Source organism: Callorhinus ursinus, unplaced genomic scaffold (assembly GCF_003265705.2).
Source record: "Callorhinus ursinus isolate GAN/ISIS: 27379988/994484 unplaced genomic scaffold, GSC_fseal_2.0 scaffold2, whole genome shotgun sequence".
NCBI classification, from domain to species: Eukaryota; Metazoa; Chordata; class Mammalia; order Carnivora; family Otariidae; genus Callorhinus; species Callorhinus ursinus.
Window position 1 is genome coordinate 60392594 of NW_027397064.1, and position 144179 is coordinate 60536772.

General features: G+C 37.9%; 3 protein-coding genes, 1 non-coding gene and 3 pseudogenes across 12 annotated transcripts; 3 read left to right on the forward strand and 4 right to left on the reverse strand.

Moving 5' to 3' along the window:
* Window positions 1–823: 823 nt before the first annotated feature.
* FASTKD1 (FAST kinase domains 1) lies at window positions 824–44179 on the forward strand. 6 transcript variants are annotated; one of them, XM_025852038.2, is made up of 15 exons: window positions 824–923; window positions 3431–3948; window positions 6113–6178; window positions 21143–21268; window positions 23606–24004; window positions 26397–26507; window positions 27380–27511; window positions 30671–31157; window positions 32420–32534; window positions 34483–34611; window positions 35666–35797; window positions 36159–36272; window positions 41865–42003; window positions 42869–42983; window positions 43931–44179. In XM_025852038.2, exons 2-15 carry the CDS (start codon window positions 3578–3580, stop codon window positions 44024–44026), a joined length of 2532 nt encoding a protein of 843 aa, XP_025707823.1. In that variant the 5' UTR covers window positions 824–923; window positions 3431–3577; the 3' UTR covers window positions 44027–44179. The 6 variants fall into 6 exon arrangements, with proteins under 6 accessions (XP_025707823.1, XP_073738910.1, XP_025707838.1 ...); XM_073882801.1 differs by lacking the exon at window positions 824–923 and adding an exon at window positions 932–2086; XM_025852046.2 differs by lacking the exon at window positions 824–923 and adding an exon at window positions 932–1199.
* On the forward strand, window positions 7967–11485 carry LOC112808519 (large ribosomal subunit protein mL52 pseudogene; annotated as a pseudogene).
* Window positions 44180–48721: 4542 nt separating the features above from the next.
* On the reverse strand, window positions 48722–64452 carry KLHL41 (kelch like family member 41). The gene is made up of 6 exons (XM_025853532.2): window positions 63258–64452; window positions 59717–59874; window positions 59486–59593; window positions 55297–55482; window positions 53483–53629; window positions 48722–49068 (listed from the first exon to the last, which is right to left on the reverse strand). The coding sequence occupies exons 1-6, from the start codon at window positions 64365–64367 to the stop codon at window positions 48957–48959; spliced, it is 1821 nt and encodes a 606-aa protein (XP_025709317.1). The 5' UTR covers window positions 64368–64452; the 3' UTR covers window positions 48722–48956.
* Window positions 64453–67489: 3037 nt separating this feature from the next.
* Window positions 67490–92182, reverse strand: BBS5 (Bardet-Biedl syndrome 5). Of its 4 annotated transcripts, none has more exons than XM_025853546.2 (12): window positions 91988–92180; window positions 89832–89914; window positions 84463–84528; window positions 83727–83776; window positions 83469–83596; window positions 79412–79547; window positions 76519–76614; window positions 75269–75331; window positions 73528–73662; window positions 69308–69391; window positions 68377–68400; window positions 67490–68222 (listed from the first exon to the last, which is right to left on the reverse strand). In XM_025853546.2, exons 1-12 carry the CDS (start codon window positions 92044–92046, stop codon window positions 68121–68123), a joined length of 1026 nt encoding a protein of 341 aa, XP_025709331.1. In that variant the 5' UTR covers window positions 92047–92180; the 3' UTR covers window positions 67490–68120. The 4 variants fall into 4 exon arrangements, with proteins under 4 accessions (XP_025709331.1, XP_073738960.1, XP_073738969.1 ...); XM_073882859.1 differs by lacking the exon at window positions 91988–92180 and adding an exon at window positions 91725–91977; XM_073882868.1 differs by lacking the exon at window positions 84463–84528 and having other exon boundaries at window positions 91988–92182.
* On the forward strand, window positions 82278–82384 carry LOC112810360 (U6 spliceosomal RNA). Its single transcript, XR_003204811.1, has one exon. It is a non-coding gene; the product is annotated as a U6 spliceosomal RNA (small nuclear RNA).
* An 11757-nt stretch (window positions 92183–103939) lies between the features above and the next one.
* LOC112809398 (large ribosomal subunit protein uL22m pseudogene) lies at window positions 103940–104633 on the reverse strand (annotated as a pseudogene).
* Window positions 104634–138392: 33759 nt separating this feature from the next.
* LOC112809411 (26S proteasome complex subunit SEM1 pseudogene) lies at window positions 138393–138605 on the reverse strand (annotated as a pseudogene).
* Between the last annotated feature and the right edge of the window lie 5574 nt (window positions 138606–144179).

The window sequence follows — 144179 nt, forward strand, 5'->3', positions numbered from 1 at the left end:
AACAATCTAAATCAGTGCAACTCAAAATGTGCTCTGCCATTAGTGGTTGTCTATGGTGTTGGAGGTGGGTGATGGGAAGTGACTGCTACTGGTTAGCTGGTTTCTTTTTGGACTTATGAAAATATTTTAAAATGAATTGTGGTGATGCTCCACAACACTAAATGAGGAAAAGCATTGAATTGTACACTGTAAATGGGTAATTTGCTTGGTGTGTAAATTATTTTTAATAAAGCTGTTAAAAAAAAAAAGTACGATTCCAAAGACTGGCCTCACCATGACACAAGGGCTGATACTGAGAGTAAGAGTTTACTCTTATAGCCATTTGACACTTATTTCATATATGTTGAATATTGTAAGAAACAAAAATCCACCTGTGTTTTTTCCGTTTACCTTTTCAAATTTCTATTTTCTAAATATTCATTTTTTATTATACGTATATTTTAAAGATTTTATTTATTTATTTGTCAGAGAGAGAGAGAGAGTGCACAAGCAGGAAGAACAGCAGGCAGAGGCAGAGGCAAGCTCCCTGCTGAGCAAGCAGCCTGAAGTGGGACTGATCCCAGGACCCTGGGATTATAACCTGAGCCGAAGGCAGACGCTTAACTAACTGAGCCACCCAGGCATCCCACTTTTTATTATATATTATTAAAAAAATCAGTCTTCCATGGACTGGGAGAAAACCTCAGATGACTGGGAAACAATGACCTAAAGCACCTATAACTTCAACAGTTTAAAATGTGTTGTCCCAGAGTCTCTCAACGTGGAACTACAATGCCCAGAATTCCCCGCGAATGCGTAGGCGACGTCCATTCCGTTGACCTCGCCGCTGCGTCCTCTGGGGCCTGTAGTACGTACCTTCCGCTGAGCACGCTCTGCTGTCCCGGCATTTTTTCCGGTTTGGGGACTGGATCGTCAGAAGATAGGTGATGTCTCTCGAGGAAAGGCTGCAAACTATGTGATATGGGGTACGGGAGGGAATGCCACAACCGAGCCTGTTACGTCACTTGTTGGGGACCAGAAATAGTCCTGACTTATGAGCCATCGTGACCAGCCTTACCTGGAATCCTCCAGAAAAGTTGAAGCTTGTTGAGAGAAGAGCTTAACCTGCAAGTCAGGGCCGGGTAGCGGCGGCAGCTTTTCTATCACCCAGCGTTTTTTCGGTCTTGAGATGCAAGGTTTAGCTGAGAACCTCCTTACGGGTATTGGATTTTTCCAGTGCTTGGAGGAGATCAGGGCTGAGCCCACTGCTAGAGGGGACGCGGGAGATCACTTTCATTGGTTCAGGGCTTACTGTGCGCCCAGCGTGGAGAATGCTTGTAATTTACACAGGGTTTCACTGTTTACCCTGCACTCATAGTCCCAAGGCCCCTCCTTTGGTTAAATGACTTCCCCAAGGTCATTTATCTGGGGGCAGAACTGGGGACTTGACGTGTTGGTATTCTAGCCATTGAGCTGCTTCCATTTTCTGTTGTGGGTAGATAGGAGAATCTTGAAGATATCCTTGCTGTGTGCAGGGTTTTTGTGTATGTGTGTGACCCAGGTTGGCTTTGGTCAGCATGCTGTACTGATAGCCACAAAGTACCAATACTGTTTTTTTTTCGTTCTTGTGAGCAGACAGCTTAGCATAGCTATAGAGAGGAGTCTGAGGCAATCTTTCAGTGTTGGTTTTTTGATGTAAGGTGTTTCAAGTTGAAAGAATTGAAATAACTGGGTGATTGTCTCAGCTTCACAAGTACTAGAATAGTTTTTTAACCTTTTTGAAAGTAGCTTTTCTTATCTGTAAAATGCAAATGATAATATCTGCCTGGTAGGTTAGTTGAGAGAATTTAATGGAATGATATATTTTAGAAGTCCTTTGTGAAATGTTTCAGAAGTGTTAGATGCTATGATTTTAGTCCCAGCTTTTCTGTTGTTTCTCAGTTAGAAATATAAATATTTATAATATGTTTTTAAAACAAATTATCCTTTTTCATAATTATCTTTGGTTCTTAAATTGCTTCATCATGTCTTGATACATTTCTTGATTTCTTTATATGTCCTTATTGGAGCTTTAATCATCTTGCTTATTGGTTTAAACTGATCTAAGGTCAGTAGTGACCAAACCATTTGAGTTCTTTTAGAGTACTGGAAGAAAGGAGCAAGAAATTATCCTGAAAGTAAATATACCACAAACTATTCTGAAAAAAATTTTTAAAAAACATTTTACTTATTTATTTTAGAGAGAGAGGGAGAGTGCACGTGTGCAAGCGGAGGGGGAAGCAGAGGGGCAGGGAGAGGGTAAGAATCTCAGGCTGACTGGGTGCTAAGGGCAGAGCCCGGTCCTGGGCTGGATCCCACCACCCTGAGATCATGACCTGAACAGAAACCAAGAAGCGGTTGCTTAACCAACTGAGTCACCCAGGTGCCCCTGAAAAAATTTAGTTGTTCATTTATTTTATAAAAGGTTTTATTTATTTATTTGACATAGAACGAGAGAGAGCATGAGTTGAATGGGGGGGGCAGAGGAAGAGGGAGAAGCAGGCTCTCCACTGAGCAGGGAGCCAGACATGGGGCTTCATCCCAGGACTCTGGGATCATGACCCAAGTCGAAGGCAGATGCTTAACTGACTGAACCACCTGAAAAAAAAATTAAAAAAAAAAATGTATGGCTCTCGGGGTGCCTGGGTGGCTCAGTTATTAAGCGTCTGCCTTCAGCTCAGGTCATGATCCCGGGGTCCTGGGATCGAGCCCCGCATCAGGCTCCCTGCTCCGCGGAGAGCCTGCTTCTCCCTCTCCCACTCCCCCTGCTGTGTTCCCTCTCTCGCTGTGTCTCTCTCTGCCAAATAAATAAATAAATAAAACCTTTAAAAAAAATGTATGGCCCTGAATTAATGGCTGTTCCTTGTAAAAATGTTAAAGGTGATATATTTATTTATTGCAAATAGTTTGACTCATTTGTTTAAAAAGATGGTTCTGAGTTTAGGATTTTTTTCCCTTCTGCTTTTGTGATCAAATTTGAAAACTACATATATGTCAGATTTAACAAACATTTTTTAAATGGAGTGCAGAAAGAAGTCCCTTTTCCTGGACACTTAGTTTCGGACCAAATCCTGCTGTTTGCTTCAGACTAAGAACAAAGTCTCTAGTGGGGTGCCAGGGTGGCTCAGTTGGTTGAGCATCTGCCTTCAGCTCAGGTCATTACCTCAGGGTCCTGAGATTGAGCCCCACATCGGGCTCCCTGCTCAGTGGAGAGTCTGCTTCTCCCTCTTCCTTGGCCTGTCTACTCCCCACCCACCCCTGCTTGTGTACTCTCTCTCTGAAATAAATAAAATCTTAAAAAAAAAAAAGTCTCTAGTTAATGCAGAAAAAGCTTGTTACTTTATTTTGAATTTTGGAACTAATTTGTTATTAATAATATTAGCATAACCATGTTAAACCAATCCTTTTACAGAAGCTGCATGTTGGAATGAATGGGATTTGGAGTTATCATAATGGAAGCAAAATACGTGAAGGAAAAATAGTTACCTTTTTATCAGCGTATTGCACCTGACTACTAGTTGCAAGTGGTTTTCATTACCTAAGAAAATTTGTGATGTAAATGAAAAATTACCTTTTAGACTCATTGTTTATAAATATGCTTCGCCTAAGAGCTATTTGTCCGTTCTCCTGGAGAGTGTTTCAATTTCGAACCTGCAGCTGTAAACCACTAATTAGCCAGATGATTACGTGTACAGATGAAGAGCAAGTATTTGATCTTATTGAAAAAAACAAAGCCATACTTTCAGAAAAGCAAGTGGAATGTGCATTTAATATACTTTGGCAGTTTCAAAAGCAGAAGACCAGCTTTTTAAAAAATGTTGACTGTATCAGAGACAATCCCCAATTTCTTACTCTTCATAATTTAGCTACAAGTCAAATGGAATTCATGAATGATGATACTCTGGTGAATGTCTTGTACATCACACAACAGTAAGTAATGTACTTTTAGATTTTATAGAAATGATTGTAGTTTATTTTTATATCTTAATTTTCTAAAAATCTCTTTAAAATGAAAAACTGCGGTTTTTTCTGTAGTTTTCCTGATCATCTAATATTTTTAAGATGTTTAGAGGATATTCATTGTGTATGTATATCAAATATCCTGTTGTGCAACCTAAATACATACAATTTTTGTTAATCATAATTCAGTAAAGCTGGGAAAACATAAAAAAAAAAAAGAAATTTTACATTGTTTGCAAGGGAATCCAGCCTGCAGAAGAAATGGATTTTCAAATAAAGTATTTAGCAGATATATAAGAGAAAAATAACACACAAAAGTTGCAATAAGTCTCTTTGTCTCTTTCATGGAAAAACAGCAGTTTTCTCACATGATTATCCAACCTGTATATCAGTATACATTTGCTTTCTCAGTGGTTGTATTAGCTTGGAAAATGATGAATAAGACAAAATTAAACAAGTCTTTTTTGCAGGACTCTTTAGAGCCTTTAATATGTTAATATATGTTATAAATATCTAAGCGAGGTCAGGTTCCAACTTACCAAAACATTGTGTTAAATACCTCATCAGACTCATGTCTGTTCGGCAGATGGAGAAATGCTGCTTGGTGATGATTTGTCTAAAAACTATATTCCTATGTTTCCCTTCTAAGTCATATTTTAATAATGGAAGGATTTCAAGAATAAAATATAATTTTATTTTCAAGTTTTAAAAACAGCATGTAGTTCAATTTTGCTTCATGGCTCAACCTGAAAGTCTTTGATTTTTAGGAGACAAACTAATATAGCCTTAACATTATAAAGATGTTGAAATTGGTTAAAAAGAGATTTTTATACATACAAAATACAGTATATGTGTTTTAGTTATATAGAAAGTATTCATTGTTAATGAAGATATACTGGAAGAGGGACTCTTATGTGCTCTGGTGGTACAATATATATCAAAAACTATAAAAATACCCTGGATCCAATAATTTTGCTTCTAGGATTTATCCTAAGAAAGTAATCCAAGATGCATATAAAGGTCACTGTACATTGATATTCATCTCAACATTTTTTATAATATTGAAACACTAAAATTCTAAAAGTAGGTGTGTGTTTAAATAATATTATGTTCACGTAAGGGAATACTATACAATGTTTAAAAATTGTTGTGGGGTGCCTGAGTGGCTTAGTTGGTTAAGCAACTGCCTTCGGCTCAGGTCATGATCCTGGAGTCCCGGGATCGAGTCCCGCATCAGGCTCCCTGCTCAGCAGGGAGTCTGCTTCTCCCTCTGACCCTCCCCCCTCTCATGTGCTCTCTCTCTCTCTCTCATTCTCTCTCTCAAATAAATAAATAAAATCTTTAAAAAAAATAAATAAAAATTGTTGTGAATAATATGTCATGGACAAATGTCCATAATATAATGTTAACTTATTGAAAAAGGCAGAATATAAAAGTGTAAAAGAAATATGTGTATTTCATATGTGTGTAGAAAAGATAACTGGAATAAAATGTTCCAAACTAATGATGGTGGTTATTTATTAGTACAGACCTATAAATGATTTTTAGTACCCTATTCAAGTTTTTCTTTATTTTACAAACTCTCTCCTATAAAAATATTTTTGTAATCAGAGTAAATTAATATATATTATGTGTACTTTTAACATAATATGTATCATTGAACATTTTCATTGTTTAGTGGAAGGCATTGAACAGATAAAAGAATGAGAGAGGCATGGGATAAAATGTAGGTGTTTATTATATTGCATCAAGGAAAGAGAATACTGAAAAGGGAATGGACCAGAAATAAGGACTGTGTAAGAGTACGAGAACTTGAGATTCACTTTTGCATTATAATTCTTACTTGCATAATTGTTTTTATTTTTTTAAATTTATTTATTTTTAATATTTATTTTTTTGACAGAGAGAGACAGCGAGAGAGGGAACACAAGCAGGGGGAGTGGGAGAGGGAGAAGCAAGCTTCCTGCTGAGCTGGGAGCCCGATGCGGGGCTCGATCCCAGGACCCTGGGATCATGACCTGAGCCGAAGGCAGACGCTTAACAACTGAGCCACCCAGGCGCCCCTTGCATAATTGTTTTTAATAATTTAAAAGTGTTTATGTATGGAAAATGATTTTCTCTTGATTTTATTGAGGTGTGCTACTGAAGCCCATGACCTGGTTGCAGCGCTAGTTACAGAAGCATGGAGAAGACTGGAAAGGCAAGTACTCTGGGTTCATCATCTTAGATTCCAGTTACCCTATACAAGGTTAACTCGGTAAAATCTTGTAGAGAAAGAATAGGGAGCTGCTGCCTACCTATCAATCTTCACTGAAAAAAAAATGTGAACTCATTTAGGTTGAGGATTTTTTGATCGTGTAAAGGAAAATAATAAGGAATGTGTATTTTCCTTAAGAGAGAAAGAAAATTTTCTCTTTAAGAGTGGGAACAGTGTGCTTTTGCAAATATATAATTAATCAAAATATAAGTAAGGTGCAGTAACAGCTATTTGGCTTTTTGGATCTTCTTTTCTGAAAGATTCTACTTCAGAAAGAAAAGATTCAAGGTGCTTGGCTGACTTAATTGGTAGAACATGAGATTCTTGATCTTGGCATTGTGAGTTCGAGCCTATATTGGGGGTAGAGTTCACTTAAAAAACTTAAAAAAAAAGAAAAGATTCTCTGAGCGATAGGTGAGAAAAGAAGACACCAGTTTACTGGAAAGGGAAACTACTTAACATTGTTTAGCAGCATTTGTAGGTACTTATTTATCACTTCTTTATGGAGAGGCAATGAACATAACTCATAGGTGACTTAGAAGTTTTCAAGTCTACTGCTGTGAATATGATCAGATCTCTTTCCTGTACATAGCTATATTTGTAGCATGTTGCCATAATCAGTAATCATCTAGAAAAGTGTAAAATTTGTTCCAGGTGTTTTTATGAGTATAGAGAAGTCTATTTTTTTTAAAGATTTTATTTATTTATTTGACATAGAGAGAGAGAGATCACAAGTAGGTAGATAGGCAGGCAGAGGGAGAGGGAGAAGCAGGCTTCCCGCTGAGCACAGAGCCTGATGTGGGGCTTGATCCCAGGACGCTGGGATCATGAGTAGACTCTCAACCAACTGAGCCACCCAGGGGCCCCTAGAGAAGTCTATTCTATAAATAAAAAACTATATTATTTATACTTTATAAGAATATGTGAGAAACTCCATTTATAAAAAAAAAGGGAGATAATAACAGACCTTATTTTGGGAAATGTTTAGCTATTTCTGAAAATTTTGAACTTTTTGACATAGGGATTCAGCATAGCCTATATCCATTATTAGTGGAGTATAACAAATGTTAGTGAAGAAAGGGAAAATCAAAGTGGGAAAGAGAAAGGAGGATTTAAAAACCACAGAACAGAGAGGTGGTTCAAGATGGTGGCACAGAAAGACCCTACTCACTCTACCAAGGACACACCAAATTTACAGATACCTATGGAACAACTGTCTCTGAAAAAGACCTGAGGACTAGCTGAACAACTCCTCCACAACAAATGATGCAAGGCCACCTCGTGATAGGTGGGAGAGGCAGAGGCATGGTCTCACCAAGAACCCCACTCCCAACTCAGGGACTCACAAGAGGGAGGGATCTAACAAATATGGAGTGGATCCCTGAGGAGTGAGGAGTTTGAGCCCCACATCAGGAACCCCAACTCTTGGGACCTGTACCAGAGAGATGAGCTCTCAAAATTGGCTTTGAAAACCAATGGGGCTTACATCAAGGAAACCCAAGGGTTGTAGGAAACTGGGACTCTGCTCTTAAAGTGTTCACACACAGACTTACTTGTCCTGGGACCCAGCACGAAAGTAGCAGTTTGGAAGTGCCTAGGCCATATGTGATGGATTCACTGGGTAAGTTTAAAGTGCCTGTCAGAGGGACAGGGGTCTATTGGAACCCTCTCTGTGGCTAGAGGCACTGGTGGGCACTATTTCTGCACTCTTCTACCTTGCTAGCACCAGCAATGGCAGGTGGCATTTTTGCACTCTCCCTCTACCTTGTAAAAGCTGTTTGCCCTGCCTTTGTGCTCCCCTATGGCTCTGCCCCACCAAACCTGTTGGGCCAGCTTCCCCTGGCCCAGTGCCCCTTGCAGCCCCACACTGCGAAAGCTGGTAGGCAGCTTTGCCTTGGCCTGGTGCTCCTCTTGGCCCTGCCAAAGCTGGCAAATATGGCAGTCCATAGAAGGAATGCCCTTTGAACACCTGCCTCTGGTGTCCAGGGAGGCTTGTGTTTCTGGGACGCATGGGACTGAACCAGTCAGAGTTTTTGGCAGGCTAATACCCATAAAGGACTATACAGATAGCAGACTGAAATATCCCAGTCTTCCTGTGACCACTCCTTCACGACCGAAGAGATAGATGTTTTGCCTAATACATAGGAACAGACACTGAAAGTCAAGGAAGAAAGAAAACAAAGGAATATGTTCTAAATGAAAGAAGAAGATAAAACCCCTGAAAAAAACCTTAATGAAACAGGGATAAGTAACTTACCTGATAAACAGTTCAAAATAATGGTCATAAAGATGCTCACTGATCTCAGGAGAAGAATGGATAAACACAAAACTTCAAGAAAGAGATGGAAAACGTAAGAAAGGACAAACAGAAGTCATGGAACTGAAGAATGTAATAACTAAACTGAAAGACACACTACAGAAGTTCAACAGCAGACTAGATGAACCAGAAGAAAGGATTAGTGACTGGGACCAGGGGACTCAAACAGAGCAGCAAGAAAAAAAAAAGTGGAGTTACCTTATGGGGGCTATGGGACAACATCAAGTGAATAGTGTTCTCATAATAGGTGTCCCAGAAGGAGAAGAGAGAGAAAGGGATAGAAAACTTATTTGAAGAAATATTAGCTGAAAACTTCACTAATCTGGGGAAGGAAACAGACATTTAGATCTAGGAATCCGAGAGAGTTCCAAATAAGATGAACCCAAAGAGATTCACACCAAGACACATTATAATTAAAACGTCAAAAGTTAAAGAATCTTAATAGCAGCAAGAGAAAAACAGCTTGTTATGTATTGTTATGTACAAAGGACCCATGCTCCCTGCCGCCCCCCCCCCCAAGACTCTTACCAGGTTTTTCAGCAGAAACTTTGCAGGCCAGAAGGGAGTCACATGATATATTTAAAGTGCTAAAAGCAAAAAAACTTCCAACCAAGAATATTCTACTTGAGAAGATTATCATTTAGAATTGAAGGAGAGAGGGCGCCTGAGTGGCTCAGATGGTTAAGCGTCTGCCTTTGGCTCAGGTCATGATCCCGGGGTCCTGGGATCGAGTCCCACATCGGGCTCCCTGCTAGGCAGGGAGCCTGCTTCTCCCTCTGCCTCTGCCTCTCTCTCTCTCTCTCTCTCTCTGACTCTCATGAATAAATAAATAAAAAAAAAGTTTAAAAAAAATAAAAAGAATTGAAGGAGAGAAAGTTTTCTGAACAAGCAAAAACTGAACAAGTTCACCAGTACTAAACTAGACTTATAAGACACGTTAAAGGTACTTTAAGCTGAAAAGGAAGGCCAATTGGTAACAAGAGAATATATGAAAGTAAAAATCTCTCTGGTAAAGGTAAATATATATATTAAGGGTAGTGGACTAATCACTTACAGAGTTAATGTGAAGGTTAGAAGATAAAAGTAGTAAAAATAAGTATAACTACAACAGTTAGTTAAGGGATATACAAAATAAAAAGATATAAAATGTGACATCCAAAACATAAAATGTGGGAAGGGAAGTAAAAATGTAGAGTTTTAGAGTACATTCAGACTTAACTTGCTATCAACTTAAAATACACTGGTATATGTATAGGCTGATATATGTAAGCCTCATGGAAACCACAGAACAAACATGTATGGTAGATATACAAAAGATCATGAAAATGGAATGGAAACATAACACCAAAGAAAGACATTAAGCCATAAAGGAAGAGAGCAAGAATTAAAAGGAGCAGAGAAGAACTACAAAACAGCCAGGAAACATAACAAATGACAGTAGATAACCACCTATAATTATTTTATTTTATTTTATTTATTTATTTTTTAAAAGATTTTATTTATTTATTTGACAGAGAGAGACACAGTGAGAGAGGGAACTCAAGCAGGGAGAGTGGGAGAGGGAGAAGCAGGCTTCCCGCGCAGCAGAGAGCCCGATGCGGGGCTCGATCCCAGGACCCTGGGATCATGACCTGAGCCGAAGGCAGACGCTTAACGACTGAGCCACCCAGGCGCCCCTCTATAATTATTTTAAACATAAATGGACTGATGCCCACTTCTGGCTCTGTGGCCTCAGCATGGTTGCTTTAGGTGTCCTGAAGCTGCACAGCAGTGTGGTGGCTCAGGTGGGCAGCCAGTGGCAATTGCAGTGAGTGCCAGTCTGGGGAGAAATGGGGGACCAGAAGCTGGGCTGAATCCTCACCGGACTGTATTTCTCCACCCAGGCAGGGCCTGGCTTCCAACCCCTCTGCTAAGGGTCCCTTACAGAGTTCCCAAACTAGTCTTACACAGATGGCTGTCCTGCACTCCAGTGAAAGGCTAGCTTCAAAGAAAAGCCCAAAGGGAGAAGTTTGCTAGATGAGTTATACTGCTGTCAGAGGAAATGGATACTAGATTACAGGCATGGCAGCTTAGGCAGCAGGAGAAGTTGCAGAAAGGAGAAAGGAAGCAGAAAAAAATGCCCTTAAACCTGAAGGGGCTCTACTGCAGAACGCACTACCAAGTCAATAAAAAGCAATTCCTGTCTCCCTTCCCCAGCCTCTCTCTGGCTTTCTTTTCCATCACCTACATGCCTCACCCTAGCCAAAAAAGAGCCTTCATGTTCCTCATCTGTCTTCAGAGCACAAGATCACTGCCTAGAGGGGTTGGCTCAGTGCCCTCATCCCTGACTCCATTCCAGTTCAGCAGAATCTTGCTCTGGGATACTTACTCCTTTTGCAAGCCATAAGGCTGGCCCAACTATGAACAGTAACTGCTCTGTGAACGTGAAGAAGGGGCAGCAGTTTTCCTGGTTTTAGCTAAGGATTTAAGCCTTTAATAGCCCATACCCAGCTCAGGCTGAGTGTGGTTATTCATCTAATAAATGTTTTGGTGAAAAGGGCAACCCCGCCCCCCATAAATGGACTAAATTCTTCAATCAAAAGATACAGAGTGGCTGAATGGATAAAAAAAGCAGGACCCATCTATATGCTGCCTATAAGAGGCTCCCCCCAGATGTAGCGACACAGGTTAAAAGTGAAGAGATGGAAAAAGTTGTTTCATGCAAATGGAAACCAAAAGTAAGCTGGGGTAGCTACACTTATATCAGACAAAATAGACTTAAAACAGACTGTAATAAAAGGAAAAGATGGGCATCACATGATGATAAAGGGCTCAATCTAGCAAGAAGATACATTTGCAAATATTTGTGCACCCAACATAGGAGCACTTAAAAGTATAAAGCAATATTAACAGACTTAAAGAGAGAAATCAACACCAATCCAGTGCTAATAAGGGCTTTTAATATCCCACTTACATCAATGAATAGATCATCCATACAGAAATAATAAGGAAACATCAGCCTGAAAATACATCAGACCAGATGGATTTAGATATATGCAGAATATTCTACCGAAAAGCAGAATACACATTCTTCTCAAGTGCATGTGGAATATTCTCTAGGATAGATAATATGTTTGGCTATAAAACAGATCTAAAGAAATTTTAGAAGATTGAAACCCTGTCAAGCATGTTGTCAGACCACAATGATATGACAGTGGAAATCAATCACAAAAAACTGGAAAAATTACAAATATGTGGAGATGTAACAACATGCCACCAGACAACCAATGGATCAATTAAGAAATTGAAGGAGAAATAAAATGAAATAAATAAATGAAAATGAAAATATAGCTTTCCAAAATCTGCAGCAAAAGCAGTTCTTTTTTTATTTATTTAAAGATCTTATTTATTGGGTGCCTGGGTGGCTCAGTTGGTTAACTGACTGCCTTCAGCTCAGGTCATGATCCTGGAGTCCGGGGATCAAGTCCCACATCGGACTCCCTGCTCAGCGGGGAGTCCGCTTCTCCCTCTGACCCTCTTCCCTCTCATGCTTTCTATCTCTCATTCTCTCTCTCTCTCAAATTAAATAAAATCTTAAAAAAAATAAAGATTTTATTTATTTATTTGACAGAGCAAGAGACAGTGAGAGAGGGAACACAAGCAGGGGGAGTGGGAGAGGGAGAAGCAGGCTTCCACTGAGCAGGGTGCCCAGTGCGGGGCTTGATCGCAGGACCCTGGGATCATGACCTGAGCTGAAGGCAGACACTTAATGACTGAGCCACCCAGGCGCCCAGCAAAAGCAATTCTAATAGAGAAGTTCATAGTGATAGAGACCTACTTTAAGAAACAAGTAAAATCTGAAATAATCTAACTTTATACCTAAAGGAACTAGTAAACAGAGCAAATGAACCACAAAGGTAGTAGAAGGAAGAAAATTACAAAGGTCAGAGAAGAAATAAATGACATAGAGACTAAAGAGGGGTGCCTGGGTGGCTCAGTCAGTTAAGTGACTTGGTTTCAGCTCAGGTCATGATCTCAAGGTTGTGAGATCGAGCCCCGAGTCAGACTCTGCTCTCAGCATGGAGTCTGCTTGAGAGATTCTTTCCCTCTGCCTCCTTCTCTGCCCCTCCCCCCATTTGTGCCTGTGTGTGCTCTCTCTCAAATAAAACAAAATAGTGAGAAAATAGAAAAGATTGATGAGGGGCGTGTGGGTGGCTTGGGTGGTTAAACATCTGCCTTTGGCTCAGGTCATGATCTTGGTGTCCTGGGATAGAGCCCCACATTGGGCTCCCTGCTCAGTGGGGAGTCTCCCTCTCCCCTGCTCCCCCCACCACGCGGCCCACTGTGCTCTCTCTTTCTCAAATAAAAAAGGAAAAGATCAATGAAACTAAGCTGGTTCTTTGAAAAAGTAAACAATTGATAAACTTTTAGCTATTTACTAAGAAAGAAAGCTTAAATAAATGCAATCAGAAATGAAAGAGGGAACATTATAACTGATACCAAAATAATACAAAGGCTAATAAGCAGCTGTGATGAACAATTATATGCCAACAAATTGGACAACTTAGAAGAAATGGATAAATTCCTAGAAACAAACAGTTTTCCAAGACTAAATCATGAAGAAATAGTCTGAATAGACCAATTACTAGCAAGGAGATTGAATCGGTAATCAAAACACTCCCGACAAACAAAAGTCCAGGAGCAGACAGCTTCAGTGGTGAATTCTACCAAACATTTAAAGAAGATTTAATTCCTCCTCTTCTCAAACTCTCCCAAAAATTTGAAGAGGAGGGAACACTTCCAATCTCATTTTACAAGGCCAGCATTACTCAGATACCAAAAGCAGACAAGGACACCATAAAAATGAAAATTACGTCAGTGTCCCTGATGAACATAGATGTAAAAATCCTGAACAAAATATTAGCAAGCCAAATTCAATAATACATTAAAAAGATTTGTGGTTCAACATCCACAAATCAATCAATGTGATATAGCACATTAACAAAATGGAGGATAAAAATTACATGAACCTCTCAATAAATGCAGAAAAAGCATTTGACACAATTCAACATCCATTTATGATAAAAAAACTCTCAACAAAGTAGGTAGAGAGGAATGCCCCTCATCATAATAAAGGCCATAAATGACATACCCACAGCTAAGATCATGCCCAGTGATGGAAAGCCCAACATTTTTCCTCATGGTCATGAGCAAGACAAAGATGCTCACTCTTATCACTTTTATTCAATACAGTATTGCAAATCCTAGCCAGAGCAATTAGACAAGAAAAAGAAATAAAAGGCACCCTAATTGGAAAGGAATAAGTAAAGCTGTCACATTTGCACATGACATGAAAAAATATTTTTCTATATATAAAACCCTAAAGACTCCACCAAAAGCCTGTGAGAACTAATAAAGTAATTCAGTGAAGTTACAGGATACAAAATCATTATAAAAAAAATCTATTGTGCTTTTGTACACTAACAACAAACAGTGAGAAGTAGAAGGACAGTCCCATTGTAAGAGGACAGTCCCACTTACAATTGCCTCAAAAACAATTACATACCTAGGGATAAATTTAAACAATGAGGTGAAAGACCTGTACACTGGAAATTAAGACATTGGTGAAAGAAATCATAAGAGGACACAAAAAATTGGAAGATACTCCATGGTCATGGATTGGAAGAATTTATATTGTTAAAATGTCCCTATTACCCAAAGCAACATATTGATTCAATGCAACTCTATCAAAATTCTAATGGGGTTTTTCACAGAATTGAACAAATAATCCTCAAATTTGTATGGAACCACAAAAGATCCCTAATAGCCAAACAATCTTTTTTTTTTTTTAAGATTGATCTATTTATTTATTTGAGAGAGAGAATGAGCGAGTGAGCACAAGCGGGGGGGGGGGCAGCAGAGGGTGAGGGAGAAGCAGGCTCCCCGCTGATCAGAGAACCTGGTACAGGGCTTGATCCCAGGACCCTGGGATCCTGACCTGAGCTGAAGGTAGCTGCCCAACCGACTGAGCCACCCAGGTGCTCCACCCAAAACAATCTTGAGAGTAAACAGGGGAGGCACCATTCTCCCTGATTTCAAACCATATTAGAAAGCTATAGTAATCAAAACAGTATATTATTGGCATAAAAACAGACACATAGATCAATGAAACAGAATAGAAAACCAGGAAATAAACCTGTCCACATATGGTCAATTAACTTATGACAAAGGTGACAAGAATATACAATGGGGAAAGAATAGTGTCTTCAATAAATGGTGCTGGGAAAACTGAATAGCCACATGCAAAAGAATGAAACTGGACTACTATCTTACACCATACACAAAAATAAACTCGGGCGCCTGGGTGGCTCAGTTGGTTGGGTGACTGCCTTCAGCTCAGGTCATGATCCTGGAGTCCTGGGATCGAGTCCCACATTGGGCTCCCTGCTCGGTGGGGAGTCTGCTTCTCTCTCTGACCCGCTTCCCTCTTGTGCTCTCTATTCTCATTCTCTCTCTCTCAAATAAATAAATAAAATCTAAAACAAACAAACAAAAAAACACAAAAATAAACTCAAAATGGAGTAAACCACTTGAATATAAGACCGGAAGGCATAAAACTCCTACAAGAAAACAGGCAGTAAGCTCCTTGAAATTGCTCTTGGTGATATATATATATATATATTTTTTTTTTTTGATCTGACTCCAAGAGCAATGGCAACAAAAGCAAAATAAACCAAGTAGACTACATTAAACTAAAAAGCTTTTGCATAGTGAAGAAAATTATCGACAAAAAGGCAACCTACTGAATAGGAGAAGATCTTTGCAAATCATGTATCTGAATAGGGGTTAATATCCAAAATATATAGAAAACTCCTACAACTCAATAACAACGACAACCTGATTAATTAATTAATATGGGTAGAGGACCTGAATAGATCTTTCTCCAGAGAAGACATGCAGATGGTCAATGGGCACACGAAAATATTCTCGACATCACTAATCATTGGAATTGCAAATCAAAACCACTATGAGGTATAATCTCACTACTGTCAGAATGGCCATTATAAAAAAGACAAGAAGTAACAAGTGTTGGTGAGGATTGGGGAAAAGGGAACCCTCTTGCACTATTGGTGGGAATATAAATTGGTACAGTCACTATGGAAACCATTATGGAGTTACCACAAAAACAAAAAGTAGAATCACCATTGATCCAGTAAGTCCACTTCTGGGTATTTATCCAAAGAAAATAAAAATACTAATCAAAAGATACATGTTCATGGAAGCATTATTTATAATATTCAAGATATGGAAACAGCCAAAGTGTCCACTGATGGATGAACGGATAAAGATGTGGTGTGTGTACACACGTGAACACACACACATAATGGGATGTTACTCAGCCATAAAAAATAGAATGAAATCTTGCCATTTGTAAACACATGGGTGGACCTTGTGGATATTAGGCCAAATGAAATAAATCAGACAAAGACAAATATGATTTCATTTATACGTGGAAATCTAAAAAGCAAATGAGTGAACAAAACAAAACATAAATGCAGAGAATAGATTGGTGGTTGCCAGAGGGGAGGGGAATTGGAGGTTGGGCAAAATAGGAGATGGTGGTGGGCAGGAGGTACAAACGTCCAGTCACAAATAAGTCATAGGGTTGCAATGAACAGCTTGGTGGACCATAGTCAGTGATATTATGTTACATATTATGTGACTTTATATGATGACAAGAGGAAACTAGACTTATTGGGGTAGTCATTTCACAGTGTATATAAATATCAATTCATCATGTTGTATACCTGAAACTAATGTAATGTTAAATGTCAATTATACCTCGATAAAAAATAAAAATCATGGAGGCTAAGTAACATGTTACTAAACAATGAATTGATGAACCAAAAAGTCAAACAAGAAATCAAAAATTACATTGAAACAAATGAAAATAAAAAAACCAAGTTTCCAAAATCTTTGGGATGCAGCAAAAGTTCTAAGAGGCAAGTTTATAGTAATATAGGCTGACATCAAGAAGCAAGAAAAAAATCTCAAGCAATGTAACCTTACACCTAAAGGAGTTAGAAGAACAAACAAAACCACAGCTGAGCAAAAGGAAGGAAATAATGAAGATTAGAGCAAAAATAAATGATATAGAAACTAAAAACACACAATAGAAAGATCAATGAAACCAGGAGCTGGTTCTTTGAAAGATCAACAAAAGTGATAAACCTCTAGCCAGTGTTATCAGAGAGAACCCAAATAAACAAAATCACTAATGAGAAGAAGTAACAACCAACACCACAGGGGGCGCCTGGGTGACTCAGTCAGTTATGCATCCAACTCTTGATTTTTGGCTCAGGTCATGATATGGTTCTGGGATTGAGCCCTATGTCGGACTCCACGCTTAGCAGGGAGTCTGCTTAGGATTCTCTCTCCCTTTTCCTCTGCCCCTCCCACTGCTCATGCTCTCTATCTCTCTGTAAAATAAATAAAATCTTTAAAAAAACAACCAACACCAGTGTTACAAACAACTGTAATAGAATATTATGAAAACCTATATGCCAACGAATTGGGCAACTTAGAAGAAATGGATGAATTCTTAGAAACATATAACCTACTAAAACTAAAGCAGGAGGAAATAGAAAATTTGAAGACTGATTACCAGCAATGAAACTGAATCAGTAATCAAAAAACCAAAAACCAGAAGTCTAGGACCAAATGGCTTCACAGGCGAATTCTACTAAACATTTGTTTTTTAAAGATTTTATTTGTTTGACAGAGAGACACAGCGAGAGAGGGAACACAAGCAGGGGGAGTGGGAGAGGGAGAAGCAGGCTTCCCGCTGAGCGGGGAGCCCAATGCAGGGCTCGATCCCAGGACCCTAGGATCATGACCTGAGCCAAAGGCAGACCCTTAACCACTGAGCCACCCAGGTGCCCCTCTACTAAACATTAACTAAACAGAGTTAATACCTATTCTTCTCAAACTATTCCAAAAATAGAAGAGGAAGGAAAAGTTCTAAATTCATTCTGAGGCCAGTATCAACGCTGATACCAAAATCAGATGACACCACAAAAAGAACTACAGGCCAATATCTCTCATGCATATAAATGCAAAAATCCTCAATGAAATATTATTGAAGAAAAAGACTTTACTCTGAAAATTATAAAATACTGATGAAAGAAATTCAAGATGGTGTAAAGAAACGGAAAGACATTCATGCTCATGGATTGGAAGAAAAAATATTGGTAAAAGTCTATACTACCCAAAGCAATCTACAGATTTAATGCAATCCCTATCAAATACCAACAGCCTTTTTCACAGAACTAGAACAAACAATCATAAAATTTGTATGGAACTACAAAAGACCTCTAATAGCCAAAGCAATTTTGAAAAAGAAAAAACTGGAGGTATCACAATACCAGATTTCAAGTTATATTACAAAGCAGTAGTAATTAAAACAGTATGGTGCTGGCATAAAACTAGATGGATCAATGGAATAGAACAGAAAACCCAGAAATAAACCCACAATCATATGGTCAATTAATCTTTGACAAAGGAGGAATGAATATCAAATGGGCAAAAGACACTCTCTTCAACAAATGGTGTTTTGAAAGCTGGACATCCATATGTAAAAGAATGAAATTGTACCACTTTCTTTTTTTTTTTTTCACCATACACCAAAATAAACTAAAAATGGATTAAAGATCTAAATGTGAAACCTGAAACCATACAAATCCTTGAAGAGGGCATAGGCAGTACTTTCTCTGACATTGGTTATAGCAATATTTCTCTAGATACATCTCCTGAGCCAAGGGAAATAAAAGCAAAAATAAACTATTGGGACTACATCAAAATAAAAAGCTTCTGCACAGCAAAGGAAATAATCAAAACCAAAAGGCAGCTTACTGAATGGGAGAAGATATTTGCAAATGACATATCCAATAAAGGGTTAGTATCCAAAATATATAAAGAACTGTTATAACTGAACATCCCCAAAACAAATTATCTAATTAAAAATCAGCAAAAGACACAAACAGGTACTTCTCCAAAGAAGACATCCAGATGGCCAACAGACACATGAAAAGATGCTCAACATCACTCATCATCAGGGAAATGCAAATCAAAACTACAATGAGATAATTCCTCACACCTGTCAGAATGGCTAAAATCAACAACACAAAAAACAGGTGTTGGCGAGGATTTAGAGAAAATGGAACCCTCTTGCACTGTTGGTGGGAATGTAAACTGGTGCAGTTACTGTGGAAAACAGTATGGAGGTTCCTCAAAAAGTTAAAACTAGAGCTACCCTATGATCCAGTAATGGCACTACTGGGTATTTACCCCAAAAATACAAAACACTAATTCAAAGGGATACATACACTCCAATGTTTATAGCCCCATTATTTACAATAAATAGCCAAACTATGGAAGCAACCCAAGTGTCCATCAATAGGTGAGTGACTAAAGAAGATATACTACATTTATACAATGGAATATTCAGTTATAAAAAAGAATGAAATCTTACCATTTATTTGCAACAACATGGATGGAGCTAGAGAGTATAATGCTAAGTGAAATAAGTCAGAGAAAGACAAATACCATATAATCTCACTTGTATGTGGAATTTAAGAAACAAAACAAATGAGCAAAGAAAATAGAGGAGAGACAAACCAAGAAACAGATTAAGTATGGAGAACAAACTGATAGTTACCGGAGGGGAAGTGAGTAGGGGAGGGATGGCTGAAATAGGTAATGGGGATTAACAAGTAAAAAACAAAACCAACAAACCACAACAGCTCTCCTAAACCAAGTAGAAACCTAGGGCAGAAAGGAAAGGATTGACTAAGATGCAGAAGAGAGAACAGGATATTTATCAGTAGACAGAGAGGAGCAGGCATATCACTGGTTATTATTACCCCATCTTATGCCCTTTCAGCATATTGCTTCTTAAAGCATAAACCATGATAAATCTTAAAATTGTAGTTATATATATGTATAAAACTGTATATATATGTAGTTATATCTGTTGGTCATTGTTAATATGTGCTGGATTAAATGAAATAGGATCAAACAGTTCTCTGGGCTGAGAGATTCTACATTCATTTACTGAATTGTGATTTTAATAAATCTCATGACCTAAACTCATCTGTCTTCTCTTCTCCATTTTTGCATTCCCTTTATCTGCAGTTATCTTTTATTGAGAGTAAGGAGAAATACCTAATTTCTTTTGTAAGCAGTCCAAACTACTGGATTTTTGGGTTAAATTGGTCATTGTTGAAAATAGCTCAGATTTTAAAATTTTTTCTTTAAAGCAGCATTATTATGTGTATTATGCACCTTGAACAAATCAGTTGTAAAATAGATGCTTTTTTTTGTTTTTCCGTTAAACCATTAAATTACAAATGTACACTTGTACTTCCCAATCAGACATTTCCTTTTAATTTTTCATTTCAAAATAGCTTAGAAGATTTTATTCTATATGATGTTTTTTATTTTTAGTGATACTTTTATTTTTTCATAATGATAATGTTTAAAAAATTTTAAAACTCTAATTTGTATTTCCTATGTAGAATTTTTAATAGTGTCATAAAATAACTTCTGTTTTTTTGGTCTCTATGGCCTATGATGTTAATTTTTTTGTTACTACATTTGCTATTAATGATTTTGTTAAAATGTTTAGAAATGTTATATAAACATAATTTGTAATGATTCGAATATGGTACATTATGGGTTAACAGTGTATGATGGATCTTAGCAAGGGTAATTAGCATGTATTTGAATTAGCATGTATTTGTTTTAAAGATTCCTCCATGATTTGCATGATTCAGTTGTTCTTTTTTGCTGTGTGGTATTTTATGAATATGTACAATTTATGCAATGTACTTTTGATAGATTGCAGTTTTTTGCTATTAACATGTTGTGCTGCTGTGGACTTCATTATGCTTGTCTTAGTGAATTCAGTCTTTTTTTTTTTTTAAGATTTTATTTATTTATTTGACAGAGAGAGATAGCGAGAGAGGGAACACAAGCAGGGGGAGTGGGAGAGGGAGAAGCAGGCTTCCCGCCAAGCAGGGAGGCCGATGCGGGGCTCGATCCCAGGACCCTGGGATCATGACCTGAGCCGAAGGCAGTAGCTTAACCAACTGAGCCACCCAGGTGCCCCTTTCCAAGAGTCTTTTAAAATCTGTAACAATTCTTCTTCCCTCTTTTCTGTTGCCATTTACTTGTTGAAGAAATGGGATCATTTTTCCTACAGAAAAATTCTGGAGTTTTTCACAGCCTTGTTATAGTAGTGGTGGTTTTGTTAATGTACAACCTTATGTTGAAATTGATCTGTCACCTCAAAAAATTAATAGATAAATGATTCAAATAATTTCAGGTGATTTTTCCCTTTAAAAAATCTTCCAATAGTATCTGACTTTTTAATTGTTAGCATGGGTTACTTTTATAATAATAAAAAATCAACATTTAAAAAAAATTCTTTTATGTTAGTAATGTATTAGTAGTATATTAATACTTCTGATTGCTTTTTATTTTATAATTGTGTATTGTGTTTTAAGTGAAAGTAAATTGTAATGATGTCCTTTGTATATTTCCCTTAATAGGTTTGATATTAATGTGCTGTCAAAATTTTCCTCTTGCCTAGCAAATCAAAATTTATATTTCAGTCCATTAATGGGAAAAATAGCTGATATTGTACATAGGAACCTGGAAACCATAGAGGACTTAAGGTAAATGTATTTAAGGTAAATATATGGTAGAGAGATTCTGGGCTTTGGATGCACACACACTTAGATTTGCCACTTACTACCTATGTGACTTTAATCTTTTGAAACTTTAGTATCCTTATCTATAAAACAGTACTACTTTGGAATCTCCTTTGCAATGTTGCTGTGGAAATTAGAGATAAAGTATATAAAGTATAACGTGATATTGTTGAGCTCTGTGAAATACTTAGATTTTACTTTACTTGCAATCTAACAAGTTTGCCTGTCCCCGGTGGCCTCATTTAACTTTAATTACCTTCCTAAAGACCCTGTCTTCAAATATAGTCACATTGAGGGCTAGGCCTTTAATATATGGAGTTTGCGGGGGACACAGTTCAGTCTCTAGCACATATCAGTGTTGATAGCAGCATTATCATAATAGTCAAAAGGTGGAAATAACCTAAATGTCCATTGATAGATGAAGGGACAATCAAAATGTGGTATATAGCTACAATGGGATATTTCAGCCTTATAATTATAGGAAGGAAATTCTGACACATGCTACAACATGGGTGACATTATGCTAAGTGGAGTAAGCCAAACACAAAAGGACAAATACTGTATGATTCCACTTAAATGAGCTCCCAGAGTAGTCAAATTCATAAAAACAGAAAGTAGAATGGTTATTGCTAGGGGCTGGCAGGGGTGAAGAATTGAGAGTTACTGTTTAAATGGGTAAGGCATTTTAGTTTGAGAAGATGAGAAAGTTCTGCAGATGGATAGTGGTAATGGTTGCACAACACTGTGAGTATACTTAATACCACTGAACTGTACACTTAAAAATGTTTAAAATGGTAAATTTTATGTTATATATATTTTCACACACATATGGCAAAGTAGCTTATAAAAGAGAAAATAAAAATCAGTGTAAATTTTTTTAACTTTAAAAAATTCTTATAGATCCCCTTGAGAATCTACTAAAATCTTTGGACATTTCCCTACTCTAATCTGCAATTACAAATATACATGCAATTAAAAAAAATCATTTCAGAGGGTTTATGGTTAAATGAAATAGCAATGTTAAGTTACTAATTATTGTTGCTAAATATTAACATGAAACATTTGAGTAGAGAAGTCAAAGTGTTGTACAACTGGGTTTTTAAAATATATTTATTTTGGGTGCCTGGGTGGCTCAGTTGGATAAGCGACTGCCTTCGGCTCAGGTCATGATCCTGGAGTCCCGGGATCGAGTCCCGCATCCTCCCCCCTCTCATGCTCTCTCTCTCAGTAAATAAATAAAAATCTTTAAAAAAATAAAAAATAAAAAAATATATTTTATTGGAAAGGTTGAAGAAATTTGAAAACAAAAATAAATGCAAACAGTCCCCCTATCCTAATGGTTGAGATAGTTTTATATTTACATTTTTGTGTCTTTTCTGTAAATGTTTTATTATTATCATCCTTGAACATTTGTTATATACCTTTTCCATTTTGCATTCCTTATTCTTATGGGTGCATTCTTGTATTTGTAGTTTTCTGATTTTTGTATTATGTTAAGATCTGTGTTTTGAAAGCAGGGACCTCACCTTTGTATTTTTGACGTCTCCCTCAAGGCCTGGAAGAGTGACTTATGTTCCTTCAAAGTAGTTTTTAGTGAAGAAATATTAAATGCTACCTTATGTTCAGTACTTACTGTCATATGTTACTATCTACCTAGCGTGAGACATTAAAAAATATGAAGTCATTTATTAGTGAGAAATATTTTACCAAGAGTTTTATTCGTAAGTTATTGATACACAGAGAAAGGAGTAACAAAGTGAAGTCTACTGCCAAAAATATAAATTGAGACTTTTAATGTTGTATTCATGGGCTGTTGGTCCAAAGTGATTTCTGAGTGAATTTCACTAAAATTTTTTCCTTCAAGGCAGTTATCTATAGAGTAAGATATTATACACAGTTAACAAAAGATATTGTAATTTATTTATTTATTTTTTATCTAAAGGCATTTGATTATTAGGAGGTGTGCATTCAAGTCCTGTAAGAATATTTAAAGGAAAAACTTTTGTGGTATAAAATCCATAATTTTTTTTTTAAAGATTTATTTATTTGACAGAGAGAGAAACAGCGAGAGAGGGAACACAAGCAGGGGGAGTGGGAGAGGGAGAAGCAGGCTTCCCGCCGAACAGGGAACCCGATGTGGGGCTCGATCCTAGGACCCTGGGACCATGACCTGAGCCAAAGGCAGACGCTTAATAAAATCCAAAATATTTTAACTAGTTCTTTTCTGTATCTAATCATTTAGTCTTAGAGTTGTTCTTTATTCTTAAATAAGGTGAAAATCTGCATCTTTTTCCTTTTTAGGTCCTTGTCTGTATTGATGGTCAGCATATCTTCTTTAATATCACAACGTTTTCAAGAACAATTAGTGAACAAAACAGAACATCTTTTTGATACCATAGATTCTTCTCAGGTCAACGTTGCAAGAAGAATAGTACAATTTCTTCGAAATATTAAATATAGTTATTACCCACTATTAGAAAGGTGCAATAAAGTGTTTTTAAGCAATATGAACCACCTTGATTTGGACTCCATCAGTAAAATACTTAGTCTGTATCACTCTCTACAGTTTCATAGTTTTGAATTTGTTGAAACGGCTAAAAAGAGGCTAGCTGAAATGATTCCTCTGTTTGATCACCCTGATGGCTTTGTAAAACTGTTTGTAGCATTGGGACCTATTGCAGGACCTGAAGAAAAGAAACAGTAAGTTCAGCTAAAAATGCTTTACTTTTCTTGTAACTGCTTGGAGCTTTGCAAGCTTAGACCTCCTTGCGGTTCTGGAAGGCACGCATCACCCCATGCAGCCCTGGAAGGGAGAATAATCTCTTATATCTGCTCCTTGATTCCTTCTCTGATTGTTTTAGTTTACATCTCAAACTCTTAGTCTACTGTTAAATTCTGAGAAAGAGCCAGTAACTCCATGGTGGTGGCCAACACAAGAAAGGATGAGGGAGATGGATAGTCTCTGTGGAGAATACCATTTTAAGTGTTTTTATTCTCCCTTCCTGGCCCATATGATTGACTTTCCACACAGATATAAGACTCTCCCACCTCCAGTATAGGGTGTAGAATATTCAGAATTATAATAGCCTTAACAATGGACCATTCTATCCTTTGTCGTCTTTATATTCGTCATCAAAGGCATTTCTTTAGCACCTTGGTAAGTGTTCCCTTGTCAGGTTGGAGTGAATTTCATCTTTTTCCTATCTTTTAAAAATTCCCAGTTTTGCCAGATATTGATGTAGATAGAACTGCTTGGGATATAAAGATGGGCAAACATTAAATTAATACATGATTACTAGGTATGAGCAAAGAGAGAAGTATGATTAGTAGATTCAATTAAGCAGGGGTTCCAAGAGTTGCATAATAGAGGTATCTACATCATTACGCTCTTACCAAAAGATTCATGGAGAGTTATTTTTAAGGGTCCTTTGAATTATATGAAGACATTTAAGGATATATTTTAAGAGACTGTTCAAGATGGGAACAAGATGACTACTTAAAAAGCTTTTATTGGAATTTTTTTTTTTTTTGGTCACCAAGTACTGTTGGAATCTCATATGCTAAAGTAATACAAAAATTGAATTTAATTGGGTCCCTGCCTTTAAGGAATTTATATTCCAACTGGGAGGATAGAAATGTATATATAATAATAATGTGTAAATACCATGATATTGCAATACCGTTATGAATAGGTACTCAAATTAGTGATAGAAATAGTAGATAGGAAAATGAGAGAAAAATGTGGACATAAATAGCTGGGAAAATCTTTGAGGTGAAGCTGGGTTTGAAATGTTTAATAAGGTTTATGAAAAGGATGGTGTAGAGCTATCCGGTAAGAATAGAGAATTAGTTTTTCCTGTTATCTTCAGATTTTATATTTTGGGCTTGCTTTCTAAATTATTCTGTAGGGGCACCTGGGTGGCAGTCGGTTAAGCCTCTGCTTTCAACGCATCATAATCTTGGGGTCCTGGGATGGAGCCCCGCCTGCATTGGGCTCCCTGCTCAGTGGGAGCCTGCTTCTCCCTCTCCCTCTGCGGCTCCTCGTGGTTGTGTACTCTCTCTCTCACAAATAAATAAATAAAATCTTTAAAAAAAATAAATTATTCTAAAAGATACAGTTATATATAGATACTCGTATTAGTGCATGCACTACTTTGGGTGGTTTCAAAATGGATAGTCTTTGTAAATTTTCAGTTTATAGTGTCACAGTGAGTATTTAGTGTATGAGATTTCTGTTAATATGCAGGTATATTGACTTCCTGATCAGATCTTACTCAATTTAAGATAATTGGGATATTGTTAGAATGTCAGTTTTTAGTTCTTTATAGCTCTGTAGTACTGAATAATTTCACTGAATCGTTGTACTTTATAATCATTATAACCTTATTTGAATATCACTTTAAAAACCTTTTGTCTGTATTTTTTAAGAGCCAGTTTAAGATTAGAGTGTACTGAAGCCTTAGTTCCTTTGATAAAAACAATATATTTTTCTTTATTCAATCATTTATATTATCCCCTATTATGTGGGGAGAAAATTGATACTGCATATTGAATTCAGTTTTTGTTTGTATTTCTTTTCTATTCATTACCTAAGAACTTATTTTATTTATTTTTTTAGAGATTTTATTTATTTACTAGAGAGAGAACGAGCAGAGGGAGGGAGAGAGGGAGAAGCAGCCTCCCCACTGAGCAGGGAGCCCCACGTGGGGCTCCATCCCAGGATCCTGGGATCTGACCTGAGCCAAAGGCAGCCGCTTAATCAACTGAACCCCCCAGGCACCCTACCTAAGAACTTATTTTAAAAAAGAATTTTTTATAAGCTAGGGTGCCTGGGTGGCTCAGTTGGTTAAGCGACTGCCTTCGGCTCAGGTCATGATCCTGGAGTCCCGGGATCGAGTCCCGCATCGGGCTCCCTGCTCAGCAGGGAGTCTGCTTCTCCCTCTGACCCTCTTCCCCCTCATGCTGTCTGTCTCTCATTCTCTCTCTCTCTCAAATAAATAAATAAAATCTTAAAATAAATAAAGATTTAAAAATTTTTTTTATAAGCTAATCATCAGTTCTTCAACATAAAAATATTTTTCTTTACCTCTAGACTTAAATCAACTCTATTATTGATGTCAGAGGAGCTAACCAGACAACAGGCCCTGGCAGTGATGGGAGCAATGGAGGAGATGGAAAGCAGAAATTCACATCTGATTAAAAAGTAGTCTTTCCTGAAATTCATGGTGTTAATGTTTAGTTGTCATCCATAAGTAACTATTTTTTTTGAGGATGCATTATGTTTTTTTCTATAATCTAGCTGTTGGTTTTGAAGAAAGAAGGAATTAACACTTAAGGCATTGTTCATAATCTAAATAGTTTGTTTTTTAAAATAGAGATGTTTAAATTGTTTATAGCATTTTTTCATTTCATTTGCTGCTGTTGTTATTTTCAAGCAGAGGATCATAATCTGGGAAAGTGGAGAGCATCTATGTGAACTTGAATTGCACACCAGTTACCTTGAAATCATACTGCCATATATTGTCTTTTTTTTTTAAAGAAATTTAAGAAGAAAAAAATACAGTTCAGATTATATATACTTAATGTTTTATTATCCATTGTATGATCCTTTTTAAAGTATTCCTTCTGCCCCGTTTCTTCCAACATACTCCCTCTTAGCATTTCTCATTGCTTTTAATCCATTCCATTGGAGGGCCAGTGAATTAAGGAAGAAAATTAAATCAGTTTTGCTAATTGTTAGTAACTCTTGGTAAAGATTTCTTTGTGGGGAAGATGTGGAATTTGATGGCTGTTCTGTGAGTTTTTTTTAATTAGAAAATGAAACTTTATGCTTTTCTCTCCTGTTGCTATTAATAATTAAATATTTACACTTCATTGATAGCTCTTATATCATTCTATCTTAATTGTTTACATTTCTGTCACCATTTTGAGGCTGCTCTTTAAGAGCAGAAAACCTTATTTCATTGATTGCTGTTTCTCCAACACAGCATGTCTGGCATGAAAGAGCTCCTCAGTAAATACTTAATACATAAATGAATGGATTGATTGTAATATATGTTTTATCATTCTTTATAGAATTGCTTCAATTCTGCATAAACATTTGGATAACTATAAACCAATAGAGTTATTGAGGATAACTCAAGCATTGATTTTTCTACATTTTCAAAGTAAAGAGCTTTTTGTGAGACTCAGAGAATTACTGCTTAGGTAAGGTTACAGTATTTATTTTATAATCTGGACTCAATGTTTCTTTTGTTTGATTATGTAGAGAGTTGTTGGAACTTTTGGAGGCAGAATTAAGTGGCTTGTTATTTAAATGTTAACACACTTATCTCTGCCAGTGCTCATGCTTGGTATATTCTGAAATGAAGCCAGTAGGGCGATGAGTTCCCCAGGCATGAATAACAGTAAAAGCCAAGGCATTTTCCTTTCCTGCAGGAATACAATAACTATGAAAAGATTGGAGCTGCCCAACAAGGCAAAACTTCCATTCCAGACCTTCAGTCTGCTTACGTGCCTATTTTAAGGCATGTTGGATTGTTTTAAAGCATATTAAATTTTTTAATTTGTAATTTTTAAAATAAAATATTTAAGGGCGCCTGGGTGGCTCAGTTGGTTGGGCGACTGCCTTCAGCTCAGGTCATGATCCTGGAGTCCCGGGATCGAGTCCTGTGTCGGGCTCCCTGCTCGGTGGGGAGTCTGTTTCTCCCTCTGACCCTCCCCCCTCTCATACTCTCTCTCTCTCTCTCATTCTCTCTCTCCAATAAATAAGTAAAATCTTTAAAAAAAATGAAAAAAATAAAATATTTAAGAGTAATGTTACTGAAAAAGTATTTTACCTTTATAATTTAATGTTTTCTGTTTTTCTATGGCTATAACATTCATATTTTAACAGGGAAGTTACTCAGTTTTCCAAGGATGCTTATGGAAATGGAGTCAAAATGGACTTTTGCATGAAAAGGTTTTTTATTTTAACAATCAGAATAATGACTTGAATGAAACTAAAATTAGATTAATCTTTTTCTCCGTTTTTCTATACTAGTTTGATTTCTGATTTTGATTCCTGGAAGACCAGGCATGGGACTCTATGCCATAATCAAAAGGATTGGCATAGAGTTGAAAATGATTTTAATTATAGTAAAATTATTTGCCGTTAAAGTTAAGAAGGATTTGAATTGAAGAATAAGAGGTGGCACTTTATCAGGTGCTTGTTAGGTATGTTAGTAGAAAGTTCACCCTTTTCTTAAAGAAATAACTTTTTTCTTACCAAGGTGATTATATGCAGGATTATTGTTTCTCCACCTTTTTCATATTTAGCATAGACTTTTTTTTTTTTTAAAGATTTTATTTATTTGACAGAGAGAGACACAGTGAGAGAGGGAACATAGGCAGGGGGAGTGGGAGAGAGAAGCAGACTTCCTGCGGAGCAGGGAGCCCGATGTGGGGCTCGATCCCAGGTCCCTGGGATCATGACCCAAGCCGAAGGCAGACGCCTAACGACTGAGCCACCCAGGCGCCCCAGCAAAGACTTTTACATAGCCTCTGAATGTAGAATTTTATGTTCTAAATTAAGTATCATAAACTGGCCCAGGGACATGGTTTTTTTGGTCTGCACAATGATTTTTATTTTTATTTTATTTTATTTTTTTTAAAGATTTTATTTATTTATTTGAGAGAGAGAGAATGAGAAATAGAGAGCACAAGAGGGAAGAGGGTCAGAGGGAGAAGCAGACTCCCTGCCGAGCAGGGAGCCTGATGTGGGACTCGATCCCGGGACTCCAGGATCATGACCTGGGCCGAAAGCAGTCGCTTAACCAACTGAGCCACCCAGGCTCCCTGCACAATGATTTTTAAAAAGTGAAATTACACAGTCCTGTTTGCCTATAGGTATGTTAACAGAGAAATAAGAGCGGAAGTGGGAGTGTCAAAGGGAATTCCACTTTACCTGCCATGTTTTATTTCCTTTGTAAAATGACTTGAAGCAAATATGATAATGTTAAAATCTAGTAATTCTGAGTAGTGAGGACCCTTATACATCTCTGGAGTTTAAAATCTTATCAAAAAGTTAGTTGGAGGATGTTGTATGGAAATCATAGGTGCTTACTTTCCCCTATTTCAGTGCAGGCAGTATCAAATAGACTTTAGAAGGAACACAGTCTAATTAAACTATTCACATAACTATTCCTATAAATAGCTCCTGAAGCCATTCAGGGAACACAGGGAATTCATATACTAGAATAATGTGGCCTTTTTTTTTTTTTTAACCATATTGAAATGTAATCTACATAAAATATACCTTTCTCCTCCTCATTACTCTGCTTCCCTGTCACCCAGGTTAATTACTACCTCTAGTTCCAACTGCATGGATTAGTTTTGCCTATTTTGTGTGTCTGTTGTGTCTGGCTTCTTTTGCTTGATAATTATGTTTATGAGATTTACCCATATTTTTGCTGTATTGTGTTCTCTTTGTAAGGATATAACAAAAATATTTTTATCCATTCTACTGTTGATGGATATTTTATTTATTTCCAGTTTTTGCTATTATGAATAGTGCTGTTATGAATATCCTCATACATATCTTTTAGTAAACATATGTATGCATTGCTGTAGTATTTACCAAAGAGTGTAATTGTGGGTTCATAGGTTATACATACGTTGTTCATCCTCAGTAGATCTGGTAAATGGTTTTCTAGAGTGGCTGTTCCAGTTTATATTCCCAGTAGCAGAATGTGAGCTGAGCATGCCTGTTGCCCCACATCCCTGCCAACACTTGACATATTTTTATTTTCTAATTTTAGCCATGCTGATGGATGTGTGGTGTATTGTAAATAAACACACATGCACATGTAAGTTTTGGAATTTGAGGAAGTGTTTCCAGGAAAAATATCAAGTAGAGGTTGGAAAGATTGTATCTGTTGGGGGTTTATTTTTAGACAGTTATTACAAGGTTGGTACATATTGAGGGAACTAGTGTCACTGAGTGATCACTGTATGGCAGGGCCTATACTAGGTCATTCCAGCCCCTAACAGGTCATATCAAACATTCAGCCCAAAATTTGTCTCTAGCAACAGCACTGGAAACATTGTTTTGACCCCGATCTTTGGTATGTTAGGGACTGTGGTTTCATTTTTGTATAAAATATTTGAGCGTGCCTTAGAAAAATCTTAAGACTTCTCATGGTAGTCCTTTGTGGACCTGTCATCTTTGAATTTATCTAACCCTTCTTAAATTAACTTGTATTTTACACCTACCACACCTGTTAATTATAATAATAATTATGTATTCAGACTTTAAGTATTTTTCATTTTGTTACTGATTTATTAATTTTATTCTTTTCATTTTCATTTTCTCCCCCTTCCTTATAGATATTTGAAAATTAGTGTTATACCTAGTGAGATTTCCATCTTGGTCTATGCTCTTTCCATTCTTCCATCTTCTCACCTAGATGAAGTGGGGATATCTCGAATTGAAGCCATTTTACCACAGTGTGACCTAAATGACCTGAATGGTTTTGCTACATCTGTTTTAAGATGGATTCATTATGATCGCAAATGTCTGGATAATACCACTGGGAAACAACTGAAACTGCTTCAAAAACTAGATCACTTTGGTCTTCAGAGACTACGAAAATGCAACAATTTGAATCTGTTGTGGGAAGAACTTAAATCTTTAAAAGGAGACTGGTTTGCTGAGTCACTTCTTGAAGAAACAGCTGGTACTTTACACCGTTTGATGGATGAAATTAATTACAAAAATGTTGCAGAGATTGCATCTTTTATTTCTAGAACTAACTACTTCAGTACTTTGCTACTTGATAGGATAGCCTCAGTGGTTGTTCAGCAGAGTGAAAAGGTGAAATTGAGTTTTAAATAGTTGTCAACTTCTAAAAGCATAAGTGTTTATAAGTACTTTAAGAACTTAATTGGAATTGGAATTTTATTATTTTTTATTTTTTAAAAGATTTTGTTTATTTGGGAGAGAGAGTGCGCATGCGAACTCGAGCAGGGGTGGGTGGGGGAAGGGCCGAGGGAGAGGGTCCAGCAGACTCTCAGCTGAGCAGGGAGCCCAACACTGGGCTGGATCCCAGGACCCTGAGATCATGACCTTAGCTGAGCGCAGATGCTTAACTGACTGAGCCACCCATGCACCCCTGGAATTTGAATTTTAAAAATTAAATTCTCATGTCTGGTTCAGCAATTTGTTTCTCTAAAGTTGTTTCCTCCAGCAGTGTAGATCTGGGGAGTATAGCAGTCATCTTTTGGTTCACTACGATATTTTTAAGATCTGTAGTCAAAATTTATTGTCTAGAAAGAAATACTTAAAAACAATACTGTTTTAAGAAAATGAAGTATGAATGATTTTTGTTTTTTTTCTTATTTTCTATAATCCTATGATATTACTTTTATATTTAAGAACAACTATGTTCAAAAGTGTGAAAAATGAGGAAAACATAAGGTGTACACTGACTTCTATATTCTTAAATTGTCAGTGTGTCTTCTTACAAATTTATTTCTGGAACTGACTTGTAAAATGTTGCTTTTTGGATTATGTGAGAAGAAATTCACTTATTAAATCTGTATCGGGATAAGGCTTTTACTTAAGGAGACCGTATTTCTTCCAAAATAAAATAAAAATCAGTCTTACTTGTTTAGCATAGTACTTGGCAGTCATTAAGTTTTAGATGAATGAGTGAATAATGAAATTTTAAAAATGAATGAATGAAAGAAATGAATGAAAGAAAAATGATTATAAACTAACTTCCTTAATTACATTATATGATGAGTATATAAAGTGCACTGAGATCATGGAAATTAGTAATACTGTTTCCTATTCATTTTAATGATTAATGAATTCTGGAACAGGATTTTACACCTAACAAAAATAATTTGCAGATTATCTGATTAATTTTTTTCTGCATTGATACTTAGAGTTACTAGAAACTAGTGGTGGGACTAAATAGATTATAGCCGGGTGGAAAAAGTAATAAGTAGTGATGCATTTCTCATTTTACTCTAGGCATGTTAGAAAAAGATTTCTACTGAAAATAATAATTAGGTTAAATTTTTGTTTTATTTTACTGAAGTTTAAACTATAACATTTTGTTGTGTTTACAGATCCACCCTTATGTGATCCTTGATATTATTCTTCCATTTAGCATCTTCAACTATGATCCACCTCAAAATGATGAATTTTTCAGGATTTGCATTCAATACCTGAATTCTTACTTAAGTAGGTATATTGTTTGGTAATACATTGAGTAAGTAGGTTGGAGGATACCATTGCCACTGTGGTAAGAGAGAGCTCTCATTTAAGGGGTAACTGTAAGAGCCATGAGTTCTAGACCTAAAAAAAGTTTGTACCCATTTTTGAAACATTTTTATTATGAAAAATATCAAGCTTAAGGAAAAAATGGAAAGAATCAAAGAGTGCCTATATACTCACTGGGCAGACTTCGTAATTGTTAACATTTTATCCTATTTGCCTTACTGTTTCTCTTTCTCTTATTTTTTTCGGAACCATTTCACAGTAAGTTGTAGGCCTCATGACCCTTCACCCCTAATTGCTTAGGCGTATGCCTCCTAAGAATAATGACCTCTTATATCGCCACAATACTGTTATGACACCTGAGAAAATTAATAGTCCCTAATATCTAATACACAGTCCATGTTTAAATCTCCCTCATTCCAAATAACCAAAAATGGTTATTTTGGACCCAGCATCCACTCACTGCATTAGGTTGATACCCCTTTAGTCTTTTATAGTCTAGATACTGTTTTTTTTTTTTCCTTACCCCTGCCATTGACTGACACCATGATACGATAACCATCTGATACTGCTTTGTGAATAGAAAAGTAAAATGGGCTGCTGTGATGTTTATATTTAGTCATAAATGGGCATATGGATGTGTGGCATTCATATATACCTCTTTTTAGTAACATAATTATGTAGAAAGAGGAGACTTGAAACTGAGACTTAGTATGCTCTCCTGGTTGGTTAGTCTTGTGCCAACAACCAGAAGGAAATGAAAGCACATCCTTTTAAAAAAATAATAACAATAAAGAGTTTAAGAGAAGAAAGGTTGAGAAATACAGCTTTGATTTTTTTTTTTTTTAAGCCTTACCAAGAGAATGTTTGGAAAATTCTTGGAGACCTTTATAATTAAAATTTTAAGTAATGGCATAATAATTTTATTTTGAATAAATATTAGATTTGACAGGTCACTATTAACCTCATTTATGATTTGATCTTGATTTATTAAATAAACTCAGCAAACAATCCAAAAGGAAAGATTTAACATCTTTTTTGTCCTTTCTAAGAATATTGCTGCCAGTAGGGACCCCTTCCTTCTCATCAGAAATGTCTCTTGGACGAGGCAAATCAGCTAAATAACCTCAATCTTGTACTCTGGGACATGTGCCATGCTGTTGGGTGACAGGTAAGGGAGGAGGTGCTATTTGAAACTTGAGCTTCATATGTGTCTACACTCAGCCTGGATATTTGAGATCCCTAACAGCAGCACAGAATAGTAGTCCAGGCTCCGGAGCTGGGCTCTCAGGGTTAAACCTCATTGCCACTTGCTAACTGTGTGACTGTAGGCAAGTCATTTAACTTCTCTGTGCCTCTGTACACTTATTTATTTACAAAGCGGAGATAATCATTATTCCTGCTGTATACTGAAGTGAGATTTCAATGAGTTAATATATGTAAAGAGCTTAGAATGATACTGAACACATTCTGAGCACTATTACATTGTTATCATCAATACATAGAGACTCGGACCACTTATTACATACACTACTGACCTTTTGTTTTGAATTCTTTCTCTTTACAAAGCAATTTTTAAAACTTCTTATGAAGTAAAATAATATAGGAATATTTACATATCCTTAGCACATAGTATGAATTTATATAAATGGAATCACCCAAGGAATCAATACCCAGGTGAAGAAGCAGTATTACTACAGTGTCCCTTTTCTCCTGCCCCCCTTTCCTACTCTACTCCCACCCAAAGGTAAGCACTTCACCACTCTCCTGACTTGTAACAGTATAGATTAGCTTTGTCAAGGCTGCGTTTGTATCATTATTTTAAAACCCAGCTTGACCTGAATAAAGTGTGTGCTTATGTATATGTGAGGTGGCTGTACATTATAATTTTTTTATCTTAATTTTGTTTTAGGTGGATTGGATCCTCTCATGTTAGTGTTTCTTGGTTATTCTTTGGCCACACTTGGATATTTTCCGGAAGATCTGCTGAAGGCAATTTTTAACATCAAATTCTTAGCCAAAATGGATTCTCAACTTGAATGTGTGTATCTACCTTTTTTAATTTTAATTTCAATTTTTTTAATGATTTTATTTATTCATTTGAGAGAGAGAGAGAGAGGAAGCACAAGCAGAGGGAGGGGCAGAGGGAGAGAGAGAGAGAGAGGGAGAAGCAGGTTCTCCGCTGAGAAGGGAGCCAGATGTGGGGTTCAGTCCCAGGACCCTGGGATCATGACCTGAGCTGAAGGCTGATGCTTAACCTACTGAGCCACCCAGGTGACCCTGTATCTACATTTTAATTTATTAAACTATTACCTATACTTTACATCCAAGTTTCAACTCTACCTATACTAAAGCATTTAAATGTTAACATAATTTTTTTCTGTTTATGAAAGTATTTCCTTCTTATGGAAAATTTGGAAAACAGAAAAGTATAAAATAGAAGATAAAAGATTACTCATAATCTTACTACCAAGTGAAACTACCACTTTTAATAATATTTTCGAGTATATCTTTCTTTTCTGTCTCTCTCCTGCTCTTATGTATATGTTTATATATCTGTATGTATTTTAAAACAAAATTTGGATTATTACTATATTCACTTTTGTATGTTGCTTTTTGTCATTGAACTGTATTTTGAACAGTTTTGCATGCCATTAAATATTTTTTGGTGTCATGATTGTTTTAGTGTCTATATAATTGGCTATGATAGGAATGTAATAACATTTGTTATCATGTAGGTTGTTTCCAATTCTTCATTATAAATAATGATTATTATACATGAATCATTGACCTCATCTTTGTTTCTTTAGGATAGATACCTAAATGTTGAATATTAGGTCAATGAAAGTTCTTTGGTGGTATTTTTAAAAATGTAGTTGTAGTATTCATGATTAGTGAAAACAACATAGGAGTTAGTCCTAATCTTGCCACTGAATAATTTAAAAATATAAAGCATGTGTGTGCAAATGAAACAGTTTTATAAGGTGAGAATAAAAGTACTAACAAATAATGGGGATAAATGAATGTGAAAAAATGGATTGTCTTTGTTAGGTCCAACCTGTCAAAATCAATTAATATTTTGTTTTTGATTTCAGTTTTATGTTCATCTCTAAATATGAAGGTCCAGTTTCGTCTTATGGAATTAAATAGAGCAGTCTGCTTGGAGTGCCCTGAGTATCAGATTCCATGGTTTCATGACCGCTTCTGTCAACAACAGTATAATAAAGGTTTGCCTTGTCTTTGGGTCAGACAGCAAAATTTAATTCCCAAGTGAATTACTAGTTAGCACATTGTTAAGCCCAACCGTGACACCAGAGTTACCGAGAGTGCCATGACCTATTTGATAGAACCATTTTATAGGTGAGATTTGTGTTATAAGAATTTCTTAATATTTAGGACACTAAACCTCTCTGGTAGAGAGCACAGAACTTGTATCATTCTGAATTTACTACCATTGCATGTGCTATAATATCGAAGCTCTTGTTGAAAATATTAATCTTGATTTTTCGGTTTGCAGAATTGGGTTGATTTTCATTTGAAACTGATTAACTTATTTTAAGTGAACTAATTATCTTTATTTTCATAAAGATATTGGCAGCATGAATGGAGCACAACAGCAGATTTATAAAATGTTAGCAGAGGTGCTGGGAGGAACCAATTGTGTAAAAGCCTCGGTTCTTACACCTTATTACCACAGAATAGGTGAGTCTGTCGTAGGTTATTAGGTACTCTCAGAAGACTAATTAAAGTAGAATCATCTTATCAAGTGGAAATTTCCAAACAGACCGAAATAGAAGAGTACAATGATTCCTCAAGTTCCCACGGGCCAGCTTTGATAACCATCAGCATTTTTTTTGTTTGGTTTTAATTTTTTACCAATCTTTCACCAATTCTAAGTAAAACCCAGATTCAGATTCACTGAACATTTCTCGATCTTCAAAAGTTTTTTTCCTCTCCACTAAGTACCCTAAAGTCAGGGAAATGACTTAGCATCATTTCATTGTTTTATGTCAAAAACAAAGTTGGATTATCCACCTGGATGAAGATTTCCATAGGTTTGTGCTCAACTCTAAATAAACTCATTAACCTTCTCAGTGGTCTAGTTGTAGAAGGCATTCTGATTTTGTAGTGGGTGACATAAAATTAGTAGGCTAGCTGATAAATTGGATGGCAACATAAGATTTAAAAAAAAATAGCTAAATTCAAGTGGTGGACTTAAAGGAAAAGATGAAATTTTAAGAGAATTAACATAAACTTTCTAAATTTAGGCTTAGAAAACATCTGCATACATACAGGATGTTATATAGGATTATAAGCCTGATATTAGCTAATACTGTAAGTGGTTGCCAAAAATCAAATACTATTTTAACCTATGTTATTAATAATAATAAGAAAGTTGGTAGTACCACTGTATTCTGCAGACATTTCTTAGTATTCTTTTTTTTGAGTGTTACATTTTGTGAGAGACAGTGACAAATGGGGCCTGGAAACAAAGGAGTCTAGAAATCCTGTCTTAGAACTACAGAGGACGGGGGGCACCTGGGTGGCTCAGTTGGTTAAGCGACTGCCTTCGGCTCAGGTCATGATCCTGGAGTCCCGGGATCAAGTCCCGCATCGGGCTCCCTGCTCGGCAGGGAGTCTGCTTCACCCTCTGACCCTCCCCCCTCTCATGTGCTCTCTCTCTCTCATTCTCTCTCTGTCGAATAAATAAATAAATAAAATCTTTCAAAAAAAAAAAAGAACTACAGAGGACGGGAACTGCACAGATTTCAATTCCTCAGCAAGTTCCTCAACCTCTGAATATTATTAGTTTCTTCATCTGTAAATGGGGATAATATTACCCAGTTAATGAAAAACATTTTATGAATGTTTTATGAAAAACATTTAGCACTGCCCTTGGAACATAGGGCTTAATAAATTTTATTTTAAAAAAAGCTAGGAATGTTTAATTTGAAAACTGGAAAAGTGGTAAGTATAACTTATAATGTTTGAAGGATTATTATGTGAAAGAAGAATTAGATATCTATTTCAGGATAAAAGTATGGTAAAAATTAAAGGAATCGTATTTTAAGTCAATAAAAGGAGAATTTTATGAGAGATTTGTCAAAAAATGAAATAATGGGCTGCCTTGTGAAGAAGAAATGTTTAGGCAGAAGCTGGATGATCAGATCGTGTGTTCAGAAGACTGAACCAAATTAGCCATTTATACCCCCATCTTGCACTACAAAACACATTTTCTCAGTTGTTTGGTTTTACGTTAGGATTTCATTTGTCTATGAGTGACAGAAATCCACAAATAACAGGAACTTAACAAAGTTTATTTCCTTCTCCCATACGCATAGGGTATCCAGGGCTGGGATGCCAGTTCCACAAGCCTTAAAGATCAAGATCCTTCTATTTTATTTTTTAAATATTTTATTTATTTATTTGTCAGAGAAAGAGAGTGTGTACAAGCAGGGGGAGGGGCAGGCAGAGGGAGAAGCAGGCTCCCTGCTGAGCAAGGAGCCCGATTCAGGACTCAATCCCAGGACTCCGGAATCATGACCTGAGCCGGAGGCAGATGCTTAACTGGCTGAGCCACCCAGGTGTCCCAAGATCCTTCTATTTTATTATAAACTACAACCTCAACATGTAGGTAGCTTCCACTTTATGGTCCAAAATGGCTCCTTCTGCTTTAGCCAACACATCCTACAATCTAAGCAGAAGGTGGAGGGAAGGAAATGGAAGGGTGTCCCTTTAAGCACAGTTCCTTGAAGTTGCACATACCATTTTTAATTATACCATATGGCCATACTTGGCTATGAGTGAGTTTAGGAAATGTTTTCATTCTGGGTGGCCATGTACCCAGCTAAGAATTAGGAATTCTATTATTAAAAATGAAGGGAAGTATTAGATATTGGGGGACAACTTGCACTCTCTGCAAGAGGGTTGTTTTAGGAGATTGGTATAGATCTTCCTTGATTTACCATGGGATTATATCTCAATAAACCCATTGTAAGTTGAAAATATTGAAGTCAAAATGCATTTAGGGGTGCCTAGGTGGCTCAGTCAGTTAAGGGTCCAACTCTTGATTTTGGCTCAGGTCATGATCTCAGTGTTGTGAGATCAAGCCCCTCCTGTGGGTCTGTGCTGGGTGTGGAGCCAGCTTGAGATTCTCTCTCACTCCCTCCCTCTGCCCCCCTTCATCCCCCACTTGCACCTGCTCTTGCACACACTCTCTCTCTAAAAAAAGAAAAAAATGCATTTAATACACCCCTAACATGCTGAACTTCATAGCTTGGCCTAGCCTACCTTAAATGTGCCCAGAACACTTACATTAGCCAATAGTTGAGCAAAATCATCTACCACAAAGCTTGTTTTACAATAAGGTGTTGAATCGTCTCATGTAATTTATTGAAAACTGTACTGAAAGTGAAAAATAATCATTCTAAGCTTTTTATCCTCACTACTGGTGCCCAGCATCGAAAGAGATCCAAATTCAAAAATCTGAAGTATGGTTTCTATTGAATGCATATCACTTTGGTACCAATTGTAAAGTTGAAAAATCATAGGTTGGGGACCATCTGTATACTGTTAATCTGTACTATTTAAAATATATCTGTATTTTAAAATATACTCCTGTAAAAATAATGCTCACAGAAGGAAATGCACTAAAATATGAATATGAAAATGGTCTGTAATTCCATCTCGTAATTTAAAATTATTGAGCACCAACTTTGTGACAGGCACTATGACCGGCTCTTTATTCCTCTTATTTCATTTTATTCTTTTTGTTTTGTTCTTGTTAATATTTCTTTCGAACTACAAATAGTCCTATCTGTGTAAAACATTTGGAAAATACAGAAAAAAAAATCACGCATAACAAATCATGCATAACGTGTAATTAGTACTGAAACTAGGATTACTATGTCCCAAGACCATTGTATTTCCAATTCATATTTGCACCTCCTGTTGTCAAGAGGCTTATTTTTATGTGAAATGTATATAAATCATTTAAAAAATTTAATTGGTAATATTTATGTACATGGATATAGTGTAATTAAGACAATATAATAGTATAATTAATAACTATGGACTAGAAGCATTGCTTAAGGTTTAAAAAAAAATTCACTTAAAAAAAATCACAGGATACCTACTTATAGAAAAACCAGAAAGGACAGATAACAAAAGAGAGAAATTACCATGATATGACCATTGTTTACTTTTGCTATTTTTGTAACTGACTTGTTTGAAACCAAAAATAACTTATACTATAATGTTTGTAGCTATCTTTATATATTGCAAATATTTTTCTGTGTCCAGAAATATACATTATTTTTAGTGGCTGCATACATATTTCATTGATTTGAGTAAATGATGGTTTATTTAATCCTTAGGGCTTTTTGTAGGTACATGCGTCTGTCAAACAGTGCTGCAATTTCATATAACAACAGCAATAGAAAATGATATACCTACATATTGTTTATTATGTGTTAGACATTGTTTTAAGTGTTTTATATATAATAAACTTATTATGCCCCTACCAGGTACATAAATTTTCTATTTCATAGATAAGGAAATTGAGGCTGAGACATTATTGTTTGCCCAAGGTTATATAGTTGACAAATGGTGGAGCCAGTATTTGACCTAGGCATTCTAGCTCCATAATTCATTCTCTCAATGAGAGAACTATATTTCACGTTTGATAATTAGCTCAAAGCTGCTTCAGTGCCCCAGTTTCCCTTATGTATAAAAAGCAGATAATTAAACCTACTCTTTCCTTTTCATTTGTTGTTTCTTTTTTCATTTGTCCTTTTTGTCTTGGTTTAAATACTTTTACAGTTGTTTTTATTACAGAAAAATTTCAAACATATACAAAAAATAGAATAGTATGATGAACTCCCATCGAGCATCAACAGTTGTCAAAACTCACCAGAGTCCCACCTGATCCTTTTCAAGCAAATCACACGTATCATCTTAAAATGTTTATCTAAAAAGATACATAACTACAGTACCATTATTATCACCCCACCGCCATTCATAAAAATTTCTTAATATCACATAGCTTGTCAATGTTCGAATGTCTCAATTGTCTTTTATATGTTTTATTTTACTGTTTATTTGTTAAAATTGGGATCCAGACATTACATTTGGTTGATAGGCCTTTTTAAGTTCTACCTCTTTCTTTCCCCTTTTTTCTTTTTTTTTTCTTCTTTCTTTTCCCCTTACAATTTATTTATTGAAAATAAATATTTTTTTCACATTCTGGACTTTTCAGTTATACCTCTGTTGTATCTCTTAACCTGCTTCTGCATCCCTTGTTTTTCTGTAAGTCACTCCTTAGATCTAGAGGCTTGATTAGATTCAGGTTAAATTCAGGTTGGGTTTTTTTGTTTGTTTTGCCCAGACTATTTCATAGGTGATATGTACTTCTTACTGTATCATATCAGAAGACATACAGTGTTGGTTGTCTTGTTTTTGTTATATTAAAGATTTATCAGCTCATCCATGAGAAAGTTCTCCTATCAGTTTTTCACCTACAGATTTTATCAGTCATTAAGATTATTGTCTAAATCCATTATTCATTAGGGGTGGTAAAGTAGTGATCTTTTTTTTTAAAGATTTTATTTATTTATTTGACAGAGAGAGACAAAGCAAGAGAGGGAACACAAGCAGAGGGAGTGGGGGAGAGAGAAGTAGGCTTCCCATGGAGCAGGGAGCCCGATGCGGGGCTCGATCCCAGGACCCTGGGACCATGACCTGAGCCGAAGGCAGACGCTTAATGACTGAGCCACACAGGTGCCCCTAAAGTAGTGATATTCAACATCTATCATTTCTTCTGCATTAGCTGGAATTTGTCTAAAAAGAACTTTCCCATATCAACTATTTAGTTACTCTTATGTACAGTTCATACAGGAAAGACAGGATACACGTTTGAATCTTTGCCTAGTCTTACTAGTTTTCAGATGAGTAGGTTCAGCTTCTTCCAAATGCTACCAAGAGATTTAAGAGGATTAAAATAAAACTCTTAATGTTATTTGACCTGTACCAGCACTAAATATAACTCCGTACTAAATATAGTTTAGTAATACTTGCTGGTTGATTTTTATTGATTGATTTCCAAAGAGAGGTGCCATTGGACCAGATCTTAGAAAACAAGTTGGATCATTAGGGAGCTGTACATCATTCTTTCATGTGTGTGTGTGTGTGTGTGTATACATGTATATCGCTATATGTATACAAATTTAAAATATATCTTAAACTTTTACCTGTAAGAATTTACTTAATTCATACTGTTGACTCCTGTACTTACAGATTTTGAGTGTATCTTGGATAAAAGAAAAAAAGCTCTTCCATATGGAAGCCACAATATAACTTTGGGAACACTGCCAGAAACGCACTGGGAATCACATACCCAAATAACTGGATCAAGACTGCCACCAGGAGCTGAAAGGTAACTTATTTCTTAGTTTCAGATTTTGTTAAACGTTAAGTTTGGCATAATTTAATGAACTCCGTTATCAAGGATCGATTGTAGGAGAATCTGCTTCTCATTTATCTCCTGCATTCTGCCTCTGTGCCTTTGCTTTTCCTCTGCCTTCAGCCTTTATGTCTGTCCTTTTTTGCTGTCCAACGCCTGGCAGTCTTAACTAAAGTGCTAACCTCATTGTCCTCAGTGGAAGCAAATAGTATCTTCTTTGAAACTCCCCTACCTCTCTGCTTATCCAGTAGCACTTAACTTCTTCCTACACTGTATTGCAGTTACTTAATATGTATCACATGTTGTTAGACTATAAGGTATTCTCTGTTTGTATCCCTCACAGTACCTTCCATATGGTAGTTACATGGTAAATATATATTGAACAAGGAAACGAATGAAAGCATGGAGATTTTTACTCTAATTTGGTGTAAATTATAATGAATAGGCTTACTTGTCATCAATTACTAATTTAAGTAGAAAAATAGCATACTCATTTATATTCATTTGTTTTTTGTATAAATTAATTTATAAAGATGCAACTTTGGTTTTTTTTCACTTTTTTTTAAGATTTTATTTATTTATTTGACAGAGAGAGACACAGTGAGAGAGGGAACACGAGCAGGGGGAGTGGGAGAGGGAGAAGCAGGCTCCCCGCGGAGCAGGGAGCCCGATGCGGGGCTCGATCCCAGGACCCTGGGATCATGACCTGAGCCGAAGGCAGACGCTTAACGACTGAGCCACCCAGGCGCCCCTAAAGATGCAACTTTGTTCCTGAAAGGCTTATAATTATTGTTTCTCGTTTTGATTTCAGAAGTAAATATTTTTTTATCTTCTGTAGGATTGCTCTGGAATTTTTGGATTCAAGAGCTTTTTGTAGAAACATCCCTCACTTAAAAGGAAAATCTGCTATGAAAAAACGACAGTTGGAAATTTTGGGCTATCGTGTAATTCAGGTATGAAATACCCTCTAAAAAACCTAGAGAACTGGCTGTACGTATGTTTCCTTTTTTAAAAATTGGAGTATAATTAACATACAGTGTTTCAGGTATACAACACAATGGTTCAACGATTCTCTACACTACTCAGTGTTCACCACAATTAAGTGTAGTGATCATCTGTCACCATTTTTTCAGTCTTATGGAGTATATTCCCTATGCTCTACTTTTCATCTCCGTGACTTATTTATTTTGCAAGTGGAACTTTGTACCTCTTAATCCCCTTTATCTATTTCACCCATTCCCCCTCTAGCCCCTCACAACCACAGGCCTGTTCTCTTTATTTAAGAGTCTGTTTTTTTGGTCTTTTTCTTTGTTCATTTGCTTTGTTTCTTAACCACATATGAATGAAGTCATACGGTATTTGTCTTTCTCTGTCTGACTTATTTAACTTAGCATTATACCTTCTAGGTCCAACCAGTATGTGTTCCCTTTTAATGTGAAAGTTCTAGAATTACCTTTTTTTAATATTAAAAAAAGTTATATTAAAATATCTCTGAAACAGAACCTCCTTCATTTTTCTTGAACAGTAAATAAAAATCATTTTATTTTATTCTCTCTAGAAGATCTATTGGTTTTTTTATTTATCTTACGAGAGGCACTGTGGAGATGGGTAGAGATACAAGAGAAAAAGGCTAATATATGTATGTTGGAAAGGTAATAGGAAGAATGTCTACTGTTGGTATTGTAGGAACAGGAGGATTAAAGGAACTGTGAAGGAAGTAGTAGGTCTCTGGGCTTTACCAGGAAGAAGGACCGACTTGGCTTCTAAAAATGGTTTATGTTTATGTAAGCTAATTTCACAGGTTTCTACAGCTTGGCTCAGTGGTGCTTACAAGTTTTCCCTGATGTCTTTTTGTTGTTGCTTTAAAACTTCCATTCAAACTACATGGCTTATTTTACAGATCCCGCATTTTCAATGGAACTCTATGGCATTGTCAACAAAGGAAGCTCGGATGGACTACCTGAGAGAACGTATATTTGGAAAAAGCAAATCATGATTGTAGTTTTTATTTAAAATTAGTGACGATGGTGTGTGACAACTGCACTTATTTTAATTAAGTGGCCTGACTCAATGAAAAAATAATGGTACAGAATTGACTGATTTGAAGGTCAGTTGAATACCTATTGAAATAAACAGACATTTTACTTTCTCCCGTATTTCTTTACTATCTGGTTGGGAAATTGTATAAAATTCTTAATATAAAGGACTTGTAGCTTTTAAGAAACTTAAATAGTTTATAATTCATTCTTTGTCGGGTGCCTGGGTGGCTCAGTCGGTTAAGTGTCTGCCTTCAGCTCAGGTCGTGATCCCAGGGTCCTGGGATCGAATCCCACATCGGGCTCCCTGCTCTGTGGGGAGCCTGTTTCTCCCTCTGCCTCTCTCTCATTCTGTCTCTCATGAATAAATAAAACCTTTAAAAAATAATAATAATTTTATAATTCATTCTTTGTCTACTAAGTGCCAGGAAGTGTTTTAGATGCTGGGGATATAGCAGTGAATGTAGCGTATTTGCCATGGGTAGAGTCAAACAAAATAAATGAATAAATTACATTATACCATAGATGATATTAAGTGATATGGAGAAAGATTTGGGGGAGAGGGGATAGGAATATTTTGGGTAGGTATAATTTTAAATAGGTTGATATGAGGACTCACTAAGGTGGTATTTGAGTAAAGACTTAAGGAGATGAGGCTAACTGGCAGTAGAGTATTCCAGGCAGAGGGACCAATAGGTACAAAGATCCTGAGGTAGGAATATGCCTGGCGTATTTGAGAATAACAAGGAATCCTCTGTGGCTAGAGCAGGACAAGTAGGAGGTTGAGGGTAGAAGTGTAATAGGAGAAAAGGTAAAACAGAGTCAAATACATATGACCTGACCTCATGGCTATAGTGAGTGAGATAAGCAGTCATTGGAGAGTTTCTATAAAGGAATGGTAAGAACTCATGTTTTAATTGAATCACTTGGGCTACTCTGTTGAGATGGGAAAAGACTGCAGTGAGGCAAGTGTATAAGCAGGGAAACCCATTAGAAGATCATTGCAATAATCTAGACAAAAAAATAGATGGTTGGTGGGGCGCCTGGCTGGCTCAGTCAGTAGAACATACAACTCTATATCTCAGGGTCTTGAGTTCAAGCCCCACAATGGACGTGGAGCCTACTTAAAATAAATAAATAAAAAATAGATGGTTGGCTTAGAGTAGTAGCCGTGGAAGTAGAGAAGTGCTCAGATTTTTTTGATGTATTTTGAAGGCAGAGGCAACAAAATTTGCTCACTGATTGGATATGAAGTACGAGGGAAAGGAGTCAAGGATACTTCTAAGTTTTTGTCCTTACCAACTAAAAGGATGTTATTGCTATTGACTGAGATGGGAAAGTCTACAGGAGGAAGAAGTAGGGGGTGCTGTGGGTGGATCATGAGTTTGGTTTTAGAGATGTTGAGTTTTTGATGCCTTCTTACTTTTTTTTTAAGATTTTATTTATTTGTCAGAGAGAGAGAGAGAGTGTGTGTGTGTGTGTGTGTGTGTGCACAAGCAGGGGGAGTGGCAGGACTCGATCCCAGGACCCTGGGATCATGACATGAGCTGAGGCAAACGCTTAACCGACTGAGCCACCCAGGCGTCCCTGTGATGCCTTTGAAACATCGTAAGTGGAGATCTCAAATAGGCATTTTAATGAGTTTGGAGGTGAAGGCAGAGGTCCAGGGCCAGATATAAATTTGGAAGTTGTCAGCAGTATTTAATGTGATGAAAGTAGATGAAATCACTAAAATGTGATTAGAAGAGAGTGTGAATGGAGGAGAAGTCTGAGGACTTAGCTCCAGGTGCCCCAACATGAGGTCAAGGAGAAGAGGAATGAGCAAAGGAGGCTGGGCAGGGGTGGCCAGTGAGGTAGGAGGGAAAGTCATAGGTAGTGATACTTCCTAGAAGCCAAGTCGAGAAAGCATTTCAAGGAGGAGGAGGTGAGCTGTTGTATCAGATACTGCTGATGGCTTAGGTAAAGTGAGGACTGGGAAATGTCCATTAAATTTAGCAACATGAAAATCATTGGTAACCTTGAGAAGAGGAGTTTTGGGGAAGGGGTATGTGTGAAAGCCTGACGGGTTTAATAGAAAGTGGGAGGAGACAGGTTTTTGTTTTTTTTAAATAAATGGAGGAGAAGATATGGAGTGGGAAATGGACTGATCTTGACCTGGTCTGATCCTACCCATGATGGGGGAATAATGATTTTCTCTTGTCTTACAACACATTTATTCAATAAAATAGTTACTAAGGGTCTACTATGTGATATAATCCCTAGCCCTTCTTCCAATAGTGATGTATTTGTGCTGGGCTGAAAGCCATGTTGTAACTATCCTCAGGCCACCTGGTGGGAGTGTAGGTAATTAGCATCTGAAACTTGCTGTCTTCTGACTTCGTGACCCTCTAAGTTCATTTCAGCTGGTAGCCAGAGTGCCTTGAGTCTTAAGGATAGCTATAAAACATGTGTCCTGCATAGATTTTGGTCTGTTGATACTTGATTTAGGTTTAGTTGAAGTACTTGTTCAAAATATTGTTACTTCGAGGGGCGCCTTCGGCTCAGGTCATGATCCCAGGGTCCTGGGATTGAGTCCCGCATCAGGCTCCCTGCTCACTCGGGAGCCTGCTTCTCCCTCTGCCTGCCACTCCCCCTTCTTGTGAGCACTCTCTCTCTCTAAAATAAATAAAATCTTTTAAAAAAATAATAAAATATTATTACTTTGCATGATGTGAAATCCAATACATAATCGTTTTGCAACATGTAAACTTCACAGAACCTTTTGTGAAAAACAGGATCAAAACAGTAAGCAAATGAAAGATGTCTCCTTGTAACCATTCTCCTTCATTTTGGATTTCCTTATGATATTCATTCGTATTAGCTGAAATGCTAAATTCTAAGTGTTTGTCTTCTATATTCATGAATGTGTTCTCTTTCCCAAGCCAATTATGGGAGAAATAAACCCTGAATAGGTTAAAATATTTTACTCAGCAACTTTTAGAATAAAGTGATTAGACCGATGAGGATTATAAATTGTTTTCCTTTGGATATAAATGAAAACCCAGTTATAGTAGACTTTGAATACATGGAAATCTTGATTAAATGACCCTGTTGTACCTTTCACTTACTGTTACACATACTCTGATGTCTCATGTACCACATCTCTTTCTGGTCTTCCTCTAGGCTGCCTGATTCAAATGGTTTTCTTTATATATATACTCTTATATTTTTTGTTTGATGGTTTTTCTGTTTACATAACTGGAGTTGTTAAAAGCATTTTTTAAAGCATTCTTTTTTTCATTGAAATATAATTAACATACCATTAAAATCCACCCTTTTAAAAATATACAATGCAGTGGTTTCTAAAATAATTCACTTTTGTGCAACCATTACCACTATTTGATTCTAGAACATTTTCATCATTGCAAAGTATTATTTTTACAGTTTAATCTCATGTCTGTATAGATCAGCACTCTGCCCAATAGTAACCACTCTCTTGCTTTTATAGTAAGCACTTCCTTTAACAGTTTTTATCACTCAGGTTTGCATCTCTATAGACACCATAATTTGCACCTCCCCCACTTTTAAGTGTGTCTTAATCTATAAGCATCTCCCACCATCCCTTTCTCTTCCAGTTTTTCTGCTGAACAACCTGTGGAGTTTCCCACCCTCAGGATTTGTTGATTGTATAATCGTGGTATAGTCTAGTGCAGTATTTGTCAATACAGAAAAGTACCCAGGATTCTACTTCAGAGATCCAAAGTAAAACTGGTTTTTATTGGATGTTTCCATAGAGACAATAAAGCTGTATGAACACTCACCTGTTCTTTATGAAATTGCTTGAACACTCCAAATTAGTTCCAAGTCAGGTTTCTCAGAAAATAAGATGTGTAACGATAGAAGTCAAACATGTCTATGAAAGCGTGTGAAACCCATTAGTGATGATTAGTTGATGATTGCAGAGTTGAATGTGATGGTTGTGGACAGACTGAGGTGTCAACTTAGTGTGTACACTAAGAACGACATCTTGAATATGGTGTTTTACATCCCAGAAAATGCAACGATACAGTCACCTTTCTTTCTATCAAAAATTTGCAAATACGTAGCTCTTTCATGGAAAATATAGATAAAACTTAAACCAACAAATACACACCCTCCTCCAGTACGCTTACTGGCCCCAACTAATGCCCAGCAATTTAAAGAATCAGTTCATTTCCTAAGGACAATCCTTAACCCTTCTACCACAGATATTGTAGTTAGGAGCTTGAAGACTGTGGTTTACTGGTTTTAAATTAAAAAAAAAAATTAAATTTGATTTAAATCACGAACAATATACTAGTATCACAAAAGGAATGGAGAAAAAAAGACCCCTTGAATTTGACTAGAGATTTTCCCCCTTCAAATGAGACCCACTTATACTTCTTAAAAAGCATTTCCAAAGTTTTCTCATGGCATGTAATCTTTAACATAATGCATAGGATTCTTGTCATGTCTTGAAGCACAAGGGAAAGTGATATTTGATACTTTAAAATGTAGATGTACATATTTCATTCCAATTTAATTTATAATAAAAAATGAGTGTGAAGTTACTGTAACAATGCAAATGAAAGAATTAGTAAACAACTCAAATTTAGAAACCTTTACAATTGATTGAGACAGATTAACAAAAGAAATAATCCATTCAACTTAATATTTAATTTCTTACTAGAAAATGGTTTTAAACAATGATCATTACACCGAAGATTTCAGTGACTTTGAGGTTTTGATGCCCACTGCTAACCTCATGGACAGTTATTTAGTGAATAATTTCTACATGAATCTCTGCATAGGCTTTTGAAAAACAGAAAAAATTAAAGCCCTATTTCCAAACAAAACACATCCCCATTCTATTGTGTTTTTTCACCTCCCTGTTTATAGTTTAGACAGTTTGAAGAGGTTTAAACGTGTTGCTAGGCAACTAGCTCCTGAAGCGTAACGTATTTCCTTCAACATCCCAGCCCATTCTTTTTTATCATCTTCATACCTGATGGAGAAAAAAAAATAATCAATAAGCATTTTTTAAATAGTTCTGTAGGTCTCCTTGTATTAAATAAGGGTTTTCGAGAAAACCCTACTGGCTCTTGTCCAGAGGAGCATGTACCCGACTGGTAGAGTGACATTTGAATTCCTCCCCAAATATGCTTTCTCTGAATGAGCGTATGTCTGAACTTACTGCCATGGTATTTAATATGGATGCTTAGGCAGTTAAGCCTTTTCTGGGGATCAAAGACTGTTCAGAGATGAAGAGTAATCAACAGTTAAGCAATCAGTTATTCACCTTTGGACCGATTATGATGGCTGGTCTCCGAGTGAAGGTCAGCAGACTACCTTAAAAGGAAGAACTGGGAAGAACAGGGATGGCTAGTCACCTTGATTATAATTTCAATTGTTCCAGTATACTTGTGTGGAGCATGGCACCTAACAGTAGGGATCCCTCCAGAAGAATCCATTCCCCTCCCGCTTTAATGTCCTGTGTGAGGACTACTCTTAGATTTTGCACTTGGTGTTAGGTAAGAAATAGCATTAGGTTGTTTCCTCCAGGGACTAGTCACGGTTATAAAGATGCAGGCAACTTGAATTGCTTTGAAATATGTGTGCCTCTCTTCTACCTGGTGCCTGGAATGCCTTCTCTGCCTGAGGAATTCCGAAACGCTGCCTTTTCTCTGAAGCCTTTCTAGAAAGCCTTCCTCAAGCAGAGTTTGTAGTTTCCCCTCATTTCTCACATTGTCCTTTATATAGTACCTATTATAGCAGTTATCATTCCTTTAATTTTTTCCCCTATATTTATGTTCTCAACAAGCTTAAGGGTACTTGAAGGCAAATAACATCTTATGCATTTTAGTATCCTCCCCTCCTCCAGAAGCTATCAATAGTTGACCCATAGGAAATACCCCCAAATCATTCTATAATGATGAATAAGATTTAAACTAAAAAATTTAAAAAATTGCCTAATACCTATGTAAGATATGTGCTGACTTAATTTCATCCGTGGTCCAAATTTAATCTTAATATTTGCACTAAGCACTAAGTGATTTTTATGTTGAGAAAAGTAGACAAAAATATTTTACCACTAATAAAGGGAAGAACCCTTAATTATCTCTACAAAATTTGAAGCAACACGCTAAGAGAGAAAGAATAGTTTTAAATGACCTAATGAAAAAGTGACCACATTTAAGCAATAGAAGGTTAAGTGAGTCTTAAAAGCATTTGCTTCCTAGCAGTTATATTTTTACTTTCAGCTTGGCCAATCCTAAATAATGGAAAGATTTCAATAAAAAATACAAGAATGGAAAAAAAATGTTTTTACACATTACACCAAGAGGGTCTATAGGTTTAGAATGTGGTATACCAATATACCGATAGTTTTCGTCTTTGAATTTCGTCTCTGCATGTGTGGGTAGATTCACTAGGAAGTTGAGGACAAGTGGGCAGCCACCTTTCTGCAGGTCAGTTGCTGTCAATGATAGCACACATCTGAGTCACCTGGAGGGCTTGCTCAAACACAGATTGCTGGGCCCCATCCCCAGAGTTTCTGTAGATCTGAGGTAAGGTCTGAGAATTTGCATATTTAACAAGTACCCAAGTGGTGCTGATGCTGCCTTGAGAACCACAGCAGATCACTGGTTCTCAAACTTGCACATTTGGAACAACTTAGAGACATTAAAAATAGACATTGGGGAGGGTATGTGCTATGGTAAGCACTGTGAATTGTATAAGACTGATGAATCACGGATCTGTACTTCTGAAACAAATAATGCAATATATGTTAAGAAAAAAAAAGTAGGAGGGGAAGAATGAAGGGGAGTAAGTTGGAGGGGGAGACGAACCATGAGAGACGATGGACTCTGAAAAACAAACTGCGGGTTCTAGAGGGGAGGAGGGTGGGGGGATGGGTTAGCCTGGTGATGGGTATTAAAGAGGGCATGTACTGAATGGAGCACTGGGTGTTATGCACAAACAATGAATCATGGAACACTACATCAAAAACTAATGATGTAATGTATGGTGATTAACATAACAATAAAAATTATTAAAACAAATAGTGATGCCTGGCTCTCACCCCCAGAGATCGACTTAACTGATATGGAGTATGGCCTGGGCATGATCATTTTTTTAAAGTTTCCGAAGTGATTCTAATATGCAGCAAGATTTGAGAATTATTGCCCTAGATTTTATCACCCGCGTGGAAAACACCCCTACCTAAATTAAAAATTTTACAGCCAGGCAGACAGTGATGAATGCATTCTTGCCTTTCCCCAATCTGGTGGTTCCCAAACTTGTCTGCACATGAGAATCATCCAGGGGTCTTTTGAAAGTTTCAAAGTCCAGACTATACTGTAGACTAATTAAATCATAGTAAGGTAGGACAGAGGGGACAGTACTTTTTGAGGCTCCCTAGGTGAACCTTGGGAACCACTGCCCTACTCACAAAATACACCATCATCAGAGATGATCCCTTTTTCAGGCTCCCCGCAGCAAGGTAAGGGCTACTTTTAGCGGAGATGCTCTCCTTTGCTGCCTACAACATGCTCCTGCTGAAGCAACTTGGCTTTTGGTCACCATTAGGAAGCGTACAGGCTCATGTGGGATTCAGCTGATTGATGGCACCATTCCCTAACATCAGTGTTTCTCAACCCTGGCTGCCTATTAGAATCACCTGAGAAGGCTTTAGGACCTAACTGCAGAAATCCTGATTCAATTGGCCTGCACTGAGGTCCAGGTGCTGGTATATTTTAAAAGCATCCCAGGTGATTTAAATGTGCAGCCAGCGTTAAGAATCACTGCCTATTCACTGTTGGTATTTATCCCTGTTTTCCAAAAACCTGATCTTCTCAGCCCTCCATTATTTCATTCTTTTTTTCCTACTGCTTCCAGTCTTTTTCCATCTCAACTTCTCCCTAAGTCTTGCCTCTTTCTTCCCTGGAAATTTCTATTTTCTTTTTCTTCCTCCTCCTTTCTTGGGGGGAGATGAGTTAATAGTCAACTTCCCTTTATAGCCACTTTTTTTTTCTTGCCCTCTACACAGCTAGTTACTATTATAACACTAGGAAATGATGTTTGATGCATAAAATAATTGCTTGGTTAAGCCATGGGCCTTTCAGCCTTCCCGTTCACCAGGGAATAAGGCATGTGCTGGGTCAGGTATAGAACCAATACCACTTCCACTCTCAGCCTTGGTGGTATGCCTTCATTGATCACTCTTCTAAAGCTGTACCTACAAATTTAAATGTGCATGCAAATCACCTGGGAATCTTGTTAAAATGAAGTTTTTCTGATTGAGTAAGTTTGGGGTGGGGCCTGGGATTCTGCATTTCTAAGCTCTCAGGAGATGCTACCACTGCTGGTCCATAGACCGTCCTTTGAGTATGTCCGAGGTTCTGGACAATCTGGTGACAGACCAGGTAAGGGCATCCATCCTTGAGTGGGGGCTGGCCTTTAAGCATGAGTTTGGCAATTTCTGGATGAGTGTACATGAATTCACTAATGCTCACCTCAGGCAACTGAGATCTCCCTACTATAAATTTTTCTCAGCAAGCACAGTTCCTGGGCTGAAGGCAACAGGCACCATTTGGCAGACCATGCGGTATCCTAATGGTAACCAGACATCTGAATACTGTATGCCCTGCCCAACTATGTGACTCTCTGTGCAGGACACAACCTACACTTCTGCTCCCAAGACTTCTTGTATATACCCTGGTCTCCAGGCGATAGTCACAGCATTAGAAACGGTGGCAAAATTTTCCACCCCCAACACACTGTAGAAATACTACATTCGTTTTAAGCCTAACTTTAAAATATTCAACTGAATAACAACTGCAAGTGTCATATTTGGGACATCTGCCCAGCACCTATCTGAGAGGTAAAATGGATTGCTACTTTTCACTTTTTTCTTTCTTTCTTTTTTTTTTTTTTGAAAAAGCTTTTGTAACAATCCTCAAAAACTGGAAAACCACTTAAATTAGATTCAAAATAGAATTAATGAATTCATGGAAAACTGAAGAAGCTAAATGTTTCTTCAGAACTCTGTTTTCTTAGGAAATAAAGAACTCTCTAGTAGAAAGGTTTGGAAGTAGCCTTTGCTCTACCAGATGCCTAGAGCATTACACTTTTAGAGCTAGAATGGAGCTTAAGGGATCACCAGTCCATGTCTCATTTTACTCATTTTCCTGATTTACAGGCCCAGAAAAGTCCTTCCCCAGGCACAATTAGAAGCAGTACTTGATCCTCAAGTAAGTGGCACATGCAGAAGTCCAGTTAGGTTCGAAAAGTGTTTACTACCAAGAAGAAGCATACATGTTGGGAAAGTCTGGCCTACTCTTCACTGCAGAATTGTTTGTTTTATCTGTTATCAGTTATTTGACTGAATATTTGGTCCAGAAATTGGAAAAAAAACTTACTTCCATATGTCATTGACTTCAGTGGGTGCAAACTCTTTAGACTCAAGTTGAATCATGGCAAAACCACCGATGGCATACAGGGACCCAGCTAGGCCGACCAAACTGATGGAACTTCTCTCTTGGGGAAATTCAGTCATTACCTCCCATCTAGGAATTATTGAAAATGGAGTCAATGTAAAACCTAAGGAAATGTCAAATGTATTTACTGAACAGTTATATAAAATTTTAATTTAAAAATTCAAGTAGCAAAGGCATTTAAAATTAGAAGGTTGAGTTTGTTATTGAAAAAATCCCTAAATATTCCTTTATTTGAAAGATGTAGCCAGATTAAATAGAAAGCTCTCAATATGTCAGTCCCAGAAAATTTCACCTTCATCAGTTAGCATATTCAGCAATCATGCTATAAACAGGGGGCGTTTTGTGGCAGTTCTAGGCCTCCTAGCTCCTAGGAGGTGTTGGATTTCATTTGAATGCGTATATATAAATTTTTAGAAACTCTGATTTCTGTCATTTCTCAAGAAATCTTTAAATCCTTTGCAATAAAGTCATTGTGACTAACCTTATATTATCCTAGTTTAGGAAACTAGGGTTGGTAATTTTCTTTTTAATGACTTATACATCATCTTTTTAAATAAAGGATTTAAGGGAACTTTTTAATGTTAACAGCCATATGACAACTAATGATAAAAATCAATCAAAATTAGTTGGAAGGATCAAGAGTCCAGAATGAGTTAATCATTTTGGCAACTCTCTATTTTATTACGGTGGCATTAAAAGTGGAACTTTACTCTAAACATATTATCTGTTTTTCTAACTATAAAAGTAGTATATGTACATTGTAGAAAATCTGGAAATACAGAAAGGTATAGAAGAAAACAAATACCACCCATGATCATAGCCTCCAGAATAATCATAAGGAACATTTTAGTGTAATTTTCTTATTTCTCAAAAAGCATACAAATTTAAATATAAACATCTATGCATACATATGAAAAAAACTAAGAACATAGAGTATTTACAATTCTGTGTGCTGCTTTTTAACGTCTTATGAGTGTTTACCCATACTATATAGTTTTCAAAAAAGATGATTTTTAATGATCATTAAATCCTCTCCCATAAAAATTCCTTGGTGATTTTCAGATACTAAAGTCTATTTTGTAATCAGGCATTACATGGTTCCTTAAAAAAGTAATGACAGTGCTCTAATTTTTTCTTCATTGCTAAACTATGAGTATAAAAACTATATACTTACCCAGATGAGTGAGCTCAAAAATTTGAAAAAGACTGATTTTACATAAAGAATATCTGTCAAGTATCTTTTCACATTAACTTTAAGTAAGTAAAGGCTTATATATGAATATTTTAAGAATATTATAAAGAGCATAAAAAAATTTCTGAAGCATTCCTGTTTTACAAACATCACAAGCTAAATGGAGGTCTTTCCATCCTTAAACAAACTACATATTTCAAATCAAATAACCCGTATGGGGACATGTATACCCATCCACATGCTTATGATTATTTAGAAGTATTGCCTTTGTGTGGCTAAATTCACAAAGTTAATAACAAGGATAAATTGGACATTCTGGCATTAACTTGAGGGTTATGTGTTCCAAGTTGCAAACACATGTAATGCATCAGAATGTTAGGCATTTCACACCCAGTAACAGCAGAAGAAACCCAGATCCAGATGCTTTCTCTTAATCCTTGCCTCCCTGCTCTCCTCTCCCTATGTCCCAATTAGAAAGCTTAATTTTCATCCAAAGTTAGAAAGTAGAGTGATTCATACGCTGTAGTAAGATACAGCAACTTACTTATTGGTTGTGAGGTCAAAAGCTTCCACTGAAGCTGAAAGACCATCTTCAGTGACACCTCCCGCAATCACAATTTTGCCTTTATGCACTGCCACTCCAAACATGGAACGAGGGGTTTTCATTGGAGCCAGATCCTTCCAGTCTCCTTTTTTTGGGTTGTAGATAAACACCCTGTTTGTACACTTTCTGTAAACATAAAAGACAACAAAATGGTTTGAACCTTCCTTTTCTGAAGGAAGCAATTTCACTAATCATTTAGCTTTGCTTCCCATCTGAAACACATCAGAGTTAGAAAAACTTGGAAGTATTCTTAATCTGAACATATGACACAAGTGAAGGACAATTCCAAATGTGGGGTACTTAATTATACTACTGGAAGGTAGGATAACTTTCCTTTTGGCAACTGCCCAGAGTAGATTTTAATCCTATCTCCTGCTAAATTCAATGAAAGACAGGAACAGAGTTAAAAAAAATTCATAAACCCTTTATTGTGCCAAGTAACAAAAATGTTAAGTTTATCTTATTATTTGAATCTCCTAGGAATGAATCAGTTAATTTAAAAAAATAATTAGGTATGAAAATATCTATTTTAAATTTAACTATAATATGATGGCTCATTTCATTTTAGTATATACTGATATACCAATGCATTTTAAGAAATCTGGGACTAGGGGCGCCTGGGTGGCTCAGTTGTTAAGCGTCTGTCTTCGGCTCAGGTCATGATCCCAGGGTCCTGAGATCGAGCCCTGCAACGAGCCCCGCGTTGGGCTCCCGGCTCGGTGGGAAGCCTGCTTCTCCCTCTCTCACTCCCCCTGCTCATGTTCCTTCTCTTGCTGTGTCCTCTCTGTCAAATAAATAAATAAATAAATCAAAAAAAAAAAAAAAAAAAGAAATCTGGGACTATAGATTAGGCAACTAGTCATCTGAGTAGATGAGTAATGAGAACAGTTTTTACATGCTAAATGCTACCAGGAAAACCTGTACTCATCTGAATTATTCTTAGCATGTTCCTTATGGTTCATTAAAGTTATCCATAATTTACTGATGGGAGTTCAAAATGCTAAATAATAATTGATTAACTGGATATATTTCTGGGGTTTTTTGTTTTGCTTTTGCTTTTTTTGTTTAAGATTTTATTCGAGAGAGGGCATGCGCCCGTGGTGGCGGGGGGGGGGCAGAGGCAGAGGGAGAGGTAGACTCCTCGCTGAACAGGGAGCCCAACACGGGGCTCGATCCCAGGACCTGGAGATCATGACCTGAGCCAAAGGAAAACGCTTAACCATCTGAGCCACTCAGGTGCCCCAGTTTTTACTTTTTTAAAGTAAGTTTTATGCCCAATGTGAGGCTTGAACTCACAACCCCAAGATCAAGAATCACATGCTCTACCAACTGAGCCAGCCAGGCACCCCTGGATATATTTGGTAAAGCCAAAAAGCAAACAAACAAAAACCCTAACTTTCTGTGAGGACTTTTTTCTTTAATCTTATGAAAGACCAGGTATTTGGAGTAGAAGCATTTCCTCTAATATTTGACTATAAGTATGACTTTAAAACTTCTTTTTTTTTTTTAAAGATTTTATTTATTTGACAGAGAGAGAGCATGAGCAGGTGGAGTGGCAGAGGGAGAGGGAGAAGCAGACTCCCCGCTGAGCAGGGAGCCCGATGTGGGACTCTATCCCAGGACCCTGGGATCATGACCTGAGCTGAAGGCAGTTGCTTAACCAACTGAGCCACCCAGGCGCCCTACTTTAAAACTTCTTGACAAGGGCATGATTACAAAATCATGTTCTTCAAATTCAGTGGTGTTAACTAGTGCGATTCAGTGCTTACTTTTAGATAATGACTCATTTCAAAGTTCTTGACTTTGGCATTCATCAAGCAATGTTGTCTTGGTTAATCATATTCTGAAGATTAATATATTCTTACTGACAAGACCTGTATGCTTTTACTGACATATCAATTTCCCAGTTACTAATACCACTTGAAGGAAACAATTTAAATCATTTGGCAGGGTCACTACATTTCCAAAGTCAGAACACTGCTTAATACACATTTTCTATTCCATTTACTCAGGAAAAATACCCAAAATAGGATTTTGCACTGAGTAAGTTTATAATATGGCCTTCTTTTAAATATTTATTTGATGGGAATAGCTGGGATTAAGAAAATATCAAAATTTCAAAATATATTATCTTTGAATATGGACAGACTATAAAAGCCCGTTATTTTTTTAAACAATTAATCATTTATTTTTATTTTTTAATTGAAGTATAACTGACATACCACATCTTATTACTTTCAGGTGTATATCACAGTGATTTGATCTTGTTATACATTATGAAATGATCACCCATGGTAAGTCTAGTTACCATACAAAGTTATTACAATATTATCTGTCCCTCCTCAACCTTTCCTGTCTCTGGTAACCACCAGTTTGTTTCCTGTATCCATGAGTATGTTTCTGTTTTGTTTTCTTTCTTTTTTTTTTAAGGTTCCCCTTGCTTTTTAAAATCACATTTCCTGTGCTATTTGTCACTTTAATTTAATAATGACCATTAATTATTCACTCAGAATATAGATCTTTATTTCTAGCACATTTCCATATTTTACTCTCCTTTCCTGCTTTGTCCATGTAATTCTTAATTCTGGTTCCCTTTCCAGGATTAACATCTTTATTTATTAAGTAACCTGGGCAAATGAGGACAAGCCAAATTAGGCAGAGTTTTCAGGGGCAGGAAATTAATTCTATTTAAACTGAAAATCTTCATTTTACCAGATGGGCTACTGGTTTGATTAACTGACTTCTGGAGCACTCTGAACTCCTCCCTTTGAGCTACAAAATCTTTTTCCTAATGACCTGTCCCTTGAGAAGTGCGTGGAAATCAAGTTGTATGATTTTTATCCTGTTTTCCTCACAAGAGACTGGGAACGAGTCAGTGAACCAGGTGTAGTAATTCTGTTTGATCAGTGCCTCTTTGTGACCAGTTGTTAAATGTTTTGAATATCACCTCAGTCCAGCAGTAAGTCAGTGAAACATTGTTTCGGAAATAACTGCCCTCTTTTCAGTCCCCATGCTTTTCAGTTTCAAACCATCTATCTAAATTCTCTTTTATGAATGTAAAGTTCAAATCTGTAATATTTTTATGCACTATTGCTTTAGCAGTTATATTTTAAGTATTACATTACAGAGGTACACTTAATTTTTATTTAGTTATGGCCAAAAGAATAAGAAAACCCACTATTTTTTTTTAAGATTTATTAATTCATTTTAGAGAGGGAGAGAGAGTGTAAGAGCACAAGTGGGAGGGGCAGAGGGAGAGGGAGAGAGAATCTCAAGCAGACTGTGCACTGAGCAGGGAACCCGACTTGGGGAGCCCAACTAGGGGCGCCCTACTAGGGGCTTGATCTCAGGACCCCGAGATCACGACCTGAGCTGAAACCAAGAGTCCGAGGGTTAACCTACTGTGCCACCCAGGTGTCCCGAAAACCCACTGGTTTTAATGTAGTGAAATATAATTAAAAATTAGCTCAATTAAAAACTTGATTATGCTCCTAAGTGCTGCTTTTTCACTGTAAGAATGCTTATGGTGGAGATATGCTAGTTCCTAGCAATATGCTGGAATCTACAAGTTTAGCAACTTTTTTTTTAAGATTTTATTTATTTTAGAGCAAGAGAGCAGGGGGAGGGGCAGAGGGAGAAGGAGAGAATCTCAAGCAGGGTCTGTGTTGAGCGTGTAGCCTGATGCAGGGCTGCATTTCACAACCCTGGGATCATGACCTGAGCCGAAATCAAGAGTCGGACGCTTAACCAACTAAGCCACCCAGGGATCCCACATCAGCAACTTTTAAATTTTATTTAAATTTCCCTTCAGTTTCCCTTAGAAATAATTTATAATATTCTCCAATAGCTTTTCAAAATTTTATTTTGAAACTTTAACTTCCACAATATTACGGGTGAGAACCAAGTCCCATTTCAGTATGTAGATTCAAATGAAAGGAGGAAAGAACTCTTGCAATAAAAAAATCACTTGGAGGGGTGCCTGGCTGGCTCAGTCAGTAGAGCATGCAAATCTTGATCTCAGGGTTGTGAGTTCAAGCCCCACACTGGGGGTGGAGTTTACTTAAAAAAACACAAAGGTTTAAAAAAAATCATTTGGTTGTAAACCATAAGGGGATTTTAGGGTACTTACTTGTCATCTGTCTTTCCTCCTAGACAATATATCATCCCCTTATGTGATATCACACTGTGGCCATAGACTTTGATAGGCAGTTTTTTAACTTCATTCCACTTTGCAGCCCTGCAATGAAAAGATGATAGAATTTCTGTGCTTTCAGTTAGTACCAGGGTCTAAAATTATGAATATGTATTAGGCATTCATATACCCAAGTGCTTAGGAAACAGGAACGTCATGTCAACTTACACAGGATCATAGCATAAAACTGAATCCAGCGAAGCCTCTGTTTGAAGGTCTTTGCCTGCAACTACATAGATTTTGTCATCTACCTCTCCCAGACCAAAGAGACACCTGGCTGAAGGCAGAGGCGGAAGTCCAATCCACTCAGATGCTATGTGATCAAGCTGAAAGAAAAACATATGAAGAATTGTGGAACTTGTTAGAAAAAAGTTACAGTTGTACCGAGAAATATGCTATATTTTACGTGTTGTGTAGAATACACTGAGATAGTCAAAGATATTGCAGGTAAAATAAAACTGCAATTTGAAAGTATCGTATTTTACCTCTGGACTACCAAGAAAAATGAGAACATCTACTTGGCTTACTTAAAATGCCAAAATCTGCAGAAAAGAAGGAGAGAACAGAGTCACTAGAGGTCAGTTAGAACTGTGAGGTTCCTTGTCAAAGTTTCTTCCCATGTTGCCTTCTTCAGGTTCAAAAAAGGCATCATAATACTTTTAGGGAATTGAGGAAAGAGAGGTTGTCACTGTAGGGAGGGTCACAGTATGTGAGTGACCCCCGAATGCTATATTTAACACGCTCCCCAAGCCGGCACCCAGGACAGCTGGACCCGTCGCTTAGCCCACAGACAACTGGGATGTTAGGCAACATCTTTTTTCTTTTCTTCAAAATTTGTTTAGGTTCTCTCTGTTTCGCTTTATTACTTCTGACATAGGCAGGTGTTAACAGCTATAACCTCCTAGCCTTTTGTTGGAGGTCATTTGAAATACCCTTTTTTCTTTTTTTTTAAAAATTATCTTAGGAAGCAACTTGCTAGTTTATGCTACTGCCATTTCTGCAAGCCTAAGATAGCTCTCTGAGTGCTCATGTTCCCGCAGGTCATTCTGGTATGGCTGGTGTCGGTTCCAGCACTTATTATTGGTCATTTTAAGATTTTTCCAGTTTGCATTTTAGGACACCAAGGCACAAGAACACTGCTGATGGAGTGCAGTTACAGATTTGTTGGTGTCTGTAGTGCTACTTCTGTGTAGCAGAAGAAAAAGGAATAAACCTGAGAATAACTGGTACCAAGAGTAGGTGCAGATATTAAAGGCTGCGGTCAAGGGAGGGATCTCCGTAGAAGTCTGTGTATATCTTGCCAGTAACTCTGGTTAAAGCAAAGCACTAATTAAGACTAGATATGATGAGCAGTTTACTCCTCACATATGTATTGTTAGCTCTGCATTCACGAATTTTAACATCTAGATTGTGAGCCCTAATGTTTTCATTTTTGAAAACAAATCCTTTGATCAAGAAAGTGGTGTGTACTCCAGTAGAAATAATGAACATTTATGAAGTCTTGGTTCTGTGACAGGCTTTGTACTAAATGCTCACAGAACTTTTAAGTGATATTCCCAAATAGAAGTTATATAAATCCCGTTTGTTTTTTAAATGGGAACAGTAGCCATCATAATCTCAGACTGGAGGGTGTACTATGCTGGACAGCACTGCCCACATCCCCACACCACCCCCAGTTAGGGCACTTACTACAGCAAATGTAACAGGAGACTGCCTACCAGACTCTTTTACAGATGAGCTGTCAAGCTATTTAACCTCTCTGGCTCCTGTTTCTTCATCCTCAAGATCGGGGTTTAGACCTAGATTACTTTAAGATGGGGTGCTATTCAAAGATTTGATGAATCTATTAATTTATGAAAAAAATCCCCTCTCTTAAACAGGTAAAAAATTCTCATTTTCTTGTTATAGCATACAATCAAAGATCATATTATTCCTAACTTCATACATTTTAAACAGATGGGGCCCAGCAGAAGAATACAATATAAAACCTGATATTCTCATACATGCATTTTCTTGTGAGTCATAAATAACCTTTTTTATAGTCAGGTGTTTTTATCCTGGCATCTTGTTCACTATTTGTGCCTTTTTAAAGGAGCAAGGCAAGGGCAATGACAGGAAGTTGATCTTTTCAACTTTGTGTAACTGTTTTTGTAGCTATAAAGAACATCAAACAGGTTTCTTAGAACAGAAATGAGAAGCTGTGCCAATGAAAGTAAAAATAGTAACAAGACGGAAGAGAATAAAGACTATAAGTATTTCTTGGATCTATGATTTCCAGATATCTGTCCCTCTGTATTTTTTTTTGTTTTTGTCAATCTGTGTTTTGATGTCATTTTTACTTCCTAGATATAATTATTGCCTTTTAAATTGAATTTGGCTTTTCTGAAATTTCAGTGAATTTAAAATTAGGGCTTAGGAAATTTTCTGGCATGCATTCAAATACTTATGATTATGGCTTCTGTTTTATTTTTATATTTCGTAGTTAACACTCTTCAACAGAACTTTGAAAATTAAGGATCATGATTAACATGTATTATTACCTTTTTCAAGATTAGAAAAAGCTGGTTAAAGGTAGTATTTTTGTGAATGCACAGCATGTCACACATTCTCAGAGCACACAGTGACTGTGATATGACATTCTACACTTATCTTTGGCCTTTCCAACTCAAGTGCCCATAAACCTCAGGCTATGGGTAGCTATGACCTAAACAAACTCTCCTGAGCTAGCTGTAAGCTACAAAGTACTGGTATTGGCATTATTAAAGATAAAGGTTAAGCCACTGATTTCTTCATAAACTGATAAAATATAACATGTTGATAATATGAAATAAGCTCTCTTCATATAAACCACAAAGAATCTATTAGTTTGGAGGATTTGTTTTCTCAGACACTTCTGTGGTTTCACAAAACAGATTAACTTGTCATAATGTCTAAGTACAACTCTGATCCAAATACATGTGGTCACTTGTCATAAATAAAAATTAATGGGGTGCCCGGGTGGTTCAGTCCATTAAGCATCCAAGTCTTGATCTCAGCTCAGGTCTTGATCTCAAGAGTTGTGAGTTCAAGCCCAGCATTGGGCTCCACACAGGGTATGGAGCCTACTTAAAAAAAAAAAAAGATCATCATAAATAAAAATTTCTAAATATAATTAATGAATTCAAGGTAGTGACACTGGTATAGATACTTTTTCCCCAGAAGGTAACCCAAAGTGTGTAAATTAAGTACATAAGTTCTCTTCATTGTCAACAAAATTATATTTTAGGCAGTAGATACAAATAACAGATAAAGTGCTACCTTTAAGAACTTCAGATCAGTTCAAGAAAACCTGGAACAAGGCTGCAAATCTGATCAATTATCATTTTTGTCATGTGTAAAGTCCTATGACTTAGGGAAATACTTTAACCTTTTTTTCAGAAAAGAGGTACCAGGTTAAATTTAAGTTTTACCAAAACACTGGGTTTTGAAAGATCATAGTCACCATCAGCTGTAAACTTGACATTTGGGTAAGAGCATAGAGTAAATCTTGAGTCATCACTTACACATTAATTAGAACCTCATTCTTCGGGTTCTGAAGTGCAAGGGGCTGGAAGTCGGACCTCGAGCGGAATAGAACACAAGCGGCCTGAATACCTCACGCGTCAGCTAACGGGATGGTGCAGAAGGGTTTCCTTTACGCCTCCGCTTTCATAAAAACAGCGCTTCTTACCTGGAAGAAGTAGGACTGTAGAGGCTGATCTTTATTTTCTTCATCCACATACAGTCCCCCTACCACGTACACTTGATTTTGTCGGGTAACAATGCTGGAATGATTTCTGGGAATCTGCTCAGCCAGCGCAGTAAGGTAGCACTCGTTTTCCGTGGGATCATAAGCCACTGCCGCTGTGTCATTCACCAAGAGGATGAGGTCTTTGACAAACATTCCGTGCCTGGGAATGTCATTCAGGTAACCGGGAAGTAAATCTTCATCACCAACGTCCCCATTCACCTCCCCAGCCCCAGCCTTCTCCGCATTTTTGCTCGGTTCCGGGAGTTTGCCTGCAAAGGCATCTTTAAGAACTTTGATTTTTTTCTGGAGTTCCGGGTTGCTTTTAATTATTTCATCTTTCTCAACATGATCTTTAAAATATTTTTCTGCCATAAGGCGAAAACGGATACAGTCAAACACTTCGCTGAGGTTTTTGACCCTGCTTTCTTTGTCTGTTCGCACCCATTTCATCACTGCCTCAAATACTGCTTCTTCCTTTTCCACATTGAGGCTGTCATTTGAAATGACTGAGATCAGTTCCTGTGGAGAGAGTTGCATAAAGTCCTCTTCCTTACAAATCTGTACAAAGCGATCCGACACAAATTCACGGGCAGAGATGGCAAGTCTCGGGCAGTCAAGAAGAAGTCCTAATCTTAAGATGGCTAGACAGTTACCAGGAGCAAGTCTTTTCTGAAGGTAAGAAACACAGACAGTGAACACCGAGGGGATCTGAAAGCGGCTGGCCAGGGCAAAAATATCTTGCACGTTTCCATCGTTGAGATCAATACTGGCGGAGTACAGGTACTTGATGATTAAATCCAGTACAGCAGGATCCACATTATCTAATACTACCTCTTTTTTTTTCCCCTCATCAATTTCAGATAAAAAATACTCACGGAAGTAAGGACTACAAGCTGACAAAATCAATCTGTGGCAAGGAAGACTTTGGTCACCTGCTTTTAGGGTGCAATCGATGAATTTTTTTTCTTCCAGGAGATCTTTTAGACCATCCTGAAGAAGAGTGGATTGGTAAAGCCGCAGTTCCTCTGTGAGCTCCCGCTGGGAATCCATTTTGTGAGTAACCTGGGTAAGGAAGGGGACACTGAAGGCCTTAGCTCCTTGCAGCACACAGGTCTAGCTGTAAAAAGGCAGATCAGTGTGCTTTGCCCAGCTTGAAGCCTTTGCAATTTAATCCCACCAGCTAAATATAGACACCAACTCTAACAACGGGAATTCAGGAGAGCTAGTTTGGAAAGAAGCGTTGTTCTTGCAGCTGTTCTAGATTGAAGGGAACAACTGGAACTTTTAAGCACTAACAGCTAAGAAACAAGAGATTGAAATGAAGTGGGAAGCTTTAATAAACGTAAAGCATTAGAGAACATATGCCAATAAAGGCATGTTTAAAGAAAGTGTTTATTGAACTGACAGAAAACTGAATCATAAAAATGAGTCAGTCCGCTAAAAATGGTCTAGTGGCAAACTCCTTAGTTGTCTGAATTAATGATGCAAAGGTCAAGAATATGAGGTGAGTTCATTTGAATACTCACAAGCAAAACCCCTTTTCCAATTACTGTTACATACAAATTTTTATTTTCTACTTAAAACAGTGGTATTTACAATTTTCTTTTAGAAGTAGGAAACTTAAAGACTTCTATTTATGTACTATTAATATAATTTTAAAAACCCCTTTAATAACAATACCCCATCATAATTGAAGTAATAAATGCAGAGAACCTGCTAATTTTCTAAGATATTCTAAATTATCCTTCTTCTTAAGTGGAAAAACTATAATTGGTATTGAATTACATTATAAAATTATTTAAGTTATTCATACCCTGCCTTTCTCTACAAAGGATCTGATGTGGCAAACAATTATAAAACAAGTAGCATAAAGGCAAAAGGTTAAAATGAATCAAGTCCAGAAAGAAATAGAAATAGTTAAAAGTCAACACTAGGTAAAGAAAAAAATCACATATGATTACTAAAGATATCCTGTGATTTAAGTGAAGATAAAAAAAATTAAATAAAAAGTTAAAATACAGAATAGATGAAACTCCATGAAAACAATGTTATCAACAGAACACAGCAAAATCAGGAAGAAGTGCTATATCACCTGCATAATTTGGAAAACAAGCCTATTCAAGGAAAAAAATATATAACTGAAATAATAATCTAAGTTGTTGACTGTAACAGAACACTCTATTAATTACAGAATACAGAAGTCATTTGAAAAAAAAGATCTTCTGTTTATATGCATATGACATCATATATACCTCTTCATGAACTATTTTATTACAAAATTATACTGTCACATTTTCTGAACTCAGTGAGGCTGAAGAAATACTGTAGAATTTCGAAGTTTGGTATTTTTTTTTAAAGATTCTATTTATTTATTTGAGAGAGAGAGAAAATGAGCAGGGGGAGAGACAGCGGGAGAGGGAGAAGCAGGCTCCTCATTGAGCAAAGGGAGCCGGATGCAGGGCTTGATCCCAGGACCCTGGGATCATGACTTGAGCCGAAGGCAGTCGTTTAACCGACTGAGCCACTCAGGTGCCCCTCAAAGTTTGGTATTCTTAAACCTCAAAAGAATATAAGCTCCTTGAAGACGGGAATTTTTTTTTTTTTGGTTTGCTTTGTTCAGGGCTATAGCCCCAGGGCCTCATGTGCTCTAATATTTGTCGAATGAATAAATGCCCCCAGATCAGTGAATTGTGTATTTTTAAACTTCAAGGTCTCTATCTATGAGTAAAGGTTTTTTTCTTATTTTACATCACAGTGAAGTCAAAGGTACTGTCAGCTGCTAAAACAACAGCTGAAAGAGCTCATTGACTTTTTTCCATTTATAGATGTCACTAAAGGTTTTAACACACTAGAAAAAACTAACAGCTGCTCCCTTGTTTAAACAATAAATGACTCATTTCTCTCTACTCGTAACAACTAACATTTGAAAAGATTAATGAGTCAGATGCAAACACCATGATATGACATTTGAGATTTCTTACTAGTCAGCAATTATAAAGTCTGTTTTGCTTCAAAAACTATTTAAACATATTCCTGGCAGCATTTTGTGACCTGTGTAAATTTTTCAACCTTTTTTTCCCCCTTAATGTAGGTTGCTTATTATAACCCCATCTCTTAAAAATGTACAAATCCTTTCCTTTTTATTTTTTTATTTTAAAGATTTTATTTGAGATGGGGAGAATGAGAGAGAGAGACCACATGAGAGGGGGGAGGGTCAGAGGGAGAAGCAGCCTCCCTGCTGAGCAGGGAGCCCGATGCGGGACTGGAGCCCGATGCGGGACTGGAGCCCGATGCGGGACTGGAGCCCGATGCGGGACTCGATCCTGGGACTCCAGGATCATGACCTGAGCCGAAGGCAGTTGCTTAACCGAGCCACCCAGGCGCCCTCCTTTCCTTTTTAAATAAAGAAACCAATGTATAGCTTTCTTCATTGATTTTAACTAAACTCAAATTAGCATTTGGCTAGCATTTTTTTTTTAAGGCTTTATTTATTCATTTGAGACACAGAGATAGAGATAGAGATAGAGAGAGAGAGAGAGAAAGCATGAGCAGGGAGAGAGGCAGAGGGAGAGGGAGAAGCAGGCTCCTCGCTGAGCCAGGAGCCGGATGTGGGGCTCGATCCCAGGACCCTGGGATCATGACCTGAGCCGAAGGCAGACGCCCAGCCATCTGAGCCACCCAGACGTCCCCCCCGCCCCGCCTTTTTAAAAAGATTTTATTTGTGAGAGAGAGAGAGAGAACAAGCAGGGGGACTGGCAGGCAGAGCAGGCAGAGGGAGAAGCAGGCTTCCCACTGAGCAGGGAGCCCGATGCAGCACTCAATCCCAGGACCGTGGTATCATGACCTGAGCTGAAGGCAGATGCTTAACCGGCTGAGCTACACAGGCGTCCCACTAGCATTTGGTTTTACTATGTGTTTATGGTTGTACATACAGTTGCATCTTATTTTATATGTTGTTATTACACACTCACTCCTTTCCCTCTAGAGAAAGAGGGCTCCTTTGGCTAATTTCAGTGATTTGACAAAGGTTCCTTACAATGTTTCTTTATACCAAAGCAGTGGCAAAAAACACGGATGCCAGAGAAGTTCCCAAATCACAGCTAACCAAGAAATCAGAGAATATCCTATTTTTTGAAAACTTCAAAGAGGTTTCAATGAGTACAAAGAGAAAGTCAATAAATGAACAATTTATTTACAAACTATTTAAAACTATTTCCTTACAAAACAAATGTATTCTTGCCAAAACTATAAGATAGTGCCCAAAACATTACATAGGGGTTGGTATACTCCAGAGTTAACTATAATTTTTAGGTTTTACAGAAATGGTCACTTAAACATAACAAGTTTAAGGGCTACAATTTATAGTAGAGTTGGCTTACATTTGGAGCTATTTGATAATTTATTTAAACCAGAGTTTTACAATTAAAAAGGCAGTATTTTGATTACTCCATAATAGTCTTATTCTTTTAAATAACACTTTCAAAACATTAAATGGTGCTGTATAAATTCTTTATTAAACCCAACATGATGCAGTCATTTATTATCTGCAGACAAATAATTTACAAGCATTAGGTACAAAATAAACATATTTACAAACCAGATACATTTTGATTACAATTTTAAATATACGTTTTAGAAAAGTGGCAATAAAATCTTAGATAAATGAGTTTTTCCTTAATCATTAAAAAACTCTTTCTTAAAAGCTTTTTCTGTAAAAGTAGAAACTATTCCATGCCTTATAGCAGGCGCCTAGTATCTTTAATCTTGAGATATCTTTAAATAGAAATCCAGCTCAACTCAAGATCAACTCATTACTTCCCAAAGTCCCTGTAGGGTGAATCCATCCTTCAATTTCTCTATTGCAAGCCCCAGTTCTTCTGAAAATACAGGTTCACGATCTTGTTGCTTTTTGGGAGATAAGAGGATGAGATGGGAAAAGACAAGGTGGGCAAGGAAGAGGAAAAAAACAAAAAATAGGTTTCACATTAAGTGTTGTGAATACTCAATGCTGGAATATAGAAAGTTTTTATTTCATATACTATAGATAAAATGTCCTTACCTTATTGCCATCAGCAAAATAAGCCTATAAGACAAAGAAATTATATTTCACATACTTGACATATAACAGGTCAGTGGACCAAGGAACAAGTAATTAATTTACAGAACTGTGTAACTAAATGTATTTTACGTTCTGTTTCTGTGCATCTAATGGTGTTCACACCTGTCTTTACTGTGCTAGCAGCAGATTTCACTTCTGTAAATCATTAGTAATGACTATGAGTTATGCTTTGAGCTCCAAAAAATGTGTTTTGTAATTTAGTATACAATTAGCATTGTTAACTTGAAAGGAGATAAAAAGAATGACTCAGAAGCTATAAAACTTCATCCCTACTTTTGGTTTAGAAGAAGGTGCTGGCAAAACAAAACAATCAGTGCTTCAATGTGTCAGCAAATGCTGTAGTTTATAATTAAATATTTTATACTAATTTCACACTTTTAAAAAAATATTTATTCCCAGAGAGGTATGCTGGTCAGATTCATACACTACACTATATAGAAAGCATTAGTATTATTTTGGCTATGAATAATACAAATTTGGAAACAGGAAAGCTCATAGTTCAAATACACTTTTTAAGATAATATACCAATAAATTGAAAGGATGTCCATCTCATAAGGATTAATAATGAAAAGTATAGATTTTAAATTAATTTAACTATTTAACCTGTTCTATTATTCTAAGGTGTAAAAAATTTTTCATAGATCTGAAATCCTCTGAATAATAGTGTTCTCAAACTATTTCCCAGTTTGGTAATTTAGAAGTAATTTCACACAAAGAAAAAATCTTTAACTTAAAAAAAAATTACTTTCCAACTCATGTTTAAGGTAACTCTCAAAAGTCTCAAGTTCTATGCACTTAAGCCATTACTTACACATGACTCAGATTAAAAAAATCATAAGAAATTTAGTAGCTCTTCTTTGTCATGCTCACCACAAAAGCGTCCGTGTGATCATCAGAGTCTATTTCTACATCATCTTGAATCTGTTCAACTCTTAGAGCTTCAAGGGGCTGTGGCTAAAAATCAGTAGATATTAAAATGCATCAAGGAAAAAATGCATAAAGGAGACAATATTAATTAATTTTAATAAAATGTGCTGTGAGAACTGTAAATACTTGTAAAAGGATAAAACAACTGAAAACTACTCAAGTCTTAGAAAAATCATTGTATAATTTATATTCTATTAAAACTAATTTGAGTAATAAATCAGTTAAACCTAAGCTTTTAAATCTGAAGTCAATATCATCAAAAGTATTAATATGACAAATTTACACAAACTTAATATACTTAGAGATATCCTTAAAGAAAAACTCAATGGACTTAATTTGATTTTCTTTCACATAGTTTAAAAAAACTAAGTTTGGATATAGCAAATTTTCAATTTTCTTCAAAATAGTCATTAAATAGAATTTGTGAAAAGTAAAAGAACTAAGATTTGCATGCAATATTCCAATGGTAAAGCAGAATAAAATGTGGTGCTGATATTAATTCATTTTTCAAAAAAATTTTTTTAAAGATTTTATTTATTTATTTGACAGAGAGAGACACACAGAGAGAGGGAACACAAGCAGGGGGAGAGGGAGAAGTGGGCCCCCCGCTGAGCAGGGAGCCCGATGTGGGGCTTGATCCCAGGACCCTGGGATCATGACCTGAGCTGAAGGCAGATGCTTAATGACTGAGCCACCCAGGCGCCCTTTTTCCAAATGTTTTAGTATTTTAGGTGTGTTAGGCATTATGCTAACACTACCAAGGGTAAAAAGTCCTTACCCCTACCGACAAAAGGTTTGTAATCTAGTGGGGGTGGAGCAAAGGATAAAACACAATTACAAATAACTAAATATTAGGTTGGAACATATGAAATTGCCATTTTTATTAGTCAAACATGGTCAGATATTAATATCATATGGTTCAACCTATGAAAATAGTTGTAACAAATGTAGTATCTATTATAATAAAGAAGTTTAGAGACAGCACAACTTCTGGCTTGTGAATCCCAGAAACTTTCATGAAGAAAAGAATGGCATGTAATCTAGGCCTTTTAGAATGAGGATAACTTCCATAGGTAGGATTAGGGGAAAGGTATTTCTGGCAGAGGGGACCAGCATCAGCAAAGGTGAGAAACCATAGGATGCGCTGAAGAATGATGAATAATCCAGTATGGTCAGAACAGAAGAGTCCCATGAGACAGAAGAAGCTGTGCAGGGCTATTGTACTGAACAATCCCAAGGAGCATCATTCACACTAAAGCCTACATTTACCTGTTCTCATAGTTGAGCAGTGCACAGCCTCACAGCCAGATACTGTGGCTGTGCAGATAAGGTAGGAAATGTAGGCTGGTGTCCACTGAAATTCTTTAATACCAGCCCAAAGAATTCAGACTTTATCTATAGGTAATTGGTGGGAGGGTGTGTAGGGTAGAAGTATATTGCTTGACAAGAGTGACCTGATCCCCTAATCTGAGGATAGCCTCAATGTTTCAACAACGTTCAGAGTTGTGTGACTGTGTACAAGTAACTTTTTTAAAAAAAGATTTTATTTATTTATTCGACACAGAGAGCAGGAGAGAGAGAGAGAGAGAGAGAGAGAGAGAGAGAGAGAGAGCAAGCACAAGCAGGGGGAACGGCAGGAAGGGGAGAAGCAGGCTCCCTGCTGAGCAAGGAGCCTGATGTGGGGCTCGATCCCAGGATTCTGGGATCATGACCTGAGCCGAAGGCAGCTGCTTAACCGACTGAGCCACCCAGGTGCCCCTCTGTACCAGTAACTTAACCTAGCTAAGCCTCAGTCTCCACAACTGTGAGATAAGGATAATAATAATGCTATACTTTATAGTATGGTTGGGAGGATTAAAAGAGATGATGCATATAAAATTCTTAGAGCAGTGAATGGGAACAGTAGGTGTTCAGTGCAATCATTCAACATCTATGAATATTCACTAAAGCGCCTATTATGTGCTAGTTCTAACTGCTGGAAATACAGTGGTTAAATAGATGAAAATCCCTGACTTCATGGAGATTATTTATAGTGGAGACGACTGATGAGTGTTACCAAAAATAAAGCAAGCAAGCAAACAGGGATAAGGAACAAAAAAATGATGGAGGCTGCTGTTTTAGACGGTGGTCAGGGAAGACCTTCCTGAAGAGGTGGCTTTGGAGTAGGGCCTTATATGAGATGACAGAATGGGTTATTATGGCTGGTTATTATTACGTAGTGGGGGCCAAAAAAAGAAAAGAAATTAAAGGTAGAGAGAGAATGGGTAGGAGAACTAATATACTGAGTGTCTCTCATGTGCCAGGCATTTCATGAATGTGGTCAATAACTTTGTGAGAGAGATTATCTTCATTTTTTTTTTGAAGTAAAAATTTTATTTATTTATTTGAGTGAGAGAGACAGTGAGACAGTACGAGCAGGGGGGAAGGGCAGAGGGAGAAGCAGGCTTCCTGCCGAGCAGGGAGCCCGATGCGGGGCTCGATCCCAGGACCCTGGGACCATGACCTGAGCTGAAAGCAGACGCTTAACTGACTGAGCCACCCAGGCACCCAGATTATCTTCATTTTATAATGAGAAAATTGAAGCTCAAATCTGCCTAGAATCACAAACAAACGGTGAAATTGGGACGAAAGTCAGGTTTGCCAGGTTCCAAGGACCAGGCATGTTTTACAATATTATTATGCAAGCAAGAGTAATAACAGTAATTGTGGTTTGAGTGAAAAGAAAGGGATAGGAAAAGGGAGGGGGTTGTATGATTGAATGTGTAAAATAAGACAATCAGGACAATAAAAAATGAAATCTCTGAGGTTTTGAGCACAGCTGACTTTGCCAATGCTAAAAGTAAATAAGCAGAAAATAAATAGATACATCAGCAGGATGGTGCTTTTGAGAAAAATGATAGCATTTTAGGTATACCAAGTTTGAGATACTCAAGTCCCAGTGTATCTTACAGATTTGGAAAATTACTAGGACAAACTTTTAAGTGAGAAATTCAATTTATGTTGTTTGGAATGCTCATTTACATGAAAATATTCAGGAATATTTAGAACCATGCTCATCTGAGAGAATGTGTCAAGATCAGAATAAAAGATGTGGGAGTCATCTACAGAAGTACAGGTTGAGGAAACTGGAAGAGGGCTGATATTCCTGAGGGAAATACAGAGAAGGCAGAATGAAAGGGATAGTGTTGAAAGAAGTGTAGGTTGGGAGGAAAACAGAAAAGGATGGTTAAAGATGTGAAAAACATGAGTGTATGTATAATATAGTGTCAGCAATCCAGAGAGACGTTTCAGCTGGAAGGGAAGGGGGATATATAGAGAATATTACAGGGAGAGAAAAAACTAGCAAGGAGCGCTACCAGGCAACAAGGGTCTGTTTGAAGTCAGAGGGTGTGAATTTGAACTCAGCTGCCCAGCCCTACTTCCCGATCTTCTCTGGTCACACGCTGCATTCCAAGAGCAGAAGAGATATAGATAATGTATGTGCTATGTGATAGGGCTCAACGCGCTGAGCACCAGCAGGGACGCTGCTGAAAGAGTGGGTGGCAAGGGCACCATTGTAGGGTACAGTGAGGGCGCCAGCAAAAGAACAGACAGCAAGGGAACCTGTCAGGAGTGGTCAGTGAGGGCACCTGAGACAGAACCTCTGGCCAGAATACTGCTGACAGAGCAGAAAGTGAGGACATCTCTAATGGAGTGACTGGTGAGGACACCAGTGACAGACCAGATGACAAGGGTCCCAGCTGGAGAGGCTGAAGAGTAAAGTCAAAGGAGAGCTGATGTACCTGGAGAGCAGGGTGGGTGTGGTGTCTGTGAGGCCTGTGAGGTTTGCCCAAATGCTAGTGGGAGGCAGAAGTGGAATAAAAATAAAACAGAGTGAGAGACTGAAGTCTGTCCACATCAGAGGAGCCTTGCACATGGACACTTCTCTGGATAAAATGCTCATCTAGAAGGGCAGGAATGAATGACGAAGCAGCCAGTGAGAAGACAGGTAGATGGCACAAATTAGTGATGGCCGAGGGGTCATGCTCTTTGAGCAGAGTCTTTATATCCATCATTTTAAACACAGTTCAAAATTAAACTGTATACAATGTGTTTATATCTGAATTTTATAGGCTGTAAAAGCAACTCAGCAAACTCTGTATTTTATATACTGAACAAATTACCTTTTCTTCCATCTCATAATCCACTCCAAATATAGGACTGGCAGAATAGACTTTGTGAAGTGAATTGATTTCCTTAACTGATTCTTGTAGTTTTTCCACAGGATCTATTTTAAAGCCAAGAACATATCCTCCGCTCTGTAAGAAAAAATAATGAATAAACAAAAAACAAGCCTGAGGAATGGGTATTTACAGTACATGAAAACTATAGCTCTAATGTCCTTATTTCAGAGCACCATAGGTAAGCTGATTTTTTTAATTAAAATTTTTGTAATGAAAAACATAAAGCATATCAAAAATAGAAAAAAGGGTACAATAAGTGTCCATGTAGTCATCATCCAGCTTCAGTAAGTAGCAACATATGCCCAACTCTGTTCCATCTTTAACCTCCCCTTTCCCCAAATCTCCTCCCCTTACCCACTCAGGATTATTCTGAAGCATATCCAGATATCACATCATTTCATCTGTAAATATCAAAGATGATATTTTAAGATTTAAAAAAATAGACTACAGATTGTGAAGGCCAATGGAACTTTTTGAGCTAGACCTTGAAAAGGAACAGACCACATATTAAAAGAAAGGGAATGGCCCAGCTGAGGCTAATTCCTTGAAGAATTAGAAAGAAACCTGACCACGACATGTTGTTGTTGAAAAGTGTTAAAAAATTAAGTAGCATACTGTGAAAGGTGAGAGCATATGCTTTAGGTTGAGAGCATATACTTTTGAGTTTAAATTCTGGTTTTACAACAAATTTACTAGCTATATGATGCTGGGAAACATACTTTTCTTAATCTTTTAAGCCTCAATTTTCTTTTTCTTGTTATTTATTATTTATTTTTTATGATGTTCAGTTAGCCAACATATAGTAATCATTAGTTTTTGATGTAGTGTTCAGTGATTCATTAGTTGCGTATAACACCCAGTGCTCATCACACCATGTGTCCTCCTTAATACCCATCACTCAGCTACCCCATTCAACCCTCAATCTTCTAACCATAAAACAGTTATCTAATTGTTGTATTAAATAAAATAATGTACACATGATATTTGATACAGTTCCTGGAACATAGTAAGCACTCAGGAAATGGAAGCTACAAATCTGCAGACCACGGGAAAGGTGTGACTAGACATTCTATATTTATATTTAGAATTTAGAAGAGTGTTGATTTTACAAATAAGTAAATGTTTTATTCAAATGTATTTCTGCAAAGATCTGGCCTAATGGGGCACAGCAACTGTAATTAGATATAGTATAATCTGCATGTGAGAGTATAAAATCTCAAATAGGGTGCATGTGTGTGTATATTTGTATATATCTGTGTTTCTCAATGACACTCTGGTGAGTCAGTCAGACCTGAATCAAAACCTATTCCCACCACTTACTAGTTGTGGGACTAACTTCTCCAAGCCTCAGTTTCCTTGAATGTAAAATGGGGAAAAACAGTAACTGTATCATAGGGTTGTATAAAGATTGAGAGAATTCATGAAAAGTACAGTGACTTAACTCTGTCATTAAAAATGATAATCATAATGACAATAATGGTTATGTCTGCCCAACAAGGAAACATAAAAAGATTTTTCCTATGTGGACAATTACTATATGACTTTAAACTCTTTATTTAACATGTTACAGCTAATATTCCTCTTGGATGTAAACTGGTTACTATATAAATAAAACAAAAAATATAGACTGTCACATAGTTTAAAAAACCTATTAAAGATTAATACAGACAAAATATCTTACCTGCTGAGAGCTTTCTATGACAAGAGCTAAACCAAATTTTGAATCTCTAATCTTTATTGAACGCTAGATGTAAAATGGAAAAAAAGAAAATGCACATTTTTATTATCTGATATTAGTGATTCTTTGGCACAAGTTTTTCAACTTCTATACAGTAACTGCATTTCATAATCTAAAGATTCTCCCTCTTTCCTTCATTATACTCCCATAGAGATCAAGTAAATGAAAATGTTCATACTAGAAACAGGCAGCAAACTTGTAAGGTAATACAAAGAAGACATCTCTGAAATATGCACAAAATTATCTGACTTGAATATCCCCCACAATCAGGGAGTCTACAATTTTTCTGAGTATTTTAAACCAAAGGCCAGTAATCTTTTAGTACTGGAGAGCCAGTGTTTTTTGTGGTTCCCAAGGCTGGGTTAGTTTTTAAAAGTCACATGAACATGACTGTCCTAGTGACAGACTGTGATGATATCAGATTGCAAGTTGTTTGGACCAGGCTGAATTCATTCCAGAGGCGATATTTGGTAACTGTATTCTTAAATAACAAAAAGTGTCTATCTGAAGAATAAAAAGCACAAGGTTGTTTACTACTCAGTAATTTTTTAGTATAATAGAGATTAGGTCAGACAAGCTGTTAACATATGTAAATCATATAAAACAGCAATGAACAATACAAACACCAGTTTATCAAATGCTTATGTAGACTCTGTCATATATTCCCAGCCACGATTATTAATTCTTGTATTTCTTTAGATGGCCAGAAATCACCTTCTTCCTATCAGACTCTATGATTTTTTTTAGATTTTTATTTATTTATTTGACAGAGAGAGACACAGCAAGAGAGGGAACACAAGGAGGGGGAGGGGGAGAGGGAAAAGCAGGCCTCCCTTGGAGCAGGGCTCGATCCCAGGGCCCTGGGATCATGACCTGAGCTGAAGGCAGACGCTTGACTGACTGAGCCACCCAAGTGCCCCTTTACGGTGACTATTAAAAATTTTTATATCCAGTATATTTCTCTCTTAATAGCAAGTTGATAATGGTGGAGTTTCCCTTGAATGTAAGTACTATTGGATCTTTTCTATGTTGAAATTGTAAATTATCAACATTTTAAAGTCTGCTCTCAGCTACACTGCTGCCACTTAAAAAGAGGGAGACAGAATTCATCTAACCCTGAAAGTTCTATTAACTAATGAACAGAAATTATTTATTCTACATTAAAATAAGGTCACCAAAATGCATGCACTTACAATTTGTAGATATGGTATGCTGACGTTAAAACTGTCATTCATATTTGCATGCCACACAATTCTCACATTGGTAATAAAAAAGGTTCCTAAATTTCCCTGTAAAAGATGAGATACATCAATGATTATTTGCTTGACTACTTATTCTTTATTTTCTAAACATCAGAATAATTCTGATTATCACAGCAGAGAATACCAGAATTAAGTACCATGGAGTATTAATGACTTCATTATTCACTGGATCGAAGAACTATTAGATGACTGAGGGCCTGGATTCTGAAGTTAGACTTTAATCATTATACCATCAGTACTTATCAGTTGCCAGACCATGGGCAAAAATTTGTTCTTGGTGCATTGTGTCAAACGTAAAATGGAGATTTGATAAAATAACCCCTATAAATAAAGCCCTTATCACAGTGTCTGACACATAGTAAGCATTCTGCAGTGTTAGATCTTATTACAACTCTTATTCAAAACCTGGGATAAGTTAAGACAAGGAAGTTGTGGTGAGAGAAAGACAAAACTTATGTGATAACCCCCATTAGTCCACAAGAAGTGTTTTACAGCTTTTCAATACTAACTATAAATCAAAACTGTCTTCCAATTATATGGCCCCTCAACATCTACTCAAAATTACTCCAGTATGGTAACTAAATGGTCTAAAAAAATCTGTAATACCTAGTACATGGCACCAAAATTAGCCACCTCTACCATTTATCCGTATCATTATCCACCTCCACCCCCACCTCCTCCCCACCATATACTCCCAGAGGAATTTATTTTATACGCTGAGTTTGGACACAAAACATTAACTTACAAACCCAAAACCTGAAAAGTCCTCTTCTGGGATGACCAGGTTTGAAACATCAGAAAAGACCACCTATTTCTTAATTATAATTAAGTTAATAAACATATGTGTAAGTGTCTAGATTTCCCTCCTCTACTCTCATCTTGCAAAAAATTGTTATACAAAAAATTTTAGCCCCCTTTTCCTGGCCCACATCCCATTAAACAGTACTAAGTCTAATTTTATAGGGAATAATTATTTATGTCATTCTTTCTTCTTATTTTAGAAGAGAGCAGCTTGCAAAACTAAGGATTTTTTAAAAGAATAGGAGGGCATATTTTATATTTAATAAGCATAAGTTAGGTTAACAATGACATTCCTCTTTTCAGTAAAATATTTCTGATAATCCTGAACATCTTAATTAATTTAAAATGCCTGTGGTGTGGTGCTAGATGGTAAGGATCTAACAGAGTGATTCCACCCCTACCCTTATAAAGCCTACTAATGTTGGGGTACAGACAAGCTCAGTATTTTAGAGCAGGAACAATGTAAAGTGGTAATTAAGTATAGCTTGCATCAGTAACATACAGAGGGAAGCTTATAGAAACTGACATCTAAGCTATGACCTAAGGTAGGGATCTGTAAACTATGGTCTGCGGGACAAATCTGGCCTGCTGCCTCATTTTGTATGGCTCACAAGCCAAGAAGCCAAGTTTCTTGGCCCCATAAAACAAGTTTTAGATTTTTAAATGGCTGGAAAGAAGTCAAAAGAATAATAATTCATGATACATGACTACTGTATGAAATTCAAATTTCAGCGTCCATAACAAAGTTTTATTGAAACATAGCCATGCTCATTTGTTGCCTTTGGCTGGTTTCACACTACAATGGCAAGTCTGAGAAGTTATGACAGAAATGGTATGACCTGCAAAGCCTAAAATATTTACCATCTTTAGAGTAAAAAGACTGCTGAATCCTGATGAGGACTTACTCAGATGTAGAGCTGTCTATATACTACAGAACCATTATCAGTGTTTAAAACTAGAACTTTTCTTTTTTTTTTTTAAGATTTATTTATTTATTTGATAGAGAGGGACACAGCGAGAGAGGGAACACAAGCAGGGGAGTGGGAGAGGGAGAAGCAGGCTTCCCGCTGAGCAGGGAGCCCGATGCGGGGCTCAATCCCAGGACCCTGGGACCATGACCTGAGCTGAAGGCAGACGCTTAATGACTGAGCCACCCAGGTGCCCCAAAACTAGAACTTTTCAAATGAGCAAAATTTAATTACAACTTAAGTTTATGATTCAATGTTTAGCAAGAAGCTCTTCATTCAAATGCTATAGCTTTACTCCAGAGGTTATCAGTCTAACCTAGGGTGTAACACAGAGGCTGGAAACTATTCTTAGGTAAGAGAAAATTTTTCTTTAGAAATTGATGTGTTACTTAATTCCAACTTAGATGTTTTAACTGGTCATAACTTCAAGAGCAAATAAGAAGTTATGATAATGGATGTAGGAATCACCAAATGAGTTTTACGTTTAATTCCATAAGGACCAGATTTTCTTTTTTTTTTAAGATTTTATTCTTAAATAAAATACACCCAACATGGGGCTTGAACTCACAACCCCGAGATCAAGAGTTGCATGCTATTCCAACTGAGCCAGCCAGGTGACCCTAAAAGACCAGATTAAAAGTCTTCCACGACTGTCCACCTCATGGCTATCTTCCATCAGCATAAGTTATCAAGATGTTGAGAGTAGTGCAGCATGTGGGGAAGAACACAGTTCTCAGATGAACTAGATGTGTGAAGTCACTTAATTCTTTGGGGCCTGAGTTTTTAGTCTATATGTGAATGGAGACTGAACTAGATAATCTCAAGGACCACTCCACCTGTAAATTCTATGTACAACAAGTGTTGCTAAAAAGAACACAAACCCATAAAAACATGAAAATCAGAATATCATTTCATATCAAGAGCTATAATATTAGCTTATCAGGAGATACAATGCTAATTTTAACAGAGTTAAGTGAATATTCAAACTCAATGACAATGGAAAAATGATTACCAAAGTACTGACCCAAAAGGTTCATTAGCTTTTTGCACAATACCTGATCACTGGATAAATTCCATACTCCATTGATTTTATCATATACATGTTCTTGTGGTAATAATCTTAGTTGCTTATTTTGAATTAGTGCACTTCTCAATTTAAAATCACGATACATTTTAGAAGTCTCATATGCTCTATAAAAAAGAACAAAGACCAACCCAAACTGAAAATGTGGTTTTCCTAGGTTATGTTTACTTATCTACCAAAATATACACTTATTAATACTTATGTATATCACTCAATTATCACAATAAATTTAAAAATTTGCTTTTCAATAAATTTTGGTGTCACAGTCTTTTATAGACTTTATCATTTTAGTGTAGTATTTCAGTAACCTATTTTTGGAGGTCTAATTTTTAAGACAACATGTATCATACAGCACAAATGAGAGGAAACATTTTCTCTTTAAGCTGAAAAACAATGCTTCCATATAACAGACATGGAAATTATTTTTCCCTATCAAAATGCTTCCCTCTGGGCACCTGGGTGGCTCAGTTGGTTGGGCGACTGCCTTCGGCTCAGGTCATGATCCTGGAGTTCCGGGATCGAGTCCCGCATCGGGCTCCCTGCTCAGCAGGGAGTCTGCTTCTCCCTCTGATCCTCCCCCCTCTCATGTGCTCTCTCTCTCAAATAAATAAATAAAATCTTTAAAAAAAAATGCTTCCCTCCATTTCTGTTTTAGTCAAAGGCACCTTCTAGTCAAAGGCACAATTGGGAGTACAATTACTTTTCACATTGCAACTACAAACATTGTGCCCCCAATTTCCTCTATAGAGGAAATTGGAATGATTCTGTACCAACTCCAAAAGGGACCCTAGGACAGTGTGTCTGTGTGCAATTTATATATATATAGATATATATATACACACACACAAATAAAATATATATAAAATCCCTCTAACTTTATTTTCTCTCCATGTCTTCCTATTGATAAATAATAAATACAGAAGAAAGTTCTGTATTATTAGTTTTGATTAGTTTTTTTAAGGATTTATTTATTCGAGAGAGAGCAAAAGAGAGAGAGCACACACAAACAGGGGGAGGGACAGAGGGAGAGGAAGAAGGAGAGGAACAGAAAGAACCTCAAGCAGACTCCCCGCTGAGTGTGGAGCCCATCATGGGGCTCAATCTCACAACAATGAAATCACGACCTGAGCCAAAATCAAGAGTCAGGATGCTTAAATGACTGAGCCACCCAGGCGCCCCTGATTAGTTTTATTATAAGTTTTTGGATTAGTTTTATTATAACATTTGATTAATTATAATTTTACCCCTCAAAATTATAGGCGAATTTACCCACTTAATAAAACTAAAGGATTTTCTCAGCCTGAATAACTTTAGAAATCATTTATATAAATCATAATACTCATTGTTAAACTTGTGATTTTAACTTTAATTAACCTAACATATAAATTGTGAAAGAGGAGGATTTGAGCATTTGCCTATAAATCTTAATTTCCTTTAGTGCTGTAATCATCAATGTTTAACCAGTGGACAAAATGGAAACTATTTATGCTGTAAGGGGAACACTTATTTTTATACTATTGAAGAAAAGCAGCTTATATACTCCTTTCATACTCATCTTCAGATTATATTTCTAAGTAAAGTAAAATAAAGAGCTAATAAGGTTTAGATATATGTCCAACAGAACTGAAAAATATTCATAATAGCTAAAAAGTAGAAACAATCCAAATGTTTATCAACAATTATTGGGTAAACAAAATATGTTCATACAATGTAATGCTATTTAGCTATAGGAAAGAACGAAGTACTGATACATGCTGTAACATGGATGGTCAGTGAAAACATTATGTAAGTGAAATAAGTCAGATATGAAAGGCCACTATATTGTATAATTCCATTTATATTAAATGTCCCACATAAGCAAATCCGTAGAGAAAGAAAGAAAATCAGTGGTTGCCAGGAGCTATGAAGAGGAGGGAATGGGGAAGGACTATGGGGACTATAGGGCTATAAGAGTTTCTTTCTGGGGTGACAGAAATATTCCAGAATTGGGTAGTGATGATAGCTGCACAATCTTGTGAAATACTAAAACTATCAAACTGTAAACCTTATTTATTTTTTAAAAAGATTTTATTTGAGAGAGAGCAGAGTGAGAGAGAGCGCACAAGTGGGAGGGGATGAGTGGGAGAAGCAGAGGGAGAGGCAGGCTCCCTGCTCAGCTCCCTGCGGGACTCCATCCCAGGACCCCCAGATCATGACCCAAGCCAAAGGCAGACACTTACCCAACTGAGCCACCCAGGCACCCCCCAAACTGTAAACTTTAAAATGGTAAATTTTATATGAGTTATGTCTCAAAAAATTTAAACCATGGGATGCCTGGGTGGCTCAGTCAGTTAAGCAGCTGCCTTCGGCTCAGGTCATGATCCCAGGGTCCTGGGATCGAGTCCCGCATTGGGCTCTCTGCTCAGTGGGGAGCCTACTTCTCCCTCTGCCTGCAGCTCCCCCTGCTTGTGCTCTCGCTCATTCTCTCTCGCCTATGCTCTCTCTCTCTAGCAAATAAATAAATAAAATCTTTAAAAAAAAATTTAAACCATTATGTAGATTAGAAAATCATCAACAAAATATAAAATCAAATAACTAGGAAACTAAGAAATAAATTTGCAACATATATGACAGATGAGGACATAATTAAGAAATTTATAATAGAAAACTGTAAATAGCCAAAAAAGGAGAAAAATGTCAACATCACTAGTAATAAAGATATGCAAATTAAAACAATAGCATATATATTTCTCTGTGTGTGTGAGTCTTAATTTGTGCATATGTGTAACAGCCTGTCATCTTAGCCAAGCTTTTAAAACATCATCGTACTTAGGGCTGATTAAAAATTAAGAGCTAAGGTGCTCACTTCAGCAGCACATATACTAAAACTGGAATGTTACAGAGAAGATTAGCATAGACCCTGCACAATGATGACATGCAAATTTGTGAAGCATTCCATATTTTCTGCAGTTCCCCAGCTGCCACCCTTTGTAGATTAACTCGGAGGAAATGATATGAGCACAATGTGCAGCACTGAATAATGAAATTGTGACATTAGAAAAATATTCCTGCAAAGCAATTTATGACACGTGGATTGAGGCTGAGTTACACCCAAAAAATTATGTGCAAATATGTTGTTTCTACATATCTTGGAAATGAGAAAATGTCAACTTGCATTTCCTTATAGAATTTAAAAAAAAAAAAAAGAAAGAAAGAAAAGAGCGGGGCCCCTGGGTGGCTCAGTTACTTAAGCAGCTGCCTTCGGCTCAGGTCATGATCCCAGAGTCCTGAGATGGAGCCCTATGTCGGGCTCCTTGCTCAGCAGGGAGTCTGCTTCTCCTTCTCCCTCTGTGCTCTCTCTCTCTCAAGTAAATTAATAAAATCTTAAAAAAAGAAAGAGCTAAGGTAGTGAAAATAATTTAGCAAACAAATGAACAAACAACCACAAAAGAAAACAACAACAAAACTCTTTGGGGAAATACCCAGACATGCCTTCTACTGCTAGTAAAATATATATATTTTAAGATTTATTTATCTTAGAGAGAGACAGAGTGCGGGGAGGGGGAAGGGAGGGAAAGGAAGTGAGAAACTCAAGCAGACTGCACTGAGCGCAGAGCCCGAGGTGGGGCTCAATCTTATGACCCTGAGATCACAACCTGAGCCAAAACTAAGAGTTGGAGGTTTAACTGACTGAGTCACCCAGGTTCCCCTAAAATAATCTTTTTAAATTCATTAACTGAATTATCCAACTTGGTTATCTATATTGAATGAACTCTCTATTTCACTGTAACTACCTTGGTAGCTTAAAAATTTAATAGAATCTTCAAGTAGAAATTTTTATGAATCTTCAGTAGTCTTATTGTTTTATAAATACTTTCAAAGTGCTTATTAAATGATAATGCAGAATGTTCTTCTATCTATCTTCAGAATATTGCAATTTTCTGAGCTTGGAGGAAAATGGTACCATACTTACACACTTTATCCTCTAAACCTCTATTATCATAGAATTGCCTTAAAATTATTCAATAATCCATAAAGTATTACCATACCTGTGTACTGCAATCACAGAAGTAAAAAGTCTAGGACTTCCAGGAACCAAATTTGTAAATATAAACTCAAAACGAGTACTGTTACATTTTGTTAGTATATAAAGAGCTTCAGTCTGGCCTCGTAATTTCTGTAAGGACAAATTTATTTAAAAGTTCAGATTTCAAGAGCAATTTCCCATTTACAGTGAAAACAAAGTCTAATCTCAAATATCTAATGTTTCTTCACTATATATATTTCAGTAAATTTTTCAGACTTACAGAGTTAGCAGTCCTTGTTGTAATGTTCAATATGCAGTTGTAACCTATAGCTAAAATTCAAAAGCAAAGAATTTCAAGAACATGATAAACTGAGAGATAAAAACCTCTATATACAGAACTTTAAGTGTTAAAAATTAAATATATGGAAAGTACAACTTTAAAACATTTTAATAAATTACTACAAATTTAAGTTAAATAATTAAAAGAACTAAAAGTGAATTCTGCTTCTTTGGACAAACAACATTCAAAGCTTCTCTAAGGAAGAAAGAAAGGAAGTTTGCTTCTCTAAAACCTATACAGTATTATTTACTGAACATTTTAGCACCAGTACCTCAAGAGAAAAAGTCTAGCTGGACAATCTAAAATAATTTTAAAAAATATAAGTAAAACAAAAGTGAACACAATGGAAGGTTGCACTTTTATTAGAATTTAGATCTCCCTTCTTTGGGATTAGTTGAAACAGGTCACAGCAAGTTGTCAAAGATAAGCAAAGAACAAAAACCATTCAGTGTAAAAGCACTAATCTCGTGTATGTCCAAGAGACAAAATGGACTGAAAAATATTTCTTTTGCAAAATGGTACAGTCTGTGGTTAGTCTAAGATTGCTAAAGTTTTTATCAATTTAAGTTTTCCGCATATTTCATGGTATAGCTTTTTTGGTTATCAAAAGCCACTGTGCAAGTTCACCTGACAAAGTATTTTTTTTTCTTTAGTGTAATCTAACAAAGATACTTACAAAGATTGACTCTGGGTAATGCCAAAGAATGCCAGATAATTCTTAAATTTGTTACTAAGAGTCTACCTAAGAGCAAACAAACCAAAAAACAGGTTACTTTAAGTAAGGACCCATTTTTACAGTACAGAAAGAGGTAAACATGGAACCTCTAGCTCAGTAACGGCAGTAATCCCCACAGATGTTCTCATACATTTATCAACTGAACATGTTTATTGCTCGTATCTATCCTGTGTAGTATACAATGCATGATTCAGAATCCCAGAGAAACAAAATCTGATAGTTACAGAAGGGATACAGGTATTCAATGTCAACAGCTTGGTTTGACTCAAATTAGCACAGAGAACTGTGTCTTGGATTTTTGTCTTGGTGGAAGCTGTTCTGGGAGTCCTGGCAGGTCATAGGTGCACAACTGAGAATGAGTATGTGATAGAATAATTACAAAGCCATTTAATGAAATCATACTTCTCAAAGGACTTTCATATATACACTAATCTCTGCCACAGGACTGCTCTCTTAACAGTTCTCATTTACAGGTGCGACACTTATAAACCCATTTTTTTGCAATAAGCAAAAAATTTTTGCTCATATGAAGTTATGACCAGGCTGAAGTCTGCTTAAGGCTTTATGCTTTTCATTCCTAACTTCAGACTGATGTTCTTACACTGAAATAGAGAGTTAGATAAACTTCATTTCTCAAAGTGTGTCTTATGAAACAGTAGTCCCTATAAATGCTCTAGAAAAAAAAGTCAAGTAAATCTGAGCATGGTAAACTGTCTTACGGATTTATAATGTAATTAACATTTTAGCATAACTTTGTGATATCCTGAATAAAACTCACTTAACTTTAACCAACATTTCTTCAACAAATTATAACCATAGAATTCTTTTGATGAGTAATCTATAGCCAGGTAATACTTCTTCCTCCCTGAAAACCTCCAGAATATCCAAAATCAGAGAAACTAAGCTTGTATGAATGCTAGAGTGAGATGATACAAGGCGGTTACCAAAATAAAGGAAGGCCTTCTCAAGAGAAACTGTGGAACATAACATAATATATTTGACAAAAAATAAATAACCCATCATGGCAAGAGTATAAGATTCACTCAAGACCATAGAAGAGTAGACACTGCATCTATCGGTTGAGGTCAAACAGACAACAGATGGCACACTCAAATTAGAGTAACTGAAGTTTATTTATAAAATGACTATTACAAAGGTATGGGTGGGGTGTCAGGAACCATAAGTGAGTGCTGCAAACCTGTTACCACCCCAGGCCCAATGGGACAAGGACAGGGAACAGTTAGCCAAATCTGGAAGTCCTGCACAGCTGAATACCTTGAGAAGAAAGAACCAGGGGAATAAATACCCAGACCTCACTCTCCTGCCTCCCTTTGATCTTCTGGAATGGCTCTTCCAACCCAAAGCTACAGTGCATAAGAGCCCCCTGATGTAGTCTATACAAGTCATTTTTCCAGGGCAAGGGGGAAAGGGTGATGGATGCTGGACCTGGAGGGACAAATGTAAGCCAGTGGCATAAGCAAGAAAGACTCTTTGTGGACAAACTAGAAGTTCTTCAATGCTAGATCCAGAAATTCAGACTTAGAAACAAAAGCAAAAATAAACTACTGGCTAAAAATAAAAAGCTTCTTTGCAGCAAAGGAAACAATAACAAAACCAAAAGGCAACCTATGGAATGGGAGAAGATATTTGCGAATGACATCTGATAAAGGGTTAGTATCCACAATATATAAAGAGCTTGTAAAACTCAACACCCAAAAAACAAATAATCCAATTAAAAAATGGGCAGAAGACATGAACAGACATTTCTCCAAAGACATCCAGATGGCCAAGAGACACATGAAAAGATATTCATCATTTACCATCAGAGAAATGCAAATCAAAACTACAATGAGACATCACCTCACACCTGTCAGAATGGCTAAAATCTACAACACAAGAAACAGCATGTGTTGGTGAGGATATGGAGAAAAAGGAACCTTCATGCACTCTTGGTGGGAATGAAAACTGGTGCAGCCACTTTGGAAAACAGTATGGAGGTTCCTCAAAAAGTTAAAAATAGAACTACCCTACGATCCAGAAATCACACTACTGGGTATTTACCCAAAGAATACAAAAACACTAATTTAAATGGATACATGCACCCCTATGTTTATAGCAGCATTATTTACAACAGCCAAGATATAGTGCCCATTGGTTGATGAATGGATAAAGAAGATGTGGTATATATAAACTATGGGATATTATTCAGCCATAAAGAATGAAATCTTTCCATTTGCAATGACGTGGACAGAGGTAGAGAGTATAATGCTAAGCAAAGTAAGTCAGAGAAAGACAAATACCGTATGATTTCATTCATATGTGGATTTTTTTTTAATTTTAAAGATCTTATTTATTTGTCAGAGAGAGAGCGCGACAGAGCAAGAGCAGGAACACAAGCAGGGGGAGTGGGAGAGGGAGAAGCAGGCTTCCCGCCGAGCAGGAAGCCCAATGTGGGGCTTGATCCCAGGACCCCGGGATCATGACCTGAGCCGAAGACAGATGCTTAAGGACTAAGCCACCCAGGTGCCCCTCATAAGTGGAATTTAAGAAACAAAACAAACAAGGGAAAAAAGAAATAGAGAGATGGATAGAAACCAAGAGGTAGACTCTTAATTATAGAGAACAAACTGATGGTTACCAAGAGTGTGGGGGAAGGCCTTGGGTGAAACAGGTGATGGGGATTAAGGAGTGCACATGTTGTGATGAGCACCTGTGATGCAGGGACCTGTTGAATCACTATATTGCACACCTGAAACTAATATAACACTGTTAACTAACTGGAATTAAAATAAAAATTTAAAAGAGAGAAAGTCAGACTTAGATCTGTTAGCAATGGAGGCAGAGTTGGGGTTTAGAATTGGGATTGGAGAGAACTGAAAATTTCTGAGAAGAGAATAATGTGATCCTAGCAGTTTGGAAAGCAATGTAGGCTGTTTGGTTCATCACTTGGTAGCTATGTGGCTTTGGAAAAGTTAATTAACCTCTGTTCCTTAGTTTCCTTATTAAGAGAAAGGGTGACAACATCCACTTCATTTTTTATTATTAATTTTATTATTAAATGATATTACACATATTATGTAAAAGATTCAGAACAGTGACTGGCAAAGAGTAAACATTCAAAATGTTAACTATTGTTATTTTTTAATATTTTAATTCTTTACAAACCAATTTTTATGATTTATTTTGTTATTATAGATACACTGATTTATGTTTTCCTTACACCATTTCATGTAAGTAACATTATGTCTCCACAACTGGACTATAAGCCTACCACATCTTTTGATTCTTTTTGTTATTTGTCTACTAGAGGATTCCAGGAAAAATTATGGAGTGGTAAGTAAAGTCAGTGACCAAGTCTGATTACCTATTTTTCTGTTCTTGGTACATTTCCTACAAATCTCTATCATTCTTATGTTGCCTCTTTCTTGCTGAAAGGCCTCATCCTATCGCTACAAACCCAGTGTCCTAGGCATGGACTTTACTCTCTTTCCAAACACCAAAATAATAACTGTCCCTGTTTTTCCTAATCTCAAACACTGAAATACGGCTGTTTCATTCCCATTCAGCTTCAATGTATAAAGCTAATCTGATAATTTCATGTCAGGGTACTTACAGTTGAAATGGATTAAATGTGCTAATCTTTTGGGGTATTTATAGTTTTAACACAGGTCTCCTGAACTTAATGAATGCCTTAATTGGGTCATTTTCAAACTGCTGGGAAGGAAGATGGCAGGAGAAGGCAGGAGTCCCCTTCTCTTTTCTACCTTCTTATTAACCAGAAGCTCTATGCCCTCCTGTAATATTCTATTTTCTGGGGAACTGTTTCTGAGGTGAGTACACATAGTTATTTTTATGAATAGGAAGATTTCAGGCACTCACTGTGATGGATACTTCTGGCCAGGGAGGTGTTTTGCCCCCTCTATTCCAAAATCCTAGTATAAGATTCTGCACTCAATGAGTACTCAATGAATTGAAAAATGTTCTAGTACCCATAGTCTTTGTCTGGACTGGTGGATGGACTGTCACATAAGAGTTCCTGCCAGTCTGTATGAGAACCGAATTTTCTCTTGGCTTCCTTAAGTTAATTCACATTTGTCAAGATCCAGATATCTAGAGATTATTATTGCACTCTCAAAGGTCCTCAAAGGCACAAACTAAGACTTCTTGTTTGCTGCTAAACCTTCACACCTCACTCTCACCTGGGCCTGCCCGACACTAGGAAGCATTTCATAAATGTGATCTAAGCATTCTTTTAAGGATGGGCCCTTGCCATTGACAGGATCTGCCTGTAGCTGGTGGTGATGACAGGTGCCCTTCACAGGGAAGAAAGGCCCACAACTAAACCTGCTGCTCACATTCCACCCCAGAGCTGACCAGAAGAAAGACTAAGAGAGCAAGTGGCCACTTGAAAGGCTGCAGTGAGCATGTTCTCCCAATAAGGGTTACTGTGGAGACTCTAGGATTTACTGATCTTTCTCACCTGAAGGAGGTCAGCTCCTTTGCCCCCACTTACTCTTTTCAATAAGAGGTTTATGACCCATCCTCCTAAACCTCCTTTCCTCTAAAAAACCTTCTCAGATATACTCGGCTGCCCACTCATCCCCTATTTTTTTTCCTCAAAAACAACAGTAGTGATACTTACAAGACCTGGTCACTGGATACTGACTCTATGTACAGCTGTTGTGTGCAGCCTGGACTTTTCAAAGTTCCAGCCTTTGGAAAATTTGGTTTGAGAGGGAGTCCAGAGTCCAACTCTGGCTGCTCCTCAATGACATACATAAATGTCTCACAGGACTTTTCAGTGCTTAACCTACAAATAGACTTCACAATACAGCACTAAGTTTGCTCTCCACATGTCCATCTCCAGGTGTCAGTCTGGGGGATTGTGAATTACTCTTGGATTTCTTAAAAGGAAGCATGGCTCCAGATAGCACAGCTGTGACCTACTTATGTTCTATGATGTCATATTCTTTGTGTGGGGAGGCAGATTCAAAAGTCAGAACTATTCCATGCCCCTTACAAACAGGGATCCCAGAGTTTTAACAGTTATGTTGGAGAAAGCTGATGTCAAAACTGGGACTTACTGAAGGACCAAAGTTCCGAGGAAGAACCTGTATTCCCTGGCTACAGGTTTAATACCCACCTTTTCTCCTGTTTAAGTCTGAGAAAAGTCTTATGTGGATTTAACTCTTTCACTGTCACAATTACATTTACATATAATGCTGTTTCATATCTTATTCTCCAGCTAGTATGATTTAACATTTGTAAATCAAACCAGAAATATAAAAAATATTAGAAAATATACTCACCTCTATCCCCATTATTTCCTTTGGTGTCTTCGATTGAATCTAAACAATCAATAAGGACTTCTCCAGGTCTTGTTTTCATTTGTCTAAAGTAAATATCAAGGCTTTAATAGCTACAACTATACCCACTTACAATCTAGTTAAGGAGAGAAGAGATTTATGCACATAAAACAGCCAACAGTATAAATGAAATAGTACCAAATGCTCATGCATTTGAAAATAAGGGCTTAAGAACTTTAAGAATCTGGAGACCACTGGGGCCTGGAGTGACCAGGGACATGTAGAGAAGCCTGAAATAGGAGAGGTAGGATTTGGAGAAATAGAGAGAGGGAGGAGAGTCCATGATTAAAGACCAGAAAAAAGACATGATAAGGGAATGTGGAAAGACGGGCCTGGCAAGGGAAGAAGATCCATGTTACGAGGTAGTGAGAAATATATGCCACTACCTCTGAATGCTAGTCGGATAGGTATGGGCCTTGTCCTATGGACAATGGAGAACCCTCAGAGGTTTCTGAGTAGAGGAAAGGAAGTCAGGCAGTTATGGAAGGAGCAAGTTAAAGCAAAGCATGATCAGGACTTGGCAAACAATTAGATACAGGAAATAAAAGGAAATAAGGAGTGAAAAATAGTTTGCTGACTGATAGAATGCATTCCAGAGTGTCCTAAAACAAAAACGGCAGAATATTTGGTAAAGCCTTCTAACACACTCTCCATAGAGCTGACTCAATTACCTACTGAAAATACAGATATAATCATAATATAACTTCCCTGCTTAAGAATTTTCCTGCCTAGAAAATGACGTCCAAAATCCTCAGCTAAACATTTTGGCTAATCTACCTGTTTGTTCCTCCATCCTCTAACTGCCGACCCTGCCTTCCAGCCAATGACGTTTATACTTCCAAGACTATGCTCCTAATGTTTTGTTTTTTTTCTGGAATACTCTCCTTCTGTCTATCCTGACAAGGCCCTGTCCAATCTTCAGGGTTGAACTCAAATATTATTTCTTCTTCAAGGTCTTCCCCAGGCAAAATGAACTATTCTGTTTCTATGATACCCCAGCTTCTTGTTCATTTTTTTCAGGATGCTATTTACCAAAATAGTTGTCTATGTGTATCTCCTGCACTAAAATGGGGGGCAGGTAATAATTTTTTATTATTTTGGTATCTCTAGCTATCAGCACAGTAACTAGCACATAGTAAGCATTTGATAAATGTTCAATAAAATGGAATTATTCATGAAATGGACTTTTGCTTGGATTAAGAACCCTCCAAGAATAATAGAAAATCACAGAATGTGTGCAATATGTAACCATCGTTTATAATTTTATAAATTCCCTTCCCTCACAACTTTTTAAAGGATCTAAGATGTTATTATTAGATATCTAGCTACAACTAAGCCTAGGAAATTATTTCATTTTCTAAGGTTTTGGTCATAATAAGGAATCACAAGAAGTGGCTAAGAAGCTTCATTCCATTAACCCTAGAATCTTAGCTTCACGGTCTTCCAACAGTTAATATCTCAATGGGCATTTTCCCCCTGGTCTTTGGGTAGGAGGATTTTAAGTATTCTTTCTTTAAAGCGTGAGCTTAAAAAAAAAACCCAACAAACCTCCTCTCCCCCCAAAAACCCAGAGTTTCTATTGAGAGGTTCCAAAAAGTAGTTCCTTCTTTCCATTGGTGATTTAAATGAAAGCTTATTATGGAAATAAAAGTCTGCGTGGTTAGGAATTTTGGAGGATCTTTATTCCCACCTCCCTTGTTTTACAGACAAAGAGGCTCAAGCTTAGGATAGCGACCATAAGGTGTGTCGCTATTCCAGACCCAGGTTCAGAACCCTGGTCTCCTGAGTCCCTGCCCAGCGTCCCTCCACCACAGGAAACCGGCACTCCAAGCTCACTTGGGTGTACTGGACGCCCAAGCCCTACATGGTCCCGGACGTATTTGGGCTCAGCTTCCCCGGCGGGCTGGGGTCGCCCTGGACTGAAACGGTTTAACGGAGACGCCTTCCCGCAGTGCTCGGGCCAGTCCGGGATCTCCCGGCGAGCAGACCACAGGATCAAACCTCCTCCCACTCTCGCGAGGGCCGTGAGCTCTGCGGGGGCGCAGGCTCCTCCTGAAGCCGCGCTGCGGCGCCCTCTACAGGCCCCGGGAGCGACTCACTGCGAGGAGACGTCGAAGCGGACATCCCGGTCCTCCCAAAGCGCGTCCAGCACCGACATGGTGACCGAGGACCAACGCTGGCACTCTCCACAGCGGCGGAGGCCGAGTGGCGTTTCACTGGCTCCCAGGCAACGGGCCGCCTCTGTCACGACGTCTACGGCGGGCGCCGAGATCCAAACTTCCTGAGGTAGGACGCGCTCTTCCCCAACCCCTCCGCCCCCAGTCGCGTCATTAAGCGGATTTGACGCTCCAGGCCGGGTCGGGCGGCTGGGAGAAGCCAAACTGGCCCCGGCCCAGGAGCATGTGCTTGACCTCTGAGTGACTTTCCTAGCTCCAAACACACAACCTTAAGCCATTCCACCCTCTTCCTCTATTTTGCTACAGTCAAGAAATTTAGACTTAAAACTTTTTTTTTATTTTAAATTTTTTAATTTTACTTAATTGACAGAGAGAGAGAGACAGCGTGAGAGGGAACACAAGCAGGGGGAGTGGCAGAGGGAGAAGCAGGTCTCCAGCCGAGCAGGGAGCCCGATGCGGGTCTCGATCCCAGGACCCCAGGATCATGACCTGAGCCACCCAGGCGCCCGTAGACTTAAAACTCTTAATTCCTTACCTGGCCCCGCCAGATCTGGTCCTGCCCACCTGTCTGACCTCTTATGACCCGATTCTTCTGCCTACATTCCAGAGAGGCAGGGCCCCCTTTTTCTGCCAGGAACTCTCTTTCCCCAGATCTCTGCATGGCGTGACCTCTTTCACTTAAGTCTCAGCTCAAATGTCAACAGAAGCGGTTCCTGATCTTTCTGTCACCGTACCCTGAGTACCCCGAGGACAGGACCTGATCTATCTAGTTTACTTTGAACAGTAGCTGGCGCAGAGTAGGCACTCGAAAACTTTTCGAGTGAATTAAAACGCCTTCCTTCCCTCAACTTATGACAATTATTTAAAGCAGTGGTTTTAAAGTGTGGTCTGGCGATCCCTGTAGTTCCTTAAGATCCTATCAGGGCACCTATAAGGTCAAACTATATGCGCAATAATATGGAGACATTCTTTGCCTTCTACAGTGGCATTTTCCAGAGGCTGTATGATGTGTAATTGTATGTGGAAGCAGGTATGAGAGTCAAGCTATCTTCCATTAAGCCAGGCGTGAAAAAGATTAGCAAAATCTTTGTTTTACAATGCTACTCTTCTCACATTTTTTTGGATAATATAATTATTTAAAAAAATGTTATGTCCGTTGAGCACCTGGGTGGCTCAGTCGGTTGGGCGTTTGCCTTCAGCTCAGGTAGTGATCCCGGAGTCCTGGGATTGAGTCCTGTGTCGTGCTCCCTGCTCAATGGGGAGTCTGCTTCTCTTTCCCTCCCTTGGCTTGTGTGCATTCTCTGTCTCTCTTTCTCACTCTCTCAAGTAAATAAATAAAATCTTAAAAAATGGGGCACCTGGGTGGCTCAGTTGGTTAAGCGACTGCCTTCGGCTCAGGTCATGATCCTGGAGTCCCGGGATCGAGTCCCACATCGGGCTCCCTGCTCAGCAGGGAGTCTGCTTCTCCCTCTGACCCTCTTCCCTCTCGTGCTCTCGATCTTTCATTCTCTCTCTCTCTCGAATAAATAAAAATAAAATCTTAAAAAAAAATCTTAAAAAATGTTATGTACGTTAACATATAATGAGTTTACTACTTTTTAATGAATCAGTAAATGAAGTTTTAAATGTCTTACTAAAAATCAATACATATAACCCATATAAACAAAAGTTCTTTCAGGTCCTCAATAATTTTTTTTAAGTCTCAATAATGTTTTTTAAGAGTATAAAAGGGATCCTGAAATCATAGGTTTGATAACTGCAGCTTTAAATTATCTAGAGCTCCTCTGTGTTAGGCTCTGTGCCAAATACTAGAAATGTGAAAGACCATAGCAGTTTTTCTCAGGTTGAAGAAAATAACGGAGACAAAGGAACATACTAACATGGCGCCCAATGAGTCATGCCCTTGTATAATCCTCTCTCCTTAGATGTGGGCAGAACCTGTGACTTGCTTCTAGCCAAAAGAATATGGCAAAAGTGATGGGATGTAAAAGTGACAGGAGATCATTTCCATGATTATGTTGTTATGTAAGACTTGATCTTAGCTGACTGCAGCAAGACTCTCCTGCTTGCCTTGAAGTTGCTATGATACGGCCTTTAGGGCCAGTAGCCTCAGTTATATAAGTGCAAGGAATGGGAATTTACCTACAACCTCAATGACCTTGGAAGCAGATCTTTCTCCAGCAATTCTTCTGATAAGCCCTTTGCTCCAGGAAATACCTGGGATGCAGCCTGGCATGCCCATAAGCAGAAAACCTGATAAACCATGCTTGTAGTTCTGATCTACAGGAACAGGGAGATAGTAAATGTCTGTTGTTTTAAGCTGCTGAATTGGTGGTAATTTGTTATATGCAAGAACAGAGAACTAAGACAGGTTGTAGAATCAAGGGTGGTGCTGCTCTAACAAACAGCAGAGGCTAAGACCCAGCAAAATTCTGTTAGGAAGCAGGCTGATAAAATTACTCACCTACAAGTTTGTTATACCTTTCATGAAAAGGCAAGGATGGAAGTTTTTTTTTAAAAATGGAAGTTTTGAACTGAAGTATCTCTAATTGTTCTATGCCTGGTCCACCATTTTGTGATGGGAGTGTTGGAGACAGACAACTGGTCTCTTTAGTTTCCCAGGTCTGCCAAGAGGAATTGTGCTTCTTCGAGGAACTGTACTTAATGGATTATACCCAGGAGCATTATTTGTACCACATATAGATGATTTAGATGATAAGATCATGGATTTTGAACTGCCAGTGTAATGGCAGGGGAAGGGAACCTTGGGAGGGAGTGAACTTCTTTTTCCTTTGGGGGGGAATGAATTATTGAGTGCCAGAGGTCAGACGATGGTAGGCAGAATTCTGAATAGCCCCTAAGATTCCTGTCCTCCTTATGTGCATACCTTATCTAGTCAACTTCCCTTGAGCATGGAAGAATCTATGAATATAATAGGATATCAGCCCTTTCATGAGATTATGTTATGTGGCAAAGAAGAGATTTTGCAGATGTTATTAATGTCCTTTGAATTCATCAAAAAGGGAGGCTATCTGTGGTGGGCCTGACTTATCAGGTGAACCTTTGAAGGAGATTTTTCTGCTGGATTTGTTGAAATAGTAGACAAGTTGTGAGAAAGCCATAAGGCTAGGAACTGAGGGCAGCCTCTAGGAGCTGAGAGAGCCAGCAAGAAAACAAACTCCAGCCATCTAATCACGACGAACCTAATTCTGCTAACCTGAATGAGCCTGGAAGAGAACCCTAAGCCTCAAATGAGATCATGTCCCTCTGACACCTTGATTTCAAGTGAGACCCTAAGCAATGAACTCAGCCCAGACTCCCGACCCATGGAAACTGTGAGACAATAAATTTGTGTTGTTTTAAATTTCTAAGATTGTGAAAATTTATTGTGCAGCAATATTAAATTAATACACTGACATCACAGTAGGCCTTTTGTAACAAAGACTGAAATGAAGACTTATTTCAATGTGCTTATAACTGGAACTTCATATACTTTGTTTCCCAGACTTTCTTTTTTTTCCTGCCTTTGTAAGGAAAGTTTTGTGTATGTGTGTGTTTTTAAAATTTTTTAAATTTTGTTGTTGTTTTAAAAATTTTAAATTTTACTTAAGTATAATTTACATACAAATATGCATCTATGGGACGACTGGGTGGCTCAGTCGGTTAAGCATCTGCCTTCGGCTCAGGTCATGGTCCCAGGGTCCCAGCCCTGCGTCGGGCTCCCTGCTCAGTGAGGAGTCTGCTCTCCCTCTCCCCCTCCCCCTGCTTGTGCTCTCTCTCTGTCAGATAAATAAATAAAATCCTTTAAAAAATGTGTCTATTTTAGGGCGCCTGGGTGGCTCAGTTGGTTAAGCGACTGCCTTCGGCTCAGGTCATGATCCCGGAGTCCCGGGATGGAGTCCCACGTCGGGCTCCCTGCTCAGCGGGGGGTCTGCTTCTCCCTCTGACCCTCTTCCCTCTCGTGCTCTCTCTCTCTCTCTCTCAAATAAATAAATAAAATCTTTAAAAAAATGCGTCTATTTTATTTAGCTGTGCACTTTGATGAATTTTGACAAGTGTATGCATCCATGTCTGTAGAACATTTCTGTCACCCCAAGAAGTTTCCTTGTGCTTTGCAGTCAACTCCAGATCCTGGGAAATCACTTGTTTGCTTTCTATTACTGTAGATTGTTTTTCTATTTTATTATTTTATTGTGATAAAATAATTATAACATAAAATTTGCCATACTGTAAACTAATTTTGAATGTTCTAGAATTTTATATAAATGGTGTAATAAATTATATATATACTACATAAGACTAGTATATGTACTCTTTTGTATTTGGTATCTTTTATTTGGCACAATTTTTTTTTCTTTTTCAAGTTTTTATTTAAACTCCCGTTAGTTAACATACAGTATAATGTTAGTTTCAGGTATACTGTTTAGTGGTTCATCACTTACATACAACATCCAGTATTTGGCATAATGTTTTGAGGTTCATCCATTTTTAAAAAAAATTTATTTGAGAGAGAGGGAGAGTGTGAGGGGGAAGAGGCAGAAGGAGAGGGAGAGAGAGAATCTCAAGCAGACTGTGCTGAGCACAAAGCCTGATGCAGGGCTCAGTTTCACAACCCCGAGATCATGACCTGAGTGGAAACCAAGAATGGAATGCTTAACCGACTGAGCCTCCCAGGCACCCTGAGGTTCATCCATATTGTTAATGTGTCAACAGTTCATTCCTTTCTATTGCTGTCTTGTATTGCATTTTTTAGATATGCTGCAGTTTGTTTTACCTGTTGGACATGTGGGTCATATTCAGTTTTTGTCATTAATAAAACTGCCAAGAACATTCATGCACAAGTCTTTTTTTAAAATTTATTTTATTTATTTTATTTTTTTATTATGTTATGTTAGTCACCATACATTACATCATTAGTTTTTGATGTAGTGTTCCATGATTCATTGCGTATAACACCCAGTGCTCCATGTAGAACGTGCCCTCTTTAATACCTACCACGAGGCTAACCCATCCCCCCACCTCCCTCCCCTCTAGAACCCTCAGTTTGTTTCTCAGAGTCCATGATTTCTCATGGTTCATCTCCCCCTCCGATTTCAAATTTTCCTTTCTTTTGGGTAAATATACCTAGGAGTGGATTTGCTGTGTTATATGATAGGTGTATGTTTAACTTTTTAAAAAACTACCAGCTATTTTACAAAACAGTTATACCATTTTACATTCCCACCAACAACTCATCTCCATTACTTGTCAGTCTTTTTCATCTTAGCCATTCTAGTGGGTATATAGTATCTCATTGTGGTTTTAACTTGTATTTCTCTGATGACTAATGGTGTTGGGCATCTTTTCATGTGCTTACCAGGCACTTGTAAATATTTTTTATAAAGTGCCTGTTTATGTCATTTCACATTTTTTATGGGGTTGTTTTCTATAATTGAATTTTGTAAGAGTAAAGTCCTTTGCTAACATATGTGTGTTGTGAATATTTTCTCTCAGTCTCTGGCTTGCCTTTTCATTCTTAATGTTTGTCTTCCAGAGAACAGAAGTTTTTAGTTTTTAATGTTAATGAAATTTATCACTTTTTTCTTTCCTATTTAATGTTTTTTTGCATATCCTCTCAGAGAAATTATGCCCAGCCCAAGATCGCAAAGATTTTCTTCTGTTTTCTTCTAGAAGTCTTATAGTTTTGGATTTTCATATAAGTTTATGATCTGGTTTAGGTTAATTTTTACATATGGTGTGAGGAAATGTTCATTTTTGTTCTCCATAAGGTTCCTTTATTTTGTGTATGGATATCCAGTTGTTCTAGTACTATTTGTTGATCTACTCTTGCCTGCTCACTTCTTTCAAGAACACCTATTTTTTTTTGTGTCTGTGAGTGAAGTGATAGAAGTTTATTAAGTGAAGATACAGAAAAAACTTTCAAGAGTGAGAGGGGTCCCAACAGGGTTGCCAATGAGGGCCTTTAGGGTTGGCCAAGAACACCTATTTTAATATAATGTTGTATGTCAATTGTACTTCCATAAAAAAGAATACCTATTTATATTTATTTTTAAAAGCAAACTTAAGGGCATGAGGGCATGGGGAGGAGGGGATGTATGATGACCTTGAGCCCAGTGAAAGACAGTACATAGCTTGGGTAATAAAGAAGTACAGTAAAGTCAAAATGCGAATAAAAACTCGTTGTTACCTTTATGTCACTGAGTCATTTCTTCTTTCCTCTACTACACTCATCTCCTTTTTAAAATGATCACCTTTATTAATGTTGAGAGTTCATAGGTAATGATAATCTTTCCTTCAAGGTGTTAGTTTCTACTTTTTATTGCGTGTTCATAATACGTTGGATACCCCAGTATTCTTTCTGCCAAGAAGACACATCTTACTAGGAAGATATTCAGTAAGCCAAAATATATTTTATAACCTTAATATTTAAAAAATATAAAATTTAGAATTTATATAACAAAATATGCATTAGTGTAAATATGTTACTCTGTTCAATTAGGTGGCAATCAACGTTGATTGAAATATATTTCTATCAAAATAAAATTATTGCACTTAGAAACAAATTTTCAAGTCCAACTACTAGAAAATGGGTACTAAGCAAAAAGCCTTTAGAGGAAGAAGTAATTATATTTGTGCTTTTCCAAGTGTTTCCAAGTGTTTGATCTGTTCCTTAGCTTCTATGTGAAGACAATCATTAAATACATGTCACGAGTCCCTGAGTAGCATTTACTATAAGCTGTCTTAAAATGTAAAAGCTCTACTAGATGGTTTTGATGTTCCTATAAAAATTTTTATTTTGAATTAATGTATATACTGAAATATTGAATTTATGGAATCCTTTGTTCTTTTGTTGAACAAAGATGTTCTTACTATAAAGAAGTTGTGGAATCCATTTAAAGACTTTAAGCCTATGCAAAATAAAATGAAACATGGTTTATTTATAAGATGTTCTGTGGGATGCTTTCCTAGACATCATAGAGGATGCATTAAGAAATGATGTTTCTTTATATCACTGAAAAGGAATGTACTGCTTAGCAACTGGGTGAAACATAAAAATTCTCAATTTGTGAATATTCATCAGCAATTAATATATGTGGTCAAGAACAGTATGCCATGCTTAAAAACTTGTTTGTTTAATTAATTAATTAATTTGAGAGAGAGAGTGAGAGAGAGCACAAGCTGGGGGAGAGGCAGAGGGAGAGAGAGAAGCAGACTTCTTGCTGAGCAGGGAGCTCCGTGCAATGTGGGGCTTAATCCCAGGACTCTGGGATCATGACCTGAGCCAAAGGCAGATGCTGAACTGACTGAGCCACCCAGGCACACCCAAAACTTGTTCATTTTCTTAACGTACCACATCCAAAGTAGATGTATTCTTGTTCAGGTAGATTGAATTGAGTTTAGCGTAAAAGGTTGGGATTATGCAGAGGAGGCAGATCTCAGCTTTAATGGGGACAGCAAAGAGTAGAGTAGGGAAGAGAGGAAGGCTATGTACTCCTCACCTTGTATCTTCCTACCTAGTTCTCATGGTAATAGCTATAGCCCTTCTGTTTTGATGCTACTAGTAATAGGAGGTATTAGGCCTCTTCTTTTCCCGATGTTAACAGCTCCACTGATCTGGTCAAATTGGAAACAAACCAATGACTCCAAAGTGAATCACCCTAGTTCCATTTACCATACGTCAGTGTGTCTTCCCTGAACTTTAAAAGGATGAATTCTCTTTATCATTATCATTATCAAGCCAGATTACCCCAAAATTCTAGCATTGCATCTCATTATTTACCAATGGCCAGGAATTCTGAACCGTTGAACTGATTCCCAGTATGTGCCTGTACTTTTCTTTATGCTGTTCCCTGCGTACACCATCCTTCCCAATCTAAACCTATCAGACTATCAAGTTATACTCCAAAATTCATATTTATATATATATTACTGCAACCTCCCCCAAAACTGGGTAAACCGCTATATATTGACCATTGTCGTCAAAACGATAGACATTTCTTTGGCAGCCACCTTACCAAAACTAAGTATGGTCATTTATATCCATACTATAATACAATTGTATTACACACATACATGGCCTTGATCTAAGTTGATCTACATCATAATTCCTGTGTATCTTCTGTATAAAAAAGAACAAGGAAAATGTCTGTAATTATTTATATTTCATTATTAATCATATTTATAAAACATTTTACAAACATTTTAAACTCACACTTCCAAGGTAGATTTACTATGGTACCCAAAGTTATTTTAATAGCATGCCATTAGTAGTACATAGTAACACATTTAGAAGGTTATTATTTTGTTTTACAATATGATTTGTACACTCAAATTGAGCTTCAGTGCTCAATGGGCTGATGAAATAGCAACTCCTCACAGCATTAAGCATAAACATTATGAATGGAATGGGTTTAATCGTTACTGTTCTTTCATGCAAGTTGAAAACAAAAACAATCTGATGACGTTGGGGCTATTTACAGTACATTAAGCATCAGGTTAATTTTAAAGATTAAAGAGCGTATAGAAAAGAAAAAAGTTACTGCCTATTTCTTAGAATTTCTATTGTCTGCTGATTGTAACAACTAGTAGAGTTTAGAAAAATCCATTTTGTAAGGTGTAATATCTGTACTAATAAAAAAGTAAACAGTATGAAAAATGCTTTCCAAGAGGCTTTCAGCTTATATACCTTTAGGATACTCACAGTGTGAGGAGAGAGGGGGAAGAGAGGGAGAGGAAAAGTGAGAACCCTGGAGGGAAGCTTAAGTAGAAATTGTGATTTCAACATAATGCCAGGTCATTTGAATGGCATGGACATCTAACTCTGGATTTTAAGTTATCTGTAGAATTGTGATGTAAACCCCATTCATCTCACAAAACTTTAAAACACAAAGGCTTTGTGTGAGTATTTCTCCCTCAGTAGAAATCAGAAAGTGGTGCCAAATTTTGTGGCTCAGAGCAGGGACAGGGATTCTTAAGAAGGGGCCATCCATAATCTTAACCAATTAATTCAGAGGAAGTCAAAGCTTGGAGCTGTAAACCATGAGAAGACAAACCCTTTGAGATATCACAGACATCTTGGATATTGAATAGAATGTGGAGAGGATGTTTTACCCAATCTTACTGTTAGAGTCAAGGTGATAGTGCTGACATCTGCAGTTCGTGTAGATTAATACCTGTTTTCACATATGAAAATAATGATATCTTGGGAATTCAGTGAAGATGTGATGTTCTTTACCTTTCTTATAGTCCTTCTCATAGGTATCATATTCTAACTCCAGTGATTCTTTGGTGTGTAAGACATGTATTCACCCACTTGCCACTTGCCTTAGCTGGGAATGGGCAAAGATTAGTAGTCCTGGGAGCTACTCTTTTTTTTTTTTTAATTTAAATTTTAGGTAGTTAACATACAGTGCAATATTGGTTTCTGGAGTAGAATTCAGTGATTCATCACTTACATAGAACACCCACAGACATATAGGCACTCACCATCTAAGTCTTAACACTCTTGCCGAAAAAGACACTAAAGTTTAGAGTTGAGAAGGGAGAATTCAAATTTAAGAGTAGCATTAAATTATATTGTTGTAATTAAGTATTTTGAAAATCAATGAACGTAGAGAATGACAAATCAGAAAAGATCTTCAAAAGATGCTTTATGAGAGCACTTCTTCATGTTTGGAAGGAGACCAGAGCTATGGAGTATAAAGTTGCAAATTTCTCCCTAGAGCTCTTTCTTTTTGACCATTTCTATTTTCTAAAATTAATAAAATTACAAAAGTGTGAAAAAATTTAAAACCATACAGAAATACGTAGAATAAAGAGTGAAAGTGCTCCTTCATCTGTCCCCTTTCCTCCAAGAACACTTTTCTCCCTGGAAGTACCCATTGTTAACAGTTTGGTCTATTTCCTCTCAAACCTCTTCTGTATATTCCTGAATATACTCACACACTCATACCTATCCCTAAATTGTGGCAAGTGTGTAAAGAAACAAAAGAGATTTTAATTATATTTTTAAGATTAAATTTCCTTATATATTTAGATAGTTCTGTGATGTAGGTATGGGATCAGGGGGTAGATGATATCAACATGACATTGCTGATAATGCCGGCCTTGATCACCTGGCTAAGGTGGGGTCTGCACCAGGTTTCTCCACTGTCAAGTCACTATTTTCTCTTTCCCTGCTCAATTTTTGGAAGTCACTAAGTCCAGCGTACACCTAAGGGGGGGAAGATTAGGCTCCATATCCTGGAGGTGAAAATATCTACATTTATTATTTGGAATTCTGTAAGAAAGATTTTCCCTTTTTTTTCCCATGTATTTATTTTTTCAATCATTTACTCATGTCAGTATGAATCATGGATATTTAACTTACTCTTTGAGTTATAATACAGTACTGTAGTTATTTATTTTGTTACTCAGATTCAAATGCTTTTACACTCACTCACTTATTTAGTCACTCACGTACTCCAGAGGCATATGTGAAAGTGGAGCGAGCATAATAGGATTCTATTTATGTTTTTGGCTTCTTACTCATTCCTTTCTCACTGAGTCACTGGTTTTTAATGTCAGCCTTCTGATGAAATTAGAGTCAGGTGGATGATGAGCAGTATATGAGGCACAGTCTAAGCTCAGTGGAGGTGGAATTAGGGTAAGTAGTTGAAGCTCTATCTGCACCTCACCAGCCCACACAAAACACCTATTACAGATGATATCAGTGATTTTTTTGACTCTTCAGTATTGTCCATTCCTGATCAAAAGTCCCAGAAACAACGTAACCGGGTTCCTGGAATAAACTGGGACTAGTTTATCAAAGCTTCCTCTCTCAAGGGCTGGACCCAAGTAACCAGTGAGCTAAATGATTTTACCAGTTTGTATGAAAATGAAAAATAAGTTGAACTGACTAAAAAAGAATCTGCAAGTTTTATTAAAAGATACCACGTTTCTTTAATTAGATTAATTATAATGTCTATTATAAAAGATTGATTGATTGATTGATTGATTGATTGATTTGACAGAGAGAGAACAAGCAGGGGGAATGGCAGGTAGAGCAGGCAGAGGGAGAAGCAGGCTCCTGTCCAAGCAAGGAGCCTGATGCGGACTCAATCCCAGGACCCCAGGATCATGACCTGAGGGGAAGGCAGATGCTTAGCTGACTGAGCCACCCAGTCGTCCCTATTGTAAAAGAATTTTGGAAAAGAAGCAAATTTTATCATTTGATCATTTCGGGCAGAACCCAGGTTACAAACAACAGGGATTTATTTATTTACTGACTATTAAATCTTCTCTAAAATGATTCCAGAGAGGCAAGCAGATAAAAGATACAGACAAAGAGATAAGACATTTTATTAAGAAAACTTAAAATTCGAGGTTCTTGGCTGGTTCAGTCGGTAGATCATGCAAATCTTTTTTTTTTAAGATTTTATTTATTCATTTGAGAGAGGGAGAGAGAACACAGGCAGGTGGAGCAGCAGAGGGAGAGGGAGAAGCAGGCTCCCTGCTGAGCAGGAAGCCCAATGTGGGCCTTCATCCCAGGACCCTGGGATAACGACCCTAGCCAAAGGCAAATGCTTAACTGACTGAGCCGCCCAGGCACCCGACCATGCAAATCTTGATCTTGGGGTTGTGAGTACAAGCCCCACATTAGGCATAGAGATTACTTTTTTAAATTTATTTTTTAAATTTTTTAAAAGATTTTATTTATTTATTCATGAGAGACAGAGAGACAGAGAGAGAGAGAGGCAGAGGGAGCCTGATGCGGGACTCGATCCCAGGACCCTGGGATCATGACCTGAGCTGAAGGCAGACGCTTAACCATCTGAGCCACCCAGGCGCCCGAGATTACTTTTTTTTTTTTTAAAATAAGCATTTGTCTTTAATTTCTGTTTGTTTTTAAGAAATAAATGGCAAAATATATACACTGTGGAGTCTGAATCGCCAATCACAGAGTGTGAATAATGGTCTGGTTGTGGAGCTCCTGAATATACTCCTTGGTGTGGGTGACTGCTGCCTTCGGTGCTTCACGTGGAGGTGGGGGGCCTTCCACCAACTTCACAAAATAATAGCAAAAAACCTTCTCCATGATCCCAAAGCGACCTCTGCCATGGTATTGGATGCGTTTCAGGTACTGGCCTCGCCCTGAGGTCGACTCAGCTATATATAAATTGGATCTGAATTCCACATTGTTGTCTCTCACTGCCATATCTTGTGCTTCTAAGAGAATCTCTTTAATTATTTGGGCCCCCTTTTTGTCACTGAATTCCAGTTGAGCCAAAGCCTGGTCAATGGACATTCCTTGTATGAATTTTGTCAAATACCACATCTTATCTTTGCTGTATTTTATTTGCCTTCGACAATGGTAGATTTCTGCTGGTGTCCGAGGTTCTCCAGGCAATTGTGGAGGATAAACAATTTTATTCTTCTTTTCCTATCTTTGAGAAATGTCCGGAGACCCACTCGTGTGGATATGTGATTGGGGTAAAACATTATGAGATGAAAGAAGCCGTAGGGCCAGCTTCCCCCTCAGATTCTGCATCCGTAATGCGCCCATATGTTCCAGTATTGCTGCCGCCATCTTTCTCCCTCCCTCTAGGCATAGAGATTACTTAATAAGAAAAATTAAAAAGAAAACAAAATTCAAGTTTGCCCTCTTTATTTATGTATTAGGGAACAGCTTTTTTTTTTTTTTTTTTTTTTTTCCCTTGGAGTCCTTCCTTCTGGAAATCTAAGCAGACTTGTAGGACTATAGGACCTAGTCCTCTTAAAGACAATTGCTGTCAAGACCAGTAATGGTAACCCACTGTTGCCATCAATCATCTTAATGGCCCCTTTGCTTTGGGATGTGGGCAGGCGAATACCTTCCTGGTCATTAGTTCATGTTATCACTTCATTGGCCTGGTTTTGCTTTTCTCCTTCTTGAAAGTGACAGTGAAGTTTTATTATTCTGCTTTTACAGTGATGTAAAAGAGCTCTTGCAGGAGGCAACCGCTCTCACACCCTTCTCTTTCATCCTTATAACGCGTACTATTGCAATGCAGGCCAGAGCTGTGGTATTTGCATAGAGTGGGTGGGGAAATAAGGTGTGGCAGACATTGTCCGGAGTGTGAACAGGGTGGTACCACCAATGTGCTCAGTGCACCAGGCTCACACATTGATTGAGACATCACCTTCTGTAGCACTGTCAGTTCAGCTCCGGCCCAGATCTCCTAACTCTGCAAGAATAGAGGGTAGGCATGGAGAGGCTTGGTTTTTCATCAAGGTCAAGAACTTTAAATCTAGGCACATCTGGATTCTAATAATAGTAACAGTTCATACTTTTAGAGGGCTTTTAATGCCAGGCATTGTTCTAAGTGCTTTAGGTACTAACTTATTTGAACCTTACAACCTCCCAATAAGGTATGCATTATTAGTATCCCTTCCTTACAGAGGCCCACTGAAGCACAGAGAGGTAAAGGAACTTGCTGAAGGTCACACAGGTAGTGTGCTGTGGAATTCAAGATTTGAACCCAGATAGCTTGGCTCCTGATTCTGTGCTTTTATCCATTATTAAACACTTCCACATACTAGGCATGTAGCCTCCCTTGGGTAAGTTATTGAATGTCACTGAGTCTCATTTTCTCATTCTTATAGTACTTATCTCAGAATTGGTGGGAGGAAAATGCCTAGCACAATACCTAGCACGGTTTTCTCTCTGTGGATGTTATTCTTCACCACCAGGCGGGTTCTTGTCAGCTCATTCTATGCTGTGGGCCTGGGTGGAGGACGTGGGTATTTATTTAAGGATTAATTAAGAGAGATAGCGGAGCTTTATAGTTAGTTTTTCTTGTCTCCTACTTCAGAATATAAGATAATAGGTATAACTCTTAGCCCACATTCTCACAGACCCATACTTAAAAAGTAATGATTTCAGAAGATGGCTAATTTCAGCCACTTTTGTCCTGAGTAACACCAATTTCACTTCAGTTTGGATGTATTGTTGAACTAATTCCCCAGAGGAGTTCATGATGAATATTATGGAAATTTATAAATTACATATTGGGCACTACTCTAAAAGCCCTTTTCTGGAAGCAGAAATCTACCCAAACTATGGTAGTTGGAATAGAGATCAAAGAATTGCTTTCTTTTGCCATTTACAAACAGTTCCTGTATTATGACTCCATTTATATGAAATGTCCAGTATAAGTGAATCCCGCAAGACCAAAAGTAGGTAAGTGTAGCCAGAGCCTGGGGAAAGGGTGGGAGTGACTGATAGCGGGTATGTGGTTTTCTTTTGGGCGCTAACAAAAATGTTGTGGCATTAGATAATGGTGATGATTGCACAACTCTCTGCATGGGCAAATTTTACAGTATATGAATATCTCAAAAATGCTGTTATAAAACAAAACTGTTCGGGGCGCCTGGCTGGCTCAGTCAGTAAAGGAAGTGACTCTTAATCTTAGGATCCTGAGTTCAAGCCCCACGTTGGGTGTGGAGCCTACATAAACAAAGCAAAACAAAACTGCTTATCTGAATGTTGTCTCTTATGCCATCAGTGGTGTCCAGAGGGAGGAAGGCACGAGCCAGGAGGATATTTTACAGGTGTCTGCTGCTCACTTTAGCAGTGATGGATGGTATTACCCCAGGTAGCACTATAGGATGTAGGACTATTATTACATTTTTCAGGTCGAGTAACCATGAGAGGCTATTTGGGATGACCAAATTCTCTATAGGTATCCTGAACCAAATCCCTATCCTATTGCTACCCTAAGCAGGGGTCTAATCACCCCGAGCTATTGTGAAAGTGACCAGATATGCCCAAACCTCTTGGCATACTATGATTTACATGATGCATATCACATAGCCAGTAATAAATCTTTGATGAATGAGTAAATGAGCAATTGAGACTCCCCAAGGATCCTCTGGGTTGGAGTAAACTTTCTGAACCCAAATAGTGCTTTTTAATTTTTCTTTTACACCCTGGACAGCTGCTCAGTAACCCCAAATATGTTGATGCAACATTTTTATAGTGATAATTCAAATGCAATGAATTGTGTTAATATTAAATTTTTAAAAAGCTTTTAGAATACAAAAGTAATGCCCTTCCCCGCCCCCTCCTCACCACACAGGCATTACTTAGTTTTTTAAATTATGGAGGTTGGGGGGAGGGGGCGCGGCATGGTGGGGGGAGCGAGGAGGGGGGGGTTTGTATGCTCTTAATTTTTCTCTAGAACAATAGTGACACCCTGTGGCAAATCCTTGTAATAGACTATTTTAAATCGAGTGGGTATGGATTTCCTACTTGAAGGCCAAAAGTACTATTAACCAAATTAATCAGACTTCAGATTAAATGAGAATTTATTGAGTGCCTACTATGCACAGGAACTATGCTAGATATTATTTATTTATTATTTTATATGTCTCCCAGATGACCAGGTGCTAAACTAATTATACCTATGTCATAAAGCAGGAGTGGCATTCAGAATACCTAAAATTGTATGCAAAATGTGTTTATGTGTGTTTCTAGAGAAATGGGCCCTTAGCTTCCACAACCCTTGACACTGCTACCTTAGAGCATGTTTCTTTCTTTTCTTTTTCTTTTTTTCAAGGTTTTATTTATTTGAAAGAAGGAGAGAGTGAACCAGGGGAAAGACACAAGCTGGTGTGGAGTGGGGGGAGAGGGAGAGAGAGAGAAGCAGGCTCCCCGCTGAGCAGCGAGCACGATGTGGGGCTCGATCTCAGAACCCTGGGATCATGACCTGAGCCGAAGGCCGATGCTTAACAACTGAGCCACCCAGGCGCTCTAGAGTACATTCTTATCAATACTGTTGTGATAGATAACCTTTGGACCAGTTTCATCCATCTCTTTTTCTCTGGAAGTTGCCATTTCTTCTGGCAAACATGTTCACCCTAGGTTAAAAAAAAAAAAAACCTTCAAGAAAAAAGGAAAGAAAGGCAAAGAAAACAAAAAGGCAAGAAGAATAGAGTTAGAGAGCGTTACAACATTGCATAATGGAATGTGTATTGGATTATATCAGTCTCAAATCCATTACTTCTGCCCACGTGAGCTTAGTCAACTTCATCTTTGAGTCTTGGTTTCCTCATCTGCAAAACGGAGGTAATAATATCAGAGAGTTAATTGTAAGAATCAATAGATGGTGATGAATTTTTAGATACAACCGAAAGAACAATCCATGAAACAAAAAAGTGGTAAATTGGACTTTATTAAAATCTAAAACCTCTGCTCTGCAAAACAGACTGTTAAGAAAATGAAAAGACAAGCCAGAGGCTGAAGGAAAATATTTGCTGAACTCATGTCTGATAAAGGATTTGTATCCAAAATATACAGAGAACCCACTGAGAAAACTTATGCTGGGGCACCTGGGTGGCTCAGTCGTTAAGTGTCTGCCTTCGGCTCAGGTCATGATCCCAGGGTCCTGGGATCGAGCCCCGCATTGGGCTCCCTGCTCGGTGGGAAGCCTGCTTCTCCCTCTCCCACTCCCCCTGCTTGTGTTCCCTCTCTCGCTGTGTCTCTCTCTGTCAAATAAATAAATAAAATCTTAAAAAAAAAGAAAACTTATGCTTATAGGTTTGAAAGGCTAATGTAATATACAACCAAATTTTTATTTATAGCATATATTTTTTCTTGATTACAAATTAGTATTCAATTACCATAGAAAATATAAAAATGGGAGAAAAGGACAAAGAAAAAATGCAATTCATCCCATAGCTCAGCGGTAAAAATTGTTAACATTTTGATATATTTCTTTTCTTTTTTGCCAAATACACATAACTACAAACATACGGTGTCATTAGTTAACTGATGTTTAAAGTTATCTTATTTCTTCCACCTCAGAGGTCTGGATTTCTACCAAGAGAAGGAGGACCCCCTTTCAACAGTGAGGAGTAGAATGTCAAATCCTGGTCTGTAGAATGACATGAGCCAAGTCCTGGAGTTGGGGTCAGGGTTGGGAAGATAAGGCAGAAAACCTCTGGTCTGTGCTTGCTGCCTCTTGTGCCTCTGCATAGATCTTGTTTGTGTTTGGGTGTGTGCACATGTATGAGTGAACATGTGTGAGCAGGCACACACACAGGGAAAGAAAGAAAGAGAGCTGAGAGTCCAGGGCTCAGACTGAGTGATTACACTGCTGGCTGCCCAGGAACCAGAGTGGCCTCGGGAAGCTGCTGCTCAGGGCTTTTTCCCTATCTTGGGAACATTTTGATTGAAGTATAACATAAATACAGAAAAGTACGCAGATCATAAGTACACAACTAGAATTTTCAATCTGAATACACCTAGATCAAGAAACATTACCAGCACCCCAGAACCCCCCACTATGCTCCCTTTCAGTGATTACCTACCCCAATGAGTGACCTGACTTCCCATACCATAGATTGTTTTTGTCTGCCAAACGGACTTTTAATTCTATTGGACTTGGAAAGGGAAAGATTGTACCCTCAGGTACACCGTGAAAAGAGTAAAGTTGCATCTGACATAAATAATTCAGAACTAGAGTTCCACTCAGGGGACGAGGCCATTTAGGCAGGCCTGTGGACTCTAATGTGGGAAGGCATCATCATAGCCTTGGACTTGGACAGCAAAACTTGGCTCTCTTGGAATCATTGGGGTGCCACATGATGTCTGATTGAAGTCCTATCTAAGTCATGCCTGGTCTGTGTTAAATCTTGCACTTCCAACCTCAGATATACCAATACTGATCAGTTGGCTTGATTCATATCCCACCAGATAAAACTAATCTCCATACCTTCTTGTCGCAATTCTTGTCAGCCTGATGGCTGCTAAACCTGCCTCGATGTTACCCACTATGACCTTAACTAGGCACTCTTACTCCTAATTTGTTGCCAGACTTTTGGAAGGTTTAGCCTTAGACAGTTCATACGGAGAAAACTAGAGAGTCAAATATAAAGAGTAATATTCAAATAATGGAAAAGGACAGGAAACAATAGGGGTATTTCTTTCTGCCTTTTGGTAAATTTTAAGACATGGAACTTTTTGGTTTCCTTTACTAGACTAGAGCAATGACCAGATCAGGGAAGTCAAAATACGTCTCAAACCTCATTTTAGTCCATTTTTAGGAAGATTCAATAACTCATCAAACATAAATAGAGCAGGGTCAAACATTCCTTATATGCGATTAGAGGTTATCCATTCTCTGCACAAGTTTAATTTTTTTCACTTGTTCCTCTGCATATCTTTCCTGTTGCTGGTTGGAAATCATTAAAACTGCCTAGAAGGCTGTTTTGGGACCATCAGTATTAGGAGGAGTCCAAGGGGATTTTGTGAGCACTCTGTATCTAATGTACAATCTAATGAATTGTAGGGAGATGGAGATACAAGTGGGGGGGCGGGTGATTTATAATATCCTTTATAATTTAGAATACAAGAGGTGGAGTTCAAAGAGACCCAAGAGGTTAAAGAGATCAGTCTCCTACTTGGTGAGGTAATCCTTTTGAGGATAACCTTGACAGATGGTTATTTAATATCTGCTTAAACATGTTCAATGATTTCCAACGATGGGAAGCTCAGTGCTTATCTAAGCAGGTCATTTTACTTATTCACGACTTGAATTATCAGAAAGCCTTCCTTTATAGTTGTCTAAGGTCTGCCTTCTTGCAACTACTTCCCAGGGAGCCAGTTCCTTCCTGAGGAGTAATACAGAATAAGACTTAGTAAACGATTGAGCAATTTTTCTTTTTTTTTTTTAAGAACATTTTTTTTGTTGTTTTGTTTTTTTTTTAAAGATTTATTTATTCATTTGAGAGAGCGAGAATGAGAGAGAGAGAGTACATGAGAGGGGGGAGGGTCAGAGGGAGAAGCGGGCTCCCTGTGGGACTTGATCCCGGGACTCCGGGATCATGACCTGAGCCGAAGGCAGTCGCTTAACCAACTGAGCCACCCAGGCGCCCGAGCAATTTTTCTAACAGAATAAGACAATTACCATGTCATTCCTTTTCTTCTCCAGGCTAAATATCTTCTTTCCACCATTCCCTATTCATCCTGGTCTCCTTCCTCTAGATAGTGTTGATTTTATCAAGGTCCAAAGAGAACAGAAAACTCTAAGTGTGGTCTGATCAGCTTAGGGTCCAATACGTCTATATCTTTCTTTTTTTCCTTTTTTTTTTTAAAAAAAAGACACATTTATTCAGCGTCACGATCAGACTATTACATTTAGCAATCAACAGCATGGGTGCAAAAGAAAAAATCTACATTAAAACCCTTTGTTGGAATGCTTTACACTTTCCACAGAACAGAAACTAAAATAACCTGTTATTCGATTAGTCACAAATACATTCCTCGAGTTTTTTGCCCATACACATGAGTATTGTCTAAAACATGTCTTCTTTGTAGCAGCTAGGCCCTGCCACCACTGTGCTTGGCTGAGTTCACAAATCTGTTGTAACCTGTAGCTTCCCCGTCACTTCTCTGGCTCTCCTCTCCTGCTAAGCTGTTTCCTGGCAATAATTAAAACCTTCTGCCACTGCCATAGCTACTGCTGCTGCTGGAACCACCATAGCCACTTTGGTTTTGTGGTTTGGCAAAGTATTGGCCTCCACCACCATAGGGGCCAGAGCTTCTGCCTCCAAAATTTCCTTCTTTCATGGGTGCAAAATTTGAGGATTGATTGTTTTAATGACCATTATAGCTTCTGCCACCTCCAAAGTTGCTTCCATCATTACCAAATCCGTTATAGCCATCCCCACTGCCACCATATCCACCACCACCTCGACTGCCACCAAAGCCACCTCGACCACTGAAGTTCCCTCCGCGACCAAAGTTATCATTCCCACCAAAACCACCTCCATGACCACCACCAAAGTTTCCAGAACCACTTCAACCTCTTTGGCTGGATGAAGCACTAGCCATCTCTTGCTCAGATAGGGCTTTCCTTACTTCACAGTTGTGGCCATTCACAGTACGGTATTTTTGAATGACAATCTTGTCTACAGAGTCATGGTAATCAAATGTTACAAAAGCAAAACCTCTCTTTTTGCCACTGCCTCGGTCAGTCATGATCTCGATCACTTCAATCTGCCCATACTGTTCAAAATAATCTCTTAGATGATGTTCTTCAGTGTCTTCTTTCATGCCACCAACAAAAATCTTTTTCACAGTTAAATGGGCACCAGGTCTTTGAGAATCTTCTCTTGGACAGCCCTCTTTGGTGCCACAACTCTTCCATCCACCTTGTGTGGCCTTGCGTTCATGGCTGCATCCACCTCCTCCACAGTGGCATACGTGACAAACCCAAAGCCTCTGGAGCACTTGGTGTTTGGATCTCTCATTACCACACAGTCGCTAAGCGTTCCCCATTGTTCAAAATGGCTCCTCAGACTCTCATCGGTTAATTTCAAAGCTCAAACCTCCCTTGAAGAGCTTCCGCAGCTGTTCAGGCTCTTTGGGAGACTCTGACTTAGACATGACGGCGGTGGGAGGGGAGACTTTAACGATGCTTACTCTGCAGCGTCCATGGGCAGAAAGGCACATCTATATCTTTCTTTGATTTGGATTTAATTCTTCCATTAATGCAGCCCAAGATGGTTTTGCGTTTGTTTTTTATGGGTTTTTTTTGGTGATCAAGTCACACTTTTGGCATATATTGAGCTGTGGCCAACAAAAACTGTCTTATCTTACTTTAAAAATTTACATAATTAAACAAATTAACATACCGTAAAATTAGCATTTTTTAGTGTACAGTTCTATGAGCCTTAATACCCGTGTAGATTTGTGTAACCACCACCACAATCAAGATACAGGATAGTTTCGTCATCTCCCCCAAATTCCCTCCCACTATATCTTTGTAATTACACCCTCCTCTGACTCCTAAGCCCTGGAAACTACTAGTCTTCTTTCCAAAATATAGTTTTGTCTTTTTAAGAACGTTATATAAATGGAATCATTGAGTATGTAACTTTTTGAGACTGGCTTTTTTCACTCAGTATAGTGCCTTTTTGATTTATTCAGTTGTTGCATGTATCAACAGTTCATTCTTTTCTATTGCCAAGTAGTAATCCCTTTTATGGGTACACCATAGTTTGTTTATCCATTCACTTGTTTAAGGGTATTTGGTTTTTTCCAATTTTTGGCAGTTTTGGTAAAGCTACTGTAACCTGTCATGTGTAAGTTTTTCTGTGAACATGGACTTCATATCTCCTAAATACTTTGGAGTAGAATTGTCAAGATACATCTAATTTTATAAAAGACTTCCAAATGACTTTCCAGAGTACTTGTACCATTTTGCATTTCCATCAGCAGTATTTGAGAGTTACAGTTGTTCTACATACTTGTCAGCACCTGGTATTGTCAATATTTTTTATTTTCGCCATTTTAATAGGCATTGAGTGATATTTCATCCAGGTTTCAATTTGCATTTCCCTACTGGCTGAAGATGTTGGACTACACTAATTTGCCTTCTAAATATCCTCTTTGGTGAAATGTCTATTCAAGTTTTTTCTCATCTTTTAGTTGAGTTGTTTTCTCATTATTGAGTTTTGAGAATATATATATATGTATATATATACATGCTGGATACAAGTCCTTTATCAGACATATGATTTGCAAATAACTTGTCCCAGTCTCTAGCTTGTCTTTCATTCTCTTAGCAGTGAGTATTTTTTGTCTTTCATTCTCTTAACAGTGAGTATTTTTTATAGAGTAAAAGCTTTTAATTTGGATTAAGTCCAAATTTATCCATGTTTTTCTTTTATAGATTGCGTCTTTGGTGTCATGTCTCAAAACTCTGACTAACCCCAGGCCATGAATCTCTTTTTATATTTCTTCTTTTAACCATTGTATAGTTTTATGTTTTACATTTAGATCTATGACCCATTTTGAGTTAATTTTTTTATATGGTTCAGGTATGGGTTGAGGCTTTTGTGTGTGTGTGTGTGTATGGATGCCCAATTGTTCCAACACCCTTTGCTGAAAAACTACCCTCTCTTCATCGAAATGCTAGGTCAAAATTAATGTATGTGTGATTTTATTTCTGGGTTCTATTCTTTCCCATTGATTTGTGTCTATTTCTTCACTAATAATACACTCTTGATTATTGTAGCTTTGTAGTAAATCTTAGAGTAGTGTGATTCTTCCAACTTTTTTCCCCAAATTTATTGTGGCTTCTCTAGTTCCTTTGCTTTTCCATATAAATATTAGAATCAGATTGCCTATACTACCAAAAATATTGCTGAGATGATGATTGGAATTCCATTAAGCCTATAGATCAAATGACATCTTTACTATGTTGAGTCTTCCAATTCTTGAACATAATATGTCTCTCCATTTATTCACATGTTTTAAAAATCAGTGTTTTGAGGTTTATAGTATACAGTTTTCTTAGATGTATACCGATATTTCATTTTTTGGCGCCATTGTAAGTAATATTGTATTTTATTTATTTATTTATTTATTTATTTTTAAAAATATTTTATTTATTTATTTGACAGAGAGAGAGAGACAGTGAGAGAGGGAACACAAGCAAGGGGAGTGGGAGAGGGAGAAGCAGACTCCCCTCGGAGCAGGGAGCCCGATGCGGGGCTCGATCCCAGGACCCTGGGATCATGACCTGAGCTGAAGGCAGACGCTTAATGACTGAGCCACCCAGGTGCCCCAGTAATATTGTGTTTTAAATTTCAGTATCTAATTGCTTATCACTGCTATATAAAAATATGATTGATATTTGTGTTTGTGTTGGCTGTTTAGCCTGTAGTCTTGTTAAATACATTTATTAGCTCTAGGAAATTTTTGAAATAGATTTCTTGGGATTTTCTACATATTGTGAGACAGTTCTAATCTGTATGCAATTTATTTTATTTTTTTCTTGCTTTATTTCACTGGTTAGGAATTCTAGTATAACGTTGCATTGGAGTGGTGAGAGTAGACATCCTTGTCAAGTTCCTGACCTTAGAAGGAAAGCATTCAGTTTTTCATCAGTTAAGTATATGTTAGCTGTAGGTTTTTCTGAGGATGACTTTTCTCAATAGATTGAGAAAGATCTCATCTATTCTTAGTTTGCTGAGGATTTTTATCCGGGATGGATGTTGATTTTCGTCAAATACTTTTTTTTGTATCAGTTGAGATGCTCATGTGGTTTTTCTTCTTTAGACTATTGATATGGTGAATTACATTGATTAATTTTTAAGATATTGAATGAGCCTTCTTTTCCCACCTAATCATGGTGTATTTTTTTATATTGCTGGATTAGATTTGATATTTTGTTGAGGATTTTTGCATCTTTGTTCATGAAGGATATTAGTCTATAGTTTTCTTGTACTGTCTTTGTCTGGTTTTATCATCAAGGTCATGCTAACTTCATAAAATTAGTTGAGAAGTATTCCCTCCTCTTCTGTTTTCTGGAAGAGATTGTGTAGAATTTCTGTAGTATCTTTTTTAAATGTTTGGTAGAATTCTCCAGTGAACCCATTGGGACCTGGAAATCTCTTTTCAGAAGATTTTGACTATAGATTAATTCTTTCATTAGTTATATGGCAATTTGGGTTATCTATTTCATTTAGGTGAGTTTTGATATTTTGAAGTTAAAGATTTAAAAAAATTTTTTATTATTTTATTTTTTTCTCCAAGTTTTTATTTAAATTCCAGTTTGTTAACAAAACAGTGTAATATTAGTTTCAGGTGTAGAACTTAGTGATTCATCACTTACATACAACACCCAGTGCTCATCATGAGTGCCCTCTGTAGTACCCATCACCTATTTAACCCATCCCCCCACCCAACTCCCCTCCAGTAATTCTGTTTTTTCTCTATAGTTAAGAATCTGTTTCCTGGTTTGTCTCTCTCTCTCTTTTTTTAACCCATGTTCATCTGTTTTGTTTCTTAAATTCTACATGTGAGTGAAATCATATGGTATTTCTCCTTCTCTGACTTGTTTTGCTTACCATAATACTCTCTAGCTCTATCCACATCATTGTAAATGGCAAGATTTTGTTCTTTTTATAGCTGAGTAATATTCCAGTGTGTGTGTGTGTGTGTGTGTGTGTGTGTGTGTATACCACCTCTTCTTTACCCACTCATCAGTCGATGGACATTTGGGCTCTTTCCATAATTTGGCTATTGTTGATAATGCTGCTATAAGCATCAGGGTGCATGTATCCTTTTGAATAGGTATTTTAGTATCCTTTGGGTAAATACCTAGTAGTGCAATTGCTGGATTGTAGGGTGGTTCTATTTTTAACTTTTTGAAGAACCTCCGTACTGTTTTCCAGACTGGCTGCACCAGTTTGCATTCCCACCAATAGTGTAAGAGGGTTTCCCTTTCTCTGCATCCTTGCCAACATGTGTTTTATCCTGTGTTGTTAATTTTAGACATTTGACTGGTGTGAGGTGATATCTCATTGTTGTTTTGATTTGTATTTCCCTGATGATGAGTGATGTTGAACATCTTTTCATGTATCTGTTAGCCATCTGGATGTGTTGTTTGAAAAAATGTCTATTCATGCCTTCTGCCCATTTTTAATTTTTATTTATTTATTTTTTATTAGAAGATTTTATTTGTTTATTTGTCAGAGAAAGAGCACAAGTGCACAAGCAGGGGGAGTGGCAGGCAGAGGGAGAAGCAGGCTTCTCGCTGAGCAGGGAACCCGATGTGGGACTTGATCTGGGACCTTGGGATCAGGACCTAAGCCGAAAGAAGACACCCAACCGACTGAGCCACCCAGAAGGTGTTCCTTCTGCCCATTTTTAAAAAATATTTTATTTATTTGAGAGAGAGGGCCACGCTCATGAACAGCAGGGAGGGGCAGAGGGAGAGGGAGAAGCAGACTCCCCACTGAGTGAGGAGCCTGATGTGGGGCTCAATCCCAGGACCCTGAGATCATGACCTGAGCTGAAGGCAGATGCTTAACTGACTGAGCCACCCAGGCACCCCTTCTGCCCATTTTTTAACTGGATTATTTGCTTTTTGGGTGTTGAGTTTTATAAGTTCCTCATAGATTTTGGATACCAACTCTTTATCAGATATCATTTGCAAATACCTTCTCCCATTCCATAGGTTGTCTTTTATTTTTGTTGATTATTTCCTTCGCTGTGCAGAAGTTTTTATTTTGATGAAGTCCTCATAGTTTATTTTTGCTTTTGTTTCCCTGATATTTTTTTAAAAATTTTTATTGTTATGTTAATCACCATATATTACATCATTAGTTTTTGATGTAGTGTTCCATGATTCATTGTTTGTGCATAACACCCAGTGCTCCATGCAGAATGTGCCCTCTTTAATACCCATCACCAGGCTAACCCATCCCCCTACTCTCCTCCCCTCTAGAACCCTCAGTTTGTTTTTCAGAGTCCATCGTCTCTCATGGTTCGTCTCCCCCTCTGACTTACTCCTCTTCATTCTTCCCCTCCTGCTATCTTCTTCTTTTTCTTTTTTCTTAACATATGTTGCATTATTTGTTTCAGAAGTACAGATCTGTGATTCAACAGTCTTGCACAATTCACAGCGCTCACCATAGCACATACCCTCCCCAATGTCTATCACCCAGCCACCCCATCCCTCCCACCCCCCACCACTCCAGCAATACTCAGTTTGTTTCCTGAGATTAAGAATTCCTCATATCAGTGAGGTCATATGATACATGTCTTTCTCTGATTGACTTATTTCACTCAGCATAACACTGTCCAGTTCCATCCATGTCGTTGCAAATGGCAAGATCTCATTCCTTTTGATGGCTGCATAATATTCCATTGTGTATATATACCACATCTTCTTTATCCATTCATCTGTCGATGGACTTCTTGGCTCTTTCCACAGTTTGGCTATTGTGGACATTGCTGCTATAAACATCGGGGTGCACGTACCCCTTCGGATCCCTACATTTGTATCTTTGGGGTAAATACCCAGTAGTGCAATTGCTGGATCGTATGGTAGCTCTATTTTCAACTGTTTGAGGAACCTCCATACTGTTTTCCAAAGGGGTTGCACCAGCTTGCATTCCCACCAACAGTGTAGGAGGGTTCCCCTTTCTCCACATCCCCACCAACATCTGTCGTTTCCTGACTTGTTAATTTTAGCCATTCTGACTGGTGTGAGGTGGTATCTCATTGAGGTTTTGATTTGGATTTCCCTGATGCCGAGTGATGTTGAGCACTTTTTGATGTGTCTGTTGGCCATTGGGATGTCTTCTTTGGAAAAATGTCTGTTCATGTCTTCTGCCCATTTCTTGATTGGATTATTTGTTCTTTGGGTGTTGAGTTTGATAAGTTCTTTATAGATTTTGGATACTAGCCCTTTATCTGATATGTCATTTGCAAATATTTTCTCCCATTCTGTCGGTTGTCTTTTGGTTTTGTGGACTGTTTCTTTGCTGTGCAAAAGCTTTTTATCTTGATGAAATCCCAATAGTTCATTTTTGCCCTTGCTTCCCTTGCCTTTGGCGATGTTTCTAGGAAGAAGTTGCTGTGGCTGAGGTCAAAGAGGTTGCTGCCTGTGTTCTCCTTTAGGATTTTGATGGACTCCTGTCTCACGTTTAGGTCTTTCAACCATTTCGAGTCTATTTTTGTGTGTGGTGTAAGGAAATGGTCCAGTTTCATTCTTCTGCATGTGGCTGTCCAATTTTCCCAACACCATTTGTTGAAGAGACTGTCTTTTTTCCATTGGACATTCTTTCCTGCTTTGTCAAAGATAAGTTGACCATAGAGTTAAGGGTCCATTTCTGGGCTCTCGATTCTGTTCCATTGATCCATGTGTCTGTTTTTGTGCCAGTACCATACTGTCTTGATGATGACAGCTTTGTAATAGAGCTGGAAGTCCGGAATTGTGATGCCACCGGCTTTGCTTTTCTTTTTCAATATTCCTTTGGCTATTTGGGGTCTCTTCTGGTTCCATACAAATTTTAGGATTATTTGTTCCATTTCTTTGAAAAAAGTGGATGGTATTTTGATGGGGATTGCATTGAATGTGTAGATTGCTCTAGGTAGCATTGACATCTTCACAATATTGGTTCTCCCAATCCATGAGCAGGGAACGTTTTTCCATTTCTTTGTGTCTTCTTCAATTTCTTTCATAAGTATTTTATAGTTTTCTGAGTACAGATCCTTTGCCTCTTTGGTTAAATTTATTCCTAGGTATCTTATGGTTTTGGGTGCAATTGTAAATGGGATCGACTCCTTGATTTGTATCTCTTCTGTCTTGTTGTTGGTGTATAGGAATGCCACTGATTTCTGCGCATTGATTTTATATCCTGCTACTTGACTGAACTCCTGTATGAGTTCTAGCAGTTTTGGGGTGGAGTCTTTTGGGTTTTCCACATACAGTATCATATCATCTGCAAAGAGTGAGAGTTTGACTTCCTCTTTGCCAATTTGGATGCCTTTGATTTCTTTTTGTTGTCTGATTGCTGGGCTAGGACTTCTAATACTATGTTGAATAGCAGTGGTGATAGTGGACATCCCTGCCGCATTCCTGACCTTAGGGGAAAAGCTCCCAGCTTTTCCCCATTGAGAATGATATTCGCTGTAGGTTTTTCATAGATGGCTTTTATGATATTGAGGTATGTACCCTCTATTCCTATACTCGGAAGAGTTTTGATCAAGAAAGAATGCTGTACTTTGTCAAATGCTTTTTCTGCATCTATTGAGAGGATCATATGATTCTTGTTCTTTCTTTTGTTAATGTATTGTATCACGTTGATTGATTTGCGGATGTTGAACCATCCTTGCAGCACAGGGATAAATCCCACTTGGTCGTGGTGAATAATCCTTTTAATGTACTGTTCGATCCTATTGGCTAGTATTTTGGTGAGAATTTTTGCATCCATGTTCATCAAGGATATTGGTCTGTAATTCTCCTTTTTGATGGGGTCTTTGTCTGGTTTTGGGATCAAGGTAATGGTGGCCTCATAAAATGAGTTTGGAAGTTTTCCTTCCATTTCTATTTTTTGGAACAGTTTCAGGAGAATAGGTATTAATTCTTCTTTAAATGTCTGATAGAATTCCCCTGGGAAGCCATCTCTCCCTGGGCTTTTGTTTCTTGGGAGATTTTTGATGACTGCTTCAATTTCCTTAGTGGCTATAGGTCTGTTCAGGTTTTCTATTTCTTCCTGGTTCAATTTTGGTAGTTGATACATCTCTAGGAATGCACCCATTTCTTCCAGGTTATCTAAATTGCTGGCATAGAGTTGCTCTTAATATGTTCTTATAAGTGTTTGTATTTCTCTGGTGTTGGTTGTGATCTCTCCTCTTTCATTCATGATTTTGTTGATTTGGGTCATTTCTCTTTTCTTTTTGATCAGTCTGGCCAGGGGTTTATCAATCTTGTTAATTCTTTCAAAGAACCAGCTCCTAGTTTCGTTGATCTATTCTACTGTTCTTTTGGTTTCTAGTTCATTGATTTCTGCTCTGATCTTTATTATTTCTCTTCTCCTGCTGGGTTTAGGCTTTATTTGCTGTTCTTTCTCTAGCTCCTTTAGGTGTAGGGTTAGGTTGTGTATTTGAGACCTTTCTTGTTTCTTGAGAAAGGCTTGTATTGCTATATACTTTCCTCTCAGGACTGCCTTTGCTGTATCCCAAAGATTTTGAACAGTTGTGTTTTCATTTTCATTGGTTTCCATGAATTTTTTTAATTCTTCTTTAATTTTCTGGTTGACCCATTCATTCTTTAGTAGGATGCTCTTTAGCCTCCATGTATTTGAGTTCTTTCCGACTTTCCTCTTGTGATTGAGTTCTAGTTTCAAAGCACTGTGGTCTGAAAATATGCAGGGAATAATCCCAATCTTTTGGTACCGGTTGAGACCTGATTTGTGACCTAGGATGCGATCAATTCTGGAGAATGTTCCATGGGCACTAGAGAAGAATGTGTATTCCGTTGCTTTGGGATGGAATGTTCTGAATATGTCTGTGCAGTCCATTTGGTCCAGTGTGTCATTTAAAGTCTTTATTTCCTTGTTGATCTTTTGCTTAGATGATCTGTCCATTTCAGTCAGGGGGGTGTTAAAGTCCCCCACTATTATTGTTTTGTTGTCAATGTGTTTCTTTGCTTTTGTTATTAATTGCCTTATATAATTGGCTGCTCCCATATTAGGGGCATAGGTATTTACAATTGTTAGATCTTCTTGTTGGATAGACCCTTTAAGTAGGATATAGTGTCCTTCCTCATCTCTTATTACAGTCTTTGTTTTAAAATCTAATTTGTCTGATATAAGGATTGCCACCCCAGCTTTTTTTTGGTGTCCATATAATGGTAAATGGTTTTCCACCCCCTCACTTTCAATCTGGGGGTGTCTTTGGGTCTAAAATGAGTCTCTTGCAGACAGCATATTGATGGGTCTTGTTTTTGAATCCAATCTGATAGCCTGTGTCTTTTGATTGCGGCATTTAGCCCATTTACATTCAGGGTAACTATTGAAAGGTATGAATTTAGTGCCATTGTATTGCCTATAAGGTGACTGTTACTGTATATTGTCTGTGTTCCTTTCTGATCTGTGCTGCTTTTAGGCTCTCTCTTTGCTTAGAGGACCCCTTTCAATATTTCTTGGAGGGCTGGTTTCGTGTTTGCAAATTCCTTTAAGTTTTTGTTTGTTCTGGAAGCTTTTTATCTCTCCTTCTATTTTCAATGACAGCCTAGCTGGATATAGTATTCTTGGCTGCATATTTTTCTTGTTTAGTGCTCTGAAGATATCTTGCCAGTCCTTTCTGGCCTGCCAGGTCTCTGTGGATAGGTCTGTTGCCAATCTAATATTTCTACCATTGTATGTTACATATCTCTTTGTAAGAGAGCTGCTTTCAGGATTTTCTCTTTGTCTCTGAGACTCGTAAGTTTTACTATTAGATGTCGGGGTGTTGACCTATTATTATTGATTTTGAGAGGGGTTCTCTGTGCCTCCTGGATTTTGATGCCTGTTTCCTTCCTCACATTAGGGAAGTTCTCTGTTATAATTTGCTTCAATATACCTTATGCCCCTCTCTCTCTTTTTTCTTCTTCTGGGATCCCAATTATTCTAATGTTGTTTTGTCTTATCGTATCGCTTATCTCTTGAATTCTGCCCTCGTGATCCTGTAGTTGTTTCTCTCTCTTTTTCTCAGCCTCTTTATTTTCCATCATTTGGTCTTCTATATCACTGATTCTCTCTTCTGCCTCATTTATCCTAGCAGTTAGTGCCCCCATTTTTGATTGCACCTCATCAATAGCCGTTTTGATTTCGACTTGGTTAGATTTTAGTTCTTTTATTTCTCCAGAAAGCGTTTCTCTAATAACTTCCATGCTTTTTTTCAAGCCCAGCTAGTATCTTTAAAGTCATGATTCTGAACTCTAGGTCCGACATCGTACTAACGTCTGTATTGAGTAGGTCCCTGGCTGACGGTACTACCTCTTGTTCTTTTTGCTGAGGTGATTTTTTTCGTCTTGTCATTTTGTCCAGAGGAGAATAGATGAATGAGAGAACAAAATGCTAACAGGTTAACAACGTCCCCAGCAAATATACTGTATACAAATCAGAAAAGACCTGAAACCAGGGGAAAAGAAAGGGAGAGAAAGAAAAAAGAAAGAGAGAAAAAAAAAGAAAAAGATAAAAACAAAAACAGAACAATACAAAAAAAGCAGAATATGATCAAATATGATCAGGCTAGTGCATAGATCAGTGCCACACACTAGATTTTGGGCGTATTTTGGTCTTTTAGAAAAAAGTGCCTCCTCCGGGCGCCTGGGTGGCTCAGTCGTTAAGCGTCTGCCTTCGGCTCAGGTCATGATCCTAGGGTCCTGGGATCGAGTCCCACATCGGGCTCCCTGCTCAGCGGGAAGCCTGCTTCTCCCTCTCCCACTCCCCCTGCTTGTGTTCCTGCTCTCGCTGTGTCTCTCTGTCAAATAAATAAATAAAATCTTTAAAAAAAAAATAAATAAAAGAAAAAAGTGCCTCCTAAAATTTTAAAGGAAGAAAGACATATATGTACAAAATAAGGGTTGATACAACGAAGGGATGGAAGATGACTGTAAAGATGAAAATTATAAAAGATTTTATAAAAGGAATTGATAAGATAAGTTGTTTGAAAAAAGAAAGAAGATTTAAAAAAAAAAAGAAAAGGAGAGAATGTGATCAGGCAGGAGACTAGAACAAAGCCATACAGTAGTGATTTAGGGTATATTTTGGTCTGTTAGAAGAAACTGTATCTCAAAATTTTAAAGAGAGAACAACTTATATATATATGCCAAAAATAAGGGTAACTACTATGAAGGGATAAAATATGACTCTAAAAATGAAAAATAAAAAATGTTTTTTTTAAAAAAGGGATTGATAAGATGTTGGTTGAAAAAGGGAAAAAGAAAAATTAAAAAAAAACAGTTAAAAAAATTAACTTTGATGAACTAATGAATCATGGTAAAAAAAAGCCATGAATTCTATGTGCAGTATTACCCTAGCGCTGGAGTTCTCCCGTTCTCCTTGATCGGTAAACTTGGTCTTGGCTTGCTGGCTGTTCCTGCTGATCTTCTGGGGGAGGGGACTGTTTCCATGGTTTCCAAATGTCTTTTCCGGAGGCTGAATTGCCCCGCCCTTGTCGGTCCGGGCTAAGTAAGCTGCTCTGGTTTACTCTCAGGAGCTTTTGTTCCCTGCAAGCTCTCGGTACAGCTTTGGAGGACCAGGGCGAAAATGGTGGCCTCCCAATCTCCACCCGGAGGAGCTGAGAACTCGGGCCCCGCTCCTCAGTGCACCCCCAGAGAAAAGCAGTCACTCCCATCTCCCCAGTCTCTGGCCACGCTCTGTGCTCACCCGGCCTGTGACCGAGCGTTTCTATCTCTGGCACCCAACCCCGTGTGGAGTCTCCAAACCCAGCAGATCCCTGCGGTGCGCTCCCGTGCCGCTCCTCCCGGAACGGAGGAAGGGGAGTCTCTCCGGCTCTGCCGCTTGTTGGGTCCCTGCTGGGGGAGCCGTGCCCCGACTGGGCCGCAGATCAGTTTATGGCCACCCCGAGCTGAGAGCCCGTGCCTCGGCTCCATCTCTGCAGTCGGCTTCCCCTCTCCGATACCTGGGAGCTCTGGCCGCACTCAGGCACCCCCGGTCTTTCTGTGACCCCGAGGGTCCTGAGACCACACTGTCCCGGGAGGGTTCCACCCCCCGCTTAGCCACTGGAGCGATGTTCCTCAGTGGAGCGGGCTTCTAAAAGTTCCGATTTTATGCTCCGCGGCTCTATCACTTGCCAGAAGCGGCTGATGGAGGCCCCCTCCCCCACCGTCTATCCTCCCGAATATCGCCTCGGATTCACTTCTCCGCATGTCCTACCTTCCAGTAAGTGGTGGCTTCTCTGTTCAGAGAGTTGTTGCTACTCTCCTCTTCGATCTCCTGTTGAGTTCGTAGGTGTTCAGAATGGTTTGATAGGGATCAAACCTGATCAAATTCAAATTCAGCTGAATTCCTGAGACCAGAGGAAATCTAGGTCTCCTACTCCTCTGCCATCTTGCTCCGCCCCCTCCTTGTTTCCCTGATATTTTGAAGTTTTTAAGGAATTGGTCTGTTTTGTCTTAGTTGTTCTATTTATGTGCATTGAATTGTTTGTAGTATTCCTTATTATTCTTTTAACATCTCTGGGATCTGTAGTGATTCCTTCTTTCTTTCCTGATAATTGGTAATATGTGTCTTTTCTCCTATTTTCTTGTTGGTCTTGCTAGAGGGCTTTCAATTTTAATGATCTTTTCAAATAACTAGCTTTTCGTTTTGTTTTCTCTAGTGTACCTCCCCTCCTTTTTTGATTTGGTTAGTTTTGATCTCATCGATTTCTGCTTTTATCTTTACTAATTATTTCCTTTTGTGATATTTTTGTTTATTTTACTTTTCATTTTCAGTTTTTCTTTTTTTTTTAGGATGGAAACTTAGCTTATGGATCTAAGACTGTCCTTTTTCCTAATATAAGTATGTAATGACATGGCTCCTCTATAAACACTGCTTTAGCTGCACATCACATTTTTGTATGTTGTATTTTTATTTTCATTCAGTTTAAAATATTTTCTGGCTTCCTTTGAGACTTCCTGTCTGATTTATGGATTATTTAAAAGTGTGTTTTTAAATTTCCATATGTTTGAAATATTTTTCTTGCTGTTATTGACTTTAGTTTAATTCCTTTGTGGTCAGAAAACTTTATATGAGTTCAATTCTTTTACATTTGGTAGGGTTTATTTTATGAGCCAGTTCTCTCTTCTTTTTTTTTCTTTTTAAAGATTTTACCCATCCATCTGACAGAAAGAGACACAGTGAGAGAGAGAACACAAGCAAGGGGAGCAGGACAGGGAGAAGCAGGCTTCCCACTGAGCAGGGACCCTGATGTGGGGCTTGATCCCAGGACCCTGGAATCATGACCTGAGCTGAAGGCAGATGCTTAATGACTGAGCCACCCAGGCGCCCCTCTCTGTTCTTTTTTTAAAAAGATTTATTTATTTATTTATTTTAGAGAGATCGAGCACGTGTGCACAGGGTTGGGGGTGTAGAGGGAGAGGGATAGGGAGAGAAATCTCAAGCAGACTCCCCACTGAGTGTGGAGCCCCATGAAGGGCTCCATCTCATGACCCTGAGATCATGACCTGAGCCGAAACCAAGAATTTGTCACCAAACGACTGCATCACCCAGGCATGCCACAATAAAATATTTTAAAATTAATTTTTTAGACATAATGCTATTGCATACTTAATAGACTACAGCATAGTGTAAATAACTCATATGCACCAGGAAACAAAAAAATTCATTTGACTTGCTTTATTGTGATATTTGCTTTATTGCAGTGGTTTTGGAATCTAACCCACAATATCTCTGAGGTATGCCTGTGCCCAGTAGAATTGCTAGATCATATGCCTTGTGCTTATTATTTTTTTGTCTCATGCATTTTTTGAATATAGATTTAGTGATACTAAATTTTGTCATATTAATATTGACCTATGTCCTTTTCATCCATTGTATTTCATCTATTCATTGTTTCAATGTGTATAATTGCAGTAACTGATAATCCCTTTTTTTAATATATCTTCAACCAAGTCATTGATTAAAACATTGACTAGGTTAAGACTAAGGAAAAAACCTTGTAAGAATGTTATAAAAGACCTATAGGTTTATTTGTTCATTCATCACATCTTATTAAGTGTCTACTGTATGCCAGGTATTTTCTAATCCCCTGGAGATATGAAGGTAAATAAAATAAAATCTGTTGACAGAGATCCAGAAAACAGTGTGCTTTGGGTATTGCTTTTCAGTCATCAGAATGCACCTAACTTTACTAAATCAACACAGATATTTTGAGCCTGGGTCAGGATCTGTGATGCATAGAGAATACACAGCAGTGAACAAGTTAATGACAGTCCCTGTCATCATAAAGTTGTCAGTCTTATCTGTACGATCATCTTGTCTTGGTTTCTCCATTTTGCCTACCAGGCCATTATGAAAGACTTTGTCACATGACTTTCTGAAATCCCTAAGTCGTATCAGTGATCTATCCCTGCTCTACCAATGCAGACATCCTATTAGAAAAGAAAAAGAGGTTAATTGCTCTGAGTTATCTCTAGTTCCTTTCTAAGTGCTAACCAACTCTATGTTTAAGCCACTTTATATTTTCTAGAGCCTGATATCAGCAAATCTGCAGAATCTAGAATCCAGTTTTCCCCTTTCAAAAAGCAAGTTTTTTGTTTATCTTTAACCTTAACTACTCTGCCAGCTTGGACTGTATCCAACCCATTTTCCCTCTTGGTAGACCTTCCTGTATCTTCTATTGTCCATGTTTGCTCTGTTATTAGACTTTACCTTCTTTTTCTCTGATTATATTCCCACTCACCTCTCTTGGGAGCTTCTCTAGAGGGAGGAAGTGGATAACCACAGTCAGAGCAATTGATCTTTAGAAAAAGTGCAGGAAAGAGAACCACAGAGATGATGAATCCCATTGCTATTATCTGTGCTTAGGTCTTACTTTGAATATAGATGTTTGGTATTTGCCCAGCATTCATTAGTGGTATATACTCTCTTGGTTTAACTGTGTTTCAAGGCTAGGAGAGTGATTGCATATGGAATTGTTGGCAGAAAGGGTTTACTCCAGAACAGAATGAGTTAAATAGAAAATATTTATATTTTCTAGATATGGTAGTGCCTGTTCCTGTTATGGGCACTTTCTTGGTGCCCCTGAAATCCAGGTAAAACTCTAAATATGAAAGAAGTCATTACTATTAAAGCCAAAATCTTCTCTTTCCTCTCTTGTAATGATAGCATGATAATCTCTGTACAATGAGAGTTGATTAATACCTAATGTTGGATTCCAGTGTAGTGACTTCAAAGGCTCTGGTAAATATTGTGATCCAGCTACCTTTCCATGACAGATATAACTATTGCCTTACTATAGGACACTTTAAAACAACACAAACAACAGTAATAAGAACAATAGTGCAGCAACAAAACAATCTTTAGCAAAGCTCTGATTCCACATCTATGCTGTACAAACTCAGTACTTCCAAATAATTGCCTTATACTGTCCTCCCTTTCTCTCTCATTTCACAATACAGGACTTTCCCACTAAAATCAATCACTCTTTGTCTCAGCTCATGTTTTCCTATGTACAGGAGTTAGAATGGTTCTGGACAGTTAATTAGCCATAAATCCATCTCTAAAACACAACACGTCAGCTGCTTTTGTAAACTCTCGATGTTCCATTTTGCTTCAGTGCCTTTTTTATAAACCTAATTGTGTTAATGCACTGGCATATTTATTGTTCACCTTTTCACCCTTTATGCTGATCCCTGGCTGTCCACGGGGTCCTTTCAATCGATCAAAACCACAATCCCCTTATGTAAGAAAGGTCACATTTACTCTAACAATGGGAGCCCACAGCCATGTGTTGCCTCAGTGTGGGTCACCAAGGGGCACATCAAAGCAAAGGCTGTGACTTGCATGGATCCCTTTTGAGTTTTTACTTTCCCAGTTTCAGACACAGAGGCACAGAAATGGTTTTTTAAAAACCTTGACTGTCATTTCACACTCATTATGAGTTCTGAGAGGGAAAGTGGGAAGTGCTGATTAAAAAGAAATATGTCTTTTCTCCACTCAGGCTTAGACCAGAATTTTTCTGAACATGACCCAGGACAAGTGAAGAACAGAGTAGGAGGATGGGGCGGCTAAGAGAATTCAGCTGTCAAGCTTCCTGGACAGCAGGACACATGTGGAAGATGTGAGTTTTGCCACATGCTACGTTAGTTTGTTCATTTATCCCTTTTTCCCATCCATCCGTCATCCATCCATCCATCGATCCATCCATCCACCCATCCATCCCTTACACTGTAGAGATGTTAGAAGCAGAGACCCCTTTGGGGCATGAATGAGGTTTAAAGACTGTGCAAGATGGGAATTTGGGTGAACTGGAGGACACAGGCCCCATCTTAAAAAGGTGGCCACTACTCAGCCCTAGCATCTTTTAAATAGGAGTACAGGTCCAGTGTGAATTGAATTCAGCCCAGAGTGATCAAAATTATCAAGAGAAGCAGGAAACCCAGCTTTTTATGAGAAATTGCCCAACTTTTAAATGTTGACAACAACTCTTTGAAAGTTCTAAAGTCACAGTGCAGAATGGATCTGCAGTCTAAATTTGACTAGAACTTCAGGATGTCCAAAGCTCCACTGTCTCCCTGAAGTTTAGAGGGGAGATGGGGAGGCCAGAAGTGATTACTCTACAAAGTAGTGGATGGTGGGGGCCAAATGGGAGAGAAAATAGTGATGGTTTCAAGGAGAGAGATTAAACTCAGCTGGGACAATCAAGGCTTCTGGGAAAAGCTAGGACTTGATCTAGGCCTTAAAGAATAGGTCTTGAAGACCTGGAAGAGTTTTGATAGGCTGTGATGAGAGAGGATTAGGAACTAGGGGAGAAGGCACATATAAAAGCACAGGCATAGGCAATCTTAGAGTGAGGGTAGAGTATCGTATGTCATCAAATTGGGAGTTGGTGTAAATCTGGAGAGAGAGATTGAAACTAGATTATAGAGGGCTCTGAAACCAGATTCAGAAATTAAATTTTATTAACATTCAACTGGCACTGAAGAGGCATTGAAGGATTTCAGAGACGTGAAAAAGAGAAAATGTTTTAGGAAAGTTATTTGATATCTGTGTGTAGGATAATGAGAAATGGGAGAGACTAAGCAGAAAACTAGAGACAATTATAACAAAGCCGGCATAAACTAGGAAGAAGCAGTGGTAAAAGAAAAGAAGAGGTGGATGGAGGAAAATCCTGAGAAGAAAGTGTGAACAAGACTAATTGGTGTTTAAAATATGCCAAGTCTATACCTGGGATGTTCCTACTTCCACTGGATTTCTGGCCTTCTTCTAGCCAAGGGAGGATGTGTGATGGGGGTTCTGTGGAGTGATAGTAGGAGAATGGGGACATCTTGTAAGGTAGATGAGGAGATGGCTTCCTGGTCCATGATCTTACTAATTCATCTGCTACTGATGCCTGTCCTGGGGCTGGTGGGAGTCTTGTAGGAGTCCAGGATTGGTACAAAGTGCCAAGTAGGGGTCAGGAGTCTGATGGAAAGGTGGGTGCCCTTTCCTAACCAGCAGGGGCCACCGATCACAGAAGCCAGGATTGCAGGGTAGATAATGCTGGGACACAATGCTTTATAGGCTTCTGTCCTTGCATTCTTGGTTGGGTGAGCCACAGGTTAATCATGAAAGCACTCTATGTACTTTTTTTTAGTGTTTTGAGGGCTTGATTAGTCAGTCAGATTTTGAATGGCAGAGAACAAAGTCAAAATGCACTTTGATGTGGGAAGGTAATGAATAGGATGTTCTAGAAAAAGGAGACAAATTTATATGCTTGGTCTAATATTATCTTGTTCAAAACACTGTCCCTATTTTTTTGTCTTCTCTCTCCTGTTATTTAAAATAAAATTGAGATATAATTCACATTATCATTCACAGTATATAATTTACAATATGTCATAGAATTCACCCTCTTAAAATATACAATTTAGTGACTTTTAGTATATTCACAGAGTTGTGCAATCATCATACTAATTCCAGAATGCCAGTGGCTAGGTCATAAGATAGCTCTGTGTCTGACTTGTTGAGGAACTGCCTGACTGTTTTTCACAGTAGCTGCACTGTTTTATACTTCCACTGGCAACGTATGAAGGTTTTAATGCTCCACATCTTTGCCAATGCTTGTTACTGTTCTTTCTCGCTCTTAAAAAAAATTGTTATAGCCATTCTAGTGGGTTTGGTAGTATGTCATTGTGGTTTTGATTTGTATTTCCTTGATGGCAGTGATACTGAGCATTTTTTTTCATGTGCTTATTGGTTATTTGTATATCTTTTTTCAAAGAATATCTATTTAAATACTTAGGTTATTTTTTTTGTTGTTGGGTTATTTGTCTCTGTATTCTTGAGTTTTAAGTCTTCTGCCATTTTTGCAGGCTTTACTTTTGTGGGAAAAAAGGGTGGTCCTCTTGCATATAATGCCTCTAAATCCTTTCTTATGGTGAATTGACCAGACTATAATTAGTGTATTATTTGGGGTCTTTACACCAAGAAGAGCAGTTGGTTCCATCCTCAGAGATAAACTGCACCAGCTAGGCAGTCTCTCTTCTTCAGAGAATCCCAGATTTTGGGGTTCCTCCTCTGAGGTTTTTTTTTTCAATTTATTTATTTCAGGGAGAGAGAGAGAGAGAGAGAGAGAGAGAGAGAGCGAGCATGAGTGGGGTGAGGGGCAGAGGGAGAAGCAGACTCCCCGCCAAGCAGAGAACCCTACATGGGGCTCCATACCAGGACTTCAGGATCATGACCTGAGCCGAAGGCAGACGCTTAACCGACTGAGCCATCCAGGTGCCCCCCTCCCCTGAGTTTTTGAGTTTTAATGGCTCCACCCTCTTCCTTTTGTGCCCCCTCGCTTTCAGGGTGATAGCTGCTTCCTGACACTGTTACAGTCTATATTACTTCAGACTTCTCTGTTTGCTTTTTCAGTTTTCCAAAATCTGTTTAACTAATTCCACGTAGTAAATTCTCTCTGTGGAAACAAGTGGTGTGGTTTCTGGTTTCCTGACTGATATAATTGTTTAAATTTGTTAAGTTACTCTCAAATTCTAGTTCAAGATTCTAATTTAGCTTCTGCTGGGCTAAGCCTCTAGCTTTGTATCAGTGGTTATTTTTTCACAAAGAAAGTCAGTTGATAGCTATGCCCGTCTTTCTTCCCAAAATAAAACACATCTCTTTAAATTTATTTTGGGCAAGAATGCACCTTAAAATAAAGAATGTCCATGTCTAACATGTTAATTAGTATTAAGTTCTTATTAGTGACCAGAAATGGCTTTGCTTGGAATGAAATAAACACAAAAAGGCTAGAATCCCACTTTCAGCATGGGTTTATCCCAGTGCAGTTGTGAAGAAGACATTTCTCAAAGCACCTGATAGTTCCCCTGACTAAGAAAAATTCTAGCCTTGGGCTGTCCCAGTTTTGCAACTATGAGCCTAAGACCTGACAAAGGAGATTTTGGATACCGGTCACTTGCTGGCATCAGCCTTTGTTGACTAATTCCATTAGATCTAGTGTTTGTAAGTGTCTTTCATATGGTTGTATCCTTGAGGATCCAATAAGATTCTCAGTATGCAGAACGTTCTCCTGGACCCTAGGAAGAATATTAAGTTGTGATAAACACATTTCCTTGGCCCTGATGAGGATTCTCATTAGCTGCACCCTGATGTTTCTGTTCATGTATAATAACACTGTCTCTGCAAAGATCCTCTCCCTCCCATCCTGCAGCCACAGCCCTCTCTAAACAATCCCCAGCAGCTATTCTAACTCACTGGCTTGTAGTGTTAAAAAGGGTTTAGGTTATATACTCATTGTTAAATAGAGAAGGGTGGCCTAGTTTTTCCAGAGCCAAAGGCTCACTGCAGTATATATGACAGGATAAGCAGCTTTTCTAGAGAAGGAGAATGCTATTTCAGACATACCTGATAACCAAATTTATTCTGTATCTCACACATAAAGCGAACAGGGAGGGATTCCTCTGTGTATTAGGAAAGGATAGAACTTAGCACTTTCTCCTGGGAGAGACCAGCCCCACATGCACAGCCTAGAACCCCTAGCACTGACCCAGCTGGTATAGAAATATGTCTAGGGATGAGGCTCCAGGAACCTGAGCAACCTTGGCTGGGGTCTCCTAGAATCTCCACTTCTAGCTCCAGTACTATCCTCTGGCACCCCGACTCCTTTCAAGTACAGGAGGAATTCTCCTGGCCCTCCCTTTCCTTGGCCTCTGGGTTTCCTCCAGGTTTCTCCTCCAGCCCTCCCATGCACTCCCATGCTTCACTATGCCATGGTGGCCTGGAAGATATCCCCCAGCTTTCCCTGGTTTCCATAGTTTCCCTCAGAAGCCCTCTCTCTAGCCTGAGAGTGGGGGGTAGTGTCCAGGGCCAGCCCGCAGACCTGGAGGTACTGCTAAGCCTTTCAGCAAACCCTGCCCTTCTGGAGGGAGGAACCTGGGAGGTGGCAGGGCAGGTTTGGGGAGACACACAGGGCCTCTGCGGTGGGCAGGTGGCAGACTGAGAAAGGACTGGCCAGAGGTGGGGATGGGGTGGGATTTCATGGTCAAGAACAGCCTTTGCTCTGAATATTTTTTTCCAAATTTTTATTAAATTCTAGCCAGTTAACATATAGTGTAATATTGGTTTCAGGAGTAGAATTTGGTGATTCATCACTTACATACAACACCCAGTGCTCATCACAGCAAGTGCCCTTCTTAATCCCCGTCACCCATCTAGCCCATCCCCTGCCCACCTCCTTTTAATCAACCTTCAGTTTCTTCTCTATAGCTAAGAGTCTCTTATGGTTTGCTTCCCTCTCTTTTTTTCCCCTTCCCCTATGATCGTCTGTTTTCTTTCTTAAATTCCACATATGAGTGAGATCATATGATATTTGTCTTTCTCTGACCAACTTACTTCGCTCAGCACAATACCCTCTAGCTCTATCCACGTCGTTGCAAATGGCAAGATTTCATTTTTTTTTTTTTTAAAGATTTTTATTTATTTGACAGAGAGAGACACAGTGAGAGAGGGAACACAAGCAGGGGGAGTGGCAGACAGAGGGAGAAGCAGGCTCCCCGCCGAGCAGGGAGCCTGATGTGGGACTCGATCCTAGGACCCTGGGATCATGACCTGAGCCGAAGGCAGACGCTTAACGACTGAGCCACCTGGCTGAGTAATATTACATGCTATACACTCACACACCCTGCATTTTCTTTATCCATTCATCAGTCAATGGACATTTGGGCTCTTTCCATAATTTGGTTATTGTTGATAATCCTGCTATAAACATCAGGGTGCATGCGCCCCTTGCTCTGAGTGTTTTATTTTTTTATTTTTTAAAGATTTTATTTATTTATTTATTTGAGAGAGAGAATGAGAGAGAGAGAGAGAGAGCATGAGAGGGGGGAGGGTCAGAGGGAGAGGCAGACTCCCCACTGAGCAGGGAGCCTGATGAGGGACTCGATCCCGGGACTCCAGGATCATGACCTGAGCCGAAGGCAGTCGCCCAACCAACTGAGCCACCCAGGTGCCCTGCTCTGAGTGTTTTAAAGGCAGAATATTCATGCTCCTGCCTAGCCCTGTGCCATTCCACCAATTCACCAACTCACTGACAAGCCTACCTCTGCGGTTCACTTCGTGTGCACAGGTCCTACAGCCTCACATGACAACTTAACAGACGATCAGTTTTCACTGGACTTATATGGGTGGCTACCTTTGCAATCTATCTGAAACTCTGTAACATACGATGTCATGTGATTGTGAGATGGCTTTTAACAGCCTCTGCCGCACTTCCTGCTTGTTCCAGTACTAGGTTCTTGGTTGCACAACTGAGAAGTGTCTGGTGGGACAGAATACATGCTGTGGACTCTTAATTTATCTCATCTGATCAAAGATTTGTTTTTAAAAGTATTTCATTTGAGTTTAAGAAATTGTGAGACTATTCATGCCTTAAGGATTTTCAGAAAGAATGTGGTGTTTTTTAAGGAAGTAGATATTTTTTAAGCTTAATTGCTTAAAATGATAATTGAATTTCTTAGAACTTTAATATTTATCCATTTTATTTACTAGGATATCATCGTTTCAGTTCCGTTTAAGAAAATCTGTTGTCTGTCTAAAATGGGTTAACTTTAGACATAGTAAGACTTTAAAAAATGTATCTGTATATGTTGCAAAATGATCTAACATTGTACTTTTTTAAGTTCTGAATCATTAAAAAAATTTTGATTGAGTATATTTGACTTATATGTAATTTAAGGCATACAATGTGTTAATTTGATGCATTTATATGCTATAATGTGATTGCCGTTGCAGTGATATTTAGCACCTTTGTCACATTGCATAATTATCCTTTCTTTTTAGTGGATGGGAAATGACGTTTAGTTTCTTAGCAAGTTTGATGATTGTAGTACAATATTGTTGTCTGTATTCATTATACTGTGCATTAGATTTTTATGTCGTATTTGCTACTCACTGCAAGTTCGTACCCTTAAATATTGATCTTACTGCCTTAACTTTTTTTTTTTAAAGATTTATTTATTTATTCATGAGAGACAGAGAGACAGAGAGAGAGAGAGAGAGAGAGAGGCAGAGGGAGAAGCAGGGAGCCTGATGCGGGACTCGATCCCAGGACCCTGGGATCATGACCTGAGCCGAAGGCAGACGCTTAACCATCTGAGCCACCCAGGCACCCCTTACTGCCTTAACTTTGAGAAGACTGATGTGGCAGAATCAACCTTTGCTCTGTACCTTTTCAGCCTGGTCAAAAACTTTCTAAATTTCTTAATATTTAAAAAAAGTTAAAAAATATTTTTTATGGGCAACCCTCTTGGGTCCCTTCTCTCTTCGGGAGCTTTGTACTCTCACTTTACTATCACTCAATAAACTTTGCTTTGCTGCCCCCCCAATATATATATTTACAACTAATGTCAATATAAAGTTTTCAGGGTGCCTAGGTGGCTCAGTCATTAAGCGTCTGCCTTCGGCTCAGGTCATGATCCCAGGGTCCTGGGATCGAGTCCCACATCTGCCTCCCTGCTCTCGACCTGAAGGCAGACGCTTAACAACTGAGCCACCCAGGTTTCCCTACGTAGAAATTATAATGTTAACAATGAATCATGGAACACTACATCAAAAACTAATGATGTAATGTATGGTGATTAACATAACAATAAAAAATTTTTAAAAAGCTAAAAAAAGAAATTATAATGTTAATATTATTTAAGTGATATATTACAACCTAAAAATAAAGTGCTACAGTACCTTATACATTAATCAAACTAGGTAGAAGCATTCTTCCAACAAAATTAGTGATCTTAATAAGATACTGCTCACCTTTTAACTTTCATTAGAAAATTAATGGCTTTAGGTGGAGGTAGCTAGAAATGTTTTAATGAGTTGACATTTTCTTATTCAACAGCAAATTTTTGATGCCAGTTTATGTTATTTTGGTAACAAGTTTCCATATTCTTATGACAGTTCTGTGGCTCAGGTGTACTTACACTCTGAAAGCCTCATTCAATTTGGCAGAGTTTAGCTGAATGCATATGGTGCTTGGCAGTTCTCTTACTTGGATTCCAGGCATATGAGATATTCTCTCCCATGCTATGCACTTTCTGACTTGTAGTCTGATAAAATTAGATCATCAGCTATGATAGTGCATCAACTAGCCAACAGTTGTAACTGTCTCACATAAGTCTTATTTTTCTTAATAACATTTAATGTTAAGATTTCTTAATAGCATTTAATTTACTTTCTTAACATTTTTAAAAGTAACATTTAAAACTTAATTGGAATTTATTTCATAAAATAAATAAGAATTGTATAATTCTTATAAAATGCATGGTCATAGAAATTAAATTAGATTTATTGTTATGAATGAATGAATGAATATGGCTCCCACTTCAAAAGAGAAATGTACCTTCTATATTAAATGAAGGTGATTAGCCTATAGCCACTTTATTTTATCTTATTTTTTTTAAAGATTTTATTTATTTATTTGAGAGAGAGAATGAGATAGAGAGAGCATGAGAGGGGGGAGAGTCCGAGGGAGAAGCTGACTCCCTGCTGAGCAGGGAGCCCGATGCGGGACTCCATCTCGGGACTCCAGGATCATGACCCTGAGCCGAAGGCAGTCGCTTAACCAACTGAGCCACCCAGGCGCCCCCTATAGCCACTTTAGAGACTCTCCTTAGCAGACATTTTTAAAAAATATTTAATTAATTTATTTGATAGAGAGCACAAGCAGAGGGAGAGGGAGAAGCAGACTCCCCGCTAAGCAGGGAGCCCGATGCGGGGCTGGATCCCAGGAGCCTGAGATCATGACCTGAGCCGAAGGCAGAGGCTTAACCGACTGAGCCACCCATGCGCCCCTGCAGACATTTATTACCTGTCTCTGTTTAGAAAAATTATTAGTGATATAAAAAGAGACTTTTATTTTAAACAGAGGTATTAATAAACGTACATTAAGGAGAGCATCTTTTTTTTTTTTTTAAAGATTTTATTTATTTATTTGACAGAGAGACACAGCGAGAGCAGGAACACAAGCAGGGGGAGTGGGAGAGGGAGAAGCAGGCTTCCCGCGGAGCAAGGAGCCCGATGTGGGGCTCGATCCCAGGACCCTGGGATCATGACCTGAGCCGAAGGCAGCCGCTTAACCGACTGAGCCACCCAGGCGCCCGAGAGCATCTTTTTTTTTTAAGATTGATTTTATTTATTTATTCCAGGGAGAGAGAGAGAGAGAGAGAGAGACAGGGAGAGGAGGAGCAGAGGGAGAGGGACAAGCAAACTCTGCACTGAGTGCAGAGCCTGATGCAGGGCTCGATCCCAGGACCCCAAGATCATGACCTGAGCCAAAACCAAGAGTCAGATGCTCAACTGACTGAGCCACCCAGGCGTCCCCAGGAGAGCATCTTCAAAATAATCTAAATAAAAATTCAGTCATCTTACATATTTATAATTACAAACTGATTAAAAGAACTAAGTGAAGGGACACCTGGGTGGCGCAGTCTTTAAGTGTCTGCCTTCGGCTCAGGTCATGATCCCAGCGTCCTGGGATGCAGCCCCGCATCGGGCTCCGTGCTCGGTGGGGAGCCTGCTTCTCCTTCTCCTGCTCCCCCTGCTTGTGTTCCCTCTCTCACTGTCTCTGTCAAATACATAGATAAAATCTTAAAAAAAAAAAAAAAGATCTAAGTGGAAAGACTATTTATCTGGTCTAGAAAAATATTCCTTCAAGAATTATATTTTTGGGGGACCTGGGTGGCTCAGTCGTTAAGTGTGTCTGCCTTTGGCTCAGGTCATGATCCCAGGGTCCTGGCATCTAGCCCCACATTGGGCTCCCTGCTCTGCGGGAAGCCTGCTTCTCCCTCTCACACTTCCCCTGCTTGTGTTCCCTCTCTCGCTGTGTCTCTCTCTGTCAAATAAATAAATAAAATATAAAAAAATTAGATTTTTAAATGAGTAGTTATATTTAAAAATGTATTAAGGTACATGCTAAAAATTTGAACAGTTCAAAAGGCATAGAATGGAAAAGAAAATCTTTCTTCTGTCCCAGATTCTAATTTCCCAGTCTTCCTACACCAGAAGCAACTTCTGTTGCTAGTTTCTCACATAGGTTCCCAGATATATCCTATATGCATGTATATCTCCTTTAAAAACCACAACAATAAAGGGGAATACAATATGAATATTGTTGGGCGCCTGGGTGGCTCAGTTGGTTAAGCGTCTGCCTTCAGCTCAGGTCATGATCCCAGCACCCTGGGATCGAGTCCTGCATCGGGCTCCCTGCTCAGTGAGGAGCTTGCTTCCCCACCTCCCACTCCCCCTGCTTGTGCTCTCTGTCTCTGTGTGTCAAATAAATAAATAAAATCTTAAAAAAAATGAATATTGTTTTGCATTTTATTTTCTCACTTATGTGTCTTAGTTATTATTTTTAATCAGTATATACATATATAATTCATTCTTTTACTGCTGTGTAGTATTTTATTACATGGCTGTACCATAATTTATTTAACTTTTTTTTTTAGGTCAAAACATTTACTTTGTGTTACAAAAACAAAAATAAAAGAATAAATAGGGGCGCCTGGGTGGCTCAGTCGTTATGCGTCTGCCTTCGGCTCAGGTCATGATCCCAGGGTCCTGGGATCCAGCCCCACATCGGGCTCCCTGCTCTGCGGGAAGCCTGCTTCTCTCTCTCCCACTCCCCCTGCTTGTGTCTCCTCTCTTGCTGTGTCTCTCTCTGTCAAATAAATAAATAAAATGTTAAAAAAAAGAATATATAAACATATTTTTTAAGGTGTCCCATCCTGGGTTCTCTGTCCTAGAATTTGGTAACCAGTTCAAGCTTAGGTTGCTTCAACAATTCTGGATGCTATGAGGTCTCCATCTTATAACCATGTTTCTCTGGTTCACCTTAGAACTGACTGGAGAAATTACCTTCTGCATTGTCATCATCCAGGTTATCCTCCCACAGGTTTGCTTCTTCATCTTCATCTAAACCAGACCAATCTTCCTCAGGGAACTCCTTGAACTTGTCATCCTCCTCCCGGAGACCCAAGGCCACCAGCTGCTTTTTCTCTGACATTGCAACCCTCCATGCCAAAAACCTCTTAGGCCAGTGGCAAAGTTGAAACCCTCACTTTCCCTCATGACTGCTGTCTCTGAGGAGCCTGGCTCTACCTTAGAGATGTGGGGTATTTAACTCTCTTTATTGTATGAGTTTAGGATTCTTTTCCTATTCAAGCAAAATCATCATGAACATCCTTGTAGAGGTGTCTTTGATTAGAAATGAAAGCATAATGGTAGAATAAAATTTTAGATGTGAAATTGTCGGGTGAAAGAGTATATGTATTTAAGTTTTGAAATATTTTGCTAAGTTTCTTCCAAAAAGACAGCCAACCTATGGCACCCCCAACAGGGGCCACCTGGCACACTTCACTCTTACCAACAACACAGTGTATTATCAAACTTTTTTAACTTTTCAGTTTGATAAGTAGAAAATAGCATTTTATTGATGCTTTCATTTTTATTTCTTTATGAGTAAGGCTGAACATATTTTAATATGCATAAAAACCATTTGTTTCCCCTTTTCAATTATTCATCAAATATTTACTGACCATGTATAATATGCCATGCATTGTGCTAGGTAATATAAAACTGAACCAAATACACACAACCTGTGATTCATGGAACTCACTGTCTAGTAGGGGAGGCAGACATGAAACAGTTCATTACAGAAACAATTATTTGATTACTGTTGTGATAAGGGTAGGATGTTACAATAAGAGGATGTAACAGGGGGCCTATCCTAGTCTAGGAGGATAAAGAGGATTCCTGGAGAAGTAAACTGAGACCTGAAGGCAGGTTGGTATTAACAGAATGCTAACAGCAACATCTCAATGTCTTGGTCCCTCCTCCCTAACTCTTCCAGATCCTAGAGAATGACTGCACTTCCTTCTTAGAGCAGACTCAGGCCCACCTCACCAGGAGGTGACCAGAGAACAAGATGGGAAAGCAAATCTGACTCATTTTCATTATTTGATCTGGTGAAAAGTTTGGTGGCCAAGTGGCTGAAATCAGTGACAAGATTTTGTTTTAAAATGTAGATTTTAATATCCTATTTGTTAATTTGTCAAAGATCAAGAGATAAATAAATTGAGTTCTATTTAATAGAATGACAAATTTTTCCTCACTCCACAATCTTACATTTCTGTTTTCTTTGATTATCAAAAATCAGATTCATGTACTATATGTTGGCTAACTGAATTTAAATTAAAAAAAAAATCAGATTCCATCACCTGAACTTAATGTTGTCTAACAGTTGTAAAATCTTGGAAGTTTGCTGAAAAGATCTTTTTTTCAGTTATAGCCCTTTATATTGAGACCTTGAGAGTAAAATTTCATATTTGAATTATAGAGAAATGAGAGCTGGAAGACCTTTTTTTAATAATAATTAAAAAAAGGGATGAAATTAGCTGCCAGCAAATAACTTGGGGAAAGAATACTGGGAAGTCATGTGACCTCAACCTAGCCCTCATCATCTTACCTTGTAATCATATCCTCTTGTTCTAATCCTGTCTGAACCTATCTGAGGATTGCATTATGTAATTAAAAAGATTCAGGTTGCTCCCCACTATGAGCCATTGGTACCTAGCACTGTAAGATCTATGTGGTTATGATTATTATATTAGCTTCTTGAAGACCAGCTGGTTTGGCTTTTGGGGGATGTCAATAGCTACTTTGATAGCTACATGAAGTGCTCAACCTTTCTGTACAGTTACCTTGGAAAATCACATTCTTTGTTTTTGTTTTGCATATTTATTTATTGTGATTACTTTTTATTTTTATCAAACTAATCATCCACATAATTAAATGATATTACCTCGCTTCTCTGAAACTCTTATTCCTATTCCTGAAAACTACCCACTATCTACTATTTTATTTTTCATTTTTTAAAAAAAGATTTATTTCTTTATTTTGAGAGAGAGTGTGCATGAGTGCGGGGTGGGGAGGGGCAAAGGGAGAGGGAGAATCTCAAGCAGACTTCCCACTGTGTGTGGAGCCTGATGTGGGGCTCAATCTCACGACCCTGAGATCATGACCTGAGCTGAAATCAAGAGTGAGACACTTAACCAAATGAGCCACCGAAGCACCCCAACTATCTACTATTTTAACTGTTTTCCGAAGTATTTGCCTCTGTGTTTCTAACTGTGGAATTTATACTGCTCTACTCTATCTTGATTTAATAATTTTAGATAGTATATTATATATGTCCTGTTAATGGTAGACGTGGATTTAGCAATTTAGTACTCTGAGTATCAGGCTGTACACTCCTCCCTCTGCTTCCCACCCCATAAAAAAACCCAAAACAATTAGAATGCTTTCAAGTGAGGATTACAGAAGACCCTGACTTTACTGGCTTAATAAGGACATTTCTTATTTCCATTTAACAGAAATCTAAAGATAGTATCTCTCAGGGTTGCATAACTCAGTGGCATCATCAAAACCTGAGTACTTCTGATCTTTGCTTTACTATCCTTGGGGTGTTGACTTTGTCTTTAGATTGCCCTCATGATTGCTGGATGGAGGCAGCAAATTTAGTTGTCTTTAACGTATATCCACAGAAAGAAGAGGAGACTGACTCTTCCTTGCATTTCTGTTTAAGAAGCCCCTCAACAGAATTGGACATATGCGTCTTCCTAAAACTTTCATAACTGAAGGGATGGATGGGATTATCCTGATTGGGACTAATTATATTTATCTTCTGGGGCTGGTATTGGGATCAGCCTCCTCCAAAGGACATTGCCAGATGGAAAATGGTAGATACCTGAACAAAACCTAGGTGGAAAAAGGTGGGACAGGGAGGGAAGGAATACTGGCTAGATAGCAACACTCCACCATCATAATAGAGTTATAATTTTTAGTTCAATTGGTAGTCATGGATAACACTGTACTATATAAATATTATTTATTCCTATGACAAATAATGTATTATGATTTAATTTTCTTGCTTTTACAGTTCTTGTGCTTGTTTTTCCTGGAGTTGATGATTGTAACATTTGTTTTACTTGCATACCTTTCAGTATTTATCTTTAATTTTTCCATGAGGTTTGTCTAACCCCTCCCAATAATTTCCCCAATGCTAAGCAAGTCAGGATAGTTTATTAACTTTCTTGTTTTTCTAGGAACTTTCCTCCTAGAGACCTCCAGACTGGTTGTTCTCTAGGTCAGCTGTTATCCTGCAACTATTCTTTGACTCATTCCTGAATTAGATACCCTGGTTTTTGGAATCCATGATTTCTCTTTTTCTTGACTTATTTACTTATTTTGCTGGACACATAGTAATTTTTATGAGACAGGAAGTAAATTTATTTAGCCTTTGTGTGTTGGCAAATGCTTTTTAGTCCACTCTAAAGCCTAACCACGTAGAAATTCTAGGTTGAAATTCTACGTTGAAAGTCATTATCTTTCAAAATTTTAAAAAACTTCTGATCTTTTGCCTTCTGTCATTTAGGGTCATTATTGAAAAGTTCAAGGCCATTCTCATTTCTTTTATTCTCTCTTCTGAAGACTTAAGGGATTTTCAGTTTATCCCCAGTAGTCACTAATTGTGTGATGCAGTCCTTGGAATGGAACTTTTGAAATTAATCCTGCTGGTCACTTGGCAAGTCCTTTCAGGCTACAGACTTATGTCCTCAGCACCACTAGTTGTCTTGAATTACTTCTTGATTATCATTCTTTCATTTTGTCTTTTTCTTTTCCTGGTATCCAGACCTATTAGATGTTCCATGGCCAGGACTGATTGTCCAATTTTATCTTTTGTGTCTTTCTTCTATTAACCTGCTTTCCTTTTCTCTACTTTCTGGGAAGACTTTATTTTCCAACACTCCTATTTAATTAAAAATTTTCTTAGTGTATAGATTTTTAAATTCCAAGAACTCTTTCCTGTTCTTTGATTACCTGTCTTCTTTGTACCTATTCTTTTTTTCAGGATACACCTTCTCTTATTTCTCTGAGGCTATTCTTTGTAAGTTTTTCTCTCTTCTCTGTATTGTGTCCTTTTCCCTCCCACCCCTCAAAATTTTCAAGTTTTCTTTCTCCCTTTTTTTTCATATTGTTTGCTTGTTTAGGTCTCTCTCTTCCATGTTGTTGTTGTCCAGAAATATCTGATAAGTCTTGGGTGTTCATTATATTTAAGGGTGGAACCTTAAGCAGTTGGTTGGCCACTTCTTCTATGAGGTTTTTCATGATTCCTCTAACCTATGTGTTTTTACCCTTCTAATCCCCAAAGCACTCTGAATCTCTTCTACAGCATTCACATTCTGCTTTACATCAGTTTCCTCTAAACTAGCCCTATAAATGTAAACTCTCCTATGAGATATGGATTCATTCCCCTGGGATAAAGACTTCAGCCGAGGCTGGATAGCCCCGGAGCATTTTGTGTTTCTTCCATTTCACTGTCAGTGCAGTTTATCACTGTCCATTCAGGAACATGGTTGAAATTCCTGGATTATCCTTCCTTGCATAATCTGGTAAAACAAAGCATAAAATAGTTTGGTAAATTTACTAAATAAAAGTTATAGGTATTTTCTTTTTGTATTTTCATTGATCTCTGGGCAGAATATTTATCCTTTGAGTCGCTGGGTTTGCCAATAATCAGGGAGCAGCAAATGATACTCCAAGAAGCCACAAAAGAGGGCTTGCTAAAAACTGGAGTGATTTGTGTGCATTCATTATATCAAATTGTAGTGTATAATACATGCCTCTCAACTGAAAATGAAAATATGATCAGAAAAAGTGTTTCTTTGAAGGATGATGAAGAGCTTCTAAACAATATAGTACTTGCTAGCAACAGTTTTGATTACAGAAAAAGTGTTTCAAAGTGAATACATTTTTCTCAATTCCCTTAGCAGTAGTCATTGTTTACTTGGTTATTAAGAATGTGTGTGTGTGTGTGTGTGTGTGTGTATTTAATATATATTTTTTATTTTATTTTATTTTTTAAAGATTTTATTTATTTATTTGAGAGAGAGAGGGAGAGTGAGCATGAGAGAGAGAGCAAGCACCAGCAGGGAGAAGGCAGAGGGAGAAGCAAACTCCCCACTGATCAGGGAGCCCTACACGGGGCTTGGTCCTAGTACCCCGGGACCATGACCTGAGCCGAAAGCAGATGCTTAACCAACTGAGCCACCCAGGCACCCCAAGAATATATATATATATATATATACAATATATATATTTTAGAGAAGATAAGAATGATTTCAGTACTAATAGATTAAATACTTAACTTCTCTATGGACTAGAAAGAACATTTACCTTGAAACATTGTTTATATAATTATATATCATGAAACAATAGCTAGTGTGAAAATCAGTGATGTTTTAAAAAATTGAATCAAGTGGTGTAAAGGAGTTGATAGAAAGCTTACTAAGATTTTCTGAAAGATGAAAAAAATGAAAGGTTAATCTTTTTGATGGTGAACAGTTCAAGATTTGCTTCCCTGTGCAGTGGGGGGAAAAAAAGGAAAATCAACTCTGACAGTTTTCCTGAATCTCAAAGTTCATTTGCTTAATTAATTCCCTGAAAACTGTGGTGTGTACTCAGTGAGTGAGTATGTATGCTTATGTGCTTGTGTGTGTACTTGGCCAGGTTGAGGTGG

Excerpts from the sequence above, each read along its gene's own strand:
- BBS5 (XM_025853546.2), bottom strand. The coding sequence starts at position 92,046 with ATGTCGGTGCTGGACGCGCTTTGGGAGGACCGGGATGTCCGCTTCGAC. Across the intron at positions 76,615-79,411 it reads GGAATTTATCCAGTGATCAG|GGAAATTTAGGAACCTTTTT; the intron begins GTATTGTGCAAA and ends CATCTTTTACAG. Across the intron at positions 69,392-73,527 it reads ATTATGAGATGGAAGAAAAG|CCACAGCCCCTTGAAGCTCT; the intron begins GTAATTTGTTCA and ends ACTGATTTTTAG.
- FASTKD1 (XM_025852038.2), top strand. The coding sequence starts at position 3,578 with ATGAAAAATTACCTTTTAGACTCATTGTTTATAAATATGCTTCGCCTA. Across the intron at positions 24,005-26,396 it reads GGACCTGAAGAAAAGAAACA|ACTTAAATCAACTCTATTAT; the intron begins GTAAGTTCAGCT and ends CTTTACCTCTAG. Across the intron at positions 36,273-41,864 it reads ACCTTATTACCACAGAATAG|ATTTTGAGTGTATCTTGGAT; the intron begins GTGAGTCTGTCG and ends CTGTACTTACAG.
- KLHL41 (XM_025853532.2), bottom strand. The coding sequence starts at position 64,367 with ATGGATTCCCAGCGGGAGCTCACAGAGGAACTGCGGCTTTACCAATCC. Across the intron at positions 59,875-63,257 it reads TACAGTCCTACTTCTTCCAG|CTTGATCACATAGCATCTGA; the intron begins GTAAGAAGCGCT and ends TTTTTCTTTCAG. Across the intron at positions 49,069-53,482 it reads GAAGTCAATGACATATGGAA|GTATGAAGATGATAAAAAAG; the intron begins GTAAGTTTTTTT and ends TTTCTCCATCAG.